The 144,179-nt window shown below is 46.5% G+C and overlaps 1 protein-coding gene and 1 non-coding gene across 2 annotated transcripts; both read right to left on the bottom strand.

The window, feature by feature from the left end:
• Positions 1–77,037: 77,037 nt before the first annotated feature.
• On the bottom strand, positions 77,038–140,593 carry DHX35 (DEAH-box helicase 35). The gene is made up of 22 exons (XM_090286404.1): positions 140,440–140,593; positions 134,473–134,606; positions 130,658–130,750; positions 129,491–129,568; positions 123,804–123,908; positions 121,957–122,018; positions 121,279–121,348; positions 118,859–118,918; positions 111,331–111,443; positions 108,815–108,911; positions 107,812–107,970; positions 105,361–105,571; positions 102,102–102,226; positions 98,568–98,622; positions 95,784–95,879; positions 93,941–94,035; positions 92,222–92,299; positions 90,453–90,582; positions 87,745–87,826; positions 85,704–85,775; positions 85,020–85,131; positions 77,038–79,341 (listed from the first exon to the last, which is right to left on the bottom strand). The coding sequence occupies exons 1-22, from the start codon at positions 140,495–140,497 to the stop codon at positions 79,297–79,299; spliced, it is 2,130 nt and encodes a 709-aa protein (XP_090142530.1). The 5' UTR covers positions 140,498–140,593; the 3' UTR covers positions 77,038–79,296.
• On the bottom strand, positions 98,278–98,439 carry LOC150003569 (U1 spliceosomal RNA). Its single transcript, XR_016512908.1, has one exon. It is a non-coding gene; the product is annotated as a U1 spliceosomal RNA (small nuclear RNA).
• Positions 140,594–144,179: the final 3,586 nt, after the last annotated feature.

The raw sequence follows: 144,179 nt of genomic DNA, 5'->3' as shown, positions 1-144,179 counted from the left end.
TTGAGTTTTTTGATACTTATAACAAAAAGCATCCTACCTACAACCAAGATTACTCTATCCAGCAAAGCTGTCATTTAGAATGGAAGGGCAGATAAAGTGCTTCCCAGACAAGGTAAAGCTGAAGGAATTCATCATCACCAAGCCATTATTATATGAGATGTCAAAGGGACTTACTTAAGAAAAAGATCAAAACAATGAACACTAAAATGACAACAAACCCAAAACTATCAACAACTGAATCTAAAAAATAAAAACAAAATCCAACAAGCAAACTAGAATAGGAACAGAATCATAGGTATGGGGCTCATTTGGAGGGTTATCAGCTGGGAGGGGGTAGGGGGAGTAATGGGGAAATGATGCAGAGATTGAGAAGCATAATCGTTGGTACAAAATAGACAGGGGATGTTAAGAATAATATAGGAAAGGGTGAAATCAAAGAACTTATATGCACAACCCATGGACATGAACTAAGGGGGGTGGGACTGCTGGAGGGAAGGGGATACTGGGCAGAGGGGAGCAAAGGGAAAAGAAATTGGGACTACTGTAACAGCATAATCAATAAAATATACATTAAACAAAAAAGCATCCTGACTCATCTACAAAGCTGAACGCATAAGGTCTCTGTGATTATTTCCTCAACTGTAAAATAGGAATGTGGTTCTTTTTTTCTTTTCAATAAATATTTCTACTCATGAAACAATCAGGTAATCATGCCCACCATGCCAGATTTCTGTGGGGCTTCCACAGGCCTGCATGTTAAAGAGCTATTCCCACTCAAGAGCAGCTTGTAAAGCTACCTCTCTCCTGACAGCTATCAGTGTCCACAAAGGCTATTTTATTCATTTTTTGCAGATATAAAACTCTGTTTATGTGAAATGATACTCAAAAGCCCAGGGTGACAGTTACTCTATTTCTAAGCCCAGCAGTTTTCTAAGAAGGCACCTTGCCCAATTTTCTTCTGCTAAATTCCTCAACAAGGTGATGAGGTGAGTCTGAGGGGTTAGGGTTAAGGGTTGGGGTTGGGGTTAGGTTTAGGGTTAGTAATTTATGAAAATTGAGATAAGAGATATAGTGGGTTGGCCAAAAGGTCCATATGGTTTTTTCCATAAAATAGAAGACACATTTTTTCATTTTCACTAATAACTTTATTGATTTGGATGTTTTGAGTATGTCAGCTATCTCCCGTGTGGTATAATATTGATTGTTCTCAATTAATGTCTCACTTTGATCACTATAACTTCAACTGGTCTACTTGACATGGAGCATCATACAGTGAGAAATCTCTAGCACGAAACTTCACAAACCACTTTTAACATGTTTGATCAGTCACAGCACCTTCACCATACACTGCACAAATCTTTTTCTGCATTTCAGTTGTGTCTTTATCTTTCTTGAAATAATAAAACATAATATGCCCAAAATGTTGCATGTTTTCTCCCATCTTCAATATTAAAATGGCTACACAAAAATTCACCAAGTTTGGTAAGTTTTTTTAAATGCCCACTGATATGACAGTTGTCACAATACAATCTAATAGAATTGTTTTTGAATGAAATTAAAGACAACTACGTACTACTAGAGCTATTTTACAGAAAACAAACAAACAAACTTGTTGGCCAACCCAATAGGAAGAGGTAGTACTGTGCTTTGCCAAAGGCTTTGGGTGTGACCCCGGCCCCAGCTGTGATGGTGACTTTTATGTGTCACTTGACTGGACTAAGAGACTCCCAGAGAGCTGGTTGTGACTGAGGGTGTCTCTGTAAGAGGTCAGCATTTGAATCAGTAGACTGAATAAAGATCCCCCTCACCAATGCTTAGAGGGAAGAGCACCTCTTTCTCATGGGCCACCCAAAGGAGATGCTTTTAGTCACCTATTTGCCTTGAAATGGTGGCTTTTTCTAAGTCTCACAAAGGGGCTAGATGGGCTACCAGTGGCTCTGGTTATTGCTATTGTCATAATTATTACTGCTCCTATTAAAAGTTAATTCAACCCTGGCTGCTGTGGCTCAGTGGATTGATCGTCAGCCTGCGAACCAAATGTCACTGGTTTGATTCCTAGCCAGGGCACGTGACTAGGTTGCACGTCAGGTCCCCAGTTGGGGGCATGAGTGAGAGGCAACCACACAGTGACGTTTCTCTCCCTCTCTTTCTCCTTTCTCCCTCCCTATAAATAAATAAATAAGCAAATGAATAAACAAACAAATAAATAAATTATAAAAACAAAAAAAGTTAATTCATTGGAGACTGCCTGGGAAGTGATCTGCACCGTGGGAGAGTGAGAAAGGGGAGCACAGACTGAGCTGATCAATGCCTACTTTCCAACATCCCCGTCAGTCCAGCTCGGCACCCAGAGGGCTCTGTCCATCCATTCACGCTCTGTAAGGATGCAGCCCATCCCCGGGCACACTCCCTCTCCTCTCCTGGGTCACGGAGCGCTCACCATCCACTCCTCCAACCTCTTAATGTCCACTGGGCTTACTACCCTCAACACCCCCTGTGCTCATCCTTCAAGGGTTCAAACAGACCACACTGCCTCTGCAAACACCACAGTTTCCTTTTGGCCAGCCTGAGGCCTGAGCTCATCTGTCATTTCAAACTTATAAATTCTATTTTGCAATTGAAAGAGACTTTTTCAACTTTCTTTCCTTGACCCCCAAAAGTCTTCAGGAAACCATCTCCCTGAAATTCCATAATGAGACCTTCCTAGAGTTTCCCTCCATGTGGAGACATGGAAATACATCCCTCACCCTCCAGCGCCCAGACCCAGCTCTGCGTCACCAAGGAGACCAGAGCACAGAGCAAGAAGCACAGTACTCACCCAGAGAGGGCTCCTGCTGTCCCTATGGAACTCACTGCCACCCCCGTCCTGAGCCAAAGCTCCCACTCTGTTCCTGGCAGGGTGGTGGAACAGCCTCCCCACACTGGTCCAGCGCAACTCAATGGGGCATCTGGGCAGGACTGAACCTCTCACGGCCACCCACCCGCCCCACAGACCAGCCTTCTTCCACCCACCCCTGGAGCCTGCACACCCTCTCCTCCCTTGGGCAGAGCCTCCGAGGGCCCAGTTCACATACAGATGCCACGTGGCTGGGACCCTCTTTGTAATACATGTTCATACACGCCACACACACTCACACTTGCACAGTGACCAAGAACACGTAAGCACACAATCACCAAAGCCCTAATAATAGGTGAAAAGAAAGAATGATATGAGCTTGCACACATCCACACTACTAACTCACACATGTATTCACCCATGTACATACACATGACCACTACTGCTCACATGTGCCTATTCCCAGATGCACAAAGTGATGCACAAACAGAAATGCAAAACACTGTCCCTGAACTTCTGACCTCCTCCAGACACTGTGAGATGATACATTTGTGTCGCTTTAAGCCACTAAATGTATGGTAGTGTTATACTGCAACAAAACCATCAATACAGTAAAAATTGACCTCCGGCAATAGTAACGTACGAGGTCCCTAATTTCTTTATCTCACCCATAATATGCACATGCATGCACTGAGCTGCATACAATACACACGCTACACGTGTGCAAGCGCATGGACACACACCCAAGTACAGATAGGCACACCTCCTGGGTACACACGTACACACACACACTACACGCTGCTCTGAGGGCCCAGATGAAGAGGGAGTCCTGCTCCCGACCGGCTGGGAAGCTGCAGACACTCCAGTGCCTTCACAATAATTAGCTCTTTAATCAAAGTCCTCTCGCCACTCACTGGCCACAAGGACCTGCACACCAGCACCTAGCTTGGATCCTGGGCATCTCAAAGGGTGCAGATGGGCCAGGCAATGCCACCCGGAGGCTCGGTCTAAGCGGTAATTAGGAGTGGAACTCAGCTAAAGAACTCACAGTCGACCAGCCGTTTCATTTTTCTCTTCCAGGAAAGAAAGTTCTGCCAGTTCCACAGCTCTTCCACCCCAAGTCCTAATTATGCCTCTGGCACCGGCTCCCCTCCATGTCCCAGCACACACACACACGCACACACGCTCACACGCAAAGAGGACTGGGGATCAGAGCCCCAGGCCTGCAGCTCCCATCACCACCACCTGGCCCAAGGCCAAAAAGAAAGCCAGCAGAAGTACCTCTCCCCCACCCTCAACCGCCTCCCCAGTCCCAGTACCCCAAACACTGCCAGATGGAGCCCCTGAAAAGCCCCTCCCTCCACAGCACCTCCAGGCAGCCCCTGTGCCTCCAGCTCCTTTGTGCTGATTGCCAGGACTGCCGCAGAAAAGTGTCACCCAATGCGTGGCTTCGGCAACAGTTCTGGAAGCCAGAAGGCCAAGAGCGGGGTGTCAGCAGGGTTTGCTGCTTCTGAGGGGAACTGCTCCTGCAGCCTCTCCCAGCTTCCGGTGTTTGCTAGCTGTAGTTGATGTGCCACAGCTTCCTTGTACGTGCCTCAGCCTGATCTCCGCCTCGACCTTCACGTGGCATTCTCCAGGTGTGCCTGTCTGTCCCCAAGTGTCCCCTGTTTATAAGGACACCAGTCCTATTGGATTGGGGCCCACCCTCATGACCTCATTTTTAACATGGCAACCTCTGTCAAGATCCTATCTCCAAGTGAGGCTAAATTCTGGGATTCTGGGACCTAACACTTCAACATAGGAGTGGGGTGGGGCCACAGTGCAGCCCATGACTCGGGCCTGTCATTAGTCGTACACGCACACCTCGTGACCCAGCCACATGGCCTTCCCGCCTCACACTCTGCTCTGGCCTCTCTGAGCACACGGAGATGTGACTTTTATTCAGCGACTCTTTTTCTGGAGCCTGCTCCGTGCTGGACACCCCCTGGGGCCCTGGGATCCAGTGGTGACCCTGGAGCACACAGCCAAGTGGGATGAACGACCCCACGCCCCAGTGGGGTGCCCCCAACTTCTACACAGGTGAGGCCTTTGTGAGCCACAATCTCTTCTCTCTCCGGTGGACACTCCTGGCACAAGCCTCTTAGAATCTGCATTTGGGGGCCTCAGAAGGACCCTTTTCTTGCTGCAGCTCTGACCCCTCAAACAGAGATCCTTTCAATACGGGGACTTGTCGCGTCAAGATATCATCATGTCTAAATTGAAGCTGTGTCACCAGGCCCATGAAAATGAATGATGGCCGCAATTATGACCCATATAACGGCCCAATAAAACCTAATTAAAATGATCCACATCCCATCTGCCAAGTGCAGAGCAAAGAAGCCAGAGCAGCATGGAGACCCAGTCAGTTCCAGAGAAAAAGTAGTGTGAATAATACTAATAATAATAATAATAATAATAGTAGTACTTATATTATAATAAATATATTATAGAATAGTAACATATAATAATGCAATGTGATTATAATAAGAGTGTAATTAATAATAACAGTGTGCCAGCCCCTGTGCGCTAATAGGGGCTGCCCCTGACACACCGGACAAGTACCATCCCATTTAATCCTCACTAACTTGCCATAAATTAAGTGATGCCAATATCCCCATGTACAGAAGAGGAAACTGAGGCTCAGGGAGATTAAGGAACTGGCTCAGTTACACTGCCAGAAGGTAGTAGAAATGAGAGGTCAGGCTCTAGTGGTGCCTGGCCTATAATAGGTGCTCAATACATATGTGTTACATGCACGAATGAATTCGGTTGAGATTCTATGTCAGGCAACCCACGATGCCACACAAACAACCAACATTTCCTTAGCACCAGTTAAATCGAGGGGGTGTATAGAAAGTGGGAAGAAAGCCAGTAATTAACATTCGATATGGACACATGTACACAGTGAGTACACGAGCATGGAGAGGGACTTTATTCTGCCCGGGAAATCAAGGGAGACTTCCCATAGGCAGCAGAGTTGGAGCTGGGTCTTAAAAGATGGGTGAGAATTTGTCAGACTGATAAGTAAGGCATTCCAGGCAGAGGGAACGGCACGTATAAAGTTGTGAAAGGGTCAGAGCCCAGTATGTTTGGGGCGTCACAAAGTCACACAGCGTGAAGTTCACAATGGTGTGGTCTGGCTGGGGCATGGCATAAGGGCAAAGTGTGTTACAAGAAAGCTACAAGGTGAGCAGGTCAAGATCATCAAACACCACTTAGGCCAAGATCAGGAATTTAGATTAAGCAATGGAGAGCCATGGAAGACTTCAAAGCAGCAGAGGGACATGGTCATGTTTGCTCATTGGAATAGTCTCTTGGGTAGCTGGGCAAAGAGTGTCTTGGGAAAACAGAAAAGCACAAACCCTGCGACATTTGGACATAGTGCCCTGGGCAGAAACACTGATTGCCGAGCCATTTTATTAGGGATGACCCTTGAAATAGTTCCAGCATGGTCAGATGGCCAGCTGACCATCATGGTGTGACAGCCAGAGTTGGACTGAAGTCTAAATAAGGAGAAGAATACTCAGACTATCTCTAAGTGTTTTCCCATGAGCCTCCACTTCTCCCACCCCACAGGAAGATGACTCTTGTGTCCTGGGTGCCATCACAGGTCCCTATTTACCAAAAGGATGGCAGGAGATGGTCCACACTGTCTCCTGCCTGAAGACCTGAAATCCAAGAAGGGCATGACTCCTCCAAACAGATGGGTTTTCAAAAAAATCAAGAAGTCTAAGGTCATGGGCATGTGAGGGAGACTGGTTTAAAAAACTACTGCTGTCATTGCCTTTGTCATTTCAAATGATGCCGCCCTTTGACCCAGGAAGAGCTTCCAAATGCATAAACAGAGCAATAATCTCCAGCATCAATGTTTTGATAAAATAAAAGGGGGGAGAATACATATTATAAATACCACCTCCGGGAAGTGCAGTCAGAAAAAGTTATTAAACGTTTGTCACAGCTTGGAAGACAGCACTGTCCACCCCGTCCGGCACTGAGGCCCTAATAAAGGTGGCGTCTTGGAATTTGTCACTCTTGAATGCATAATTCACTCGTCAAAAAGCAGCGGTAATACATTGCATTTTCATAAAGGGCTCTGAAGCCGTCTAATTTCCCCGAGTTGTGGGACGACAGGAGGCTGCGGCCACGCAGCAGACAGCCCTTTATGCATTATGGATAGAGCCTTTGCAATTCAAAGTGACAGCTCAGCGTCCCCATTGCCTGCCCCTCAAACCCCAGATTATATCCTAGAATTAAAGGATAGGTCTGCTCCCAAAGCCTACAGCAGTTTGTTGCCTAGAAAAGAGGGGGAGAGAGAGAGAGAGAGAGAGAGAGAGAGAGAGAGAGAGAGAGAGAGAGAGAGTGTGTGTTAAGGTAGGAAAAGAAGCAAAAATTATTGCCTGGATCTCACCAAACATAATCAGAAACCCATCCTGGCCTGTCACTTTACAACACACTTGCAAGATGAGGCAAAGAACAGGTTGGCAGTGAGTAGATGGGACCCACCAGCCCTGTGACCAATACATACCACCAATGTCCTCCTCAGCCCCAGAGCTTAGACAAACACTGGCTTCCATGAAACATCTATTCCAAAGCATGTATGTATACAACACTATCAGATCTCCTTCCTTGAGGGCCAGTTGCCAGGGGACAAGGCCATGAGAGTGAGAGAAGAATTTAGACACAAAGGCAGTTACGTCTACACAATGACAGGTGTGGTCAATTCTGTCAATATAAGGAGAAGTGAAAAATATCAGAATGATATCTAAGAAGAAGAAAGAGAAAAATATCTTATTGTATCCCTGCAATTATTCCTACAATAGTGAAGCTGGTTCTATTCATCTTCCCTGTTATCAAGGGGTCCCCAGTGCCTTGGTGGTGACAGAAAAGCCCCCTACAGCAACAGAGGTGAGTACCTCTTACCAGCTGGCAACTCTGGGGGCAGAGGACAGACCATCTTGGTGAAAAGGTCTCAAAAAGCCACTTGAGGTAGACCACAAAGACCCAAAGTCATGGCAGGGAACCAGAAAAGAGAAATAACTGGACTTCTCTGCACATGACAAGGAAGAGAGTATTTCTTACTGTTAAGAGGAGAGGTCAAGGGGAGTGAAAAAGGAAAACAGTTGAGAAAGGAGGGGAGAGAAAGCTGGAAATAATGGCACCATGGGACATTGGTGAAGGTCCTGATCGTGGAGTGCCTTGAAGGAAATTTTAGATGTTTCCCTGTAGTGTTAACCCTCATCACCAAAATACATCTCCGCTTAAGTTCTACAACGCTTGACACACTCATGGAAGGCACTGGACACACTCATGGAAGGAGTGGGATTGTTCATGGACCTCAAAGAAGGGAGTGAGTTTTCCAATTCAGTCTGCCAGTGTTTAATGAAAGACTTAAATCCTGAGAGCAGGGGGCTTAAGGTGGAGGTGTCACTGAGGGAGAGGCAGAGAACTTGGGAGCGTTTGGGATAAACATTAAATATAAAACAGGAGCTCTGACCAACCTTATCTAGAACTCGAAAAACCAGCAGAGGTCAGCTGACATCTGCTGTCCACAAACTACCACCATCTAGAGTGCAGTATGATATATGCAAGATTCAAAGGGACCCCCAAGGAAGGAACAGATGACTGTTGATGTGGACCCTGGCAAATAAATAAAAATTTCTTAACCCACAAGACCATTCATTCCAAGAACAGGAAATGGCATATTTCAAAACACAGAGTCATGAATGGTCATCATATTTAAGCATGGTGGCTGGTGCAAGGGACCTGGAGGATTGAGAAAATACATTGGGGTTGGGGAGGGGGCGCTGAACATGGAATAGCAGAGGGACAGGCCAGGAGAGATCAGCATCAGCCTTGCTGAGGAGTTAGAACTCTGTCCAGAATAGAATAAGGGGCCCTTCAAAGGCTGTCATGAGTGACCTGTAATGGTCAGATGTGTGCTGCAAGAGGTACCAGAAACAGGAGAGACTGAGATGCAGAGGACTAATCTAATCGTCATCCTAAATAACAAACAATGCAAATAAGAACAGACAAAGGACCTGAGCAATCAATGCATAAAACGAAGTACAAATGCCTTAAAGTATCTGGAAACATACTCAATGTCATTGGTCACCGCAGAAATTGTTCATAAAAACCATATGTATGACTTCCAGCCAAGATGGAGGCATAGACAGACATGCTGCGTCTCCCTCCACAACTAAGAAGGAATATAACTACCTCAAAACTAGAAACAACCACAAGTTCCAGAAAATCAAAGTGTATGGAAGTCCAGCAAACAAGGATATAAAGAGAAATACTCATCCAGACAGGTAGGAGGGGTGGAACCCAGGCGGAGAGGACATGGCATGGTGGTGGCAGCAGTGGTAATAGCAGCAGGCTGGCAGAAAGTGCACTCACACATTTTAAAAAGTCAGGAGGGATACCTGGGGAGTATTCCCAGCTCCTCACCAGAGCAGCTCACTGTCCCAGCTCCGGGGAAAATCAAGCCTCATTGCTTCTGACTGTGCAGACCAGTGGGGGTTGAGATAGAGGCAGAAACTGCTGGTCTCAGCAGAGTCCGCTTTTTTAAAGGGTCCCCACAGTCCTAGAACATCCGCAGACCCACCCGCTCTGGGGATGATGGCCAAGGCAGCAGCTAGAGGGGCGCCAGTCCCATACAGAAGTGGGAGAGGTGCCTGGAAAGGGGGTGACTGCTGGGCAGGTGGCATTGTTCCCTCTCAGACCCCTCCCCCACATACAGCACCACAACGTGGTGAAACAGGTCACCTGTTACTGACGAAACCCTAAGGCTCCGCCCCTTACAATGTAGTAGGAGCGACAGCTCTCCCTGGGACACCGAAGCAAACAAACACAGGAGACTTCTGGCCAAGATGGAGGCCTAAACTGACACGCCCCGTCTCCCTCCACAACTAAGAACAAATACAACTACCGCAAAACCAGCAATAACCAGAAGTTCCAGAAAATAAATGGAAGTCCAATGTATGAAGTTATAAAAAAAGTGGTGCTCGTCCAGACAGATAGGAGGGGCGAAGCCAGGGAGGAGAGGTCAAGCTGTGCTGTCCGCGGCAGCAGCAGTGACGGCGGCAGGACAGCAGTAAGCACAGACACCTGTATTTAAGGGGAGGCAAGAAGCGCCTGGGGAGCACCCCCAGCTGCAGACCAGACCCGTCAGCTTGTGATTTCAAAGCTGGGGAAGGCAGACCCCCATTGCCTCAGACTTTGAGGACCGGAGTGGGTGGGGACAGAGAAGGAGGCTCCCGGTCTCTCAGCAAAGATTGAATGACAGGAATTCATCCTGGACCTCTACCCCTACAGAAAACTCCTGGTTGTGACAAGTGCACAGGGCTCCCCCCACTATGCGTAGGAGGTGTGACAGCCCTGCCCAGGAAGCAAAGGTAAACACAAAACTGTCAGGATGGCATAGATCATGATAGAGATCCCAGTGACACAGCTGACCAGACAGCAAATATCTAATCTAACGAAGCAGCAGATAGGAAATCTTTCTGAGGCACAGTTCAGAGCTTTGCTTATAAAAGTGCTTACAGACCTAACAGTAGATCTTAAACAAGACAGGGAAGGGATGAAGGCTAGTCCTGCTAAAATGAACAAAAACACATACAAAACTAGTGGTGAGGGCAAGAAAACTAGGGATCAAATCAACAAATCGGAACATAGGGAAGGAACAAACAGTCAACCAGTGAAGAAAGAGGAAACAAGAAGAGAGGAAAAGGAGGAGAGGCTCAGAAACATATCAGACAGCTATAAGCGGGCCAACATCCAAATCATAGGGTTGCCAGAAGGTGAAGAAGAAGAACTAGAAATTGAAAAATTATGTGAAAAAATAATGAAGCAGAACTTCCCTAACTTGGGGAAGGAAATAGACTTACAGGTCCAGGAAGCACAGAGAGTTCAAAAAAATTGGACCCAGGCCAGGGAGAACCACACCAAGACATATTATAATCAAAATGTCAAAAGTTAAGGATAAAGAGAGACTCTTAAAAGCAGCAAGAGAGAAGAAGAGAATTACATACAAAGGTGTCCCAATAAGACTGTCAGCTGATTTCTCAAAAGAAACTGCAGGCAAAAAGGAACTGGCAAGAAATATTCAAAGTAATGAAAATCAAAAACCTACAACCACAATTACTCTATCCAGGGAAGCTGTCATTCAGAATAGAAGGGCAGAGAAAGTGTTTCCAGGACAAAGTAAAACTGAAGGAGTTCATCAGATCCAAACCACTGTTATATGAGATGTTAAAGGGACTTATTTAGGAGAAAGGATCAAAATTATGAACATTAAAATGAAAACTGTATCACAACAACCAACAACAGAAGCTAGGGAACCGAAACAAAGGCAAACTAAGTAGGCAACGAGAGTGTGAAAAAAATTATAGATATGGGGAACATTATGGAGGGAGGTCAGCAGGAAGGAAAGAGGGGGGCAGGGGAGGGAGATGGTGCAGGAATTAGGAAGCATAGTAGGAGGCAGTGGAGTAGATAGGAAGATGTTGAGAGGAACTATATGCACAAGCAAAGGGCATGGAATAAGGCACAGGGGGAAACTGGAAGGAAGGGACGTCACTGGGTGGAGGGGAACAAAGGGAAAAGAAATTGGGACAACTGTAACAGCATAACAATAAAGCATATTTTAAAAATAATACCATATGTATCCAGCAATAGGATAAAGTCCTCATTGGAGTGACAAGCACTGCCTTCATACTAGTGTTTGCTCTGGGGCAAGAGAGAGAGCAAGCTTTCTGGTGTCTTGGCTTATAAGGGCACTAATCTGCTCATGAGGGCCCCACCCTATTACCTCATATCACCCTAGTTACCTCCCACAGGCCCTCTCTCTTAATACCACCACACGGGGGGTTAGGGTGTCAACATACAGATTTGGGGGGAGGGGAACACAAACATTCAGTCCATAATATCCCCAAATACATAATCTGAATCTAATCATGAGGGGTTAAAAAACACAAATTAAAGACATTCTACAAAACTTTCTTGGACTTTTCAAAAAATGTCAATGTCATGAAAGACAAGAAAAATATAAGAAAATAATTTCTGGATAATGAAGATAAAAGACACACAACCAGAAATGCAACATATAACCCTGGATCACACCAAAAAAAAAAAAAATTATATTGTTATAAAGGACATTATTAAGGTAATAGTGAAATTTAAATACAGGCTATAGATTAGATATTTTGTCTATGTGGTTACATAAATTATGAATTCCAAGAGATAATGGTGAAGTACTTAAGAATAAGGGGTTATATGTCAGCAACTTACATTCAAATGGGTCAACAGTAATAATAACAACAATAATACTAAATGTATATACTTAGAGAAATAAAACAGATAGGGCAAAATACTAATATTAGAATCAAAGTCAAGGATATATAGTCTATTTTACTATTGGAATTTCTCCTAAAGTTTGGGATTTAAATAACTTTCAATAAAATTTCTTTCAATAAATAAAAAAGTCCAACTTAAAATATACAATTAAATGAAATAAAGTGCAGAGGTACTGATGTGGTAGAGCTAGCACACATTGGTATGCAAGAACTGAGTGTTAAAGTTCCAGAAATTTTTCAGGCCAGTGAAGAAGTTGATACCTTGAAATTTACTGTGGTGGGAGTATTTACACCACAGAAATTGGCAAATGTTACAAATCAGGGCTTTTTTTCCCCAGAGAGCTCATTATAAAGCATTTACCTAAACACCTCTGGATGGAAGACCCATTTTCCTCAGTAGCTGGTGGAGATAAAGTGGTTCATCTAACTTCTGCAGCTCCATTCGGTTCTCTGTCCTTCCTCTGTGTGATATTTCTCCTTCTAAGCAGCTGTCAGAGTCAACATTCCCCACAAAAGAGGGCCTCTCTCTTTTCCCAAAGTCTGGAGAAGTTCAAGTCTCTGAATCAAAGAGATGATGGTGGCTGCAGTGGGACCATTCTTCTTTACACCACACCAGGACCCCTGCTTTGCTGTGAACTGTCAAGACAAATCCAGATGGGACGCTGCCCCATGGCTGAATGAAATCTGCTTCAAGAAGAAGCGGGACAATCCTGATGTGTGAGGGATCTCAAGTCCCACATAGAGTGGTTGCTGATCCAACTCCCAGCATTATGTCCACAGGGCTCGAGCACCTAGATTCTTGGAGTTGGAAAGATAACTAATTAAAGACATCACCTTTGCTGTGGATGGTTGGTGACAGATGAGTTTCTTAGGTTGGGTCCTCCAGAAACAACCCTTGAGAAGAGGATTCAAGGTCAAGGAGTATACTCAGGAAGGGATCCCAGAGGCCCCCTATCAGAGAAGTGCAGATGAGAGGCAGGGAAGGGAAGGAAGCCAACAGAGTATGTTACTGAGCAGTGTGTTGCTATGGACAACTCGAGGAGACAGTGTGCAGTAGGCTTCAGCATTCTCTTACGCCAGGGGCAAGATGCCGACTATTTATCCTTCAACTTCATGTGGCAGGCTAGATAACAGCCTCCAAAGATAACTGGTCTTAATCCCTGGGACCTGCAAATATTATTTATGGGGCAAAAAAAAGGGCTTTGTAGATATGATTAAATTTAGGGTTTTGAGATAAGGAGATTGTCTTAGTTATCCAAGTGGGCCCTCAATGCAATCACAACTGTCCTCATAAAAGGGAGGCAGTGAGAGATTTGACATAAACAGGAGGGGAAATGGCAATGTGACCATGGAGGCAGAGATCCAAGTGATGTGGCCACAAGCCAAGGAATGCCAGCAACCACCAGAGCTGGAACAGACAAGGAACAGATCCTCCCCTAGAGCCTCTGGAGGGAATATGTTCCTTCCACCACATTGATTTGGGCCCAGTGATATTCATTTTGGATTTCTGGCCTCCACAACTATGAAAGAATAACTGTTGTTTGAAGCCATCAAGTTTGTGGTAATTAGTTACAGCAGCCACGGGAAACTAATATGCCTTGTCAGGCACTGGCTGAGGGCTCCCCCAGGGGTGTTAGTTGTCTGCACTTTCAGCCTATCCCGGAAACGGCAGAGACAAACCCAGCTGGCAGTCACAGGTGCTGGCAGTGGGCTGCCAGGTAGCATCTCCGAGAATGGTAAATGCCAAGGGAATATGGGCAGACCATGGACAACATCAGCCTTAAGACCACAGCATGGCCCGCATTAGCCCCTGGGGTTGGCCACAGCAGGGGTTGGGCTCCTCAGAGCCAATGAAGTTTAAGTCACCACCTTTGTCTGCAAGGGGACAGCCTAAAAGACCCAGATGTGGGATGCTAAAGCCCCAGAGACTCAGTTTCAGAAAGCTCAGGAGACAGGAACAGGAGAGAAAGGCCAGCAACTTATGACTGGGGTGGGAAAAGCCTGCACCCCCACAACACAGCCTCCCCAGGTGCCAGGCCTGCTCCTGTATACCACCAGCTACCCCGTGTGGTTAAGGCTTTGGAGGAGGAGAATGTCAGCTTCTCCCGCCTCCTGATCACCAGCATCCACGCCCCATGGTTAATGTCTTATACTGAAAACAGTTCATGGTCAAACCAGTCTGGGAAAGACAGAATCGAACAAGGCTAAGCCGATCTACTATTCAGGAGAGGAATGTTATGCAATTTTCCCAATTTTTTTTTTTTCTTGTAGGCTTTTTTGCAAAGCCTCTTGTGGAATTACACCTGGGGGAAATGATGCTCAGTTAGTCAGCCAGACAGAGCCCAGCAGGGCCCCAGAGAAAGGAGAGGGGGCTGGCAGAGAGGAGACAATACAAAGGCCAAAGGCATGACTGCTGCCCAGGTGGGGAGTGTTTACGATGGCTGTGACACAGATCCAGGCACCTGAGAGTGTCATCGCCACCACCTTCTCCCCACCAGGAGGAAGGTGCTGTGGCCCCTGTTTCACAGATGAGCAAACTAAGGTCAGGACATGCAGGGACAGCAAAGGTAGAGCAGACTGGGTTGGAGCCCCCAGTGGGGCAGGATGGGCCGGGCTGAATGGGGGTCATCTGAGGATGATCAGGGAATAAGGTCAGCTCACTGGGGTGATTCATAGCCCAGGCTTGGAATTTCACAGGCTGACTCACTGCTGGGAACCAAGGAGGAGGATCCATGGGACATCCTGGCTGAGTGATGAGATAGAGCAGAGAGCCCACTGAGTCAGCTCCCTTCACCACCAAGTGGGCACACTTGTGTCCAAGCTCCTGAATGTTGGCTGGTGTCCGGGGGCCATGAATGGGAGGAACGTCAGGCACTGGGGGCTTCCTGTCCCTGTCCCTGCAGCTCTTGTCTCCTCTCTGCTTCATCAGCAAAGAGTGTGATGGGCACAGACAGGTACCAGGGACAGCAGGTTGATGAAAGTGGCTGGTATCTGGAGATGTTGGCCCCCAAACCCCTGGCTGCACAGAGGGGCCCACTGTCCCTCCAATATCCCTGCCCTTGAACCCCAGCCTCTGGTCAACCCCACCAGGGCTGCAAACACCTTCGCTGCCTCTGAACCTGCCTGTGCCTAACCAGGTCACTCTGGAGCAGCATCTTCCTATCAGCGACAGATCTTGTTAAAATGCCAATGACTGGACCAGACCAGAGGCAGCAGGACTTTTAAAATGCAGCCAGTGCGGCCAGACTCCTCCACGCCAGCTCCGCAGAGGGGTTGCTTGCTGGTTTGGCAGGGTGGCTTTAAATATTTAGACCCACTGAGTTAGCTGAGGTTGGAGAACCAAACAACAGCCAAGCCCCAGAAGGGGCGGAAGGGGGTGACGTTGTCCTGCAGCCTCAGACCAACAAGACTCACAGAGGAGGGGCCATCGCCTGAGCTGCTGTCACCTCTCCAGCGTCCTGCTTCTCAAAATGTGGTCCCTGGACCAGCAGCCTGGACGTAGCCTGGGAGCTTGGTGGAAATGCTGAGTCTGGCCCCAACCTCGACCTACAGAATCAGAATCCGCTTTGTCCCAAGATGTCCAGGTAGCCTGGGTGCACGTTCAAGTTTGAAAAGCATTGTCCTCGCACATCTGAGCTTCTCTTTCACTGGAATTAGAAGCAAGGAGAGGGCGGGAGGGAGAGAATCATCTCCCTCTGCTTATAAGTACAGACTTTCTGAGCAAGCTGCTGAGGCCCTCCGCTGCCTCCCACCTGGTAAGTGCGACAGTGCTGGAACCCTCGGGGGTCACTGTGCAACCTTAGTCCCCGTCACTTGGCTCAGGATCCTGGTCTAAGACCGTGTAGGTGCGAGATTGGCTCATTCTCATCACCAGCCCATGCTTCCCGCCAGGCCGCCTTGCCTTGTGGGCTTCTCGGGGGGCTGGCCCCCTGCCTCCTTCTGCCAAGAGCATGGGGGCCATCCCTTCACCCCGAACTTTTGTGTCTTTGTAAAATGTTTAGCGAAAAACTGCCGACTATGTAAATCAGAGATCATTAGAGGTTGGGTTTTTCCTTAAAGAATGGATTCAGCAAAATGCTGTTTTCTCCCCGGCTCTGGGTCTCTATTTAGGGGATTGGAGCGCTGTTTATTTATTTATTTATTTATTCATTAGCTGGGCCCACAGTCAAGGAGAAAGGAGCAGGGCTATTAATCTTTCCTGTCATCCATTCACAGATGTGGAGTTCACACCACAGCAAATGTGAAGTCAGCAGTACACAACCACAAGGTGGAAATTTCAAGAGAAACAAGCTTGGAGGAATAAAAAATAAAAATAAAAAGGGAGTGGAGGCGGGGCGGGGTTGAGGGCTACGCAGAGGCTGAGCACATTTAAAATTCAGTGTCTGTGCCTCCCTGGGCGCTTGTGTGTGCCTGAGAGTAATCCTGTTCCCAGCAGGGAGGTGCCATTGATATGTTAATAATAATTGTCTTTTCTCTTCCTCCTAAAGAAATGAAGTTTGCAGACTGATTCTGATGAAGTGCGTCTGACTGTGTGAGTGTGCGTGTATGTGTGCACACGTGTGTTACACAGAGACTAAGACAGACATGCACACACACTCACACATACTGCCTCCTCTGCCTATTTATGGCAACTGCTTAGGAGATTCTGGAAATCTCCATGGGAAGACACATCATAGAAGGCTGTGACAAGGTCTAAGAAGGCACTGGTGTCCCTTTTGGGAATGATGTGACTGCCAGCTCTTGGATGTGGGGCAACGGTGGCCAGGCTGCAGTAGCCATGCATTTTGCTGAGAGAAAACCCAGAAAAGTCACAAGCATCTCCTACGGGGGAGTTCGTAACATAGGGAGAGACCACTGTCCGGTGTCCCTGAGCTGGGCAGTGTGGGGTAGACCAGAAGGTCAGTCTTCAAGCTTGCTAGAGCTGGAGTCACTCTAAAGACTGGTGAACCTGCAGGGTGGACACATGTGCCCACAGAGATGGGCCGGCTCCTCCCTGCCTCGGGTTCCTTTTTGCTATATTTCTGCTTTAGGGGCTGAGGCCCTGATACTTTAGCTCTTGGCTTGTCAGCTCTTTCCCTTGCTGGGCCTGGAGCAGATGGGTGGCGGAGCAGATGATGGTGAAGTTCCGTGGACAAACTTGAACCCAAGCCACTTCCTGGAATCCAGCCTGGCCCAGCTAAGACCAAGCCAAACCCCAGGGTGCAAACCTCCTTAGAGAATTCCAGAGAGACCCTGGTGCTGTCCCCACTGCTCAGGCCAGACCCACTGTTCCTTGTTCTTAGCCTGACCCAGACCTGACTTCATCTTTTGCCTTGAGGTGCTGCCATTCCCCTGAGGTCCTCTCCCCCTCTCTACTTGCATTGCCCCTCCTCCACTGGTCCAAGATGCCGAATTCCTGCGCACACAGCCGCATGTCGGATGGCCCCGTCTCAGATGGGAAAGGCTGAGTCCAGTTTTGCATGGAGCATACCCAGCACCATGCTGTACAAAAGCAGGGAAAGGCTGCCACTTCAGAGGCAGCTGAAATCAGCTTCTCTCGTAAGAATGGGAGCTCCTTAGGGCACAGACACCATGTTTATTCATCCCTCCTCCTTGACACTTGGTGGATGCTCAGTGAACCTGTGTTGAATTGTGTTGAATTCTGGGTCAAAAGGAGACTGGAGGCCTGGGCGGAGCTGAGGTTTGTGCTGAAAATACAGCATAGGCTAAACGTCGTCTCCGGGGTTGGGGAAGGGGTGGGAAGTATGCTGGCGGAGCCAGGGAGGGCTGTGTTCCGCAGGATTCTGAGGCTGTGTCTGGATCGAGTGGGAACGCTTGGTGATCCCGAAGCAAGTCTGTCCTGGGGGCACAAGGATGAGTGATGACGCTGTGGCTCACACTCAGGCCTTGAGGGTCGGCTGCCTTGAGTCACAGAGTATTTTGCAAATTATATTGACCCTGGAAGAGCGGCACCGCTTTGATGAGAGGGGAAAGGGAAGGAGGGTCAGACATGGAGCTGATCCCACAGAGCACAGAGCCCTGTCCCAGGTGCTGAGGCCACTGGGAAGGCTGAGTACGGGCACAGGATGCCCTGGAGATGGAATATTTCTTGAAAGGCCCATCAATGGGATCCCCAGCTAATTGTGGACACTTGGCAGCCCAGAGGCAAGGCCAGGGCGCAGCCCCAACTTCCTAACCAGAACTCACTCCCTGCACTCATAGGATGTGGCAAACACACTTGAGTCATCCTTCCATCCATCCCCGCCTCCATAAACACTGGTTCCTTCACTGCCACGTCCATGTTCACATCTGTAAAATGGAAACAATAAAACCCAACCCTAAAGGGAATAAAGAGCAAAATGCATTCCTATCACTAGCACAGTGCAGAGCACACCCCACTACTGACAAACACCAACTTCCTCAGACCCCAACATGCTGCCAGAACTACCTGCAGCCTCTTCTCTCGACTCCCACCTCACCCTGGGTTCTGCCTACACAAGCCCCAAACCTCATGTTCTCTCTTCCCACTAGCTTTGTTCATGCCTTCCTCCAGCAACTTTAGCAGAAATTACTAAACTCATCCTTTGGCTCCCAGGTTGTCTCCTCCAGGAAGCCTTCCCTGACCTCACGCCACACTCCAAAGCTATGAACTTACTTCTATCACAGGATCGTGCTATATGGTCATAGACTATTTGTGTGTTTGTCTTTTTCACTAGACAACAAATTGGCGATATTTTCTGTAAAGAGCTGATAGTAAATAGTTTAGCCATCACAGGCCATATGGTTTCTGTCATAACCACTAAATTCTGTCTTTCGTAATATGAAAGCAGCTATACACAAAATGTAAACAAGTGAGCATGACTGTTTCCAATAAAACTTTATTTACAAATACAGATGGTGGGCCAGATTTAGCCCACAGGCCACAATTTTTCCTACACTAGACAATGAACTTTTCAAAGCAGGAAATATTTGTATTTGGCTGTTCCACCTGGCACAGAGAAGGTCCTTGATACTCCATGAACAAAGGAATGATGTTGAAAAATTGTTTGCAATCCCTGCCAGCACCTGGTAGAATTGATTTAACCCATCATATTCCTAAAGTCTGGGGAGGGCTACCTAAGCATTAGGTCTCAGCCCGGGTATGCCTGGGACCACTTCACGTGCTGGAGGTGTTCCAAGCCAGGACCAGTAAATGCACTGTCTCCAAGGCTAGGTCCCAGGAGGGCATGCTCACCTGTCTCAATCTTTAATCTTACCTCTCACTACCCATTCAGATCCTGCCACTCCAGATAGGTGGGCACCAATGCCCCTTCCAGTGGGTACCATTGCCTCTCTGAGACCCTGTCTGTGCTGCCACTGGGCACTTCCCTGTCCTGCCCTCTGTCAAGCACAGCCACTACAGATGGTCTGGAACCACGGGGGTTTCAAAGCCCCACAGTGAGGGACTGTGGTTTGGGGGAGAAAGCCCCAACTTCTCACAGTTTGATGGAAACAATGAATTCTGCCCCAGAACCATTCATGAGTCAGTGGTATGGATGGGGGCCAGGCAGAGGAAGATTTCCATCATGCTGCAATCAGAACTACCCCTTTCTTTTAGAACTGAGGTTTTGTTCCTTGGATAAGCTCCTTGGCCCAGCTCCGAATTATTTCAGTAGGAGCTTACTCTCACAAGAAATCTTGGTTCCTCATGCAAATAGCCTCCTATTGATCCAGCCAAACAGTTTATGAAATATTATTAAATAAGTATGAAACTTCACCTGCATAGAACTTAGGTTTAATCCCAATCTCCCAGCCTTAAAAGCCCTCTGGGTAAATATAGGGAGACTGCATTGTTGGTCCCAATTCTTACTCCAGCATATCAGCATCTCACCCTTGGCTCTAGGGAACTTTCAAGACCCGCCTACTGAGGGCAAAGTTTATGTCTCTGCCTCCTTGGTGTTTGGCTTGGCCGTGTGACTTACTTTGGCCAATAGGATAGCAGCAGGCATGTTCAAGTAGAGGCCTCAAATGTGCATGGATGGGTCTCTAGCCCTCTAGGCTCCTCCCATTCTCCATTAGAATATTATACTTTGGAGAGCTGCTGGTCTAAGAATGAAGCTCTGTGGCCCTGGCCAGGTGGCTCAGTTGTATACAACTTTGTTCCAAAAGAGCAAGGATTCAGTTTCAGGTCAGGGCACATACCTAACTTGCAGGTTTGATCTCTGGTCAGGGCGCATATGGGAGGTAACCAATCAATGTTTCTTGCATCAATGTTTCTCTCTCTCTTTCTCTTCCCTTCCTCCCTCAAAAAAAGAAAAAAAAAAATCAGTAAATATATATCCTCAGGTTAGGATTAAAGAAAAAAGAAGAATGAAGCTCTGTGGACAAACTTAAATCCAACCCACTTCCTGGAATCCAGCCTGGCCCAGCTAAGACCAGCCAAACCCCAGCCAACCCATAAATCCATGAGGAAGAAAACTAAATGCTTGCATTTTGCCATTGAGTTTGGGGTGTTTGGTGATGCAACATTATTGTAGCAGTAACCAGAATTATAAAGGAGAACGCTATCTCCAAATCTTCCAGCTTCACCTCCAGGGACTGATTTACTGGAGGAATTGAATGCTTGGGAGTGCCTGCTTCTCCAGCAACAGTTCTGACCATTTGAATCTCGCTCTGTATTTATCCAGTTACTGGAAAAGCTCTGACCTTTGGAAACCTTTGGTCTTCCTTTAGTTTGAACTTGCCTTAAGCAGGCTCTGGAGCTCTAGGGAAGCTCCCCTGGTCACTATGGGTGATAAAAAAGCCAATGGCACAATGACTGTCATAAACAACGCAGGGCCACATGGACAGAGCTAACCTTGAGGCAACTGCTCTTGGCAAATGAATGAGGAATTGATGGCCTTGATTTCAAGGCTGCCAGCACAGTCTAGTCTTGTAAGCGTAGCTTCTGAAACTTACAAACTGGGTGAGCCCATAAGAGTAAATCTTAAATGTAAATTTTTGCCATCTGATGGGAAAACTCATTGAAAAGTTATGATAGATTTTGGGGAAGTGGTAGTAATTATTCACTTCCTCATATCCACATCCCTTTGCAATTTGACTTTCCAAGTCCTCCCACGAAGAGATAGAGTACATTTCCCTGACCCTTTCAATCTGGAGGGGCCTAGTGATTTGTCTTGACCGAGGAAATTCTGAGGAAGCCACTTCTGAGCCTAGGCCTCAAGATACAGTGCATGCTTCCATTTGTTCCTCACGTGAACAAGCCTGGGCTGTCTTACCCGATGAGAGATGGCATGAAGCACCCACAAGCCAGCCCAGAGGAGGCAATCCTGGACCAGGCAACCCTGCAGTTAGCACAGATGCATGAGTGAGTTTGGCCAAGACCAGAAGAGCTGCCCCGCTCAGCTCAGCCCATTTTGCCAACTTAAAGAATCCTGAGCTAAGTAAATTGTGGTTGTTTTAAACCAACCACTCCCTCAGTTTCAGAGTGATTATTATGCAGCAAAACTGATATTGTTGCTACTACTGAAAATGCATTAAAACCACCTCACACCCATCAGGATGGCTACCACAAAAATAATAGAGAATAACAGATGTTTGCAAAGATGTGGAAAAATTGAAATGTTCGTATACTGTTGGTGGGAATGCCAAATGGTACAGCTACTGGGGAAAACAGTATGGCGGTTCCTCAAAAATAAAATAAAATAAAATTGCTATATGATTCAGCATTCCCACTTCTGGATATATGCCCAAAAGTATTGAAAGCAGGATCTGGAAGAGATGTTTCTACCTGCATGTCCATAGCAGCATTATTCACAATAACCAAAAGGCAGGCACACCCAGTGTCCGTCAATGAATGAACAAATAAGCAAAATGTGGTCTATACTCATATATACAATGGAATATTATTCAGCCTTAGAAAAGGAGAAAATTCTTATGTATGCTACAATATGGATGACCTTGGAAGACAAATACTACCAATTCCACTATGTAAGTTTCAACGGTTATCAAATTGGTAGAGACAGAAAGCAGAATGGTGGTGGCCAGAGGCTGGGGGAAGAAGGGAATGAGGAGTTGTTTAGCGGGTACAGAGTTTCAGTTTTTCAAGATGAAAAAAAGATTCTGGCCATGGATGATGATGATGGTGGCCTAACAATGTGAATGTTCTTAATGTCACTGAAGTGTACCCTTAAAAATTGTTAAGATGGTAAATGTTATGTAATGCATATTTTTCCACAATTAAAAAAATTAAATGGTGTTGGGAACTTCCTGGGAGTAAGTAGTGTTCAGAGAACTGTTAGCCGCCCCGTGACAAAGTATGGACTGCAAGGAGAGGGGGAAAGAGTCACAAATACCACTGGGAAATGCTGGGAGAGGGGGGCTATGGGTGCTTCAAAGGGTGCTCAGAATGAAGGAACTGTGGGGTTAACCTTGGATGCTGAATTCAGCAGGATTCTTTTGATTGCAAGTAACAGAAAATTAATTCCTCCTCACCTAAAGCAAAAAATGGAATTTTTCGAAGTAGCTGGGAATGACACCTGATTTGGAGAAGGACCTTGCCAGCAAGATCCGGCCACCAGCTCTGGCTCCCTCTCCTCTTGCCGTTGTTTGGCTTTACCTTCCCCAAGAGCTCTGGCTGTGGTCCCTCCCCTCCCTCCGGAACAGTGAGCCCAGAGGAAGGCAGCATCTCCTCCAGTGCCCAAGGGGGAAATCCTAGAGGAAGCATGTGACTGGTTGGACTTGGGTCCCATGTCCACTCCTGGACCAATGGTGGTGTCTAAGGGAATGAGGGTTTCTGACCAGCCCAGCCTGAGTCATGTGACCTCTGTAGCCTGGGTTGGGTGACATTTGCTTCAGAGAAGGGAGATGAGGATCCTCGCTGGGTAGACATACACAGTTACTATTGTCCATACTGGCTGCTATGATATTAGAGTGAAGGTCATTTAGGGACATGTGCCCCACATACCAGATTCCCAATACAACATAAAGGTAAAGATCCCAAGCTTTGGGAAATATTGTGAGGCTCCAACTAGCAGTGTGAACTTGGACAAGACCTCAACCTTACAAAGTTTCAGTTTCCCCATTTACAAAATGGGTTTAATATTACAGGGCGGGTGTGAAGGCAAAATACAGGAAGGCTTATAAATTGTCTCGCACTGTGTTTGGTGCATTGTAAGCATGAAAAATTCAATTTAGAATAACAGGAATAAAAGGACTGCCTCCCAGCCTGATCTGTCTGCTGCCTGACTGTGGGGAACTGGGAGGCTGGTCTCTGTAGCAGGCAGAATAGCTTTCATTCATTCAGGCCCCATTTGAGCAACTCTAAGTAGGTATACCCCATAGGGTGGTGGGTGTTGGTTTTCACAGGGTTACTCCTGGGATCAGAGGAGTGAGGGGCTCAGGGGTCACATTTAAGGAAGCTCCACTTTCAGGGTCCGGCAGGTGCAGGGTGGGCCCCTGAGAGGAGCGTGTCCTTAAATGTTATGCCCAGGCCCCTCACGTGGCTTGCCCTCAGCCAGCCCTGAGCCCTGCATTACATTATTTAAGGGTCTTGTTAACAGTATAGTCCTGGGCCTGATCCAGCCCTACAGAATCAGGATACCCACAGGTGGATGTAGGACTCGGGAAGGTTCTCATCCCCAGTGGCTCTTCTGTTGCCATCCCAGACCTAGGCTGAGGATTGGCCTTGAGACCAGGCTGTCCCCTGTCCTGATGCAGCGGTTTGTCTGCAGAGATGCTTCGGGGCGCCACAGGGTGGGGCGTCGAGGGGCCAAGAGAGATGGGCCCACCCCACCGCTTCAACTATGTTTTAACTTTTTACATAATAGGACTTTCACATAGGATGTCATTTGGTAAAAAGAGGTCTATGGCTTTAAACAAGAAGTTTGAGAACGTCTGGGCTAGAAGTGGAAGCAAGGAACTTGAGAAGCTCTTCAATAAACAGGTGACCAGGCTGCCCCTCCCTAGGGAGTAGCTGGAGCCAGATCCTGGCTGGCCCCTCTGCCCCTTTACCCTGCAGGCCACCCCTGGGACTGACCCAGGCAGCCTGAGCTCTGCCTCCCCAGGCGGGGGGGGTTGGGAGTCAGGCAGGAAGGAAGGCTGTACCTCTGTCTCCTCCTCCCACCCCACAAGATCTGGGTCTCCAAGTCCCATGGGGAGTCCCGCTGCAGGCAATCCAGTGGTTATAGGAAGAAGACAAATTCTGGGGATGAAGGAGCTTCCATTCTGAGCCCCCCCAGGGCCCAGCCCAGCCAGAAGACCTCCTTCAGGTCCCTTCTCCTCTAACTTAAAAAGCCAAGATTTATATGTGAGCTCCTTTGCTAAAGTATTTTTCTCATAAATTTACAAATTTCTCAAAACTTTTCTTTGACTTATTCTTTAAAAGGTATGAAAATATGTTATTTCAATGCTTCTAGGAAAACGCTCCATTCTTGCCAGGGCGTCATTTCTGGTCTCAGTGCCCCTGATTTGGGACAGCTCAGTGTCATTCCTGCAACTCTGGAAAGAACTCTCTAGGGGCTTTGTGATAAGGGGGTTATTGTTTAGTTTTGTTTTGTTTTGTGTTTTAAGAAATTAACCCCCCAAAAAGCAAAGAATTACAATGGAGGAACGGCACCTGCACGAATAATCAATGAAGAATGAATGTCATGATCGCGCAGTTCCATCCAAACACCAGGAAAGGGAAGATCAGCGCTAGATGTGCTCAGAAACCACCCTGCGGCCCCCACCAGCCACAGCCTCTAACACTTAGATTGAACCTTTTTTTTTTTCATATTAAAACAGAAATGGATTACATCTCCAAAGGAGACAGGAAAATGATTTGACACTATGTATATAATCTAATTCAAATCATGGGCCCCTAATCGACATTTAATTGATGTAATAATGTTTGTTCATGATGGTAAATAAACAAAATATATAAACAGAAACATCTCCTTTGATGTTTAATGACTGCTTAGCAGCTATTTGGGTCAGAGCTACTGAGCTCTAATAAACAAATGCTTAATAATCAATTGAAATGCATTTCTCTGGTTATTGCCTTATTAAATCAGGCTCCAGCTCTGACTGCAGAGCGTTCCTTCCACAAGAAAGAAAACGGGTAGAAATGGAAGAGGCCGTAACGACAGATCCAGTGTTCACTGTAAGTTAAAATGAAAGGGCTTTCCTCTCTCCACCCTGCAATCAGATGGAGCTCTGCAGACAGGCTTGCATGTACCCTGGACTTTATTGCATTAAAGCAAAGTCTGTCTCCTTTCCAGGCTTGATTTTTCATTAGAAATCCGCTTCTATTGCCTACCTCATGGGATAACCAATGTAAATAAAATAAGCCATGTAAAGTGCTCAGAGCAGTGCCTAGCATGTAGTAAATACACAACAAATGGTCATCATCATCACACCCCTAGCCTGTCATGGCTCCTCTGAGCGTGTGTGAAATTCACTCTTGGTCACCTCTTGTCTGGGATTCTTTTTTTCGTAAAGTAAGCCTCATTTTTTGGAGCCCAGGTCAGGCCACCCCCTGCTGTCTCACCCAGCAGGTCCATCAGCTGCCAAGCCACGCCCAGGGAAGGGCCACAACTGGCGGCAGCTGGGTCTGCCATCAGGGCCACCTCCAGCTGGAACTCTGACCTCTTCTTGCTCCTTCTTATGCTCCTGGCACCTGATGGCATCCTTTTCTGTGTCACCTCTGGCCCTCACGCTTCTAGGAGGTGGGACCTGCGTTTGGGGCCCCGAGCCAGGCAGAAGTGTCCTGAGTATAAAGGTTCTGTTTCTGGTTTCTAAAGATTCCGCCCAGAGCCCAGCTTCAGAGAATCGAGCCCATGAGTAACTCCAGGTGTTCCTCCCTTATCGCTGCAGCATCCCGCAAACCCCTTGGCCCGTCTCTCCTTTCTCTCCTTTCCTCTCCCCTCCTCTCTTCTCTCGGCTCCCCTTCTCTCTACACAACCAGCATTAACTCGAATCTGTCTGCCCACGGTAAGCAGGAGAATCAGGAGTCAGCGGCCCAGGTACAGAGACAAGGAAGGGGGAGGTGAGGAAAAACAAGAATGATGAGATAAAGTAGAGACCATTTGGTGCCAGTAGAACTTTGGAGAGAGAGAATAGCCACCCCCCGCCCCCCGCCCCGGGGGTGACTGTGGACGGAGGCCCATTGGATGGACTAGCATGTACTTGATGGTCCCAGGGCGCCATCTTGTGGCCAATTCGTGTAATGACCAAAGGGTCCCTGATCTAGTGACCGAGTCCTCTAGACTCCTAAGCTCCCTGATGCTTAGCCCAAGATTCAAGCTGTGCCCAAGCCCTTGCTTTGACCTTATAAGCCCAACTATCCACCCCTCTTGGAGGGATGGGAATAGGGGAGAGCATAGATGAGAAATAGAAGACAGAGAGGCCAGAGCAAGGGGACAGAAGGGTGCCAGGGAGTCTGAGAGGGTTTACAGACAAAAGCTGGTCTGAAAAGACCAAAGGATCCTGGAAGACAGGATGCCAGGAGAAAGCAAGTCCCGTGTCAACAGAAAAAGCACAGCTACAAGGACAGGACCCCAGATGGTCTCTACTAGGGCTCTGAATTCACAAGACACCCTGGGTTGGGAATCTGGAGACAGGGAGAACCAGATTGGGGTTCTCCCCCTCCGCCTCCAGGCCCCATCCTCCTCTCTCACCAGCCGAACAGTCCCGGAGGGTGTGACTGATACAACAGTGAGACGCTGTAGAGATGGAAATAGTCTGGCCCTTTGCAGCTCTGAAGACCCATCTCCCTGGCACCCATCCCCATGACCCTGCCAGGTTTGGGGAACCCCATTTTGCTGATGCATTCATTTTGTTACAAGTCCATAGGCTTACTTTTAAGGGTTGCTATTGAACGCTTGGTTTGGAGAGTCAGACTGCCTAAGTTTCCCTCTCCACTCTCCACCTTCACTGGCTGTGTGGCCTTGGACAAATTGCTCAGCCTCTCTGAGCAACCATCTCCAGATCTGTAAAATGAAGAGATTATCGTGCCTCCCTTCCAGAGTTGTCAAGAGGGTTTTAAATAGCCATGCTCGATACTTACACACATGAGCTAATTCAGTTCCCAAAACATCCCTGGGTTCGTGGGTACTGTCATCCCTCATTTTACAGGTGAGAAAACTGAGGACCAGAGAGGCTGAAATGACTGGCCAGAGGTCACACTGTCAGTAAAAGACAGAGATGGGACTTGAGCCCATGTGTGTCTGATTTTAACGTTTGAATGTGTGTTCATTGACTATCTGCCCCCCATTATGCTGAGCTGGTGGAAGGCAGTTATTTCATCACGACCATCTTTGTCCTTCCTGTATTCTGCTTGCTGACTAGCATGTGTTAGGGGCTCCATACGCTGATGTTTATTGATTAAGCACATCAGGACAGAGGCGCCAAGTCCACCATGCTTGCTGGACAATAGATGAATAAGTGAGTCCCAAAGTTCCCCTTGGCTCAGGCCACCTTGAACCTCACAGCTTCTTCAAATGCACCAAGGCCTTTCCTGTCTCCCAGCCTTTGTACAAGCTGTTTCCTCTGCCATGAATGCCTTTCCCTCTTGTGTCACCCTGAAACACTGAGACCCTAGCCAAATTTCCCCCGCCCTCCTGCGAGGGCTTTCTCTGGCCCTCCGGGTACAGCAAGGCTCCCAGGAGAACCAGCCCAGCTCTTCATTAGGGCGTGGGCCACGTGGCACGATCATCACCTGTCCACCCATCGAGTGCCCAGTAGGTGGAGAGCTTCTGGGGTGGTCAGGTAGAATCTCTCTGCCTGTAACTGTGTGCAGCTCGGGGCAATGAGGATCATGGCCGGTCCTCAGCAAATGGGGGCGGGGAGGCGGGGGAGCTGGAGGGAAGGGTGGGAGAAGGAGGAGGGAGAGAAGGAAGGAGATGCATGAGAACCAGAGGTAGGAAGGGAAGAGGGGAGGAAGAGAGGAAAAAAGAGGGAAAGAGAGAGAAAGAGAGGGAGGGAGAGAATGGGGGAGGGAGAGAGAAGAGGAGAGGAAGGAAGGGGAGAGAGGGGGAATGTGGACGGGAAGGAGGGAGGGACACAGCTGTCCTACTTCTCAAAGTCCCCTTATGGGAGCCGCCTTCCCTGGCAGAGAGGAGGGCGCTCCTGTCGAGACAGGCGCGTGCCCCCCACGCCAGCCACCTGGCCCTCTCCCAGCGCTCCCTTCCCACCGACTCTCTCCTGCGCCCGAGGCCAGTGCCGCGCCTGACTCACATTCTCCCCGACTAGGCAGTTTTCTTCCCATGCTGGGGCCCGGGCGCAGTCTCGGGGAGCGAACACACCTGCCACGCCTGTGCTGACACACCGCTTTTCAGAAAATGAGAGGAAGGGAAGCCGAGCCTGGATGATGCTGGGGCAGGAGAGGCTCCACCCGCCTCCCCCGGGCTGGGAAAGGGGGTCCTGGGGTTGCCTGAGGGTGACACCCAGGCAGGATGGGGGGGGCTTCTTTCCCCACTGGCCCCCACCTCCCTACACATCTCCCCTCCAATGCACTGGGTGCAGTGAAGATGTTGCAGACGTGGGTGCTGGCAGGACCAGGCAGATGGAGCGACGGGTGCACAGGAAGGAAGCCCTCACCACCACCCCCTTGTTTGGACAAATGTCAGAGCAGTCCCTTCTCATCACCTACAAACAAACCCTCCAGAAATACTGCAAACAGATGGCGACCAAAGTGCACTGGGACAATTTGACAAAACAAAATGCCCTTTTAAGAACATTCTATTAGCCTGCTGGTCCCTCTGTGGATGATGTATTTGGGTTTTGTTTCTGCTAAAGCAAAGCTGGTGTCACATCTCCCTTGAAGAGATGAGGGAGAGCTTAGTTCCAGCAGCTCTGGGGGAGGAAAGGGAGAATACACAAGTCCCAGACCTGCACCCCAACCCGGACCCTAAGACTTCAACCCACACCAACAAGAATGAGAGTGACCAGAAGCAGTAGCAGCCTTTACTTTCTGAGATAAACACTCAAATCATTTCATCCTCCCAAAATCCCAACAGGAGGCTCTTATCCTCATTTCACAGAGCAAAGCTCAGAGAAGTGAAGTAACTCACCCAAGGTCACACAGCCAGTCAGTCAGAGATGACTCGGCATATAAATGCAACCTACACCCCTATTCTGAATGTGTGTTGTTTAATCTCTTTTCCTCCGCAAGATGTCCACTGGTGGGAATTGATGATTCCTAGAGACAAGGACTCAGTAATTAGGAGGGCTGGGAAGGACATCAGTGAAGTCCACCTGGAAGCCACGTTAGCACAGTTAAGGCAACCGCTGGCTGGTCTAGCTCTGCATTAGGTGTGTCTCGTCCCAGCTCCACACCTGCAGTCCCAGGACTCTCTGCAGCCTGAGGGCTGATGGGAAAGAGGGGGTGGGTGCAAAGCTAGCAAATAATTGCCTTTGGGACAGAACCCCTGGTGAGGTCAGAGCAAAGCAGAGCCCACAAACTGGGGGAGGGGTGAGCTCAGGCCTCCCCAAATGAAGACCAGGTCAGGAGAAGGACGTGATACCCACTGAGAACTGCCCTCTCAGATTTTCTTAGGCAGACCACCCAAGAATTCGTGACACTGCAGATAAATGGTGGCCTCAGTAGGATCAGAAGTAATGGCCCCCTAATGGGCAACCCTTCACCTCGAGGACGTGCGATCCTGGCTCCTTGGACTAAGACAACGACAATCTCATTTAAACTGCACACGTGTTGCCTTGGAGGGGATGTCATATCAACCCTGAAATAGAAATAAATTTTATTTCATGTGTCATCTGAGATCTATTAGTAATGACTGCCTGGAGTAGGGACTATCAAAGGCCCAGGGAGCTGGTCTCCATAAGAACATGCACCAAGATCAGTTAGTGATGTCTGTCAAGGACGAAGTACAGAGGCCAGACATTTGCCTGCTCAGCATCCATCTGCTCTGGTCCATGATGTCCTCAGAAGGATGTTTTGAAGAGATGGAGCATGAAGGTGTCTAAGGCCAGCCACATCCACCCAGGGGCTGAAGGGTGAGTTGGGTACCTGTGCCAAAGTGTCCCTTAATAAATCCCTTTGCGTCTTAAATTAGCCAGAATCCATTCTTTCCTGCCTGAAACTAAATAAGAATTCTAACTTACACACTTCCTTCCATCATCATTCCTTCAATTCCATTCATGTAAGGCAGTTGTGTACAGAATTGTTATTAAAGATTGACGGGTAAGAGAACAATTATAAAACAAGAAACAACTTTAAATTTAATGCTGGACATGATGGTTCTTAAAAGTGCATCTCTCTCTCTCTCTCTCTCTCTCTCTCTCACTCTTTATCTCCCCTCCTCTCTCTCTCTCTCCTTTTCCCTCTCTCTCTCTCTCTCTCTCTCTCTCTCTCTCTCTCTCACGCTTTCTCTCCCCTCCTCTCTCTCTCTTTCTCTCTCCCCCCTCCTCTCTCTCTCTCCCCCTTCCTCCCACTTTTCCTCTCCCTCTCCCATCTCCTCTCACATCTCCCTTCTACTCTTTAACATGGAATGCTCACCTTTCCTCCCTCACATCATTTCCTATGAATCTCCAAGTTCTACCCAAGATGAGCAATGTAAGCATCTTTTTCTTCTGCCCTCCCCCACCCAGGCCTGCCGGGGTGAGGTTCTCCCCCATCTCAACCATAAGGAGCCAGGAAAGTTGCTGTCCCCAGCCACAGAGCCCCCCACATTTCAGGTGAAGGCTGACCTTTCTGGAATACAGAAGTACAGCTGTGTTCTCACTAAATAACTTCTTGTTTCCTTCCTGCCACACTAGCCTGTCGCCTGGTATGAACACAATAAATTATTATTATTATTCTATTGAGCATCTGGGAGGGAGGGCCAGGCATGACCACTATCCTGGGACCTCCTCTCTCCACGCTGATGGTTTGAGCCTCAGTTTCATGTTGCACTCTTCTGGAGTGATTTTAATGTTGTCGTTGTTTTAATTGATTTTTTTTTTTTTTTTTTTTTTTTTTTAGAGAGAGAGAGAAGGAGAGACAGAGAGAGAAAGAGAGGGAGATTGATTTGTTATTGCACTCATTTATGCATTCATTGGTTGCTTCTTGCGTGTGCCCTGACCAGGGATCAAACCCACAATCTTGGTGTATCAGGACGACATTCTAACAAACCGAGCTACCGACCAGGGCCTCTTAAAGTGCTTTTAATAATACAGATGCCCAGGCCCGGTTCCCAGAGATCCTGACTTAAGTGGTGGGTAGGGGACCTGGCAGCTGCTCAGGTGGTGCTAACGTGGAGTCACAGCAGAGACCTCTGCTCCATGCAGTCACTCTCACGCAAAGTGAGAGACCATGGCAGAGAGAGCTGTGGGGCCCCCACGGCCCATTCCCTCTACCTGGAGGGCATCCAGGTAGATCGTATTTCCCAATCTCCCCTGCAACTGGGCGTGGCCAAGTAACTGAATTCTGGCCTCTGGCATGTGAGTGGAAGTGGTGTTCATATCTGCACCTGTCCCATGAACCCTCCCAGGCAATGCCAAGCTCCGGAGAGACGCCAGAGCTACTAGGTGGGAGGTGCCTGGGTCCCTGCATCACCAAATGGAAAGCCTCCTGCCAATCACCCAGTTAAACTTAATGTGAGAATGCAGCATCCATGCTGTTAAGTGACTGAGATCTGGAAGGTTCTCTGCTACGGGATCTACAGTGGGAGACACTTGTTAATTCCTCAGAGGTGTGAAGAGCCTTCCTCTGCAGGTCCCCATCCTAACACTCTGCCCCACTGGTGGGAGTTCAGAGATGGAGCATGAAGGCTGGTCTGGACGCCTGCATCCACCTGCCTAGAACCTCTTTGGGATGTTTTCTGAAGCATCAGGCCCCTCCTGCACATGACAACCCTCCAACCACAATGACATTCATTCCCCTGGCACCTTGGACACATGATGTGCTTTCCTGCCCCAGGGCCTTTGCACTCACTATTCCTTCTGCTTATGACACTCTTACTTATACTCTTCTCATGGCTGTCACATCACCCCTCAGGCCTCAGCTCCAATGTCACCTCCTCTGAGAGGCTTCCTCTCCCTGCCTTGTCTCAGTCAGCACCCCACCCCTCCTCTCTATGTCAGCACCCTATTCGTTTCCTTCCTGGCACTGGGTTCCATTGCTACTTACACATTTATTTATTTTCTTCCTCACATGGTCTGTCTCTCCCAATACACCAGATGCTCCTTCAGGAGGGAGGGGGTCTTTTCTTTTTGTGACAAACACAGCGGCTGGCGAGGGGGTCTTTTCTTTTTGTGACAAGCACAGCACCTGGCACAAAGTAAGATGCTCAGGAATGAATGAATGAATGAATGAATGACTACCCCAAAGTCAACCTAAGAATTCAGGCTTCATAACACCTGCTCCCAGATCTGGAAATCCTGATGGAGTCATGAGGTTAAGAGCTTACGGACTACAGCTAGCCCCCTACTGGAGAGGGCCAAGGTCAGCACCTGGGGCTCACTGTCACAGCTGTAAGCAGGCCCAGGACCGCTGCAGTGCACATCCCGTGGGGGTGCAGTTCACATCGCTGACCATGTGAAAGATGTCCACGGGGCTGTGCAGGGCACAGCTGAAGTAACCATACAGGCCCCGGCTCCACCTGGGGCCACGCAGGGCAAATAGATACTCCCAGGTAGGCCACTGCAGTGCGGTGCTCTGGAAACCTTCCTCCAGCCCTTTCCTCACACAAAATCATGAAAACCGGCACATAAAGGTGGGGCTGCTTCAGAGGAAGTAGAAGAGTCTGCAAAGCTGCCCTGGTGGACTTCAGAACCCTTGAGGGTGAGGAGCACAGGGTGAATATCCCCTGTGCACAGGGCGCCCATGCCCAGTGGTCAAGGTTACGGGGCACCATGGACAGGGCACCTATGCACCAAGGTGCTGATGACATCTTAACTCCCCACAGGACGTCTGGAGAAGCAGATGGCTGAGACACCAGGAGGAGACAGCACCTGCCCCAGGCAAAAGACAGGAAGTGCGAACCCCTTCTTGGACCACGCCCAGGCCTCAGACACCCAGCCCTCTCCTCCCCTCTCCTCCCCCAGCTGGGACCTCAGGCTCCAGTGGCAAATGCCTGGACTGCCCCCAACTAGTCCACATCCACTCCTCCCACCCTCGCGCTCCACTGGACGTCAGAGGGGACAGAATTCGCAGAAAGCTGCTGCAAATAAAGGGGAATGTCCCACAGGACAACAGAATATTAAATCGACTATTCTTTACTATTGTTGTCACCATCATCATCATCATCATTACTGCCATCACCTTGTTCATTGTCATCTTTATTGTCATCCTCATGATCCTCATTGTCATCCCTGTATCTGCACCCACTGAAAACTCCTTTCTCCATATATTTTGTTTTGGGGCGTCTGGTCTTTGCAGAGTACTTGACCAATTTTTCTTTTGCTCTAGCATCTTCTCCACCCTATAAAAGACATTCCTATTTGTGGGCCTTCGTTATCTCTCCCTTCTTGACAGGGTTCTGCTTAATTCTGAGGCCACATTCTCCCCCAAGTTCTTGCTATTAAAATATCAGTTCTTTCATGAAGGAGTAAAAACGACGATACTTGTTTTATAAAGATCTTCACTTAGGAAAGACGGGGCGTCCCTACGCCAGCCTCCCAGGGCTGTTCTGTCTAACTCTACTGCTTTCTGGAAAGTAGAAGTCTGGGAACAAAGGTCCTAGTGTCTTTCAATGTCCCCCATTCCACAGTACAGTCCATGAGTGTCACTGAGGGATGGAGGGAACTGGGGCCCCAGAGGCAGGGCTGATTTGAAGGTAGACTTCAAGCCAGACAAGATCGGAGTCAGGGAGCAACCTGGACCAGACCAGAGGTCTCCCTGCGCCAAGCTCCCTAGAGGAGCCTGAGCTCCAGGGACACCACAGGCCATCCTCCTGGCCCTGCTCCCAGGGCTCAGCTGCCTCCTGACCACCCTCTCATCTCCTCCCATGGGGCAAGAGTCCTGCACTTCTCACCCACCTCTGTCCTGCACACACCCTGGAAATCAGGGCTGGAATGACAACACAGAAAAGCCCTGTGTTAGGGCAGGGAGAAGTCAGAAATTGAACCCAGACTCTGGGGACCTCACTCTTAACCCTTAAGCCTCGGAATGGGTAGTGACAGGAGTGGCTCCGGGACCTGAGCCACCATTACAATAAGCGCTACAATGGGCTGAGCCCAGGGGCTCTTGGAAGTACAGAGGAGAGGTCCCCTGTTAGATCCCTGCTGCCTTGAGGCTACGTAACAAACAGCCCAGTATCTCAGCAGCGTGCAACAACACTCACAGGTCTGTGGTCGGCAGGGTTGGCTTTGTTCCTGACTGCAGCCCTCAGGTCAGCGCCACGTGGCCCCGTGCTGGGACCAGCAACTAATTGGAGCGTCCTCTTCTCATGGCCAGTGGAAGAAGCACAAAAGCACTGAGCAGAATAAAACAATGCCCACAATCCTGAGCCCAGCTCCACCGCCAGCCCCCAAGGGCCCCTTTTTCTGTTCCCAGGTGGTCTACTCAGTTCCTTCCTCCCAGCCACCCAATTCCTCCTGCTATACTCCGTGCCCCAGAAAGGATGTCTTATGACCTCTTCCCATATCATCCCTTATAGCCCCCTCCCACTGACCCTGTCCTTCTTCCAGAACTAAAATCCTGCCCCAAAGAGCAGCAATGCCCAGTAGGCTGGCTCTGCTGAATAGTAGCCCGAGATCTGGGTGATGTAGTTACGGGAAAATACAGCAGTCAAGGACGTCTCAAACGTGCCCGGGCTCTAAGGGGGTGCATGGCCCCCACCCACATATTCTGACCCTGCTTCCCAAGCACTGAGATCAAGTCCTTCACGAAATTAGGGCTCCAGGACAGGGAGGGGATGCAAAGAGCTAAGAAGCCACATTCAAGAAAATATCGAGCCGGAAAACTTCTTGATTTAGGTACAATGGGGGGAGGGCAGGGAGGAGGAAGGGACCTGCTGGCTCCTCGGGTTCTTAATTTGAGGCTCCAAAAGGAAGAAATAATAACAACAATAACCACCCTGCTGCAGCCACAGCACTTCCCGCCCGCGGAGGCGTCCGAGAAAGTGCTGACAGGGACGGCTGACAAGCCGCGTGCATTGTAATTCACAGCATAACAGCATCTCCGGGCTCATGGATTTCTCATTGAAAAATTATGTGATGTCTTTTTGGAAACCCAATACTGAGTTATTGATATCATGGAGGCAGCAGGCTCGCCACTGCCAGCTTATTAGCTTTATACTTTCTGAAGGACTTCTTCCCCCCTCTAATTTTCAACTTCGTTTTCCCTTTTCAGTTTAAATTGGATGATTGTGCTTGAGTGAGTGTCGGTGAGTGCATGTCTGGGGGAGTGGGCGTTCTGCATACCTGGGGGTGGGCGCTCTCACAAGCATGTCAAGGTGTGTGTGTGTGTGTGTGTGTGTTTCTAGGAGGGTACACATGAGGGGGTGTGAATGTCTCTCTATAAACTTAACTTCGGGGGCAGGGACTTCCAAATTTGTGTATCTATGGACCTGTCCACGTACAAGTGTGTGTATTGTGTGTGTACCTTCATGTGCGATACCACGTGTATATGGGTGTATCTTCATGTACAGTTGCAGGTGTGTGCATAGCTATGTAAGTATGGGTGTAATATATGTTCAGGTATCTGTGGGGATGTGTGTATATATCTTTATATCTGTGTGGCCACATGTGTATTGGCATGTGTGTCTGTATAGTTGCAAGTGTATGTGTAGGTGTGTGTCTAAGGATACATACAGGTGGAAGTGTACATAGATGTATGCATAAGTGTATCTTTATATCTGCGTAGCTGTGTGAATGTGAGTGTGTCTATACCTCTGTCCCCATATCCAAGTGAATCTCTAAGTTTTTACATATATGCATGTTCATATATGCATACCTATGTGTCTTTGAGGCTGCACATGTGTGTCTGTGAGAGGCAGAATTGCCATGTTGTGAGAACGGGGGCTCTGGGGTCACACAGTCTGGGGACCAATACTAGTTTTGCGTCTTGCCATCTGCATGGCCCTGGGCAGTTTCATCACCTCTCTGGGACTCAGCTCCTCGTCTGCAATGGGAGGGTAACTGTAACCTCACGAGGAGAGTCATGAGGATTAAGTGAGCTAGCGTGTATACACAATGCGGCACAGACCCCAGTGAGCACTCCAGTTCCGTGAGCCATTACGGTGTGACTCAGCACCTGTGTCAGAGGTGGCAGTCCTGCCCCGAGAAAAGGAAACTCCTGGTACCTGCTCTTACGTGCATGAGCTCCAGGATGTAATTATAATCAGTATCGTGCTGGGTACCTTTACGCAGGGCCTTTGCAACGATGCTTCTGGAAAGGACAGCCTCGGTTCACTTTGAATCGCACTGCCGGGTGGACACATGCCTGGCCCTGTAGACGGGGGACAAAGCTGAGTCAGGCAGCTTGCAGCTGCCCGGGAACTTAAGCCTGCAAGGGCATGGTGGACAAAAGGTCCGAAATGACATCTCCAGGAGACATAAAGGCTCTGAGATCTCACGGAAGAAGCCTTCCACCCCAGTACTAGGAAGAAGCATCTTCATAGAAGTGCTCCCTTCCAGCTGAGCCTCAAGATAAAAAGAATTTCTGCAGAAATCCTGGGAGCCTAGGAACAGAGAGGGGGCTTGCATGTTCCCCCTGGTAGCCCTCTCTGCTCCTTGGAGGTGGGCAGGCTCTGGGTGCTCAAGGGTGAGCAGTCAGAATCCCAATTTGGGGGTTTGGTAAGGATCTGTCTGAGTTTAAGGATTTACGTGGCCCGGAGAGGAGGAAAAATCACCCTGCGTCACTGATGGGGGGTTTCTCATCAATGTAGTGAGCCGCTCCAATTAAATCCAGAAAACTAAAGCGATGACACTCAGCTGCTTGTACCCAAGGCACGAAGCTGTGAGAATCTGGTGTATATCTTATACTGACAGCCCCTCTATTCCCATTCCAAGTGCTGAACAGCCACATGCCACCAGCAGCTACCATATTGGACCATGCAATTCTAGGCTTCCAAAAACAGGGGCTTATCTGCCGTGCCACTTCTCCAGGTGTCCCCAAAAGGCCAAAGGCCAATACCCAGGCACCTGAAGAACCACACCGGCCTCCTGGGAAGCAAAATCCCTGCAGCAGCCCAGCAAAACCCAAGTTTAGGTCTCAGTCCTGGGACTGCGATGGCAGCAGCAAGCCTGCTGGGGAGGGGGCCACCGAGAGCAGGCGAATGTCACTATTGGGACAGGTGGGGCAGCACCCTGCTAGGCAAAGAGAGGAAACAGGTTTTCCCATGAGTGATGTCAATAGTGCGTCCCACTGAGAAACACTTTGAGGGATTAGCCCCATTTTTTCAGGTGAGAAAACTGAAGTTTGACGAGGTCAGGTGAGTTCTAGGCACATGGTAAATAGTCAAAAAGTAATTGTGGAGGCAATGGGAAAAAAAGAACTTTTGGACAGGAAAAGACATAGACACCTATATAATTTTATTAACCAATGTCACCCCAATAAAGTCAATATAAATAAAATAAAATAGTGAAATAGATGAATAAAAATGACTTGGACATTTACTTTGACCCCTGAGAAAACTCTGTATCCCACTCCTGGCCACCTCCCCAGGGACTCCAGCTTCCGGGGGACACCTGGGCCTAGGTGACCCTTGACCTCCTCTACACTAACAACCCTCATCTCTAGCCCACCCCGCGATTACAACTAAACCCCAAATCCTCTTTTCTTCCTCCAGCTAAGGGTAGAGGGGGCAGAGGAAGGAAGTTCTCAACTCGGAATCAGGAAACCTGGTTTAAAAGCCCAGCTCCTCAGCTAGGCAGCCTTGGGGAGAGCCTCCCATTCGTTCATTCATGTTTTCATTCATTCATTCATTCACTTATTCGCTCTTTCTTTTATTCACTAACTGAACATGCAAGCGCTCCGAACTGAGTGAGTCCCAAGTGAGTGAGGCCCCTGCCCTGTGGCTTACTAGCCAGGTGAACTTGAGATGCTCCCTAACCTCTCTGAGCCTCTCCTATAAAACAGAGTAGTGACAGGACACCCCTCCTCACTGCACTGGAGCGCGGTTAACTGAGATGCTCCACATCATGCGTTCATTCCAGGGCTCATCAATCTGCTGGGCAAACGTTATCTGGGGAGTGTCCACAGTGGACTGTGGGTTGGGAGACAGGAATGAACCCCACCCTCTGGGAGCTGTCGTTCTCATGGGTGGTGGGGCTACCAAATAACCACCCCAGTGCTGGACACATGATAGGAACGAGCCAGCCCCCTGCTCCCTCGCTGCTCCCTCTCATCCTTCCCTGACATCCTGCGCGTTACAGGAGGGGGGACTTCTATCTCCTAAACCCCAAATGAGACCAGCGGCAACTGGAAAGCAGCTCCTTGACCTGAATGTGAGAGAGATGCCTTGGAGTCAGAAGGTCAGCAGGGTGCCCCGAACTGGCCACTGTGGTCAACCCTTCGGGATAGGTGTCCAGACCACTCAGAAACCAGAAGGGACAGACCTGGACACAGCTCCAGGGCTATTCCCCCCCCCCCCCCCGACGCTACCAGGGTCTGAGCATCAGAGCTTACTTAGCAAGTGAGGGCAGGCAGTAGCCCCAAACATTCCATGGCTGCCCCTATACAGTAACACAGCATCACACCAATGGGGGAAAAGGAAAACATCCTTTTCATTGGATTCCTGTAGACACCCCAGATGGGAACCCACACATCCACGGAGATCATTTTTCTTTTCTTTTCTTTTCTTTTTTTTTTTTTTCTTTCTGTCTTACAGAGAAAGGCCCCAAGCGTTCCATCCCAACTCCTTTCCATGGAAAAGGTATTCCATGCCTTGCGCCCCAGTAAATCTGTGTGACTGAGTTAAAATGTGTTCTTTTTTTCTTATTAGATGAATTGCATCATTAAATTACATTATAAAAGCTAAAAATGCACCATTAATTTTCAAAAACAATAGTAAATACATCTCATTTCTAATACATGATTCTGCATTTAATTTTTGCCTGGGGCTTTGCCTTTTTTTTTCTCCAGCCTCACTGTCTCCCTTTATGCAGACTATATAAATGGAGTTAAATTGCCAAAGAAATTTTTGCCAAATGTCCGTAATGTGAAAATAAATGAATTTCTAATTGGCTGTTGCAAAAAGAAAAATTGCTTTTTGATCTCAGCTCAGCCAAGCAAAAATCTACCTAGCTTGAGGAATAAGATGCAGACACATTGCAGGCAATGAACGGAGAGACAAAGGCCAGCAAAGTGACTCTCGCAGTGAAATATCTCCTTTCACCTCCCCGCCTTTTTTCAGCCCTCCAGGAAATCTAGCCTCGAACAAACCCAGCTAAGGGGCCAGGCAGGGACCCAGCCCTCCTGGAGTCCTGTTCTCTGCCTTCACAGGGACCCTGGGACCTGCTGGAACGTCACCCAGCAGCCCCAAGTTTACGCCCTCTCTGTGCCTTCTCTGGCTCAGCAACCCGAGCAACTTACTTGACCTCTCTGAACCTCCAATTCCTCATTTGTAAAATAATAAGCATGTTACATTTAGTGGGATTAGCAGGAAGTATTATGGGTCAAATTATGTTCCCTGCAAAACTCATATGTTGAAGTCCTAGCCTGCAGTGTCTCAGAATGTGACCTTTTTTGGAGATAGGGTCTTTACAGAGGTCATCAAGTTAAAGTGAGGTCATCAGGGTGGGACCTAACCCAATATGACTGGTGTCCTTCTAAGCAGAGGAAATGCGGACACAGAGACCATGCAAAGGGGAGAGCCCGTGAGGACACAGGCAGAAGACAGCCATCCACACACCAAGTAGCGGGACCCAGAACACAGCCCTCCTTCACGGCCCTCAGAAGGAACCACAACCCTGCCCCCACATGGATTTGAGACTCCAGAAATTTCTGTTCCTTAAGCCACTCCGTCTTTGGGACTTCGTTATAGCAACCCCAGCAGGCAAGAGGTTTGAGAAATTAACAGACATTGCACACATATACCAACCAGCAAGGGTGACATGAAGTTATTCCTGCCATGATCCCAGGGTTCTCCCAGGGATTTGGGGTTGAGGTTCAAGGTTTGAACTGAACACTTGGCTTTGCCTTTGTCCCCAGGATCAAAAGTCTCTTGGGAGCTGGAATACCCGTGGGGCGGTTAAGTTGTGCTTCTCAGGATCTTCTCTGGGCCCACCCCCAAGCACCACCCTTGACCACAGCACTCCCACCCGAGTCCAGTCCTCCGTGGTAACCAGCCTGACGCTTTAACCCCTTCGGGGTCAGACACCATGCCCACCTGCCGCCTCTATCCCACCCCTGCATCACACCACAGAGATGTAACCTTGTTAGAAATTGATTTGTGTGTGTTTCCTTTTTTCTCTTTCTCTTTTCTTTTTCCTCCTTTTTCTCCCCCTGCATTTTGAACTGATACCCAGGACTTTTTGAATGGCACTGCTCCCAGAGTTCATGGTTTTCCCGACTTTGATAACAAGCTCAGAGCCATTGGAGCGGTGACCCAGAGCAGGAGCCTCGGAAGAAGAGATCCTAGACCAGGAGGGAGGGGAGAGCATCCTCCCAGGCTGCAAGGAGACCCGGGGGCAGCTGTGTTATGCACCGAAAAAGAGCCCAGGCCCTGTGACACCCAACATGAACAAAGATAGGGGCTCCAGGTGGGAGAAAGCCATGGGGTTCCGGGGACTTCCGTGGACTCAGACAAGGAGGACTCAGCTGCAGTGGCCACAGGGAGAGCCGACCTGAAGACTGACCCTAGTTGTCAGATGCCCTCTGAGTCCGCTGGATGCTGCCGGGGAAGGGCAGGGCCTCGGGACTGACTGAAAGTGAATTTCCTGCCAGTTTGAGGTGGGGATGGGTGGCGGAGATTAGAGTCAGATTTAATTGATTTAAAGAAAAGAGCTGAGTATTTTCTCCGGTTCTGAGTTTCTGCTCTGAGCTTCAAAACAATACATCCATCTAGGGCACCACCCTAACTCCCCACTGTTCCCTGCACAGTTATTCTTTCCCTCCCACTTTGCACGGGCTGTTCTCTTTGCCTGGAATAATGTTCTTTCTCTTGGCTCCACTTGAAGAATTCCTATGTAACCACAAAGCCCCATCTCCAATGCCCTGTCTTCCATGAATGCTTCTCTGGCTGCCCTAGGCTGAGTCAGCCACTCTCCAGACATCCCATCTAGACAGGCAGGGCTGGATCCAGCATACCCAGGTATTCTGCTTTTCCAGGAAGGCTTTGGGGATCAGCATCGCTCCCCACTTCCATTTCCTCACCTATCCCTTCTCTGTCTTCCTGGGCGTAGTCATAAAATCTACTTCATTTGCACTCTGAAAAAAGAGCAAGCAAACTGCACACTGCTGTCTTCTCATTTATCAGAGGAGGACACCGAGGTTCTGAGTGGCAAAAGGTCGTGGCCCGGATGGCACAGCTGGGAAGTGGGGGGCTAGGGCTTCAAACCCAAGTGGTCTGGCCCCAGAGCCCAAGCTTATGGTTGCTGCCCCTCCACAGACCCTCAGGAAAGCGCCATGATCGAACTCATGTTTGGGCAGATGGCTCCAGCTTCTCTCCCACTGGGGTCCAGTGAGTTGCCCTCTGAGACCTTAACTGGCCCAGGCCAGGGAATTGGTGGCGGGGAGGAGAGCCAGGGACCAAGCAGGACTTAAACAGGAAGAGACAATCAGCACAGATCTTGCTCCCAGCTAGAAACCCATGGTCCCAAGTCCCCTCCAAGGAAGTCCCCACCTGGGAGTGCCTTAGGTCACAGGATTAGTGCCTCAGATCCATTGGGGACCGTGATACAGGCAGTGGCTGGAGTCGCGAGCTCAGAGTTCCCAGGGAGAGGTCTGACCAGGGCTGGACAGGGGTCCCAGGGAGAAGCTCTCCAACTGGACAAGGTCTGTAAGGAGAAAACAGGGCCTCAAGGCATGGGGACAAAATGGTTGGCAGCGGTGCCAGGCGGGATGTCAGTGCATGACAGCCAACATCCCTGAATGTCCACAGCCCTCTTCTGGGCTTGTAGTGGGATCTGGAATGGCTGAGCTCCCCGACGCACAAGAAGCCTCAGAAATAACTATGACCCCCCTTCTGTCTTGCATGGGGGCTGCTACGCAGAAAGCAAGTGGGCTTTGCATGTTGACCTACCATCTACGAGAACTTCGCATTTCTTCAGCGAGGCGTCTTAGCAGGGCCAACTCTGAGGATGCAGGGCTGAGAGACACTGCGGTCCTGGGTCCCCATCCCAGGTTCCCGTAGTGTTTCCTTCAATCCTGGGAGCTCTGCCGTCTTGAGTTGCTGTCACGTGCAACCAATGAGCTCTGTCCGATACTCCACACTTGAGTTTCATATTTGCCCTCGCCCTTAAAACAACGCCCCACTGCTCGTGTTGATTTGAGGGGTTCTGTTTGTTATCTGCAATGTGAAAGCTTCAGGTCAGATCCCAGCCCACCCCCCACTTCAAAATGCTTCCCAGCAGCTCCAGCCCTCGGACCTGAACCTGGCCAGCAGCTGACCTTCAGACCCCAGAACAGGTCCCAATGCTGAGCCACAAACCAAGCAGTTGGCAAAACCAGCCCCTTTTCCCTTTAGTGTGCATATTAATTAGCCTGAAACAGGTGCAAAACCCACCTCGTTTATTATTATTTTTTCTTTGAGCTCATAATAGCAGTTGCTGTGAATAAATTCCGTTAACCCGGGGAAAGGATTTATGACCCCAAATTTACACCAGTCATTTAATCATAGCCCCTTTGCCGCAGACAGACTTTTTCGAGAACAATTTGCCCCACGATTTGTCAGTAGGAAAATGGCCTCATATAAACGTTGGGAGGAAATAAATGCTAATCCAAAGCTCAGTCTTTCATTCTCCTAATTGCCCAGGGAATTTAAAGGAGACAAACTTATTTACTCCCAGCAGGAAGTGAGCTGTAATAAAGCATCCCCACTGTGGGCTGACAGCAGTGCCCCAGAGGGAGGGGGAGGGGACCTGGAGATTTAGAGGGGGGAGGGGCAGGAGCAGGGTGGGGAATGAGTGGGCACGGCCACTGGACACTGAGACAGCCAGCTAGCTCAGTGACTCTCCTGCATTTTAAAGGGATAAGTCCTCCACCTTGCACCCCACAGCCCCCAAGTTGGCCACAGGAAGAGTCCCCGGGAAAAGGGCAGGTTAAGCCCCACAAGCTCTCCTGGGGCAAAGAGGAGGGAGACTCTGAAGCCGGCCAGGAAAGCTTTCAGGGCTGAAGGCAAGGCCCAGGAAGCCAGCATCCCTGCGGGGAGGCTCAGCTCCAGCCCCACAGTTCCGTGGTGGAGCATGCGGGGACCTCAGGCCCTGGGCAGCAGAGGGTGGGGCCACCAGGTGCTGTGAGCAGGCACCGCAGTGAAGGAGAAACCCAGTATAGCCTGCTGGGGGAGACGGGGCTCACACCCCCACCTCACTCTTCCTGGGAGACTCGATGGCCTTCTATGGGTTGCCTCTCGTTGTCTCCCGGCACTCCAGCCGGGGCTGCTGAGAGGTCCTCCTTTCATGTAAAATGGGGACCACACAACCCTATGAGGCTGTGAGTGAATGACGCCGGGGAGGGTTGTACAACCCGTGCAACTGTTCACGGTGCACTTGTCAGATACTGTCATGGGCCGGAGAGATTCAAGGACTCGCCCGTCCCCTGCAGTCTTCCCCTGGGCATGAAGGTGTCTTCCCGAAGGGACTGAGGACAGGGATGCCAGGTCCCAACTGCAGACGTACACCCTGCCAACCCAGCCTCTGGACTTCTCTCCCCTGCCCTCACCTCAGCCCCACTCTCCCCAGCTCTGGTTTAATTATGTTCTCTCAGGTCAGCCTCAGAATGACAGAGAGTGGCTGGGTTCAAATTCAGACACAGCCACTAGCCAGCTGTGTGGTCACGGGTACACTAATCAACCATTCTGTGCCTCCGTTTCCTCCTCTGTGCCAGATTCTGGATTGGGTGATGGGGCTTTTTTTCCCTTAGTTTTTAACTTAATTATACAATTAATGTGTGAATATATTCTCACCCTTAAAAAAACAAAACAGAGATAGAGAATAAAAAGATAAAGTTCCCTCTCACTCCACTCCCCATGCCCTCCCCAGAGTTAGTTAAACCTTTATTTTCAGTTTGGTGTGTTTCCTGCCAGAGCTTTGTCTTTCTCTTTTGTTCTAATGGTCTTATGCACACACATGGCTGCACACATATACACACAGACACACACATAGGTCTGTGTAGTCACAGGAAAAATATACGGTGATGAATTCTTAGTTCAAGTTACCATTCAGCAAACTTGCTTTTATAACCCCACAATGTCTTGGAGGTGTTTCCATTTTGATAGAAAGGGACCCATCCCGCTGTGAACTGCTGTGAGGCATCCCACTGTATGGATGCGCTGTTGTGTGTTTAACCAGCCCCCCAGTGACAGCCAGGTGAGTGGTTCCTAATGTTTCACTTCACTGGAGAACTTGCCAACATCACCTCCACCACATTCTCTTCATTAAAGCAAGTCATGAGATCAGTTTGGATTCTCCGAATGGGAAAACAGACTCTATGTCTTCCTGGGAGGGACTACAAAATACCGGATCCACGATTTTCAATGTATCATCGTCCATTCTCCACCACAATTACTTCATTTCTCCCACATTCAAAATGTGCTCATTCTCTCCCCAACCTGGAAAAAAAATCCTCCCTTTATGGCTTCATGCTTAGTCTTAATGTCCGGGACCTTATATTCTTGTCTTGGCCTGCTCAGGCGGCTCTGACAAAATACCACAGACTGGCTGGCTTCCACAACAGAAATGTATTTTCTCACAGTTGTGGAGGTGGAAGCCCGAGATCAGGGAACCAGCAGGGTTAGGTTATGGTGTGGGCTCTCCTCCTGGCTCACAGACAGCCACCTTTACACTATGTCCTCATGTGGCCTTTCCTTGATGTATGTACTTGGAGAGGGGGAGAGACTTCTCTCTCCTGCTGTTTGCATAAGGCCACCAATCCTATTGCATCAGGACTACCGTACATCTCCCAGTTCTATAATTTGACAGATTCCTTTGTTGGTGGTTCTGTCTGGGATGACAGTCTGACTCTGTAACAACCTTGACTGTTTGGATCTCTGAACTTCATCATCAGTCTACTGGTGTGACCTGGGCACATGAGCTCGGCCCTTGGGACTAACTATAGCACAGCAAGAAAAGAGAGAGAGAGAAGTGCTTTCAGATCCTCTTTAATGCAGTAGGAATCACCAGCGCGAATGGGCTCTGACATTGGCAAATGCATTAACAGAGGGTTTCATCCATGGAGGTATAAGCAAGGAGGTGACAGTCTAGCTCTACATTACCCTTGAGTGTGCAAAGGACTGGGCCTTATGGTGAAAGAGGAGGAAAATGTCATCCAGAGCAGAGCAACTGGCATAGATTGGTTGGGAACAGTTCAGCAGGAGAAGGGGCAGCTAAGGAGACCAGATCCCACTGCCTTTGCTGCCTCTGCTTTGGAACGAGTGGGCCAGCTCTCCTGCTTTGAGCTGTAATGCAAACAAGAGGCTCTATGCCTCGTACCTTCATCTTTTCATTTAATCCTGTTAACCACCGGGATTAGTCGGGGTTCCCCGGAGAAACAGAACCAGCACGACATGTCTCTAGATGGAGATTTATTGTAAGGAGTCTGCTCACACGATTACCGGGGCTGAGGAGTGCCGCTCTCTGCAAGCTGGAGCCAGTGGCGTGATTCCATCTGAGTCCGGAGCCTGAGAACCAGGGACGTCGACGGTGTAAATCCAGTTCAAGGGCAGGAGAGGATGAGGAAAGATGTTTCAGCTCAGACAGGTAGGCAGGAGGAAAGAACGAGTTCCTCCTTCCTCTACTTCCACTCTATTCAGACCCCTGCCCGAAGGGATGAGGCCCAGCTCCGCTGAGGAGGACCAGCTACTTTACTAAGCCTGCCAGTTCCAATGGTCATCTCGCCAGAAACACCCTCATGGACACACCCAGAAGTAGTGCTTCCTCGGGGCACCCTGGGGCCAATCAAGCTGACATAAAATTAGCCATGACACAAGCCTGGGAGACGAGAACTCTGTCATCCTCATTTTAAGGGTGAAAAGACTGAGGTTCCATGTCTTCTTGGTTTGGATACCCCCAGAAGGAGACCCTGAAACGAGGATTCAAATGTAAGTTGATTAACATGGAAGGGGATTCCTGGAAACACTGATGGGTGGGAGAGGACAGGAGGAGAAGGGAAGTAAACCAGACAAGAGAGAGAACACTGTGGAGCAGGTTGCAGTGTGGGGGCAATGGGGTCTCCACACACCCCAGAGACATCCCACACCCGAAGGTGGGCAGCCAGGGTATTCCACCCCCCCGCATGCCATCTGTTGAGGGGTGCTTCTAGAACGTAAGTCCCCAGTACTTTTGACTTCCTTTGAATCCTAAACACCCCAGATCCAGAGAAAGCTCTGCCAGACGCCAAAGCTCTCCATCCTGACCACGCTGTCGGGAGTGGAAGTTTCCAGACTGGGACGCAGGAGGGGATGGGAGCCCCAGCACCAGGATGGCCCGCACCTCGATGGAGCTGTGGTTTGCGGGGTGAGGTCGCAGCCACTCCTGCAGAGCAAACGAGGAGCAGAGGAGCCCCGCACTCTGGGGGGAGGGCAGAGACTTGGGTGGAACAGCAGAGGGGACGACCTCGTGATCAGGGTCCATGTAAGACACTGGTATTAACAGCTCCATGTTACAGGCCCTGGGCATTGCCAGGTCCTCTGAGGATGCAACTGCCCTGTGTCACCTTCATGAGGCCTCTGGAAGAGGGACGGTCACCTTCATCTTTCAGGTGAGAACACTGAGGCTTGGGAGATGGTCCAAACTCACACAGCCAGCGAGCATCAGAGCTGGAATGTGGGACCTTTCCTTCCTCCTGAGTGCTGTTCCAGCTCTGGGGACACAGCAACAAGAGGAGAGATGAGGCTCTGCCCTCATGGGGCCTGCAGTCTATGCAGCAAATAAACACATGGCATGATGGGTGGTGCCTGGTAGTAACGAAATAATAATAAGTGTGTACAGGGTGCAGGGCCACACGTGTTTTATTAGCAGTGCCCAGGGAAGGCCTGGCCGACATCTGACCTGCAGGAGGTGAGAGAGCACCTGGAAAAAGGGCATTCCAGGTGCGGGTACCTCTGGGACCACCGTCTGGAGGCCTTGAGGAAGACAGGTGAGCTGGCTGGAAAGGGACCCGAGCAGGGAACAGGAGCGGGAGGTGAAGTCAGAGAGGAGAGGGGGAGGTAGGGACGCTTGTGCAGGGTCTTCAGGAAAATCACGCCAGGACTTGACTTACCCTGAATGAGAGGAGGCCAGGGCATGACCTGATGTCCATTTTCACAGGGTTCCTCCGAAAGCTCTGCCTGCACTGCAGGGTCCTCCTGGCCACGGCTGGGAGCTCAGGTCTAAGGTCAAAAGGGGCTTCCTTGCTGCCAGCCCCCACCTCCCCAGCCCCACTGGGCTCCCAGCGCCCGGTTGTTCTCTTTACCCTCCCAGCACACCAGCCACCCTCCCTTCCCCTTCTCCCTGAGTCACTCACTTCCCCAAGACAAATGGCAGCTTCTTCCTGTGCATCCATCACTGCTCCTGGGCCCATCCATTAGCGGCCGCTCCTGCGTCCCGCCCCCAGCCCCACCGTCCTTGCTCAGGGACGGGGTCCATTGATCAGAGGCCCATCTGCGCTTGTCACATCCTGGCAGCCGTGACAGCAGGAGACAGAGCTGTTGCTGGCCAGGCCAGCCTGAGGCCATGGGAGTGATGAAACTGCCCACCCCCAGGACAGGGCTAAGGCCAGGGACCAGCTGTTGGGGGGGGGGGGGGGGGGAGACAGGGGACAGGGGCAGGGTGAGCCCTCCTCAGCCAAAGGCTGCTGTCTGGGGTCCCCCAGGGCAACCCTGCAAGTCATTCCATAGGACAGGCTTGCAAAGGCTCCAGAGCCCCCTTCCACACCCGGCTCCATTCCAACCTGACCGTGCAAGGCTGGGGGGACCCCGATCAAAACATGGAGGGCCCTTCCCCTCTCCAATCCAGCTCTCCCCAGACTTCTCCATCTACCTCACATCGCCGGGCCAGACCTGAACCTCATGGCATGTTCCCCCAACCTGACCCTACTCTGGGTTCTCACCAGCAACCCCCAGCCCAGATGTATGTACTGGCCACGTCCTCTGGCCAGCCTCCTGCCCCTACTAGGTGACTGACGAAGATGACCTCTAGGGCCACCGGCCCCCTGGCCTCAGCCTGCATCTGGACTATGGGGGCACTGAAGACCTGGAGGAGGGAGGAGAGAGAGAGGCTGGGGTGCTTATTCCCTGGTTCCTGCTCACAGCCTCCACACAGCTGTGGCCCCCTCTGTCTGGGTCCCTCTGTCCCTCAAATACCTCCTGACTCCCCATGGCCCAAAGAGCAGAAGTGTCCCTTTTCTCCCACACAGGAAGACCTTCTCCATGGGGCCTGTGGCCCCGCCCCCTCCTCTCCATCGCCTCCCCTTTTTGCCCCTGTGGTTTCCCTGCTCCCGGGGCCCTCTCGCACGCCATTCCCTCCATTTGGGCCGCCTTTCCCACATTTCAGTACAGGTAAAGGTCTACCTGGTCCATTAGAAGGTTGAGCTGTCAAGGAAGAAAAGGAGATTTTGTCAGAGGAGGTCTGCTGGGGAGGCTGAGTCCCAATGCTCCAGGCTCCTGTCCCAGGACCCCTCCCCTGTAGCTGCACCTGCGATACCTCACCTCTGGGGCAGCGGGGAGCCCCGGATCCCCAGGCTTCCAGCCCCCTCACCCCTGGCTCCCAGAGCCATTCCTTGAGCAAACAGGAGGGCTCCTGCCCTTCTCTTCACACTCCATGTCCCCCAGGGTCAGCTTCACTCCGGGACCCAGGACCCTGCTTGGCTCTGGTGCAGCCCCACTTTCCACATGGGGCGTCCATGGGACCATGGGGCCACGCCCTCTGAGAGCCCACCCCCTCCTCCAGACCATGTTCTGAGTATCTGCACCCCAGGATTCTCTGCGCAAACAGCCCCAAGTTCACTTCCTCGGTCTGCACAGGCGTCTTCCCACGTCTGTCGTCCCAAGACCCAGCCACGACACTGGCCTGGGGAAGGAGGCAAGAGCAACGATTGAGGGTGTAGACGGAGGTCAGATATGGTTGCCGCTGGGGTACCCTCACACATGCACAGCCCACCGGCTACCAGGATCCCCGTCCCTGCCGGCCGCTGGCCCCACACTCCATGCGTCACGGCCGGGGGGTGTGGAGATCAACCTCCCCTTCCCACAGGCCTGCTGCCTTAGCCCACATGTAGGCAACAGGCTGGAAATACTAAGGGCTCGAAAACTGTTAGCGGGTGTTGTTGTTTTTTGTTATTGTTGTTTGCTATTTGCGGGAGCCCATTGGTTTCCACCCAGGGACGATTCGGCCCCTGGAGGGCATCTAGCAAAGTCTGGAGATATTTTTGTTTGTCTCTCTTGCAGGGAGGTGCTACCTAGTGGGTAGAGGCCATGGGCGCTGCAAGCACCCTACCATGCAAAAGACAGCCCCTCAACTAGACGTACTTGTGCAAAATGTCGATAGCGCAGAGATTGAGAAAGTGCGGGAATAGATTTTAAGCCCTTCTATTCATTCATCTATCCAAGAAGGGGATGGGGTGGGGGGAAAGCTCCCAGCTCCTAATTTGCAACTCAAGTTTCTACCACAAGGTGGCGTTTGAGCTAGCGCGTCTCTTTCCTATCCAGGTGGATAATTGGGGGCCTAGATTCAATTACTCTCATCAAATTATGCTTTTCTACGAAAAGCGACGTCCTGTAACATAGTAAACCAAGCCTCAAAGGGTTATATAAGGTTTCCTCTTTATGCAGTATATTACAGAGCACCTCCACCCACGTCCTCTCCTTTGTTCTTTGAAACATTTCTGATATCATTCCCACTCTACAGAAGAAGAAACTGAGGCTTACAGAAGCATTTCTCTCAAACCAAGTACCTCCCTAATGGTGGTATAACCTTGTTGGTGGGGGCCTTTCTGGCCTTGCAGTCCTGGTTTCACTTGATCTGAAGCCCTGATTTCACAAACTGAGAGTCTGGAACCCTCCCTGTGTTGGGGGAAGCCCCCAGAGCTGACCCCCCTCCGACCTCTCTCTTTGTGCCCTGCAAGCATCCACCTGGGCTCTGGAGGCTCATCACCCAAACCAGGTGGTTCCCAAACGTGTCTGCACGTTGGAATCCCCGAGGAGCTGCAGAAAGTTCTGGTGCCTGAGATGGTGAGTTAATCGGGAATGTTTTAGAGATCCCCAACGTGCAGGTAAGCTAATGGGCAACCACTGCCTTCACCAGCATCCTCTCAAATAAATTCCATTCTTTCTGAGAATTTCACTACTTTATAAATTTTTCTGAAGAGTTGAGGGACCAAAGGAGCAAGGAGTCTTCCTCCATCTCTGGGACCCACATGCTCACACCTGTTTCCATCCCTCTCTTCACACCTGTTTCCAACAAGCCTCACATCTGCCTTGTCCTGGCAGAGCGTTCACCCCATTTTCAGGCCCTGCAATGACTTAGGGTCTATGGCAGGTGGGCTTGTCAAGGAAGTTTTTCCCCCATAAAAATGCAGTGTTCTTTCTGAAAAGAATTCTGACAAATCAAATTTCTCCATTTTGTCACTATTTTTTATAAAGTAAAACACTGCACATGAGCCTCACCTGGTTTTAAGAAAATCTCGATGCCCAGGCCACGCCCCAGACCAGTTCATCAGAAGTCCTGGGTACAGTATTGTTCAAGCCCCTGGGCCGCCAGCATCAGCGTCTGCACTTTCACAAGATGATACCCAAGTGCATGCAAGTTCCAAAAGTATCAACCTAGAACCCAAAGTAAGTCAACAAATTTATATTGAGTGACTTCAATGTCCCACACGCTGTGCTCAGTGCTGGGTGGGCCACCATGAACAGGGAAGGTACTCTGTCCCTATGGACATCACCTTCTCTTTTGTGTATTTTTTTTTTAATCCTCACCTGAGGATATGTTTATTGATTATAGGGAGAGGGGAAAGGAGAAAGAGAGAAATATCAATGTGAGAGAAAAATCTATCGGTTGCTTCCCACACATGCCAAACCTAGGCATGTGCCCTGACCAGAAACCAAACCCACAACCTTTTGGAGCATAGGACGACACTCCAACCAACTGAGTCCCCTGGCCAAGGCAGGATTTTACCTTCTGATGGGCATTCAGGCAAAACACAAGTAAACAACCAAAGCAGTTTTTTAAAAATTGCAAGTTGTGATGAGCGCTGGAGGGGAAGGCAACAAAAGACTGGGATCAAGAATAAAAAGGGCACTCACAGCCTCTTAGAAGGTGGCCAGGTGGCTGCTCTGACAAGGGGAGGGTGACCTGGACCCTGGCCGTGAGAAGGAACCAACGCCATGAAGTGCAGGGAGGGCGAGCAGGGGAGGCAGAAGGCACAGCCCAAGGCAATGAGCTGAAACAAGAGTGATCCAGAGGGCAGGCTGGAAGATGGACTGGAGAGACGGGCAAGGAGCAAGACCTGGAAGGAGTCAGAATTTCCTCATATATGCAAATATGGGGGAGTGGTGGGATTTTAATAATGCCATAGAAGGCTCCTTTCAGCTGCTGAGTAGAGAACAGGCTGGGCTGGAGACAACCATCATCCAGGAGAGAAATGACATCTTTGCAACCAGGCTACCTGCATTCAAGTGACAGGGCTCATACCCTTACCATGTACCCGATGATGTGATGTGCACATCAACGCAGGCAAGTAGGGCGAGGGCGAATTAGGAAGACTTGTTCACATTCTCCAAAGGCTAACTGAATATCTGCTAAGCTTTTCAAATACAAAGTTAGACAAATAAAAATGAAAAGAGTGACTCTTGGGAGCCTGTGTTTCCTGTTTGAGACAGCCAGCCAGGATAGCCCTATAGAAGACAAGTGTCCATTTGCCTGCAAACAGTGGGACAGGAATACTGGGTGAAAACCCCTGAAGGATCCTTGACTCAGGACCGCTTCTCTCTGTAGAGCCTCACCTCCATGCTGCCTAATAGTGAGGAGGGGGCTGCAAGTTCCTACTGATTTCTAGCAGGATGGCTGTATCGCACAGCAAGGCATCCTTCATGTGCAAGTCCACAGCGACACTGACTGCTAATGGGCAGGAGGGGCGGGGAAGCCAGGTTCCCGTGCTTGATGATTGGATGGCAAAGAAGGGAGAGGCACATCTTGAGAGAGAAACTGGATCATGAGAGGCAAGAGAGCTGGTGGTTCACAAGGGCTGTGGGACCAGAGATGGAGACTTGCTTTATGTTGGACGAGTCTTGAGGGTCCAAGAGAACACTGCACAAATCGAGAGGCATGAGAAAAACTAGCACGTTCTTTGACGACTGGCCTATTAGTCAGGGTTCCCCTGAGAAACACAACCAACAGGACGTGGAGGTAAAGAGCCATATAAAACAATATACTACGCGGAATTGGCCCACGTGATTATGGAGGCTGACCGGTCCCAAGATCTGCAGTCGGCTACTTGGATGGAGAATCAGGAGAGCCGATGGTGTAGTTCTGCTCTGAAAGCAGGCTCAAAACTCAAGGAGAAATGATATTTCAGTTCAAATCCAAAGGCAGGGAAAAAAACCGTACGTACCAGCTCAAAGGCAGCCGGGCAGGAGAAGCTCTCACCAATTGCCTTGGCACCCTCAACCCTGCCCCCACCCCCAACTCTGCCCACAGTCCGCTCCTTACATGTCCTCAAGGGAGTGTGCTGAGGACCGGCTTCCTATACAGCCACCTGGCGGAGCTCTGAGAGCCTATGGCGGACTCCCTCTCCCCCAGCTGGGTCTAAGGCTTTGTGTTCTGAGAGGGCTCCCATCAGCCCACAGGGGTCACCCTAAGCTAAACCCCCCCCCCCGCCCCCGCCCCGCACCGGGATGATAAACTTGGGCCCTTGCTGAGCCTGGGTCACTTTTTTTCACTGCCTCTCATGAATTGTGTGACCCGTGACAAATCAAGTCCCGCGACCTTTCTGGGCCTCACTTGCCTCACCTGTAAAGTGGGTGTTAAGACCTTCTTCCCAGAGGCCACTCTCCGCAGCTGTGTATTCCTCAGCCATGGGCTCTGTCTTCGGGGTGGATTGAGTCTGGTACCACGTTCACTCACTCATTCCCTCGCTCACTCAGGACTGCCTCTGGTCCCAGGTTGTGTCTGATCATTACCCATCAGGCTAAAAGCAACTTCCTTCTCTTTTCTCCTGTCTTCCAGTCTGAAGGTTTTTTAGATCAACTTTATTGAGGTATAACTTACATTAAATGTTATTTATGTAACATTTAATTTTACAGGTCAGTGACTTTTGAAACATGTATATGCTTGTACGACCCCCCACCATCAAGAGAGCACATTTCCATGACTCCAGAAGGTTCCTCGAGTCCCGTAACAGTCAATCTCCCACCCACCCCTCCACAACATCAAACAAGCACTGCTCTGATTTCTCTCTCTTTACCTCAGCTTAAGTTTTCATTTACTTCTAATTCTGCTGGTACGCTTCTGCTTCCTTTCTTCTGTAGGGCACACCTCTCCTCGGTAAAACGATATTCATTTTTTTTCCACGTCCTACTTTCTTTGGCCATTGGTGATAATGGCCCAGTACAATGCATGTACATGACTACACACACCTACACATTCTTACATCTTCCCACATGCACACCGCACTCTCACACACATTTGTGCAATACACAAACTTACATATACACACACATATACATTTTAGGTTAAGGAAAGTTTTTCAAGGTTCAGAAAGACATAGGTCACAGTAAGACAAAAAAAAAACAACTTACAGTTTTGTTTTTGGTGAAACCTTTCATGTTGGTGCACACAAACACACACACACACACACAAACACACGCACAGACCCCGAAGCTGAGCTCCTCTGCTACCACTTCTGCTCCTGTGTCAGAGTCAGAGCAAGAGGAGAAAAATCAGGATTCTTGTCCTGTCTCAAAAGTAAAAGGGACAAATTAGTTTCTTGTCAGTGCACTGCAATAAATACATTGTCATTTTTATCCCCTCGTGAATCATAGTCTCCATTTCTCCCGTAACTATTATACAGTCTGCTGGCACTATATCATTTTTTGGTAATTTTATTTTCACCAATTGTTTTATGAAATTTTTGAGTTTTATGGACACTAAAACAAATCTAGCCTGCGAGTGTTATAGCCCTTTAAATCATCGGCAGGAAATCTCAAGGTTCCTCCAGACTGTGGTGGAAGGCGGCTTTAGGGAAGAAAGATTGCCCCTAGCTTATAAACTGAGCAAAAACCCAGAGATAAGTTTGTAAAAGGGACATAGATCACGGAGGGTGAGAACTGGGGTGTAAAACATCTCCCTGCTCAGCTTCTATAGGAATAAAAATGGACTTTTATTTAGCAGAAACACTAAAGTGGGTCAGGAAGCTCACACACGGTCTACCAAGCTTTCTGAGCCACAACCGCCCTCCGTTCCCTCTGAGTCTCCGGGAGCCCCACGCCCGCGGCTCACAGCCAGGGAGCAGAGCCAAGGAGGGACACCACAGGGAGGCTGGGCATGTCCTTGATGTCCCCACAAAACAGCACCCCACACACATGAAATGTCAAAGTCGCGCCCCTGGGAGGACCAGTGAAAAAGGGGATAAAAACTGGTTCTGAAGCACACGTGAAAGAAATAAAAAGCCCAACACTATAAGAATAGCTAAATCAATTTGGAAAAAAGCTTGCTTTATTGAGTATTAAAATGCATTATAAAGCTACAATAATAAAACCAGTCTGCTGCTGGCATGAGACTAGACAGACAAATCGATGGAATGAAAGAGTCCTGAGTAAGAACTTGGCCCATGAAAAATGAAGGATCAGTAGACAGGGGATGGATTATTCAATCAATGCCGTCTGTAAATTGGGTTATTTGGAAAACAATCCATTTAGATCTTCATCTCTTTCTAGAGTCCAAAAAATAAAAACTAGATGGGTGAAACAGTTGAAAGTTAAAAAATAAAACAATAAAAGGCTAGAAGAAAGTATAAAAAGAAAATAACTTGATGCCTGGATGAGGAGGGTTTTATGCATGACCTTGGGCAAAACTGCCAAGGAAAAAGACAGTTAGCTTCCAACATGTTTACATGCTTGTGTTTCATGACACACCCACCACCAAGTAAAGGTCAAAAGTCAAACTGAAAAATACCTTTTTGACATATATGACTATAAAAGGTTAATGTGTATAAATTTACAAAGGAAATCACTGGCACTTAATAAAATAGACAGGGGGGGGGAAGCTATCATTGATTGGAAAATAAATATAAATACCTCCTTAGCACTGGGAAACATTTCTAACCACACTCATTGTGATGGTTAATTTTACGTGTCAACTTGACTGGGTCATGGGGGTGTCCAGATATCTGGTCAAACATTATCCTGGGTATTTCTGGATGAGATCCACATTTGAACTGGTAGACTGAGTAAAGCAGATTGTTCTCCCTAATGTGGGTGGGCCTTACCCAATCAGTTGAAGGCCTAAGGAGACCCAAAGGGCTGACCCTCCCCCAAGGAAGAGGAAATTCTTTCTGCCTGGTGGCCTTTGAACTAGAATATCAGCTTTTTCCCTGCCTTTACACTCAGACTGTTACATTGGTCCTTCCTAGTTCTGGCACCTGCTGATCTTCAGAAACGAGTTACACCATCAGCTCTCCTGGGTCTCCAGGTTACACACTCATCCTACAGCTCTTGGGACTTGTCAGCCTCCATAATCATGTGAGCCAAGTCCTTAAAATAAGCAGATAGATGATAGAGAGATAGATAGGTAGAGGCATCCTTTTGGTTCAATTTATCTGGAGAACCCTGACTAATAACAGTGCTCCTAGGTAATCAGGATTGAAACAGGGTTTGATGAGATTAGAGCAAAATTTTCTACTCCACGTACTAAAAGGAAGGTGTGAGAGCCAAACCTGGAGCTGAGTAAGTCAGTGATTTCCCAATACTGGAAGTTAAGGAGGCAGGGATGAGTTCTGGTCTGTGGTCGATATCCTGCCTGCCCAACTTCCATTTCACCTTGTGCTGGTTCCAGCACCCTGATATTACTCCATGCACCAGCCTTCCCTCATTCTCAGGCCACATGGTTTGGGTTGGGTTGACCTACAATCACTGTGAGCACTGCTACATGCCTGGCCAGGCAAAATGCCACACTCTGCAGGACCAGTGACTGAGTCACACCAACAAGAATTGATCCTGGGTGGTTGTTGGGATGGATAGAACTATCACAAAATTAAAAAGTGTTCTTAGCTCTGGGGTTGTGAAGTAGTGAAGGGGGGAGTCTAGGGCTGTAGTAACCTTTGAACTGAGAATCAAGAACACAGAATGGAAAGGAGGCTAAAAGATAAGGCAGAGCAGATTCCTGATGCTGCTGGTTGATCCCCTGGATCCAGCTCTTCCTGAAGGAGGACATATCTCTAGATGTCTCTATTATACAAGTCAATAAAGTCTTGGCAAATAGAATCTGGAGCTCAGAGAGCAAAGACAGAGACAGGACTGAAACTAAGGGTATAGATGAGAGACAGAGAGGAAGGAGGTGGGGTCAGTCAGTCCTGAAAGATGCTCTTGAATGAGCAAGGGCTTGAAGGAAAGGACTGACCTTCCAGAGTCTCTCCAAAGTCTCAGGTGCCCAACATCCACCTTCCTAGAGAAAGAGAGCATGCCGGGGACATACTGTCACCCTACCTGAAAGTGCCTCCTTGTAGAAAGGATTCTGTCTGCCCTTCTGGAAGCTCACCGTGCTGTCATTAGCACCAGGGAGGCAGCCTCGCAACCCGAGATGGGGGGACTAAAGCCACGACACTTGTTAGTCAAATGGGTGCTCATTATCCTCAATGAACTTTGCAGAAAAAAGTCCCATCTCTCTCTCCTTCATTCACTTCCCTCTTGTTTTCTCTGGCACCGGCTCCTGACCCAGCCCCCATCCCAGCCCCCCTTTCTAAATTCCTCCAAGCTTTGTCAACCCCACTTCCTAAATGTCCCTCATCCACCCACACTTCTCTCTGCTGCCCCTGAACCGAAGACTCCATGATCTCTCCCTGGACCGTGTCAAGAACCTCCTCACCTGTCCCCCAACTTCCCCTCCTCCCCCGCATCCTTTCTCAGTCCCAGCAGAGCTCCCTTTCTGAAACCAGTTCTAAATATGACAGGACCTCCCGGTGCGTCTCCGCGGCTCACAGCACCTTGACCATGGCTCGTCAGTCCCCACACGCTCAGTTCCTGCTGATGCACCACTGCCAGCTGTCACCTGCCCCCTCTCCCTCCACAAGCCCCAGGCACACCCGTGGTTCATTTTCTCCAACATGACGTTTTGTTCAGTACGCTTTTTGCTCTCGTACAGAGTACATGCAGAAAAGGGCAAACGCTGAGAGTGCGAAGTTCCTTACAAAGTGAACACATCCGTGAAACCAACCCCTGGTTTTTAAAGGGGAGGGCAGGACATTAGCAGAACCCCCAGACCTCTCAGACCCTCTTCTAGTCCCTGCCCCAGAGGAGTAAATACTTGTCTGCATTCTGGCCGTCTTGGCAGGCTGACGTGAATGGACTCACATGGTGGAGTGTTTTGTTTCTGGCATGAGAGCAGGACTTGGTTTTCATTGCTGCGTAGTATTCCAGTGAATAAATTAATGGACTACCCTGTATTTCTCCATTCTACTGTTCACAGGTATTTGAGTTTTTCTAGCTTGGGTTATTGCCAATAAATCCTCTATGAGCATCCATGTGTGTGCGTATGTGTATGTGTATGTGTATGCTTTTTGATACACATAAGGGTTCGTTTCTCCGGATCCCGGGCCTGGCGTGGGCGCTGAGGCCACTTGACCTAAAAATGAAGCGCCTCCCAACTAGACTCCCGGAGCATCGTGACGCTTGAGGAGGGGCGGTACAAAGGGCGCAGCCACAGGCAGACGCTCACAGATGGGCGCACACACCACTTCCAGAAGTGAACACAAGGAGCACACACAGCCACACCCACGCACAGGTGTCCGGGCTCTGGGAGGTCTGTGAGCACCCCACGCGCACACTCCACACCACCAGCCCGCATGCGCACCCCTTCCCGGTGCATAACTCCCGGCCCGCGTGTGATCACACGAACACACAGACGTATCCACACGGGAACTGTTGCATCTGTCCCCACCAGGCTGTTTTCTGCTTCCAGAAAGATAAATGCCCTCCTCTCAAAGATGAGCCGCCGACCCCACAAATCACTGCGCCTCGCCTCCTCTGCCCTCCCACCTCCGACCCTCCCCCATTACTCATCCAAAGGGGAAATGCAAAGAGTAATAATAATTAGACAAGGACAAATCACTGGGCTGGGTGGGGGGTGGCTTCGCTCAATAAAGGGCCGTTTCCCTGGTAACCAGGGCAGGTGCTGGGAGGCGGGGCCCGGAGAACCACAGCGGGTGGGTGTGGGGAGCGACAGGTCGGGACTGGGCCCCTGGGCCCTGTCCAGCGGGACAAGTTCGGGGAACCCGGGATCGAGGGAAGCCGGCGATCCAACCCCAACCCCAGGCACACTCATAAATTTTGCTTTCAAGGCACACAGGCAGGAAAGGGAGATTGATGACAATCTGTCATGTCTTGTATTCTACATTAAATGGTGCAGATCTTACCATTTTTTTTTAAAAAGCTTATTTTTTGCTTCTAAAGAGTTGAAATTTCCAAGGAAACTATTTCAGTTCTACATATTAGTACATGTGCTAGATATTTGTTTTAAAAAATCTAATAATCTGAAAGTATATAAAATAAAAAGTAAAATTCCTTCTTTTTAAAGCCCAGCTCTACTCCCCTGAGGTAGCATCATTACCAATTTCTAGAACTTTCTACGGGCATATACAAACATAGATATACCCAGCATGGCCATAATAGATCTAACTCTTATATCTTACTTAATATGTGCCACACACTGTTCTAAGCACTTTATGTCCATTTGCTCATTTAATGCTCTTAATAACCCTATAAGGTAGATGCTATTGTGTCCTATATTTCAGATAAGAAAGCTGAAGCACAGAGCCCAGTGAGTAGCAGAACCAGCATCCAAAGGCAGGCAACGTGGCCCAGAACCCAAACCTTTATTGCTACACTCAACTACCTCTTGTAATGCCTGAGATGCTGGTTTCCATCTTGTTTTCTGCCTTGCTGTACAGAATGTTTGAGATGAGAGGAGGGTCTAGAGGCAGCAGGCTCCGAGGCTTGTTGAAGAAGAGGGAGGCAAGGGAAGGGGGAAACGGGGAGCTACAGCCTGGGGGTGCTGGGCCAGCCTGCTCTGCAGCACCAGGGATTCTGGCCTTGACTGCCACAGCTTTAGAACCTCATGAGGAGACGGGCGTCCTGGTGTGGCACAGAGGAAATGAGACTACGCATCGGGAACACTGGAAGAGGCCACCTGGGTGGAATACCAGCCTCTCTTCCAGTTCTGCTGGGCCATGTCAGCAAGGGTCCTTGGGGCTGGAGGAGACCTCACAATGTGTCAAGTTCAACCACGTAACACAGGCTTTAACTCCCCTATGGCCGCATCAGCCATGCAATGCCCCCTCTTTCCTAACACAGCCCATTCCATCCTGAACACCCTGAGTGTGGAATGTTCTGGTCATGGGGAGCTGGAAGCTGGGTGTCTGTGAGCGCCACATTCCTCCAGGGACACAAGAGTACAACCCATTTCTTCAAGAACAGCATTCTACCCCCATGGATTAGTGTCCTAGGGCTGGCATAACTAATTACCACAGACGTGATGGTTCAAAACAAGAAAGTCTTCTGTCACAGTCCTGATGGCCAGTCCAAAATCAAGGTGTCAGCTGGGTTGTTCCCTTCCAGCTCTGAGGGAGAGTTTGTTCCACACCTCTCTGCATTCCTGGTGGCTATCAGCAATTTTTATCACTCTTTGACTTGTAGATTCCTCTGTCTGTGTCTCCTCATCTTATACAAGGACATGGGTCATTGGATTTAGGGCCCACTCGGATCATCTGGAATGATCTCATCTTGAGATCCATACCTTAATCACATGTGTTAAGACCCTTTTTCCAAATAAGGTTACATATCATCTGTTTGGGTTACTATAACAAAATACCACAGACTGGGTAGCTTATAAAGGACAGACGTGGCTCTCTCACTGTTCTAGAAGCTGGAAGTCCAAGGTCAGGGTGTCAGCAGATTCATGTGAGGGTCCCCTTCCTGGTTCATAGCCATCACCTTCTCACTGTGTCCTCACATAGTGGAAGGAGCAAGGGAGCTCTCTGGGGTCTCTTGTATGGGCACTAATCCCATTCACGAGGTCTCCACCCTCATAACCTAATCACCTCCCAAAGGTCCCACCAACTAATACCATCACCTTTGGGGGTTAAGATTTCACATACGAATTTGAAGGGAACAGAAACATTCAGACCATAGCAGGTCCCAGTCATAGTTGCAAGTGGACATATCTTTGGGTGCCCCATTGTTCAACTCAGTACACCCCTGTGGTTCTTTGTTCTGCCAACAAAATGGCCTCTGTCTTTCTGCCATTCCTCAGAAGGGAAAATGCCAAGTCTGTCTTATTCCCATTGGTACTGGTATGGTTCACTGAATTGCCCCAAATACCAGTAGACTTTGCCTCATCTTCTCCTCTGAGATATCATAAGAAGACTTGATATCCGGTCAAGTTCAAAGTCTTGAAGCACTCATTATCATATTTCCTCAAAAGAAAGGAAAAGTTGGAGCCTGGCCCACTTGACTCTGGCATTGACTGGAGTGAGATTTTGACCCACTCTGAACCTCAGTTTCCTTGTCTGCAAAATGGAGAGAATGATAGTCAACTTGTATGTCAATACTGCAAGCTCTCTTTTCTCTTGTCTTGGGTTTCAGGTTCCTTTTAGCAATGTCCTTCCCAGGTCACAGACACCCCGTTTCCTCCCCACTCCAATGCCTCTGCTCTTTTAAGGCCCTCAAACCCCTTTCTAGGCTACAGTTACTGTCATGTTCTGGTGAAGCTGCTACCGATTACAGGAAACAGAAGCCCAGGCGAGTTCCTACTCACAGACAGAAGCTGATCCAAGACCAGTAAACAAAGCACAGGACTCCCCATGGCCCAAAGCAGCTGCACTCACCCCTGCACTCACTCCAGTACTTCCCAACCTTCTTAACATTGTGGCACACACAGAATGCGACAATTTCCCTAAGTCTTGCTGGGTGAACCAGTGAGGCTGCTCTGGCCCAAAGGCCCCAGCCCAGGGGCTCCACCAGGCCAGGTTGACCCAGCCTCTCCAAGGGCAGAGGGCATGCACATCCCAACATCTCTGGAACCCAAAAGGGGTCCACCTTTCAGTGCAAACCTCTCCCACCTGCTGACCCCTATGTCTGTGTCACCTAGTGCTCCAGAGGGAGAGTTTGATTGGTCATTGGCCAGGCAATGAATTGACTGACCTTAGACCAAATTGCCCAACAAATAGACAGCCTTCCCCAAAATTGATTGGGATCAGGAGCTACGGAAAGTGTTAAGGAGGAGCCCACTTGCGGTGTGGAATTTGAGCCCTTCAGAGGAATTGGGAGGATACCTTGTACTTTGGTATGAGGTCGAGATTCAGGGAAGCTGCTGATCCTCCACACCTCAGCATGCTGCTTGGCACCTGACAAAGCCCCTAAAACTGCGTACCACTGTCTAGAGTTACTATGATTATCAGTGCTGCTATTCCTTAACGAAGAAGGCAAGGGGAGTAAATGAGGGAAACACAGATGATCTTCGTGAGGCAGGATTAAAGCAACAAAGAGAATCAGGGAGAACATTTCTTCTCCGTCACCCTTGAAACAGTTTCACTGGTTCTCAGGGTTGGGGGGAGAAGAGTTCCCACCAGAACCACAAGACTTCTGGCTTTTTCTTTTACTATTACATACCCAGACTCAGGCTACCATCAAGATGTCTAGGGATCGGGGGTGAGCACCCACTAAGCACTGGGCACTTTGCAGGAGTTATCCCTCTCCCATATCAACCTCTCCTGGCCCAGGGCTGCCGCTGAGGGGGACAGCATTGAACTAGGTGGGCAAGCCTGGCTCTCAGGGGGCTCCTCTTCCATGGAGCAGCCCAAGGGAGCAAATGATATTTAATATGTATAATATAGCATGCACCAAGCATTATGTGTTATATATTGTATACTGCATTTGATATGTCATTTCAGCTAGTGAGCCATGCGGTGAAAATAAATCATAAGTAACAAAGCAGAGTGAGGAGGTTGAGAATGAAATGGGGCATTCTTTTAGGAAAGGCGGCAGGAAAGGCGTCTCTGAGAAAGTGACATCTGAACAGAGACCCAAAGGCGTGCAAGTGTGAGCCAAGGAGAGATCTACAGGGAGAGCAGGCCAGGCCGGGGAAACTGCAAGGGCAGAGGACCCAGTCAAAAGGTGCTGAGGAATTACTCAAGATATTTTTTTTTTTAATGGAGAACCCTCAGCCCCAGCCTCAGAGATTCTGGTTTAGTAAGCCTAGGAGGGACCCCGTTTTCTGCATTTTCATGTTTCTCGAGTAATTTCGACACAGGCGGTTTAAGGAACACATTTTTATGTTTCTCCCACAGTTTTTAGGTCCTCGGTCATGCTCATTGAATTGTTTGTATGCTTTTATAAAACCCCAAAGGCATTTGCATTTAAGGCCTGCACACGCTAGTTAAAGTCAGCTACCAGGACACGGCATAGCCTCCCAGCCCTGCCTATGTATACACATGGCCTTCAGCGGTAAAGAGAGGAGAGGCTCCCCTGCTGGGGGCTCTGGGATGAGGGGGCTGGAGACCAGACAGGCTGTCACTGGTGGTGGGTGAAGGTTCTGAATAGTATGCAAGCCAAATGTGTGGCTCCTCACACCTGGGCCCCCATTTCCTAACTTAGGGCAAAGTGCAGTAGCGGAAAATGCCCCCCCACCCCCGCAAATGCAGGCTTGCCCTACCTCCCTGGTTCCCAGCACCCACACAGCAACCCTCAGAAACTCTGCAATAATTGCTGTGGGCTCTGCAGTCAGGCTCAAGTCCCAGGTCCACCACCCAACCCCAGCCACGTGTTTTGAGCAAGTGATTAAACAAACCTCTGAGCTCCAATGGACCCATCCAGAAAACGTTAATAAAAGCCATACCTATCCCTTAGGGCTGGTAGGAGACAACACCTGGAAAGTGCTTGGAACACTCTCTGGTCCAAAAAACATTCCATAAAATGTAACCCTCAATACCAATGATGTCATTCTTTAACCCAAATAAATTCGTTGTACCCACAAGCCCAGTCTCGCTATGGTGGCACATTTCACAAAACACAGTCCAACAACTGGGAAGTGACTGGAAGTCATTCTACTTTCCTCTGCTCGGGTCTCCCAAAGAACGTCAAAGGGGCTAAAGTCATTACCCATCGCAGCACTTCTTAAGACCCATTTGCACATCCTTTCAAACTTTTTATATCCTCACCCAAGGACATGCTTATTGATTTTAGAGAGAAGGGAAGGGAGGGAGAGAGGTAGAGAAAGAGAGAAACATCGATGAGTTGCCTCTTGTATGTGCCCCAACCAGGGATCAAACCTGCAACCTAGGCATGTGCCCTGACCCTTTGGTTTGCAGGACGACGCTGTAACCAGCTGAGCCACACCACCCAGGGCTCATGCATCCTTTCATTCTTCAGTTTTCTCTCTGGCAGCTACCCCACCCCTCCCCACCTCCGAGTGTCTCTTTCTCCACCCTTGACCAATACACTCCTGAACTCCCCGCTGCACAGGCCCCTCACTTTTTCTTCCCCTCCTCCTTCCCACATCTATACTTCTTCTGCTGCACATCCTGGCCTTTCAGACCCAGTGTGCCAACCCCCAGTTCTCTCTCCACTCCCCCCACTATAACCGTGACTGTCATTACAAATGTTGCATCTCCAGGGCTCTAGGCAGAGAAAAAGGTGATATTATTGAAAAAATGCATAAGGAAGAGTTTAACCCACAAGCACACATGCTCATCCCTCATGCAAATGGTGCGTGTTATAGCATGTGCATATGTGTGCACAGATATCAGTATAAATAGTGGTGCTATGGTACATGCATATATGTGTGCACACATGCCATATGTAAAGGGTGCTGTGTAGCAGGTGCTTGTGAGCATATGTATGTTCACATGCCTTTGTGTGAATGCTGTGTAGCATGTGCACCTATGTGCATGAGCATGCCTTGTGTAAATGGTGCTGTGTACCATGTGCATACGAGTATATGTGCACACACATGCCTTGTGTAAATGGTGGTGTTTAGCACATGCATATATATGCATACACATGCCATGTATAAATGGCGGTGCTGTAGCAAGCACACATGCCCACACATACACATATCATGTGGGCTCCGAGTTTCTGTGGCCCAGGCCTGTGTCAAATCAAAAGACAGAGGCCAAACGGCAGCCAGGCAGCCTCCCCCCCAGTCAGGCCTCCCTCCCTCCCACTGGCCTCAAGAAACAAAGACAGTTTAGCAAGAACTCTCCAGCTAAGCGGTTTTTTTAAGACCTTCAGCCAGCAGCCGCCTGGCTGAGCTGAACGTCTCACTTTATTAGTGAGTTTGGCCTTGGGTGTCTGGCTGTTTGATCAATCCTGCCGGGGGTCAGTGATATTTCCTCCCGGTCCCCTGCGCCCACCCCTGCCTCTCCGCACCTGATGAACAGCGATGCCCCTGGACCGCTGATCACCTATTGATTTTTGCGCCAGAGGCTGCCTCCGCAGCCAGCTGCCATCTCTAGCCCTGTCACCGGGACCACTTGGTGACTAACTGATCCCCCGGCCCCTCCCAAGCCCCCCTCACTTCAGACCCAGCTCCCCTCCCCACTGGCCTGGCCTGCCCCAACCACTTTGTGCCCAGTCCCCGCCCTGTCCCTGCCCTGTCCCTCAGGACCACAGACACCCAAGTCAAAGTTTTTCCATGGTGACCTACCCACCCCCAGATGATCTGGCTTGAAATGCCAGCTGTGTGACCTTGACCAAATCACTTTAACCCATTGTGCCTCAGCTTCCTCATTTGTAAATCTGGGGCATATTAGAACCTACCCATCCTACATATGAGACAGCAGTTTCCAGAGTATGTTCCAGGGACCTACAGAGGCCTCTGAGACCCTTTCAGAGTGTCCATAATAATTAAAACTGTGCTCATAAAAATACTTAAATGTTATTTGTCCTTTTCACTTCTAATTAAAGGGTTGTTGTTTTTTTTTTTTACTCTCAGCGTAATGTTCCAGAGACTACATGACATGTGATATCTCAAAAACTTGAATGCAGAAGCAGATATGAAAACCCAGCTGTTTTCTATTAAGGCTGACATTACAGAGATTTGCAAAAACATAAAATGATGTCACGCTTCCTTCCCCCTAAGTGTTTTGTGCTGGGAAATACAGTTATCACTCCTAAAATTTATTATTGTTTATTACTGCGATTTTAAATAAATTATCGACAATTTCTCAGTTTGAACTCTTCCAATGGTAAACAGTGACAGATACGACCCACATGAACAAGAGGACTTTGAGATCCCCAATAAAGACATATTGACACCAAAAAGTTTGAGAACTATTGACACAAGATGCTAACACTGTGCCTGGTCACTATAAGCACTGGGGAAATTAACAATTATTATTAGGAGTCATTAACAATGAATGAGTTCAACACTTGAGCTGGGGGTTCTCATGAGTGTGGACTAGAAATCCTGAGTAGGGATTTAGTTCCTGAAGCCAAATGGCAAAGGTGGCATCCCCTCCTAGAGCCCCCCCCCCCCCCGTTCTGCTCCTGACAGCCCGCCTCATGGGGCACTCACTGCCAGCAGGGGCTGTTTGCTCAGCACCGCCAAGGGAAGGGAGCACCTGGCCGACCTTCAGCCAGGCACCTGGCGCTGGCTGCATCCCGCGCTGCGTGCGTGCTCAGAGGGGCCCAGAGGGAGGCAGTTGGTGCAAACTGGGCAGAGGAGATGTAACAATAATAGCTACTCCTTGCTTAGCATCCACCATGTGTCAGAGGGTACAGTAAGCACTTTAGAACAAGTTGTCATTTGGTCCCTGAAACAATCGTATGTGGTTGTTTTAAAATGTACCTGGGATTTTGTGGTACCAGGGTACAGTAAGAGGACAGATATAAAGACAACTGCCTTGAAAGAAGAGTTTGTCGCTCACAGTTCCCGAGAGCAGGGGCCACGCCACACCACGCAGGAGCGTCAGGAGGCAGAGGCCTGCGGGGCTGGCAGGGGCTACAGCCTCTATGTAGTTTCACAAAAGGGAATTGTCTTGGCAAGGTGAGCAGCTCGGGAGTTGTTAGTGTGGATAATTTTAGTCGGCTCCAGGCTATAGGGGGGCCCCTAGCTGTCTAGTCCCAGGCCCTGGCCTTGGCCCTGGGGTGATACATTGGTGTGGCGTGTGAGTTAAAGGACATGCTTGGGGTAGGGCTTTCGACTGGTCAGTTTGCATAGGCAAGGTGTGTTCAAGGCAGGTTATTTAGCTGGTCCTGGGAGAGATAGTCCCTCCCTGGGTCTGCAAGGCTGCAAGATGTCTAGGCATCATAAAACACACACACACACACAATTAATACAGGTATGTATACTATTATTATCTTCGTTTTTAAAATGAGGAAACTGAGGCAAGGGCTTAAGTGTCATGTCCAAGGTCCACAGCTGGTAGGTGGTGACAGCAGGACTTGAACCCAGGCACTGTGGCTCGCAAGGCCAAGCCCATAACCTCACCATACACACTGCCTCATGCCAGGGCTGCATCCCTGCCTGAGGCTGCTTACTGGCTGGTTTCCCCTAGACCAGGCTGTGGCTGTGGCCTCAACCTCATGGCCCTCGCCCAGATGGGCTCAGCTCTGGTATCAGGCGGTAGCTCTGGGCACCATGACCTTGGGCAGTGCTCCCTGATAGTTGTCAACCTGTTCCTGGGCCACTATCCAGGCATTCTGGCCACTCAAGGCTCCAGGAGAGATGGGTACAATGGAAGAAATGCAGACATGGGGTGGCCTGGGATGGTCAGGACATCCCACTGGCCCCTCAAATTCATTCAGGTCTACAAGACCCCTGGTGGTGGAGCATGACATTGTGAGGATGACTTACCCCTACCCCCACACCCCTGCTTCCCAAGATTCCACTCTGAAGGACCCTGGCAGCCAGGTCAATAACTAGAATTCCGTAAAGGTCAGCTGGTATTATTTAATTTCTGCTGTTGGTTATTATTATTATCAGGAACTTGACCTGTAAACTTGGGAGGTTCATGCCTTCCTCCAGTTGGTCAAGATTTCAGGACCTGGTGGGTCAAGTTCAGCTCTAGGGCGAGGTGCACAGAGCAGAGGACTCAGTCATGGGCGATGGTGGGGAGGCTCCTTTCATTCTGAGGCAGTCAGGCCGGGACCAGAGTCCCTGGGAGCATGCCTGGTGGGCAGGTGGCAAGACTGCGTTGACAAGATCACGGGTCTAGCCGGCTCTGGGGATTCAGGGCCGGCCCCCAGGATCCTGGTGGCGCAAACGCGGAGCGCCAGCGCCCCCTGCCGACCGCCGCGCGCAGTACGGGCCCGGGCGTCCCGCGGCATCCGCCTGAGCTGGGGTGCTCGAGACACCATCTCTGGAAACCCGGCCCAGATCGGGAGGGAAGAGGGTATCCGTCCTTGCCCCGCGCTGGCCTGTCCGCGTTGAGAGCACGAACAAACCCGGGGGTGTGGATCCAACGCGAGCTGCATCCTCCTTGGGCAAGACCTGTGGCCGTTTGAGCCTCATTTCCTCCTCGCAAGGGACAAAAGGAGATTCGTCCTCCCCGACCCCCACCAGTGTCTTTGCAACCTCTCTGCCAACCGCATCCTGCCTTTTCTCTGGTCAAGCCCCCCACTCCCATAGGCGTGACACTTTCTGCAATTCCAAATAGCAGTGTGCCTCTTCTCCACTTAAGACCCTTCAGGAGAAATGGTTGTTGCATAAAACATTGCTTCCCTATTAGAATAAAGCTGGGTCATACAGATCCAGATAAGGGAACAAAGAGCTGACCAGGTCAGAGCTACCAGCCCCCTAGGAATCACAGGGGATGGAGGCCCCCAGATCTCCAGGCTGGTACCCAGAAGGGACCAGGGATCTTCTCAAGGAGATTACCCTGGTGGTTTCCATCCAGACTAGGCTTCGGAAGCCCATCAGCCCATCATGGCCCGAGTCTGATGTATGCCAGGGACGGCCTAACAATCCAGCCCAGACTTGATGACACCGAAACTACCATTCCTCATGCCTCCAGATTCTGTGTCAGAACTTTGAACAGGGCATTGTGGGGATGGCTTGCATCTGGTCCTGGATGTCTGGGGTCTCGGCCGAGGATGATTCTAAAGGCTGGGCTCTGGAAGATTTTGGACATGGAGAGAGCCCCTTCCAAGGTGCCATTTCCATATGTACCCTGGCCCCAGGCTGAGGCTGGGCTCCACTGAGCTCTCCGGCCAGAGCCTATGCATATTGGTCAGCCTCTGCCACTCCTCCGCGCCCAGGTAGTTGGCCTCCTTCAGTGTCAGCTGAATTCTGTCTCCAAATTCGGGCTGTGGGTCCCTCCATCAATGCTGGACGTTAAATGGCTGAGAAGGGATCCCCTGAACCAGTTGCAGTAGCTGGGGGTCAGGAGGAGGGGCCATGGGAAGGGAGTGCTACAGGAGACAGTTTTTAAAAATCATGGTTTGGTTGAACACACTTCAAATCCAGGTACTTACAGGGAGGAGAGTAGGGCATGCAGGGTATACCAAGGAGATCAGGGCTCAGGGAAAGAGTTCTTCACACTGCCCCTGCCCCTCCATGCTTGCTTTGCCAGGTTGCCAGAAACAAGGGACCCAAAGCACCTACCTCTTCCTCCCTCAGCCCATTGCAAAGTGGGACCATCCCGTCAGGGGAGTCACTGCCGCCACAGAGCCAGCAGAGGGCAGCACAGCCCCACGTGGCCTCGTCACCAGGTTGGCAGGAGGGAACTCAGGGCACCGCCCAGGACCCTCCATATCTCTGGGGTGCAGCCTGAATATGGGGTCATCTTCTGGCATGTAAGCTTCAAGGGAGCATAGACTTGGTTGTGTTCACTGCCATATCTCCAGTGCCTGGTACACAGAAGATGATCAAGATATAGATATAGATATAGATTATATAGATATATAGATTTGAATGCTGGGGTGAGTGTGAGTGTGTGTGTGTGTGTGTGTTTGCAGCCCTCAGGTCTGAAAGTGCTTCTGGGTGTGATAGATGTCACAGAGTCTGTATGTGACCATGCAGGGTCTGGGGGTGTCCATTGGGTTTGTTCCTGGGTGAGTTGGAGGAAGTGTGTGTCCAAGCATGTGACTGTCCCTGATGCCATCCTCCCCTGGAGTGTCCAGCAGCTCTGCACACTTTCTGCTTACAGTCACTCCCCCAGGAAGCCTCAGTGTCCCCACCCCCAAGGCCAGGGAGGCCCCAGTCCAGGCCTCTGGGTTGTCTCCCAGACATATACCCCTTTCCTTCTGCCCAGGTCCCAATTACCTCTGTCTGTATCGGGGCCCTCATCACTGCATCTGGTTCTTTCCTGGGGTGTCTTTTTATCTCTCATTTAAATAAAAGGAGTCCTCTTTGAAGGGGACACAGTGTAAATCATGGCACTTGGGAGGCTAGGACAGGTGTGGAGGGAGGGGCAGCAGGGGCCTCTGTGACACAGTCGCTGTGAAGAGCAGAGCCCCACCACCACCCGCCCTTGCAGAGCACTTCCTGGCTTTGAACATTGGTTGTGATTATTATCCTCGTTTTACAAATAAGAAGAATGAGATGAAAACAGAAGTTGTATCCTGCCAGGGTCACAAAGTTATTTAATCTTAGGACTGGGGCTTACACCCAGGCCTTCTCCAGACACAGAAGAGGGTATTCTGAATTATTCCATTTATATAAAATTCTAGAAAAGACAGAACAACTTCATAGTGAAACAGTGATGCCTGAGGCCAAGGGGTGGGGGGATGGGAGTTACTAGAGAAGATAATTAGGCAAGTTTTTGGTTAGGAATGTTCTATACTTGGTGGGTATATTTTTTAATTTTTAAAATTGATTTTGGTGGTCCTTTGTGGTGTATATATTTTTCAACATTCATTGAACTACCCAATTAAAATGAATGCATTTATTATATGTAAATTGTATTTCCATGAAGGGTTTTTTGTTTTTAAATCTGGGTCTTCTGGCTTCCATTTCAGTGCTCCTGTCCCCACTACACAGGACACGCCCAGGTGTGTTGTCACTGGTATGTGCCCATGTGGCCTGCAAGTTATTCTTGGCCCCCAATGAGTGTTAGAATTCCATCTGGGCACAAGCCAGGAGAGCAGGCAGGGGAGGCTACGGGAGTGCAGGGATCCCTAATCCTAATTCTGGCTAGAACAATGGATTAATCGGTGGGCAAGAATCAAATGTAAAAGTCTTACTCCACCTGGACCCACTCAGAACTGAGCCAGGTATCGTCACAGTCCAAGAGAGCTGACCTTGGTTTGTAAATCTGGGAACAGGAAACCTGCCCTGTATCCCCACACACTAGGTTTCCATGACCCCATCACCACTGGGACAGGTACTTGCTCCAGAATCCGCCCTCCTTCTGAGTCCACAGCCCAAGCCACGATGATTTATAACACCCTTTCTCCCAGCAATGAAAAATTTAGAGTAAGACTGAAATTTAACAAGTTCCCTGGCGGTCTCCTCCAATTTGCATGTTGCCTCACTAACCTGGCCCAGATTTCTCCCCGTTACGCTAGGAGGCAATTCTTGGAAAACCAGTGCTAATTAAGAAGGTTCTAACGACCAGCCAGCCAATGATAACACTCACAGGAGCCACAAGGGGGCAGCAAACACAGCAGAAGTTTATAGGCTCCTTGGATGATAAAAGGTGTTACCAAGGGATTTTCAAAACCTTTCCATATCGTGTTCTTTTTAGCCTCATAATAATCCAAGTCAGCGCCGAGGGCAAGAAGGTTCCGGAAGCACGTGCCATGAGCTGAAGTAAAGGGACGACAGTCCTTGTGGGTAGAGAGCATAAATTCCACCTTAAGGATGCCGACCAGCGGGAAGCACTCAAAATGATGGCATCGGCCCTCCCAGTTCCTGTCTTGAAAATATGGATGAGCTGCGCCCAGGTAAATCCCACGAGCTACCATCTATTCAAGCGGGCTGTCTCATCATATATTTGGGGAGCGCTTTGCCAGTGCCCTCATTTGCCTCTGCTGAAAGGGACCACAGGGCTGCGTGCCTTTCACTCCTTGGTGGTCACGCAAGGCTGGCGGCTGTGTCTGGCTTTCAGTTAGCTAGTGAAAGTCGACTCCACCGTGGGTTTTGTAGAATGTGTTACTTAATGAGGCATCACAACAGGAATGCGTGTCTGAGGAGAAATGCACTGTGATGGGGAAGGTGGGCGTTAAGCCATTTCATCGCTGTTCGTCGGAGCATCACGGCCAGGATACAGTGGCTCCTGCGGGATATGAGCTGGGAGACCAGCCTCAGGTCCACTGAGAGTAACACACAGAAGTGTGGCCAGCCCCACAGATATCCCCGTACCTGGGGCAGCTGGTAAACCTGTCCAAAACCTTGAATAAGAAAGGCTACATGTCCTATCATTCAGGTCTCTTGTAGATGAACACCCAAGGCACCATCTTCCATCCTATTTTGTTTCATTTTGTGTTTTTCTTTTATCCTCACTCCTATCCCCCACTACCTCCTCCGGGCAACCCTTCTAATGGGCATCTTTTGGTGTGTATACATTTCTGCAAACGTAGTTTCTTGTGTGCATGTATTTTTAGTGTCTGTAAATCTCCCTGTCTAATCTCCCTCTTTCTTACTATTTTCATTCAGCTGTTTTTAAGGTCTACATTGGATGCTGTCTGCGGCTTGAAACTGCTCTGGAGTATCCCATGGTGTCATCCACAAAACTTCCCTGCCCGTTGTCCCAGTGGTGGACGTTACTCCACCCCGCCCTCCAGTCACACTGGGTGAGCATCCCACACATGTCTCCTTATGGACTAAGGTGAGGATTTTTTTGGGAACACTCACCTACACATGGAATTTCTGGAGTGGGTCATGCGCATACTGCATTGGATGAGTTGTGTCAGGTGGCTTTCCAGGACGGCCACATCAGCAGTGCATCGAGGTCCCTGCATCTCTGCCAACACTTGGCATTACCCTCCTTTGCGACTTCTGCTAACCTGGTGATGTCTAATTGTGTTTTTCTGATGACTGAATTTCAACATCTCTTCACAGCTCCATAGACTATGGGGTCTGCTTGTATAGAGTATTCATTCCCTTTGTCCACTTGTTTCTATTGGGGTTGTCTTTTTATTGTTGATATGTAAGAGCTCCTTATGTAATCTGGACAGTTAATCCTCTCTTGGATTCAACCATTGCAAATATCTTCTCTCAGCTCCCACACCTAGAGTGAGGCCTTTTTGCCAAACACAAAAACAAAATTAAGCATACTAAACTATGAGAGAATGGGAGTAACAGAAGTGAAATGGAAGGTAAATATTAAGGTGAGTCTAAAACTAATGTATTAAAATGAGAACATAAAAATAATGAAAGCAAATATTTACAGAACAGCAACAACAAAAAACTAAATGAAATTCTTCTTGTACCAGAAGTACAAAATAAAAGTTAAAAACAAGTAAGTAGAGTATTAAAAAAAACAAACAGGAAGTTAAATGTTAAGGTAAAAGCATTTTTTAAAGGGTATGAGGGACTTTCAGGCAAGATGGAGGCATAGACAAGCACACTGTGTCTCCCTCTGTAGGGGCTTCAGCCATTCCTTGTAAGGAATTCCAGTCATCCCCTAAGGGCCCCAATGCCTAAGGCCTGTAAAAATTTGCAAATGTCTGCTGCTAGCATTAAGTAATTGCCTCTTTGAGGTTTTTCTCTTACAGAGAATCCGGCTAAGCAGCCAACTGCGTCTGAAGATAATCTAGTACACACCTACCTACAGCTGCCCCACCCCCACTTCCTGCCGGGGTTGTTGTCCCACCGAAGGAAAGGACCCTATATAAACCCTGCCCTAAACCCCATTCGGGGTTGGCGCCATTTTGGAGACATGGTCTCGGCACAGCCGCCGGCAATAAACCCTTTGCTTTCCTTAGCCACCGTCTCCAAGTGGTTTATTCTCACTGAATCTGCTGTAACACCTCCACAACTAAGAAGGAATACAACTACCTCAAAACTAGAAACAACCAGAAGTTCCAGAAAATCAAACTGCATGGAAGTCCAGCAAACAAAGATATAAAGAAGAAATACTCATCCAGACAGGTAGGAGGGGTGGAGCCGGAGCAGAGGACACAGTGTGGTGGCGGCGGCAGCAGCAGGCTGGCAGAAAGCGCAGTCACAGGTTTTAAAAAGTCAGGAGGGACACCTGAGGAGCGTTTCCGGCTCCTCACTGGACCTCGAAGCTCATGGTCTCAGCGCCAGGGAAAATCAAGCCTCATTGCTTCTGACTGTGCAGACCAGTGGGGGTTGGGGCGGAGGCAGAAACTGCTGGTCTCTCAGCAGAGTCCGCTTGTTTAAAGGGCCCCCACAGTCCTAGAACGTCCACAGACCCACCCACTCTGGGAAGACAAGCAGGGCAGCAGCTAGAGGGGCGCCAGTCTAGTGTGAAAGTGGGAGAGGTGCCTGGAAAAGGGGCAAGTGCTGGGCAGGCAGCATTGTTCCCTCTCGGACCCCCAATCCCACATACAGCGCCACAACGTGGTGAAACAGGTCGCCCTGTACTGATGAATCCCTAAGGCTCCACCCCATACAACGTAACAGGAATGACAGCTCTACCTGGGACGTGTAGGCAAATAAACACAGGAGCCAGTCAGAAGGAGGAGACAGAGAAATATGGCCCAAAAGGGGGAATGGATCAAGGTTCCAGTGGGAGAACTAAGTGACGAGGAGATAGCCGACCTAACAGAGGAGGAGATAGACATCCTAACGCAGTATTCAAAACACTGGTGATAAAGATGCTCATCGGCTTGACAGATATGCTTGAGTATGGCAAACACATAAAAGAAGTGAAGGCTATGCTAAGTGAAACAAAGGAAAATCCACACAAAACCAATGGTGAAGGGAAGGAAACTGGGGTTCAAATCAATATTTTGGAACATAAGGAAAAAATATATAGACAACCAGTGCAGAATAAGGAAGCAAGAATTGAAAAAAGTGAGGAAAACTTCCCAAATTTTGCGAAGGAGATGAACGTACAGGTCCAGGAAGCCCGGAGGGTCCCGGGAGAGCTGGACCCAGAGGGGACCACACCAGGACGCATCATGACTGAGATGCCAAAGGTGAAAGATTAAAGACAGAGTTCTGGAGGCAACAAGAGAGAGGCAGAGAGTTGCCTACAAGGGGTGCCTATAGGACTATCATCTGATTTCTCAGAGGACACTTTGCAGGCAGGAAGGGGCTGGCAAGCAGTATTCAATGTGATGAAAGGCAACCTGCAACCAGCATTACTCTATCCAGCAAGGCTGTCATTTGGAATGGAAGGGCAGATGAAGTGCTTCCCAGACAACGTGAAGTGAAGGGAGTTCATCATCACCAAGCCAGTATTATATGAAATGTCAAAGGGACTCACTTAAGAAAAAAAGATCAAAACTATGAACACTAAAATGACAATAAACTCACAACTATCAATAACTGAATCTAAAAAATAAAAACAAAATCCAACTAAGCAAACCAGAATAGGAACAGAATCATAGGTATGGGGATCATTTGGAAGGTTATCAGCCAGGAGGGGGGAGGGGGAGAAATGGGGAAATGGTGCAGGGACTAAGAAGCATAATTGGTTGGTAGAAAATAGACAGGGGGAAGTTAATAATATAGGAAAGGATGAAGCCAAAGAACTTATATGCACGACCCATGGACATGAACTAAGGGGGGGTGGGATTGCTGGAGGGAAGGGGGGTACTGGGCAGAGGGGAGCAAAGGGGAAAAAAATTGTAACTACTGTAACAAGATAATAAAATATACTTTAAAAATTTTTTTAAATAAAATAAAGTGTATGAAAAGCAAGCAAACTTTTATGATAAAAAGTGGGGGGAATTATGCAGAAGTCAAAGATATAAAAGTGAAGGGATAAAAGATACAAGTAAAAACAAACAAAAAGAACAGCTAAGAGTAAACACAGTAACAGAGATACTACATACACCCAACTGTACTTCAAAAGAGAAAACAAAGCAAGTGGGAATGGATTGAAAATAAAGGCAGGCAGCAGGAAGCCAGAGAGGCAGGAGGCCAGAGGCAGGAAGGAGCCTGACCGTCTTTGGATCATGTAAGGTTTCACCCCATCAGCGTGGGGCCAGTGAGGAGCCCCCGCACCATACCCACTCCCTCCTGGACCTCCCAACCACCACCACCCCGCCCCCCAGCTTGCTCACTGCCTTCAGTAGAACCCACGAGTGGGACCTGAGGCCACGGGCCAGGGAGAAATGCTGCACCAGGAATCTGGCAGGCAAGTAGACAGCCTGTTTGAACTAGTTCAGTACCACCCAAGAGGGCACCAGGCAACATGTCCGTGATTCACCAGAGGTCGCAGGAGTTGATCTTGCCAGAGGGAGCAATGGCTGTGAGGACCCAGGAGACCTCCCATGCAGACTCTAGCTACTCACCCCAAGTGGCCAGCTGTGTCTGAAATGATTTGACTCTTATTTCAACGAGAGAAAACAAATAGATGAAAATGACAGAAAATCAAGAATTGCAGCATCCCATTTCAGGACAAGTTGGAAGGCCAAGGAAAAATGCAGATGAGTCCGTGAAGACATCTGATCTTATGCGAAGCTACCAATCTGAATCTTCCCAATTCTAAGACAGGTAGTCCCCCAGCTGCTCCAAAAGGTCACGTGAAACTCTGGTGCTTGGCAGGGCAGGCCCTCCTCCTGGAGCTCCGATGCTTGGTGCCATGCTGCCAGCTGGCCCGCCACCCTCTGGTGCCAACAGGGGCTTCACCAACCAATGTCTGCTTTTGTTTTGATTTGGTTTTTAATCAGAAGACCGATGTAAGCTTGTCGGTATTTTCCCAAGGAAAACATTTTTTAAAAACTCCCATCATTTTCTAAAAGGAAGAACATTTTCACACCAAAAACAGACTAGAGAATCATTTCGAGCTTCATGAAATGCCATTACACGTTCCTCATTTCGGGGGGCTAGCAGGAAAACTCACGGTGGGCCGACCAGCATTGGTGCCCATCGCCAGGGCCTGCTTCGAGTGGAATTCCAACCACTCTGATCACAGTGCATTGGGGCAACAGAGAGTGGGCTTGGGGTGCGATCTAGGTACGTGTCAGGGAACCACCTGTGCACACACAACTGTTATGAACTGTCACTCAAATCCGATGCTCCTCCTGACCTCCCTGCTGCTGGCTCACTCCTCCCTCGTCTTGACGGCCTCAGGTCTTCAAGTCCCGTCTCCATCGCCAGTGGTTCTCCACACGAGCATCACGTGGGCTGGAGATTTGCAAGCTGCAGACTCCCAGTCCCACTCCCAGAGGTCCAGTCCAGTAGTCCCAGCATGGGGGCCCGTGGTCACGCAGACTTGGGCGCTTCAGCCTGTGCCTCCCACCACCCAGCCCTGTGAAAGGACTGACCAGAAGCGGCTGACGCTGAGTCCTGCAAAGTGGAGCTGAGAACAAGGACAGAGAGCGAATGGCAGCGCCTAGGCCACCAAGTGAATGCAGCGCTGGTCGCAGGCTGTGCTGACGCCAGGACAACAGACAGGTGTGCGGGGCTGGGGGACTGTGCCACTCCTAGTTCATGGCCAAAGTGAAACACTCAGCTGGAGGGGACAGATGGGGCAGAACATGAGCACCATCTGTACATTCACAAGACAAGTCTTGTCGTGGGGAAGCGTCCCCCGGAGGCGGCCCTGGCCCTGGCCTCGGCCTCAGCGGTCTCTGCCACTCACCATTGCCGCCCTTCCTCTGCCCATCAGGTGACTCACTGTCAACCAGCATGGGCCCATCCCTGTGCCATGCACACAGCTGAGGTGCTCCCCCACCATCTGCTGACTGAGTGACCAACAGGAGCACCGGCTGGACCAGGGGACTCCCTGTGATGGCGCTGTCCAACCCTAGGGAGACCAGCTGTGGGAAAGAACTGGCAGGATGTGAACCACAAGCACAGAAAGCTCCCTTCTCTGGGCCTCCAGGACCCCACGGCCCCCGCCACATTCCCCACACAGACTGCCTTCCACCTCCTGGAGCAGCAGAAAGAAGACACTACGACATGGTGGGAATTTCCCTAGCAAGTCTGAAAAACCGTGCCAGCCCAAAGGGAATCACTCTCGTGGAGCTACTTGGGGACAAAGTCTTGTGCGTTGCCAGGCCAGCAGCCTGATGGCCGTGGCCCCATCTCTCTCAGCCAGGCCAGGACATCACTCCCTGACAAAGTGAGGGTCGGGGGTGGGAAGTCTTCAGACACACGTAAAGGCTGATCGTCCAGTGGCAGGCCTCTGCCAGTGATGCGCTCTCTCCACACACCGCGGCCTACAGCACAGCACAGCACAGAGCTCAGGGGCTGCCCTGTGCACAGGCAGATGTGCTCAGGACCAGACCCCCCAGGTAGAGGCGGCCAGTGACGCCATGCTTCCCCAGGCTGAACCCCGACCATCTGTGTGGTCTCTCATTTTGGATCTCTGGTCTCACCCACCGGGTGTGGATCCTGCACCCTTTCCTCCTTCCACCCCAACAGCTTATTAGGATCAGCCCCAGCCCTAAACTCCGACTTCATACGAATAAGTACTGACCTCTCCACAGAATGATCCCCATCGGAAACTGGCAAGAATCTTTGGGACTTCATTTAAACCGCGTCCCATGCTTTGCACTCGTAAGGCCTACAGCCATTTGACCATGTGGCCTTGCTTGATGGGGCTTCCCTTGTCTGTGTGACCCCAAAAGCTGCTGAATGCCACAGCATCAGGCTTCTTAGCGAATGTCAGGCCCTCGCTTGGAAGAATGAAGTGGACCATCTTAAAATACAGACCATGACAACCAGGATGGGAGGGAATACATTTACTTTAGGTATAAAGGTTTACTATTATTAACAAGTTATCACTATTATTAACACGTTTATAAAATGGAAATAAAAATGACATACACGTTTGGTGCCAAAGTGGCCCATACAAACTAAGATCAGTACAAAAATAAATTTTCAAGCTACGTGATTTTAAAATAAATGTCATTGAAACAAGGGAAACAGGATCTGGATCTGTCGTGTGTTGAATTGCAAACATCAGAGCAAAGAACCAGGGCCTGCTGGAAGAGCCGCCCCGTGTTCTCCCGAGAACCCGGCAAACGAACAAAAACAAACATACAAGTTCTGTTCCTGAGCTACAGAAGCTTGGCGCCTCTATACTGTTGTGAATTCCTGCTACAGGGGGTCCCCGATGGGGCCGAGCTGATGGCCTCTCACTAGTGCTCAGCTGGTGATATTGCAGGCGGAGAAAGCTAAGCCCACGTGTGAAACAGAGAAACCCACTGCTAACAGAACAGTGCATGAGTCCTCTCTGTCCATCACCAATCCTTGCAAGTTTTCTGCCCACAGATAAACATGGGCAAAGGGGAAACCAGGAGCTCCCTGGACTGGGAGCCCCTGGGCCGCCAGACAAGCCCCTTGGTGATTCTGGTAGGAATCTGCAGCATTTCCAGGGTCTCATCCCTCCACAGAGACACACTCATTCACACCTAGCAGCTGACCTCATGGGTCAACGCAGCCGTGACCCATTCAGGGAAAGCAAAGCCAGCCCAGCAAAGCCTCTGTGCACCCGGCGTGGGGCTGCAGGCAGAGTAACTAACTCTCCTCCTCGTTCCCCATTAAACCAGGCCAGGACAGTGTGCCTGCTGGAAGTGACATGCTGGGTCAGTGAATGTAACAACTGACCAAAGAGCAAAAAGCCCTGCCAACTTCCGCTCTGCTGGGTGTGGTGCGGCAGGGTGCCTGCCCACGCACAGCTCCTCCAGGACCCCAGCGAAGAACGCAGACGCGGAGGGGAGCGGGAAGCGGGGGCTAACGAAAGGGCGGCAGCCCTGGTCAAAGCAGCTGAAGGTCCCACAGGAGCCGAGGACAGCTCACCGTCCCCCAGGGTCAGGGGCAGCAGCATGGAGAAGAGGGCCCCGCGCGGCTCCTGCAGCCGCAGCCCCGCTCTGCTCACTGGTCCTGGACCTTGGCCCTTTTGGCTTTTAGGGACAGGTGCTGCAAGAGAAGAGAAAACATCATAACTGGGTTGGCTAGTCAAAGAAACCAGACTTCAACACAATTCCCATACAAACGACCAGATCAAAGCTTCCATCTGGTTTACGCCCTCTCAGTAAAAGCCAGGCCCCTCAGGAACAAGTGCGCAGGAAAAAAAGCACAAGTGACCAAGAGAGGAAACGGGGCTTCAGTAAGCCACACAGCCCGAGGCCCAGCCCGCTACGGCTCAGCCTGGTCACACCGGCCGTACAGACAGCACTGTGCTCTGGGGACTGGGCTCGGGCTGGACATCACGTCCAGTTTCCGTGAACTGCTGAAGAACAGTCAAGGGATGGAAATAAGAAGATACATCATTTTACCAGGTGTCTCAAATGCAGGTACCTTTTCAAGGCAGGGAAGACACACAGGACAAGGATACCTCCTAGTGACACAGTTTTCTTTCAGAAATGTCGCTCTCCACCAGCATAAATAACATAGGAAACAGAGCATTATAAACATGGGCATCAGGTAACAGGATTGAGGGAGACAAACATTCTAGCCCAAAGTGCTAGAAATTCTAACATATGCATTTATGGCAGTGTACAAACAGAAGTTTTTAATAAATGACTTCTGTTCACCAGCTGAGGAACCCCGGACACCCCCTTAATAGTCATGAACAAACAGCCATGCAGTGAGATCTTCACCCGAGGAATTCCCACCCTGGCCGCCAGCACAGCAGGCCGGCCACCCCTCGATGAGCAGTGCCCACCGCCGCCTGGCCATGGGACAGCCACCCCCACGGCCGTCGGCAGAGAGCTGCAGATGCAAAAGAAGACACAGCACACCTCCGGGCACAACGCAACAGATGACTGAGTGGGCAGGACACAGTCTAAAGGAGCAGTACCAGATTCCTTTCTAATGCTTATGCCCAAGAAAGGACTGGTAGAGGTTCTTGCAAAGGCTGTGGTTAAGAGGAGTTTCCCCAGATCCCAGAGGTATCTGAGAATCAGGAAAAAAAAAGTTAAGGACTAAAAGGCAAATCTCGGAACAGGTCACCCTGTTTTTCTCCCAGCTGTTATATTGGTCTTGTTGAATTTCTCCAAACTCTCTCACTTGACCTGATGTGACCCCTACAACCAAAGTTAAATACCCCACAGCCCTAGCCTAGGGAGGGGAGATGACACCATCACGCTATGGGACCATTTTTGGTGTTCGTTTCTGGGAAGAATGTTGAGTATAAACAGAGCCGACTCTGAACCATTTCAGGCCTCTGAAATGGTAATGGAAAGTCACCGAAGGTGCCAGGAACAGAGCCTGTGAGCCGTGGGAGGTCACGCAGTGCCACATCATGTTCCACAAAGGAACCTCTGCCATACATGGACAGCCCCTGGAGGTCTGCAGGGCTCCTGGAGAAATCAGTTCACTTTGGACTAACAAGTTAGTCACAAGTACCTTGAGACTGTTTAGTTGAGGGGCTGAGATTCTTAGGGAATTTCAGGACCCTCACCTGTACAATAAAGTTGGGGTGTCAGGTGATTCCTAAAGGCCCCAGCCTCCCTAAAAATAATTGATCACAGTGATGAGCTGAAACAAACATTTGGAGGTCAAAGACAAATGCAGAAATGTGTGACTGTCATTTTCTTCAAACTCCTGGGGCTATTTGCTCTCACCTTTGTAGGTCAGACCTAAAGAAGCTGTAACTTTGAGCAGAGAACGGAAGATGACTCAACTTCTAGGTTCATTCTGTTCTCCAAGAGCCTAGGACAACCTAGGGTTTCTCCTTCTCTAACCGCTTGCACCTCATTCTTTAACAAGCACTCTTAAAACTGGGCCATGCTTCTCCACGTCTGCTTTGCATTTCTAATCACTTCGCTTGGACTTTCCACCTGAGATGTTTTGAAGACAAAGACTCCCTTTCACTTCAGGTTTATTCCTACCAGCCCAACACTGCAGAAAAAACAGATGGCACTGTTATCAGTCCCTGCAGCTGACCTCATTTCTGGCTGAAATATCATATGAGGATATGTTTGAAAGGTTTTTGTTTGATTGGATAAGATTTAAATATTATAACACGATTTCTAAAAGACAATTGCCCTTTACATTGCAAGAGGGGGTGGGTGAGAAGATTCCTCCATGTACAGAGTCACAGCTCAAGTGTCCCCAGGAGCTGACAAGTGGCAGAAAGGAGCAAAGCAGGCCATGGCACCTGGGGTGTGGCGCCCAGCAGGAGCCCGTCCTCCATCCTTTCTGATCGCTGCCGTGCCAAAACTCAAGCCCGTGTAAGCAGACTTAATATTTCAAGAGAAACCTGAAATCCTTACTTAATGTGAAATCTCCCAAATTTTAAACACACCAGCCAATCCCCTGCAGTCCAGTTACAACCCTGATGAAGTTAGAGGTTTTGGACTTTCCCTTCTGTGGTGAATGATGATAAAACTAGACAAAATACTGATGCAAATGTTTTCAGGCACTGGGCAACAGAGAGCATAGGGCTATAATCCTTCAGAAAAAGGAAACACTCAGGTGAGCACTGTATTCATCGCAGGTCTCTGCCTGGCTCTCCAAACCTTGGCACACAGAAATAAATCCTAAACAGAGAACAGTATTGCTGGGCAGAGGAAACAGGTCAGAAGAGTTTGGGGAGCCTGAGACAGCTGGAATTTATAGGACAGGTCATAAGAAAGGAATAGCTCCAGAAATCTACATGGGGCTGCCGTTTAAGTCTTGGCTGAATACTAAGCGGCACATGTGCAAGCCAAGAAAGATTCAATGAGGCTGGCAGACAAGTAAGTGACTGGGCAGTTGTGAGCTGATACGAGAGTCTGGAGGCCTGTACTGTGCTGCAGACACCGCAGTTCTGACCAGAGTACAAAGACCTCACCGAATATCCTAGGCATTCAGCTGAGAAACCAAAAAGGCCATCATGTCTTAGGAGTATGGCTACTTCCAACTAACCCTTTCCAAGACTAAAATCAAGCCTCAGTGAAATTAAACTAATCTGCTATTAACTTTCTACTAGAAACATTCTAGTAGAAACTTACTACTAGCTCAACATTCTTTTAAAAAAAGATAGCAAAGTCTAAACTCTCCATAACATAGCATTTACATCGTCCAGCATAAACAATAATTTGTTAGACAAAAGAAGCAGAAAAGCGAGATCCATACCAAGAAGGAAAAACTATCAAAAGATGAATAAAACAGAAAATACCTTACATATTCAGTTAGTAGACAAGCCCTTTAAAACAACTAATACAGGGGTGGGCAAAAGTAATTTGTAATTGTTTGTATGGAAATTAATAATAACACAAGTAATAATACAATAATTAGTAGTAATAATACAAGTAATAATAATAAACTGTTTTGCATACTCATAACTGTAAACCTACTTCTGCCCACCTCTGTATAAATATGTTAGAAGATTTAAAGAAAAAGACAGACATCATGAGTGAACACAAGGAGACTCTACACAGAAAAATAAAAAATTAAGGATGCCTTGGCTGGTGTGGCTCAGCGGATTGAGCACCCACCTGCAAACCAAAGGGCTGCTGGTTTGATTCCCAGCAGAGCACATGCCTGGGTTGCAGGCCAGGACCCCAGCTTTGGGCGTGTGAAAGGCAACCACACATTGATGTTTCTCTCCCTCTCTATCTCCCTCCCTTCCCCTCTCTATAAAAGTAAATTAATAAAATCTTAAATAAAAAAATTAGAACCAAATGGAAGTGGGAGGCTAGAAAATACAAAATGAAATATTCTCTGGGTGAGCTTAACAGCAGGCTGCACATGGCAGAAGAACTGGCCAGTGAACTTGAAAACAAGTAAGAAAAACTATCCAAGCTGAAGCATAGAAAAAAATGATCAGAGCCTCCATAACATGTAGGACAATATCAAGGGCTCTAAAATGTATATAACTGGAGTTCCAAAACCTTGGTGCACAGAGATATTGAGGCAGAAAAAAATATTTTAAGGAATAATAATCTCAAATTTCACAACTGTGATAAAAAAATCATTGGCCCACACATGCAAGTAGCTCAATGAACTCCAACCAGGAAAAACACAGAGAGAAGCACAAAATAGGTCAACCTGCTTAAAATACAAAGATAAATGAAAAACTTAAGAGCAGCCACAAGAGAAGAAAATACATTACACACAGAGGAGCAACAATAAATGACTGGCTTCTCACAGAAACAATTCAAAACAGACAGCAATGACATAAACTCTTTAGAGTGCTAAATGAAAAAAGAAAATAACAGAAGATTTTCAACTTAAAAATCTATATACAGAAAAAATATATCTTTCAAAAATAAAGATTTTCAGATATAGGAATGCCAATGGACTATTTCAATAGCAGACATACACTAAAAAATATATTAGAGGAAGTTCTTTAAGGAAAAGATACCAGACAGAAACTTGCATCTCTGCTAACAAACAGAGACGACAGAAATGACAGCTATGTGGGGAATACAAAATACTTTCTTCTTCTTGTTTCTTAGTTTTTTAAGAGACAATTGTTTAAAACAAAAATAATAACAATGTACTGTGAAAACAAAGTATATGTAGAAATAAAATATGACATTTAAAAATAAATTATGTAGAAAAGAGTAATATATACAATACTCAGAAATAAGCCACATGTAGAAATAATCTACATAATAACATATGTAAAAATAAAATATCTGATAACAATAGCACAAAGAACGGGATGGGGAAATGAAATATATAAGTTTCTTACATTATAGGCTAAATAGTGTAATACCAATTCAAGGTTGATTGTGATGAGTTAAAGATGCATATATAATCCCTAGAGCAACCACAAAACTAATAAGTATAAAAAGCTATTAGAAGAGATAATATGGAGCACTAAAATAATCTGATTAATTCAAAAGCAGGCAGTAAAAAAGGAACAGAGTAAATTGGACAAATAAGAAATAAACAGCAAGATCACACACTTAAATCTAACCATACCAATCAATTCATTGAAGTAATTGGACTAAACATATCAATTAAAAACACGATGCAAAATAGAACAAATCTTTAGACTCTATTTAGCCAGAAAGTTTGTGAACTCTGATTTATCTGTTTTCTTGCCAGCCTTCTAATATAACATTGTCCCTCAATTAAAAATCTTGCTAGAAAAATCTGTGACTTTTTTTTTTTTTTTGCAATGAATGGGCCATTTGCTGTAAAAAGGAAGAACATAAACCTATGACTTTGCTCTACAAGGCTCACCCCCCTCATGGTCCTGGCAGGCCTGCCGTGGAAGAAGAGAATAAACACACAGTGACACCGGTACTCAGCATCACCCACCCCTGCGTGTGAACTGCCCTGGGTTTAAGCTGGCATACCTCCTTACGGTCTTTCAAGGCAATCCTCATCAGAGAGTATTTGTGCCCCTCCTTGTGAACATGATCCACAGTGTGATATAAATTTTTTTGGAAATAGTTTAGAAGAGCAGAGGATGAAAAGAAGAGCTGAAGATACATTCTCTTTTTTCTTATGTGTTATTCTTGAATGCACTTCACTGCAAGCAAGTAGCATAGAGCTTTTACCCAGAATGGTTTGCAGATATGGTAATGGCCATGTCATCCCACGTGCTACTGGGGGGACAATTTCAGGCACTGAACTGGAGAATAAGTGTGTATTTAAAAATATGAAGAGGTAAGTTAACAGACAGTTTTAAGGGACAGACTGTTCCTTCCTACCGTTCCTTGCTGATAGAAGTGTGGAGCCAGCTCCACCAGCCAAGCAGATTCAATAGCAGTCACATCTCTCATGTAATACTTGGAGGTTTGTATAACTTCATTGTAGATAACCCTGAAACGAGAAAGAAATGAGCTAATTTCCTGTATCTTGTGATGAGAGTCAAGAATCACAGCAATTAGAGATGATGAGGTTTCCCCTTCACCTTCAACAGGTATCTATTCTGTGTGCCAGGCACTACACTAAACAAATGCACTGCTGTTGCTCACTTAAGCCTCATGGCCTGAGTGGTGGAGAAGAGGGTGTCCATCCACAGGGGAGACTCTAAAGTCCTGTGTGATTCCCAGAACACCTCGGCCACCCTGGACTCTCCTTGGCACTAGAGGTGCCAACGCAGCCGCTCATACACTGCTCTGTCAAAGCCCTTCTCCTAAGATGCTGGCGTCTGTTGGTGTCTGTATCTGGGACCTGAATTCATCTCCACACAGCTGTGCCCAGGGTAAGGTTAAGTATCTAGTCCAAGGGCAATATTGAATGTTTGCTGAATGGACTCCTGAGTAGAGGATTATCACCATTTGCTTAAGGAGATCTCTGATGGAGCAGACATTCTGTAAACGACCCTGACATGAACAAGAAGGAGGCCTTTCTTTCAACTTAGCGACAGGCTACACAAGAGGGTGGCTCACCAGCGAGGCGGCTTCTCTGCATAGAGGACTGACGCAGGATGGATGTGTAGCTCGTGATCGTCACGGATAGTCCTTGTAAAACAGAAGAATGTTTTGACATAGATTTTAAGTGCTTATAGGAAGACTTTCCCAGAGACATGTTTAATATAATAAAAACTGTGTACAGATTGTACTTCACAGGAACAAAGCTATTCTCTCTCTTCTCCTGTGCTCTTTATGCTCCCCCCACCCCCCACCACTGCCACCCGAGGAGTCAAGAATAAATCATGCAAACAAGGGAATAAAAGAAAAACAACTCGTGGACATTTAGGAAAAAATTTAGAAATATACTGCTCTGCCAATCTTTATATTTATCTTCTGTAGGTTCTCTTTCAAACTAATTTCCTTGGGAACAGAAATAATACAAATTATTATTTCTATTAAACAAAGTTAAAAGCTAACAATAAAGACTATGGGGGAGATAACAGGAAAAAACAAACTCAATATTGAAGTATCCGTTTCTCGGAGACAGTATTTCAAATTCCAACTCAGATCTGACTCAATTTAATTCAAAAACAAATTTCCCAAGCCCAGACCTATCAGTAAGCTCAGATCACAAGAGAACATGCACAGATTAGGAAGGCACTGCCCGACCATAATTACAGAGTTTCTATGGGTGCCAGGGATGCGTGCGTCAGGGAAGTGCTTCAGGCACCGCCGCGCGGTTCGCCTCCGGCACCACACTGCAGCCAACACCCTGGGGGTCTGAGCTGGCCGACACTGGACTTTGTCCCAAAGGGGCTCACTGACTGTGAAGCCGGTTATGTATGTAGCCCGCATTTTTGCTGAGGACCCTGGAGAAATAATTCTTTTAAATGCTAGTAGAAACTGCTCATTCATACTGCTGAGGAGAGTGGGGCAGTCTATGTGATGACAAAATAACAGTGCTCCTGGGGAGGACCCCAGGCCTCCCCAGAGTTGCCTCAAACACGGACAACTCAGTGCTGGGAGGGCAGCTCATGTGATGGGCAACAGAATCCTGATACTGACAGGAGTGGAGTGACACACAGAACACGCTAGAGATAAATGTAAAATGTTATACTTAGGTTCAAACAGTTCAATGGTTCCCTGCACTAAATACTAGATGGAGACCTGGCTGCCAAAAAAACAAAAACAAACAAACAGAAACCCTCAATGTGACTCTGGACTTGTTAACAAAGCCCGGCGTCTGGAACATCATGGCTGACCTCAAGGGAACGGGACTGTAATATCTTCTGAGGGGGAAAAGCTAATGACGAGACAGTATATGAAAGAAATCAAAGACGAGCTGGGGAGAAAGCCCTCTGACTGCTCCCTTATTAAATCGCAGGTCATTCGGATCGTTGCACTTTAAACGGGCTACAGTGAGGTTATGAGACTGAAGTGAGCTGACAGACTAGAAGGGACAATTCAAAGAACTGGAATGACTTAGTTTGGAGTAAAGAAAGCTGGGCTCCATGTTAGCTTTTGGTATATTTTAATACACTGAGGCTATCTGGAGGGCATCCACCATCAGTGGTTTTCTTGCCTAGAAAATGAAACCATGCCTGTCGCCTGTAGTGGGAAGGAGGCCGAGCACACGAAGAAACACTGGCCAACATCCAAAGACACCAAATGTGGCCGCAATGCATCAGGATAGGTGGTGGCTTCAATCCTGCAGTTTTCTAAAAACTTATGAGCTGCCCAAGGCCAACAGTAACTTCTCTAGGGAAGATCGTCTTTAATGGTTCCTTCTACTCCTGTTATTCTATCAGAATGGCAATATTACCAGCCTCCTAACTTGTAAACTGGCCTCCTTCTACAACATGTGGATGGGCTATTTGAGAATCATTTCCATAAAGTTAAAATACTTTGCTTAAAGCCATAGAGCTAAACTCAACTCACCTCTGGATAGAGGCACAATCTAAATAAAGGAAAACTCTTCAACTTAATTTCTCTCCTTTCCCTGCACATCAGCTTTGTACACGGTTTGGATCATTTGTAAGATCTGTCCTTTAATGAGTGACTTCAAGTATCACGTTACCTATAAGCTCCGGTGGAATGAAACCTGGCTGCATTCGCAAAGAATCCCGCAATGATGCACCTCAGAACCGGATCCGGATCCCCTACACAAGACAGCCAACAGAGTGCCAGGTGAGACCCTGGCCTGCGCTGTGCTCTATGTGCTCAGGCCCGCGGGGAGTTCCCACCCCCACCACTCTGAGCCACCCTGCAGCCATCTCCTGGCCCCGTCTATGGAGGTCCCTGCCCTCCTACAGTGGTTGCTGAGGGAAACCTGCTGCACTTGCCGACTGTTCCTCTACCTTGGGGCCCCCAGCCCTCCTGGGCCGCAGATGCCCAGGCCAAGGCTGGGCGCCAGAACCTAGGAGAGCACTCTCTGGCTGGCCCGTGACCTCAGGAACTCCTGTCTAGGAGACATCTTATGGGAATGATGTTCCTCCCCTAAGATACAACCTGGGACACTAACACTATATTATTTCTGTGGCTATAAGCTACAGTGTGTAATTCTTTAAAATTTTCAAATGTTCCATTTTAATTGGTGTCTGTATTGCCAGAGTAAACATCTTCCAAGGAGAAAAACTTCCATTTATTAGATGGTTCCCACAGGATATATTCCAAATTAGTGTGCAAACAGATAGTGTCGTTTATATGGTTTATGACATACCATATTTCAACAAATCTGAGACTTACTCTTTTTTAACTCACTCAAATCAGGATAGCATTTTATAATCATAATTGGCAGCAGGTTTTTTTTTCTTTCTTAGTGGTACATAAAATAATGGCATGTCTTATTCATAACGGTGTTTTAGATTCAATGAAATATAGTTTATTGATAAATTGGTTCCGAAAAGGTGGTAAAATTTACAAAACCATCAGCAATGTATGAGAATGTCAGTTTTGCTGCAATCTTACCAGCAATGTTTTGGCAAAAAGGCACCCTGTCTTTTATTGCACAATTATTTGATTACTCCTGTATTTCCTTTTGGCACAGAATTCATGAGTCTCAAATTTACATCTCTAACCACAATCTGATCCAAGATTCAGTTCCTCCTTTCCAACTGCCAGTGAGAAATTTCCATGTAGAACAAAAGGGGTGAAAAATGGTTCCTGGGGAGCAAGGTGGGCGGAAAACTTAGATACTGCAGTAGCTGAGGCCCTCCGAAGCTCAACCCTACCTTACAAAATCTTATTTCTTAGTATTTAATCTCTCTCATTAGGAAGAATTTAATGTAACTTTTCTCCTGGGCAAGAGGTTGATAATGCAAAACAGGTTAAGAAGCACAGGTTTAGAAGACTGCCATCCCTCCGCTAGGTGACAGGCACTCAGTCAGTTTCTCCCCAAACAGCTGCCCTTGGAAGCTTCCTGTTTCTAGCAATGACACCAGCATTACCCAATCACCCAGGTTTCAACTCTTTCCTCTCGGGAGCTTATTCATTCATCAACTCTGAGCACGAATATGCTCCTCACCCCAAGCCCCTGTCCCCGAGTCCTCCCTGCCTAGCATGACCTTTGCTACTATTTTCTAACTCCATCGGTTCACTCAACTGGACTTCCGCCACCGCTCGGCCTGTGGTGAGACCTCCCAGGCCAGCCCCCCGTCGCCGGATGCCTTCTTCCCTGCACTCCTACTGCCTCTCATCTGCCTTCATTGTCCTTCACAGTCACTGAGGCGCCTACACCTGTGACTACCCGGAGAGCTGGTATCCTACACCGCAGTAGTTTGTCTGTCTGTGTGAGTCTCTCCCTTCGCCTGCACTGCTTCCTGAGCGTAAGAACCTTGTAAGCTCTTGTTCTCCGTGTAAAGGCAAAACAAGACTGAAATCAAACTGCCTGGGTTCAAGTTCTGATTCCACCATACACTCACCATGTGACCTTCAGCAAGGCACTCACTGCCTCTTGGCCTCCCTTCTTTCATCTATAAAACGTTGTGAGCATTAAAGGAATTAACACGTGAAAATGCTAGAACACTGCCTGACCTACCACAGGCAAGTACCAGGGGTGCTGAGAGCTCCCCCGAGCGCCTGGCATGCTGCAGGGATTCAGAAGACAACCACTGAGTGAAGGAGTAAAGGCGTCACCTCCTCAGAAGCGTAGGTTCTGAGCCACACGAGCCTTGCTCTGCTACACCCAGTTGTGTCGTCCTGAACCTAACTTCTCCCTGGGACTCTGACAACTCATCTGTAAAACACGGGTGAACTACCTACACCTCACAGAGCGGGAGGCTGACAGCGTAACTGCAGAACCCGTCACAGTGTAACCCAGTGTGTCCTCAGCTAATGGCGGTCACTGTCACTGCTAGGGGCCACAGGCTGTGCCTCACACGGCACCTCTGTCTTACCCTGACCACAGCCCAGGCTCAGCACGCAGCACTTGCTTAAATAATACCTATATTTGAAAGTAAAATGTAATTCATACATAACAGCCATAAATACTGTCCACTTAAAAGTAATTTTTCTTACAAAGCCTACATGGGAAAACTAACTACATAATGTCCGATGATCTGAAGGTTAAGGATGCCTAGTGTAGTCGGGGCTTATGAAAATGTTTTAGCAAGAATAGCCCTCGGACATAAAAATGAGCCTAGCTGGAAACAAATATGCTCTTTTTACATACAGCTTTTCGTCGACATGGGGAAAACGTACACCCACTCTCTGCCTCACATCACACCCCAGTATGCAACTGAACAGAGCAAAAAAGGGATGTCACCAGGACTGGCAGTTCATCCTTACCTTCACTCGATTTCTTGGGCACCTGAAACTTGACAAGAAGCTTTTTCAATTGTTCTCTTACTGTGGCAGCTCTGACCAGACCCTTGTAGTTCAGAAAGTGCTCCTGACACCACTGCGAGTTCTTACTGTGCTGCAGGCATCGAGACAGGGAGGGGGAGAGAAACAGACACGTTCTTGACAACATCATGACTTTCTCTTCCTGCACTTGCGTACTCGGGGAGCCAAGATCTTCAGCTGTAACTGGCCCTTTTGGCCCATCTCTCTCCACAGGTGCTGAGAGAGGCTGACAAGCTCCCCATCTGACTGCTCTTTGATCTCACTCGCTGCCTGAAGGGCAGAGCTGTCGATCTTAATGACAACCTTAGATACCTTCCTCCATGTGGCAAACTACCAAACAGAACCACTTCCCTGCGGTTCTTTGTAAATAAACTTTCCTTCCTTGGCAGGCTTGAGTTGATCACTTTATTTGACTACAGGCAAACAATATGACACTTGCCAATTTAGAAATAATTTCCAAATTCTATTATTTATCCCCGACTATGATTTTTCTATCAACACTATTCAATTTTGTTCTACATTTTTAAGTAGGATCATTGTGTCTTAGATTAAGTACTGCTATGGGAATGTACCTTGGAAATTAGTCTAAGCCAGGGAGGAAAGTGTTTCAAATAAGAAAGTGTAAATCACAGAGGACTTTCCCAGAAGACAAGCACAGAAAAATGCAATGTAGACCTGTACCTGCATGCTACTGGTAGGGGGCAGCTTTAGGTTGGAGATGATACACTGTGCACATAGAAATGAATTTCCACTGATTTAATTCGTAATTAATAATCTCAGTAAGAGACTGGGTTCTTCTGAAAACTGTTCATTGACTGAATTTCTCCTCTTCTAAAAACGTATTTTAAAAAATGAATGTAAGATACTGAAAATCTGAAATATCTCATTTCCCCCTCTTACAGCTCCTCCTTTACAGAGGTTTCTGTTTTCATTGTCTCTATCACCTTTAGATCTCCCTTTTTAGCAGTTTTTAGTGAGAACTTTAAGCTGTATTATTTGCTCTTAGCTTTACAGACTATTAAGAACAATAGAAATTAACTTCACCTGTAGCTAAATATAGTCTGCCTGCTCCCGGCAGAATGGTTACTATGTGAGATCTCAAACTCACAGAAACAGCTCTGAAGAGTCAACTAGAGCATTCAAGTTACTCTCAGCCTCGCTTATTTGCAGAGAATGTAACAGAACTTCCCAGTCAAATGCCGGCCAGCGCTGACCAGCAACGGTGCGTGGGTGAGAGTCAGAGTGTGGGAAGGGGCGACCAGGCCCGGGCCAGCAGCCTGGGGCAAGCACTACAGCTCCAGGCAGGATGAAGCAAGGAACAATTCCTGTGCTCTTCCAGGCAAAACTGCACCACAACCTCAGGCAGGGGGCCCGCCCACAGATTAGAAATACTCACAACAGCCCTAACTGGTGTGGCTCAGTGGGTTGGGCATCATCCCACAAACCAAAAGGTCATTGGTTCGATTCCCAGTCCGAGCACACCTCTGGGTTGTGGGCCAGGTCCCTGGTTGGGGGCGCTCGAGAGGCAACAGATCAATGTCTCTCCCACATCAATGTTTTTCTCCCTCTCTTTCTCCCTCCCTTCCTCATTCTCTAAAACTAATAATTAAAATCTTTAAAAATATATATTGGCAATACTCTAATAGGAAAGCCAAGAGGTCTCTTGGCCATTCCTTGAGGAACAGAGTGAACAGGTGTGTAGCTGTGCTTACTTTGATAAATGCTTCATACACATTGAGCATAGTGAGATGGTCACCTTCCTCCACAGCAAATTTGCGGTGCTGTCGAATCTGGAAAGGAAAAAGCAACACTTAGAAGCTGATTCCTGTGAGCCTCTTGTACTGGGAGGTAACACTATACAATGAACAGCTCATGGCTCGTAGAGCCAGAAAGACCTGGTTTACACATACTAACTCTGCCATTTCCTGGAAGACCTCAGACTGGTTACTTAATCTTGCTTGGCCTCAATTTCCTCATCTGTAAAATTGGAATATTAAGCCTATCCATCAAGATAACTGTGGGATTAAGACAAGTCACTATCAAGTGTGTGGCACCGTTATTAGATAAAGGTTTAGTGTTCTTGTCTCCTCTCTCCAGTCATCTCTCCTTCAGACCTCCTCCCAGCCCCTAAGAATGAAGGCTCCAGGACGGCAGGGACCTAGCTGTCTGGCGCATGGTAGACAGTCTATATTTCAAGGCTACCACTCGGGCCCCATCCCCAAATTTTTCTTTCTGTAACATCCTGGGCAATGCCATCTGCTCCCGTGGATTCAAGGAGCAGCATATACAACAATTTAAATACAAGCACACACATATACTTAACTTCAGAATTTTCTCCTTCCATCAAATACCACATGATTAATCTTTCTTCTTCCTTCCATTCATTCAATAACAGATATTTACTGAGCACCTACTCTAGGCCAGGCACTGTTCTATGAACTTGGGATATAACAAAGAATAGAATAGTGGCGGGAGAAAGACAATAAACAATATAAATAAGCAAAATATTTAGTATATTAGGTGGCAAGAAGTGCTAAAGGAAAAAAATAAAGCAGGGATGGGGACAGAAAGGGGAGGGGGCATATGATGCAATTGTAGACACACTGGAGAGCTTCAGTTTCTTCATCCTGAAAATGAGTTTGCCTGTCCTGAGGAAGGATTGTTGAAAAGGCTAACAGAGAAGCAAGCAAACAAACAGAAAATGGAGAAAGCAGACATAACCACCTGGGCACGGAGGCAGGAAAACATGGTTATACAACTGTTGGGGAGGATGACAGGAATCCACAAGGAAGGTTCTCTCCTCCCTACTGCACATTCCAAGTCGGCCTCCTGGTGGCAAGGCTGCCACCTCTGACTCTTGGTGGCCAATGGAGCCAACTCTGAACTCATCGCTGCCCCGCCCCCTTCAGTAAGCCTCCCGTCACGGCACTCTTCAGTGTCCTAACTTTTCTTTCATGGTCTTCCCAGCATTCACTGCTGCCTAGGCCATGGCAGGGCCTTGTTACCTCCTTGGCTTGGTTCCAGCACTACCAGAATCAGCCTGCTGGGCCCAGGCACTGACTCCTATGTCACTAACGTGCCTACTCAGTTGCTCCAGGGCAGCGAAGAGTTTCTGTTACAGGAAAGTCAGTAGGACAATGGTTAAGATGTGGGACTCTGGACGGCAATGGCAACTCCACGATGAGTCACCTAACCTTCCTGTGTCTCTGTCTCTAAAAAAGATTACAGTACCATCCACCTCCCGGTTCGTGGTTAAGATAAAATGAAATGAAGCACCGGAAACACCCGGCAGTGTCAGGCACACAGCAAACACTCAAGTGCAGGGTGATCTCTGCGCTGCTCGGCTGTCAGCAGTTCCTAGTCACGTTAACAAGAAAGCCCCACAGTGAAAGGGACTGGTACGAACAGCTGAAAGAGAAAGCTGGACTTACTGCCTGAGACCTCTGGTTCGAAGGGACCACAAAGATATTCTGGATCTGCATCATGGCTGCAATGCTGAGAATTTCCTGAGAACAGCCAAAGTTTCCTATAAAACAAAGAGCATGATTGAGTTCAAACACCCCATGTGTCCATGAGACGTGAAAGGCATTTTCCGATGTTTTCCTTGTACCATACTGCAAACTAAGATGCTATATCCATATATAGCTTGATTTTTAAAGTCTAAGTATATAAACGCTCGATGACTAGAGGCCTGGATGGACTCCAAGGGAGGAGCTGTCGTCCACTCTGCAGCTGTAACACCGAGGGACGCTGTCCTGTGAGCCACAGGGGAGCCACACTGGGCCATCACTGAGGGCAGGTAAGCTCCACACCTGCCCTGGACTCTCTTATGTGGACACCTGAATCCTGGCAGAAAGCTGGAGGGGGGAAGGGGGCAGGAACTATGTGGGCTGTGTCCCTTCTCCTGTGTCTCTGCCCCGGACCCTTCTCCAAGGTGGCCTGCCTGGCGAACTAGACCCGGGAAGCACTCTGCGGCTGCGGCCGCTGCAGCTACTACCCGGGACCAGAGTCTGCAGCGATCGCCCTCCAGGATTCCATATGGCGAAAGCGAACTACGCGGCCCGTCCCACCGCCCACAGTCCCCTGCCGCATGAGTGATGCACTCCGCAACTCCAGACTTAGAACCCTGTAAGCCTAAGGTCATTCGGCTGTTCCAAACACTATGCTCAGTGTGACATACAGCTTTGTAGATTGCCAGTTAATGTAAAGGTTAGATAAAAGCAAGAAAAAATAATTATTATACTTCCCTGGGGTGGGAAAACGATCCTGTCTACATGATTTTGATTTCCATGTATGAGAAAATCTTCAGGTCATACTTTTTCTCTTTTAACTCACATCCTCACAGAAATCTGAGGATGTCAGAGAAGTCGGGACCCTTGTGCACTGGTGGTGGGAATACAAAATGGTGTAACCACTGTGAAAAATGGGTATGGTAATTCTTGAAAAAAATTAAACACAGAATTATCAGATGATCCAGCAGTTCCACTCTAAGTATACACCCAAAAGAAGTGAAATGAGGGACTTGGACCACGTTCATAGCAGCATTATTCACAGTCACTAGAAGGTGGAAGCTCCCTAAGTGTCCATGAACAGATGAACGGATGCATGAACCAAGTGTGATCTGTACACACAATGGAATATTGCTCTGCCTTAAAAAGGAAGGACGTTTTAACATGCGTTACAATATGGATGCATCTTGAAGACATTATACCAAGTGAAACAAGCCAGCCAAAGAGAACAAATATTGTATGGTTCTACTTATGAGGTTCCTAGAAGAGTCAAATTCAGAGACAGAGAGTAGAAGGCTGTTTGCAGGGGCTGGAGCAGAGCAGCGGATGGGACCTGAGTGTGTCAGGGCACAGGGTCTCAGTTTGGAAAGATGAGGAAGTTCGGGAGATGCGTAGTGGTGACGGCACAGCAACGTGAATGCACTTAATGCCCCACAGAACTGTACACTTAAAAAACGATTAAAATGGTAAATTGTTATGTATTTTTTTACCACAGTAACAAAACACTTCCCCATTTAAAAAGAAAAATCTGGAGGTGTTAGTACTAGGCCCGCGAGGAACAAACAAAGTGTTCACTGAACTAATGATGACCGACATGGAATCACAAGTCAGCAACATGCCCCAAACCCGACAGCGACCTGCGACAGCTCCTTCACGACTCTAAATGCATGTATATCGTACCGTCTTCCCAGGGCGCAGAGGATGCAGGGAAATAAGTCCTCTGACAGTCAAACTAAAACTGATGAGAACTGCTGTCTCCACCCACCTGATTCAAGCAGCATTTTTGCAAACATGGGATTCAGAGGAAACTCTGCTATCCTCATGCCAAGCGGCTCAGTTAGGCGACAGTCTTTGTCCAGACCTGCCAAAAGAACAAGAACCATCAGAAGGCAGTCATAATTGTGTCAGAAGACACACAGCTGTTGAGAGAATAAAAGATGATGAACGCTGAAAAAAGGTACCAAAAGAGGAATCATGCACCACCCGGATCAATCTGACACCAGAGAACTGCCATGTTAAAAAAAGCTCTCCTTTAAGCTCTTGAATATTTAATTTTAAAAACTGATATCTCTAATGGCTCCTATTCACTATGAATCTAAGCACCTGCCCAGGTCTGTCCTTGGTGCCAACACCGGAGCTGTTCGTCCACCTGCCTCCTGGGCAGTTTACTGAACCAGGCAGGCTCCTTCAATCCCCACACCCCTCCTTGCCTCTTTACCACTGGCCACCATCTAGAAACTGAATGCCCACGATGCGGACTATTGTTTAGATGATTCCCAAGATGTGGCATTAAAACGACTGCTTCAGAGCTCAGAGTAAAAGGTCATTTCTCTTCTGTTTCCATACAACATCTCTTTACAGGTGATAAATCAGCTTGAAACTAAATTAAGTTGGGTGCTTCCCTCTACCTTCTCCAGCTAATTTAGGGCAGCAGAGAAAGAGAAAATATTTTAGACATCAGTCTGACTGAAGGAAAATTAGTCCAAATGAAAAACTTCTCTGCAGTCAACATTCTCCCATCCTCACTACAGATTATTCCAGGAAGCCTTGCTTCTAAGTTCCTGTTACATGCTGGAGAACAGGAGACGGAAACCTATTCCGGCACACACTCACTCTGGGCTGGCTTGATGCAGACCCACCTAAAGGCCTTTCAAATCATTGAAGATCTTTTAAATCAGTGACTGGCTATTCCTTCACAGAGAGATATCATAAATATAATGAAGATGGACTCCTACCTCACCCCATACAAAAAAAAAAATTAACTCAAAATGGATCATAAACCTACTAAATGAAAGCCAAAACTGTAAGAACTCTTCAAAGAAAACATAGGAAAAAAAATCCTTATGCCGTGGACACCACAAGTAACAAAAGAAAACAGATAAACTGAACTACTTAAAACTTAAAACTTTCATACTGCAAATGATACCATCAAAAAAGTGAAAAGCCAACCCGCAGAATGGGAGAAATATTTACAAATCGCAGATCCGAGGAGAAACGTGTACACACAATATATAAAGAACTCCTCCAAGTCAATAATAAAAGGACAATACCCCCAAATTAAAAATGGGCTTAAGATTTAAATAGATATTTCTCCAAAGAAGATATACAAGCAGCCAATAAGAAAATGAAAAGGTGCTCAACATCATTAGTCATTAGGAAAATACAAATCAAAACCACAAGATACCACTTCGTACCCACTAGGATGGCTATCATACAAAAGACAGATAGTAACAAGTATTAGCAGCTTGTTATTATGTGGAGAAATTGGAAACATCCGTAAACTGCTGGTGGGTATTCCCACCAAAAACTTTCACATGATTTTTATAGCAGCATCGTGCATATTAACCAAAATGAGGAAACCAACCCAAATGCCCATCAACTGGTAAATAATAAGGATAATATGTGGCACGTGGTATATCCATACAATGAGTTACATATTCAGCAATAAAAAGAAATAAAGTATTAATGTGTGGCACAACATAGACGAATCTTAAAAACACAATGCTGAATAAAAGAAGCCAATCACAAAAGACCACAAATTATATGATCATTTGTATGAAATGTCCAGAATAGACACATCTACAGACCAGGGGAGGAGGGAAGAGGGAGTGAGGAGTGAGTGCTGATGGGTACAGGCTTCTTTCTGGGATGATAAAAAAGTTCTAAATACTGAAAACTTGTGGTGACAGCTGCACAACCTTGCGAATACACTAAAACCACTGCATTGTACATTTTAAATGGATGCGTTGCACCTCAATAAATATATTAAAAGCAAACAAAGAATCTCCAAGGACGAAACCGCCCCTAAAACTTAATACCAAAATGAATATTGTATTCACTTAGGGCAATATTCACAGAAAAAATATGTACTTTCTCAGGGGGTGAATTTAGGTGACAATTTTCTCTGTCTTAAGGGCAATAACTACATTTTCGAACAAGAGAATACAGATTCCTCCATAACATGATGTTCCCTTGTCCAAACGATGCCACAGATTGGGATGCTACCCAATTCTCCACAGGGAGCCCCAGGAATGGAATGAAGGGGAGTTAGAAAAAGAACACAGAGCCACCAATTTCAGGATGGGGTGGAGGGACAGGGAAAAAGGTCTGGTGCGGTAACATCTGAAATACTGGCAGGGAGTCTTCTGGATGTCTTTAGGAGGGTGGCTTTGGTGACAGTTATTAACAGCTTCAGATGGACTGACATGCTTTATGAATTTATTGTCATGAGTAGATTTCACGGCTATTGCTTTTTTTCCCAGGGGAGAGTGCAAACGCAGCCCTCCATGACCACAGATGACGCAGTAGGGTTTCCCACATCTGGGGACATCGCAGGGGTCAGCCTGCCGGAGAGCAGTGTCTAAGCCTCGCCCTGGGAAAACTACCTTCGTGACCATGGTATCTCCCTGCCAGGTAAGTATCATGTGCGATTATTGGGGAGAACCAATTCCATTCCTGAAGATACTAAGAGCCCTAAAGTGAATACAACCGAACTAACATTACCTATTAGTAAACAGATCAGAGAATACATAGTAAGAGAAAGGCATACCTCCTAGGGCATAGAGTAACTCCAATGCTTGAACCATCGACTGTGCTGGAGGGGGCTGTAAAGATATTTTTTAAAAACCTAAATTAATTTCTTCTGGTGACAGATAAAAATGTGACTATTTCCTGCTTAAATCCATTCTCCGCCCTCCACGTGTCCCATACTTCCATGCTCCTGCTTCTGATGTTGGTGCCCCTTGGAATGACCTTCCTCTCCTTCTCAGCATCCTTAGTACTGCTTGGTCTTTTAATCTCAAGCTTGATTAGACACTTCCCTTGGAAGCCCTTTCTCATGCTTCCCTCCATCAGAAGTGGACCACCTTGAACTACTTCCTTGCTTTTCCTAAACTCTCAGCAGACAGCTCTGATTTTTACCACATAGTCCCAACCTCCTCCTACACTGGAAGCCTCAGAATGCTGCAGTGCTGGTTGGCGATGGATCTTGGCATCAGCCCGCGCCTTGCTCCCAGCCTTGCCTGTAAAGGGGTAACTGACACACGGTTGAATTGGAACTCCTGAAAATAACGGAGAATGCTAGACCGTCTGAAGTTGAGCAAAGCTGATACTGCGACTTCCAGTCTGATTCTCTAGACCCTTACCTCCTTCTTTCCCTCAACAAATCTTTACTGAGCATCTACTAACCGCCAAGCACCATTACTATCTTCTGCTAAATTATTTTGTTTACAATAAACCAGGTAATAAAATTAATAGTACTGTACGGCTTTTTTTTTTCTAAATGCATTCACATATTTTAAATATCACACTGTTTTAATTCAATTTTACAGATCAAGACAGTGAATAACAACAAGTAAAAGACATTTGAACGCAGTCAGGTAAGTGGCTGGTGGCAAAGTCAGAAACTGAACTCAGGTCTCACTTTTTGACTCTACCCAACCCACTTAAGGCCAAGGAACAAAGCTCTACTTTAACAAGTTGTGGTGATCACACATACACACTAGACCTAATTCACTACACAGAGGGCATTCAACGAACCATGGTTGACTAGATCATGCAATTGATTCACTAGCCTTTCCTCAGCGCCTCTGACATCTGACTTGACAGAAGAGGCAAAATACATAGCACCTACACGGAGGCGCGTAATCCCTCTGGGGCTGTTTCACCCCAAGACCACAGGAGATATGTGAACAGGACCAGCAAAGCACTGAACTAGGTTTTAAATACTTAAGAGACAAAACTAACAAGGTCTTCTTTTGACTCCTTTTAATCCTTGACCCTATTTCCAGTCAATCACCAAGTCCCCTATTAATTTGCTCTTTGAATTTATCATCAATCAACCAAACAAAACAGAACCTCTGCCCCAACCCCACACATCAAAGCCGTGGTTTTTCACCTAACCACACCTCTGCTACAGTCACCAGCATTTCTCTGTGGCCTCCTCTGCCATGGGATCATATGCATACACTGTTTATCAGTTGAAAGGACTGGGTATGCAGAAACTCAGCTTGTTTTTCTCACTATGATTTCCGTTTTCACTGTTTCTGGTACCCACAGAAAGTTCAGTGAGTGCTTGGGATAGCTGCCTAACATTCCAACAAGGTCCTGCACACTCTATAAAACAAGCAATCTTATCACCACTGGGCAAATGACTGCTTTCAGTCCTTGGCTACTGCACATCAGCACTGCAAAATATACAAAATTACAATGGACCATGTGATTCCAATTGTGAAAAACACAATTTCTGGGGGGAAAAGCCAGAAGGGACTACATGAAGATAACTTTCTGTGTATTTTTCAGTTGTCCAATGTTTATGGTTTTCATTATTTATATTTTTAAATCTAATATAAAGTGATGCTATAAACATTATCACGTGGACAATTTTCTGGTCTTCTTTTGAATTATTTTTTCAGGAGAAATTTCCCTGAGAAGAAATAGCAGGCATTTCCATGGCTCATAAAATCGTGTCAGGAAGGTCTGAAACATGACCCAAACCGGTCGGCTCTGGATTTTCTCATTTCTCTTGTGTTTGCCAATTTAATTAAAGTGGTGCTTTACAGCTATTTCAGTTTGCACTTCTGTCTCTTCTAGAAAAGCCAACTATGTTCTTCTATTTCCTTTCCTTTAGCTTTTTCTTTGGTGGTTATTAGATTTATTCTAATTGATGTTTGAAAACTCTTCAGTTATTGAGATGTTGATCGATCGCTGTTGCCATGATATGCGTTCCCTTATCCCCACCCCCTCAAGGTGTGGGGTTTTTCATAAACCTTTTATTTGCATTTACTATTCATCTCTTCTTTATAATTTCTTGTCTTTTACACTTTAAAACAAAGGATATATTTTCTTCATAGTTACAATAAACCCACAATTGTTTTCTTTGAGAGGGAGAGTGCTATTTTTCTATTCCTTCATTTGCCAAGTTTATCATGATATATGTGGCAGGAGGGACTTTATTATCCAGGAATCCAGACCTGCCACACATTTACCAATTCAGCTGGGGTATAACAAAGGTTCAAATGCAAGTCTTCAAATAGTAACAATTAAAGAAGAGAAAATGAGTGAATATTTAATAACTAACTGACCTAGATATAAGGAAGTGCTTCATATGCACAAGAATAACAAGCCACAGAGGCAAAGACTGAAAGACTTTACTGTGGAAATGTTTAGAATGTCGATACATTAAAAAAATAATAATAAATATAAAAACAGTAAAATACAAATAACCAGAAAAACTATTTGCAAGAAATACTGTAGACAAAGATTAATGTCTTGAATAGTTAAAAGACTCCTAAAAAATCACTAATAAACACTAATTCTAACAGATAAATGGCTTAATGCAAAAGTATAAAGTGGACAATAAACTTTTTTTAAAAATTGTCTTAGGAGAAATCAAAATAAGGTACAGATAGATTTTTCCTACCTTCCTTTCTCCCTCCCCACCACAACTCAAATTAGCAAAACTCTACAAGGAAACACATGGTGTGACAGGGACACAATGAGACGGGCACTCATGTGCTGCTGGAGTTTATACCTGCAAAGCAATTTGGCCATGTGTCAAGGACCTAAAAACGACTGTGGCCCTCTGACCCAATAATCTCATACCTGGACACCTGCCTCAGGAAGTAAGCAGAAATGTAATCAGCCACAGGAATCTTCCCTGCCACTCTCCCAAAGCCCTCTTGGCTCCCCGCCATTGAGACAGTCTCTCATGCAGGCCTCCGAACGGGCTCACTGTCCTGGCTCTCTCCACTCCCGTCCTGACCTGGTGAAACCCCACATGAGCTTCATGCCTCCCCTCTGGCATGACTAACTGGGCTGGGGACCCTGCCCAGCACTGGACATGCGCACCGTAATTACCCGTTACTTGTCTTTCTTCCCCCACAGGCAAGAACAGGCTCTGGGTCTGCCTGAGCTGGCTGCACCCGCCCTGTACCCCACACAGTGCCCAGTGCAAAGGTACACAACACAGGAGCTAAGTGGAAAAAAAGAAAGAAAGAAAGCTGACATGCTCCTACCAATGCCCTGACATGGCCCTGCGAGCACTCCAGCCTCCCTTGGGCCCCAGACAGAAGGCAGGACTCACCGACATGAAGTGGAACCTGAGGACGTTGTCAATGCCCAGGGCTTTCAGCTGCAGGACCACAGGTGCCAAGTTGCTCCGCTGCATCTCAGGAACGGTGGACTGAGGCAGCTGGTCAAAGGCTTCCTCTGAGGAGAGGAAATCAGAACTGTTTGGGATCAAACGTCACAATCAAATGCAATCATCCAGACAAAGGGACACTTCTCTAGGATTCCAGGATCAGATGCATATGGTATGGTATGAAGTTACTTCATGTTTAAGAAATACCATTCTACTTAAAAAATACTTTAGCAATTTATATCTTTATAAACAATATAGCTTTATGAAAGTTTGTCCTTTTATTTTAGGATGCTCTTTTTTAAATATGTTTTTTGTCAGCAAATTTTAAATCAAAGCAACAAGTTATTTGCTGACTCACTATTGGTGCCCGGTTACCATTACCTCTGCTTGGGATGAAATAAGTCAAAAAGGCAAGAATAGGACATATAAGCAAAGAACAATTTCAAGATAGATTACCAAAATAGTAACCAAATATAACAAATGACCAAATCTTATAAAGAACAAAAACTGTCCAAATCTAAGTTTTGAAATCAATGAGCCAAGCACACATGTCACACTCAGAACCCAATGGCTGTCCCAGAGAGACTCATGAACCCTGACATGCACCATCGGGAACAAAAGGTGGCTTCTCACAGGAAAGAGGACAAGGCACAGACATGCCAAGACAGGAGGGGCAGAAGAAGGGGGAGGGAGGGAGGGAGACTTTGGGAGGTCCTTCTTATAAAAGTTGGACAAAAAGGGTGGGGAAAAAGAAGGAGGAAGAGATTAAATTCACTTTGTATATATTCAGAGAGCTTATGAATTATATAGAGAACGCTTCACCCACAAAATCCTCCCACATCAGTCAACACTTTAACTCTGCACACCCTCCTTCCCACAAGGGTGGCCCAGCTTCCATTTAGATCATTAAGCTTCAGTTAACTAGAAAAAAAGCAAACCAAACAGCACTATCACCAACGAACTTTGGAAAGGTCTTCTCTGAGAAAATAACCAATATTCTGTGGAGTGACTGATGCAACTTGCCAAATGCATGCATCTAACTGGAAGATTCTGGGTAACAGGCAACAGCAGGGAGTTTCAAATAGGATACTGCCTTTGCATTTCAAGAGCATTTAGGGAGTAGTTTTTTGGGGAGGATAACCACATTTTAAGTACAGTACTAACCAAGGGAGAAATAAAGCTATTGGGTAAGAGGACAACCCACTGAGAAGACACTCACAGGAAGCAAGTGCCTCCTAAGAGTTCAATGACACAGTTAAACTCCACTGAGGACCTGAGTGTATGAAGCGGGGAGCCACAAGCTGTGGGTGCCATAGGCCAATGGCCTGGAGAGGCTTCGGTGATATGAAGGGGACTGACACAAGACCAGAAACAGTGACCTCTGAGACCAAGTCCCAGTGAGTGGTCCACCCAAAGGGAAAGGGACACTTAGGGAAGGAAGACGCACGGCTATTGGAAGCAGACACCTGAGGTCGCTTTAGGAGGGAGGCGCCATTTGAGAGAGGACGTGAACGATAAGGAGAACGTGTTGGGCAGAGGCAGCAGCTCAAGGAAAGGCATCAAAGGCATGAGGGCCGGGCGTGGGAAAACAGAAGGTATGTCCAGGGAGAGAGCACTTCAGTGGTGAGGCACCATGGGAGAGGAGTAGGTGGACAGCAGCAGAAGATAAGCTGAGAAAAAGTCGTGGAAGGTTCTGAGAACCTCTTAAGGGTTTCAGAGCAGGTAGCACCGTACTCAGAGTTGCGCCCTCTGAAAGTTCATCCAGAAACAGGTTAGCCAAGAGAGCCTAGAGGCTGGATCTAATGCACCCCTTACTGTCGACAGGCCCTCCCCAACTCCACCTCCACTAGAAATTTTTTAAGTAGCTCAAAGCTTTCTCTTGCCCTGAATTTTAGGACGCCTTTTTACTACCTTGGTTCTCCTCTTTCCACTCTAATCATTCCTTCTCAGCACCTTCGGTGGTGGAAGAACCTTTATCTCTGGCCTCAGGTTCTGCCTTTCCCTCCCTTCCATGACCCCTCCTTACCCATCTTCCCCCACCACACACCTGCGCAGCCCAGCCCCTCCGCCTGGTGTGCTGAGATCTAACGCCCACTGCCATCCCTTCACCTGGACAACTACTGGGCTGCCAATAAAATCAGGTCCAAATACTCTATTGTGAAGCCCTCCTCAACAGGACAACTCCCTGCTCTCTGCTTCCAGGGCTCATTGCTTTATGGCAACCCTATCACACCACAATATGCCGATCTTTTTGTGGGGTCTGCCTCCACTGACAGGTGATCAGTGACCACGTGTGGCCAAAGACCATGGCTCCCATAGTTCTAGAGTTCCAAACCCTGGCACTGCACCTGGCCCACAGCAGGTGCTCTATAAACATTTGCCAAAAGAAACAATTATGTCAAGGACTGCAGAAGGGCAATGGTAACCAGAAAGGAAAGATAAATGATAAAAATAAAAGCCCTGGATCTGGTAAGTGACTGTACATGGATACTGGACAGAGGAGGGAATTTAAAATGACGTGACAATGAAGTCTGGACCACTGAGAGAAATCTTAGTGCCATCCCTCATGTAAGGAGTACAGAGAAAAAGCAGCTCTGAGACATCACTGTTTAGGTACGGCTGTCTTCAAGCCGGAGAGAAGACTCCTGAAGGGCCAGAACAGTCTTAATGCTATCTATTTTGTTCCTTCAGAACCTAGCATGGTGCATAGCACAGAGCAGGAGCTGACCAACTATTTGCTTTCTATCAGTGAACCTCAGGACAGATCTTACCACTTTAGCCTTGCAAAGACACCCTGATCAGAGATAAAGAGGGAACCCAATGAGGGGCCCCATAAGATTCAGGGATCCCAGAACAAGAAAACAGCACATTAAGTTAAGGGGAAGATAAAAAAGACAGGGCCTGAGACACATGGCCTAAGTTACAAGGTCACATAGCTAAAGAGAGGCTGAAGTCCAAACATTAGGTTAGATGAGGGATGGCAAATAATTGGTGACTCATGGGCCAGCTTTGGCCAATAGGGAGCAGCAGCAAAGAAGTGCTATGTTTAGAGTGAGGGAGGTGGTGGAGGCCCCGTTCCAGAGGGACATCTGAGGGAGGTCTGGATTTTATGTGAAGCCCTGCCCACTGAGGGTAAATTAATACTCTCCAATGCGCAGGCAGACTGAGAAAACCAAAAACCCTTAAAGAAAGCCACACTAACCTGTGTAAAGGCGATAACACTTCCCCGAGCGGTTGCGGCCGGCACGTCCTGCCCGCTGGTTGGCTGATGCCTGGGACACCGGGACTACCACCAAGCACTCAATAGCTGTCCTGGGATTGTAGGCTCGGAGTTTCATGAAGCCGCAGTCGATCACATACACAATCCCGCTGATTGTAATCGAGGTTTCTGCCACATTGGTGGCCACTATCACCTAAGTTCCCCACAGAAAGAAGAGTAAAAATAAAAGTTATTTGGTTTTCTTTCACTTTTAATAAACTATTCAAAATCCTAAAAGATGTAGATATTTCTGACATTGCAGAATCTTTAAGGGGCAGTTTGGCATACTGGAAAGAACATGAGTGAGTTTTAGGGTCAGGGTGCCCTGGGTTTGAATTCTCCCAGAGTACATGACTGTGGACAAGCTAACTGACCTCCTGAATATGGTTCCTCATCAACATAGTATTTACCCCCCTCTCTCAGGGTTGTGGAAGTGATTCAATATAAAATATACACGGAGTAATTAGGGCCTGGTACTTGACCCATAGCAAATATTCAACAAATGTTAGTTTTTGCCTCTTACACAACTGAAGTACAGTATTCCCTCACTTATCGCGGGTATTACGTTCTGGCCCCTCCCCACGATAGGTGAAAATCCGCAAAGAAAGAACCTTACATTTATTTTAGTATTTATATATATTTTAAGGCTTTATAAACCCTTCCCACACACTTATAAACTGTTCCCAGTCCCTTATTAACCTTTCCCACTCCCTCATTAACCTTTTCCACACTTTTATAAACACTACTTATGTTCTTAAACATATTTTACACTCTTAAACCTACGTAACTTTCACAACATATACAGTGCTGCAAAATCCCACGATATAACAAAAAATCTGTGATAAATAATTAAATACAATATTTTTTAAAATCCTGCGATACAGTGAGGCTAAGTGAACCGTGATACAGAGAGGGCCTGCTATAAATCACCACCCTGTGCATTCTATCTCTGTGCTTTGCCAAGCACTGTTTAAAGTGCTGGGGATGTACAATAAACAAGCAAGAGAAGACCCCTGCTCTCCCAGAGTGCAGTGTCAGTGTTTGGGTGAATAAGCAATGAACATAAACAGGTAGATAACTTCAGAGAGTGACCATTACTATGAAGAAAATACAAGAGTAAGAATGTAAGATTACATAGTACTTAAAGTGTTTATTATACATTATAATAATGGGGTGTGCTACTTTAGATTGGATGGCCAGGGAAAGCCAATCTAAAAGATTATTTTGATCTGAGACCTGAGTAACAAGAAGCAACCAACCCTATAGAGATCCAGGCAGAAGAAACAGTTGAAAGAAAGGAGAGACAACCAGGAAGGCCAGAATCCAGAGTAAGCACAAGATGAAGTCGGAGGGAGGCAGAGAAAGACCATGCACGGTCTAAGGGCCACTGTGAGGCGTTTGCATTTTACTCCAAGTGCGCTGGAGCTGCCCCTGGAGGATTTGAAGTGGCAGGAGACATGTACAGATAGCACTTAGAGCTTTTTAAAGGCATGTTTTCATTGATCGTTTCATTAAAATCTCCCTACTATTTTTATATAGTAGACATGGAAGGTTTTCTGCTATAAATCTATGTTTTACAGCTGAGAACACCTGGCCTTGAGGCTGAGTAACTCAGGCACTCCTGACTGGTTGGTTGTAGTTCACATTTCACTGGGAAGACTCAAGTTGCTCCATCCCGGTGGCCAGGAGGCTGAGCACCCTCTTCCAAGTGGTCTGAACTGGGAGCAGATCATTGGACCATCCCTCAGCTACTGTATTTTCTGCCACCTGCAACAGCTACTAGAAGCCAACCTCAGGTCAGTTCTGGGCCTTCCTCATCCAATGGAAGGGAAAGGGGAGTAAGGCCCAAGAGAAAGATTGGCAGGAAGCACACTGACTGCCTGCTGGCTCCTTCAAACCAATGCTTCCCACCACACCCTTCCCCGCCCCAAGTTCAATGCTGAAATATTTTTAAGTCACACCTTGAATTAATTAACTTAAATTTATCTCTACAGGCAAAATGACACTTCAAACAAATAGTTTAGGAAATAGTTACAGTAACAGATCTATTGTTTCCAACTAACCACAATCCACCAACACAGTCCTTCAAGCCAAGGTAGTACTGTGTTACAAGGAAATATCAGGCAGGCAGAAAAGAGGCAAAGAGAAGCCACCTGATAATTACTGCCCAAGTAACGCTTCTGCAGGGTCAGAAATCTTTGCAACACATTATTTATTGTGTGCTTTTAGATCTACTGCACAGAAACATGGACCTAAAATTCTTAAAGAAAGCTGGCTATATATCAAGTTTCATTTCAATCTAAAAAATAAAAAAATCTTTCCAATGCACGGCAAAGGGGCACTATAACGATAATAGATGTCCGCTAACACCCTTGGTCATCGGGTTAGTCTCACCTTTCGGACACTGTGTGACACCCTTTCAAACACTTTCATTTGCTCAAAAGAAGGCAGTCCTGCATACATGGGGAGAATCCGGAGGTGTCTCTTCATCCCAGTCCGACCTAGTGCTCGAGCCTGCTCAATCAGCATAGACACGACGGTTTCTACCTCTTCCTGTAATACATCAGACCAGGAACCAAAGAAACCACGGTCAATTTGAAGCCCGTCACTTTTTCATGTGAAAGAAAATGAAAGTTTGGATCAGAAGTTTGACTGTGGTCAGATCCTGACTTTCAGTGTGACCACATTTCACTTTGGGTGGTATTTAATCCAATGCCACTGAACGGTGGTGCCCGTGGGCTGAAAATTGGCAACTGCAGATTAATTAGAGAAATCTATACTATCTGCAGTAACTAGAAGAGCCCCTAATAAACAAAAACAATGGCTATTTAACTCAACTTTCAGGTACTATGACAAAGCACTGCACACGTATGAATGCGTTTTGGCATACAAAATCGCTATATGTGTTTCCAAGAAAAGATTACTGAACCATGGAAAATGTAGTTCTGAACAGGATACAACCTTGAGTGAGCCCTTGAGCTTGTTCAGTTGTCTTTCCAGTGATGTGCCCACTTGGCACCCCCAGGATAAGCTATAAAGGTGTCACTGGGAAAGAAGCATGCAGCAGCAACATGCATACACAAAATGCACCAATGCAATACTCAATTTTAGCAAGCAAAACAGCTTATTGAATGAAGTGTGCAATATATTTTGGAATCAACCAATAAATTGAAAATACATTTGACCCTCTGCAGACAGAACAGGCAGGAGTCAATGACTAACAATGTAGTCAGTAAATGAGTGACGTCAAACCAACCCATTTATTTTTTTTTCCAATAAAGTAACCACAAATTACAATAAAACATGAAACAAACAGCTAAGCAAAGTAACAGGCCTCTCTATTAATTCTGATGCTGCCTTAACATGTCTGTTCACTACAGAATAAAGGTCCAATTACCTGGCCAGTAAGAAATGCTAATATGTCTCCATCTCCCTCTGTCTGGTGAATTTTCATCACGGTTTCTATAGTTGATTTGATGTAATCTGGAGCAGGACTGAAAGATATATGAGATAAAGTCATCACTAGAATATACACACTACTTATAAATCAATTACCATGGTAATCTGGCAGCAGAATCTCATAAAAGTTAGTATGGGCCTGCCCAGCAGTAATCAGTATATGAATAAATAAGTATTGACTTTTTTCTGTTTTGAAATGCAGCATTTGAAAATAATTCAAACTTAGAGACTTCCAGCCAAGATGGAGGCCTAGACAGACACGCTGTATCTCTCTCCACAACTAAGAAGGAATATGACTACGTCAAAACTAGAGACAACTAGAAGTTCCAGAAAATCAAGCTGCACGGAAGTCCAACCAACAAAGATATAAAAAAGAAGAAATACTCATCCAGGCAGGTGCGACAGCTCTACCTAAGACACAGAGGAAAACAAACACAGGAGCCTATCAAGATGAGGAGACAGAGAAGTATGTCCCCAAAGAGGGAACAGATCAAGGTTCCAGTGGGAGAACTAAGCGACGAGGATAGCCAACCTAACAGACACAGAGTTCAAAACACTGGTGATAAAGATGCTCACAGGCTTGACAGATATGCTTGAGTACGGCAAAAGCATAAGAGAAGAAGTGAAGGCTATGCTAAATGAAACTAAGAAAAATCCACACAAAACCAATAGTGAAGGAAAGGAAACCGGGGTTCAAATCAATGATTTGGAACATAAGGAAGAAATGAACAGTCAACCAGCACAGAATGAGGAAACAAGAATTGAAAAAAATGAGGAGAGGCTTAGGAACCTCTGGGACAACTTTAAACGTGCCAACATCCGAACCACAGGGTGCCAGAAGAAGAAGAGGAAGACCAAGAAATTAAAAGCTTATGTGAGAAAATATTAAAGGAAAACTCCTTAAATTTGGCGAAGGAAATAGACATACAAGCCCAGGAAGCTCAGAGTCCCAAACAAGCCAGACCCAAAGAGGACCACACCAAGACACATCATAATTAAAATGCGAAAGGTTAAAGATAAAGAGAGAATCCAAAAAGCAGCAGGAGAAAAGCAGAGAGTTACCTACAAAGAAGTGCCTATAAGACTATCAGCTGATTTCTCAAAAGAAACTTTGCAGGCAAGAAGGGGCTAGCAAGAAGTATTCAAGGTGATGAAAAGCAAGGACTTAAAACCAAGATTACTCTATCCAGCAAAGCTATCATTTAGAATGGAAGAGCAGATAAAGTACTTCCCAGACAAGGTAAAGCTAAAGGAACTCATCATCACTAAGCCATTATTATATGAAATGTCAAAGGGACTTACTTAAGAAAAAGAAGATCAAAATTATGAATATTAAAATGACAACAAACCCACAACTATCAACAACTGAATCTAAAAAATAAAAACAAAATCCAACTAAGCAAACCAAAATAGGAACAGAATCATAGGTATGGGGATAATTTGGAGGGTTATCAGCTGGGAGGGGGAAGAGGGAGAAACAGGGAAATGGTGCAGGGATTAAGAAGCATAATTGGTTGGTACAAAATAGACAGGGGGAAGTTAAGAATAATATAGGAAAGGGTGAAGCCAACGAACTTATATGCACAACCCATGGACATGGACTAAGGGCAATGGGACTGCTGGAGGGAAGGGGTGTACTGGGCAGAGGGGAGCAAAGGGGGTTAAAATGGGACTACTGTAACAACATAATCAATAAAATATACTTAAAAAATTACATTGCAACTATTACTTTTTGCTTTATTTGTAAAGAAATAAAAACGACAGACCCATGCACATCGATGTGCTATCTTCAGCATGCAGAGAAGTCTGGCCAGTGTAAACAGGGCTGGTCCCAGGGCTAAATCCCACACTCTTCCCATCTTCCCCCCTGACCACTGGCAGGCAGCACGTCAGGGCGAAGATGGAGCTGATGAGGTGCCGTCCCATGAGAACGACTCAGAAGTCAAGCCCACAACTCTCTGGGTTTATCAGCCACCGTCTCTGTCTGTCCAGTGACCAGGTATAGGAATTAGAATAACCTCCTTCCTGTCCAGGAGGACTCCTCCCCAAAAATGCCAATCAGGCCTTCTAGCTAGGATGTAGAGAGCTGAGAACCAAATGAGAGACCCAAATGATTCAAATCGCCAAGACCACCCACTGACAGTAGTCTTATAAACCCAAGTTCTGAAAACTATCAGGCCATCTTTCCCCCAACCTTGTTTCCACTTTGCTCTTTCCTACTGATTCATAGAAATTTGCACGTCAGTGTCAAGTTTAAACTAAATTTGGCAGTGGTACTGAGCAAGGTTCCAGAACATCTTATCAATGACAGAAGGCCCAAGATAATGACAGGTGACACAGAGTATGCCGCTCCTCGCCAGTCTGCCATATCGCCCTTAGAAAACATGCTTCTCATTCCACAATACAGGCCTGGCTCTCTAATCACCATTATTAAAGAGGCAAGTATCACCAAACCTTTGTAGATAGAAGATATCCACTGGAAATGTTCGCCCTTCCACTGTAAGGATCACACACGTATCCCTGGTTGGGTCACTGGTTTCGTTTTGATTAAAGAAATCCCGAAATTTCTAAAAATATAAAATAAAATAAATTCTTCATTCCTCTAAAAAATGGTTCATAGTAAGTCATGGAAAGAAAGAACATAACACAAAACTGGCAGAGCACAGGGTGCAGTAGGAATTGAATACATGTAATAAAGACTATGGGTTGCAAAATAGTTATTAAAAATTTATTTTTATTATTGCAATTTTGAGGAATCACATTTCAGTGACAGACTCTTTACTAAGATTTGATAAAAATAATAAAGGTTAGATTTCAAAACTGTATCCACTGATACATCTTAAGTTAACATATAGCTATGGTACTATTTATCTTATCCTATCCCGTGTACAGTAGTCCCTCTCTATATCACAGTTCACTTATCGTGGCCTGACTGTATCACGGGATTTTGTGGTACTGTATACATATGTTGTTAAAGTTACGTAGGTTTAAGAGTGTAGAATACATTTAAGAACATAAGTAGTGTTTATAAAAGTGTGGAAAAGGTTAATAAGGGAGTGGGAAAGGTTAATAAGGGACTGGGAACGGTTTATAAGTGTGTGGGAAGCGTTTATAAAGCCTTAAAATATAAATACTAAAATAAATGTAAGGTTCCTACTTTGCAGATTTTTCACCTATCTTGGGGGGGTCTAGAACGTTATACCCGTGATAAGTGAGGGAATACTGTATTTTATTTAACTGAAAATTATATCAAAAGCTGTGATTCAAGTCAAATACAAGCTAAAGCAGGTTGATGTGTAGTTCTGATCTGGAAAGCAAAGATATGATCATACAGGTTATCAATTTATAAAGGAAATTTGTACTTCTATGAACAGCAGGCATATTCCTGGTACCATAGTTACAGATACACATTTACTATAAACTTCCCAGTAGATTTTAAGCTATTTCATGGCAGGGACAGTGTCTTCTCCAGGTGTAAATGCCCTACAGGAGTTAACGCACTTTACGTGGGTTAGGTCATCCATTAGATACTTCTCCGAAACTCCCACAGCACTGTTGAGAGAAGTGGCTCTTGGCTGTTCCTCCCAAATAGGCGGCCACATCCTCTTCAAGGGCACCTGACCACCAGACTGGCTGTCTATAGGAAGGGCTGGAAGGAGACCTCTGGCCAACACTGCAGCAGTGACACACTACCCAAGATCCCCTCTCGGGGAATGTGGCCTAAGACACACAGAGCAGCTGAGCCCAAGAAGAGCTGAGTGACCAACCTCACTGGACAGTGAGTGCCGCATGGGAAGCTGCTGTGCCGGTGGCCAAGGGGACACAGACATCCCATTGGTGGAGCGTGTCAGAATCTGATTCTCAATGACCTGCTTGTTCCCCAACTACATGCCAGTTCCCCTGTGGCCTGGCAAGAGTTTTTATCCTCGTAGGAGCCCTAACCACGTGATCACAAGCCCTGTCTTCTTTACTTCCCGCAGGCAGCTTTACTAAGCGTGCCCACGCCTGCTGCTGAAACCTGGCAGCCCAGGAGTGCAGGGCGGCAAGTACAAAACGAATGGGCTTGGAGGAGCATTTCTAAAACAGTCATCTGGATTTAACTACAAAATCTTGGATACTATATGTTAACCTCAAAGGCACGTTTGAGAAAAGTAAGCAAAGACATAAAAGTGCCTCGTGCCAACAAAAGAACTACATTGTGCTATGAAGAACCGTCTGGCCCCATCCATTCTTCCTTTCCTTTGGGGAACATTCCCTCTGAGTGACTTCAGCCATCCTGTGTCTGGGATGTAAAGAGCACAGGCACGCTAGAAGGGATGCACACACAAGTGAGAAGAGACAGCCCCCAAAGCCTCAAAAGAGTGACTAATCCAGGAGGACAGGCACGCAAAGACCCAATCATAACACAAACCAAGGCAGGATGACTAAATGACCAGAAAAGAGCTGCAAGTCACAACTGGAGAGAATGACAGGTCAGCGACCAGCTCTCAGGGAAGGCGGCACGGAGGGGGCAGGCTCCCACGGCAGCGCCTCAATGGCTGGCCGGGAAGGGGAAAGAGACTCCTTCCCAGGATGGCAGCCGAGTTTAGACTAAGATGTAAAGGGGCCCCTGACAGAGGACAGAGCCCAAGGTTTAGGGCAGACCAGCCTGGGTGCTGTGCTAGCCTCCTGTCTACAAAATAAACAAACTGCTACCCACCCTGCAAGACCACTGTGCGGGTCAAAAAAATTTCGATCTAGGATGGGTAGACTGTAAGTGACTGCTATCACTCAAAAGGGGCCCAAGTGTCATGCTGCAGGGCACTTTACTAAATGGCAAGACAGGGCAGCGGAGATGGGCATACTATCAGACCTGTGCCCTGTATGCCTGGGTCTGGCGGCCACTTTAGAGAAGGGCAGCTGTGGGAAGAGACTGGAGGCAGCAGACCAATTAAGCCTTTGGCATAAGACCTGGGTTCCAGGAATTGAGGTCAAATTTTAGCAAGCCCCAAGAAATATGCTGCCCCTAGAGTAACAGCTGATGCCAGTGACTGCCTGTGCCCCTCAAAGATATCTTGGTCTGCTGGCAAGAATTTAGGAACTTTTCTGTTTTAGTAACTTCTCTGCTCTCAGAGCCAACTCCCCCACAGCCATCTGCAGAGTCCCTTCAACTCCCTCTCCCCTTATCCCCTTTAAAAAGCCCTGCCTCACTGGTGTCCAGGGCTGGCGCCACTTTGGTCTCAGCCCCTTTGAGGCTGCCCAAAGAACTCTTCTAAACTCCGTGCCTGTTCTCCTGTTGTCGTTTCTCCTCCCATTCTGCCGAACCACCGAACATCAAGGAAGGTATTGTAACAGCTCCGAAGACAGAGAATGAAAGTGTGAACTCGGGTGGGGCTGTATGAAAGCAAAGCATTCCAGAGGTCATGACTGATGGGACCTGGCAACCGGGGAGTGTGAGCACACGCCCGGGCACGCTGGGGAGAATGAAATTGCTTCTTACTCAATCAGGTCCCCAAGCAATGAACATCCTGAGCCTAAATGACTATGACACTGAGAAAGGGACTGCCACTGAGAAGCCGAGTCACATGTTGATAGGGGTCACAGGTCGATGAGTTTCGATGGTCTGCTTTGCTGGCAGCTCAGGCTAAAGCACAGGCACACGGTCAGGACAGCCTCAAGCATAAAGGAGGAGGGCATTCCAAAGGAGGAAGAGCAGCCAGCAAAGCAACCTGAGGGGAGGCAATCAGGGAGGCTGGAGAGAGGGGACAGAGGGGCTCCAGAAGCTGCAGGTGGAGGAGGAGGATTTTTAGGAAGACTCAACAGGCAGGCTTTTTAGACCAAAAAGGCCAACAGAACAGGGAGGAAGCCGATGCCTTAACAATGTTGTTAAGAGTGGACGGCTACCCCTTAGCTGCTCAGGAATATGTGTAATGAAGAGTCAAAATGGAGTGTTACCCCTTCAAGAAATAAAATTCAGCATTAACTAAGAAGGCATAAGATCTTAATCCTTAAGATCTTTGTCTTTTATCTTTATTTGGAAATATAAAATATACACAGAAAATTACAGGCTAGAAAGCAAATATAGTTATCAACAGTGTAAACACTCTGTGGCACAATGAAGGAACAGGGATAATGAAATGGGCTCAACGCACCTGGAAAAGGAGACAGTCTGAGTCAGGTTTGAAAGAGGTGGGGTCACACTGACATGCTAAGAAACATAAAAAGACATAAAGGAAGAGGACAGCCTATGAAATGGAATGTAAGTGATGTGGACACGTGCTGGGCTGTCTTCCCAGTTCCCCACAGCTTCCTTCCCTGACGCACAGGAGGGGGCTTCCAGCAGCCATGCCCACACAGCACGTCCACCCCGGGCTGACAGGCCTTGGCCTGTGCAGATGGTCCCAAGTGGGTATCTGACCCCAGCTGACCTCAAGGTCCTTTCCTAGGAATCTGGAAAGATAGTCCTTCCCAAATAGCTGGATCTGTGACAAAAACTGTGGGAGTTGTCAGCAATCCTGTTTTCTGCCACGTGGATAGAAGCAAATAAAAAAAACAACAGCATGTGATACAAGGGTCAATAAATATTTCGTAATTAAACCTGACCGTGCTTCCCATAATTGCGCGATTAATTAGGCTTATATTAACAAAGCAGCTGCACTAATGAAGGCAGCTCTGTGACCAGGCGTACCCTGCTTGCCTCCCAGCCTCCCAGCCTCCCAGCTGCAGTCACTGGTGCCTCGCGGGCTCGCTGAGGCACCAGGGGCCCTGAGCAACACCACCTCAGGTGGCATCATCTATCCCTCCCGGCAGTGGGGCTCGGAATTAGTCACCCACAGATCCAGCAGCTGGGGGTCCAGGGATAAGTTCTGACACCCCTGGACCTCTCAGTCAAATGCTCCCTAAGCCACACCCTTCCCCACTCCCACGCCCATTCCTACCCTTCCCCCCTCGCCCTCTTCAGCCCACTCCATTCCTCTTCTTCACTCTCTTACTCTCACATGGGAACTCCTGAACCACACCCGACAGGCACCCACACCCTCACTCCCACAGACTGACTCACCCCCCATCCTCCCCTCATACACACACAGACCTCACCCTCCCCACACTAGGCCAGGGGGTATGAAGGGGAACGGCAGAGCCCATCGAAGGCCCCGCTGAACACCGCTGACGTCCCCACACGCCTGCACCATAGCAGTCCCACGGCATGACAGAGTCCCTACATTCCACGTTCCCACTTAAAAAAATTACTTCTAGTCCCTCTGTACCAGTGGTTCTCAACCTTCCTAAGGCTGCGACCCTTTAATACAGTTCCTCATGTTGTGGTGACCCCCAACCATAAAATTCTTTTCGTTGCTACTTCATAACTGAAACTTTGCTACTGTTATGAATCGTAATGTAAATATCTGATATGCAGGATATATTCTCATTGTTACAAATTGAACATAATTAAAGCATAGTGATTAATCACAAAAACAATATGTAATTATATGTGTGTTTTCCGATGGTCTTAGGCGACCCCTCTGAAAGGGTCGTTCGACTCTCAAAGGCGTCGTGACCCACAGGTTGTGAACCACTGCTCTATATCAACTACTGTAGGCAGAACAAAAAGAAGCTATTTTTTTAAATCCGTGTCACACCAAAAGACTATAAAAGGCAATCATGAGCAGTAAATATTACTTAACAGTCATTCTAAGAAAATAGTTGGACATGATAGTTTTCAACCACAATAAAAACTGTTGGAAATAATTTTTTAAAGGTGGGGTGGGTAACAAAGATGGGAGGTAAAATAGAGATGTTCTGTGCGACTTAGCCACAGAGTAGGTGACATGAGGACAGTTCTGGTACCGTCCTCAAAATAACATTCCAGCAGGTATCTGGGTGAAGGGCATGAGAATTCATTAAAGAGCGCAACCAAGGAGCTTTGACCCAGAAGTTATCGTGGGCAGACTTAAGACATCAGACTCCTGCAGCCTATGAGGTCTGAGAAAGCAGTCGGGGCACATACGCAGACACCCCTCTTAGCCATTCTGAGTTTTTTCTCTTGCTAAGTTGTTTGGATCTTGAAGCCACAAGGAGACCAGGAGCCAGTCCTTTTTCATATCATATCTCAGCTGGATTATAAAACCGGCCTTTTAACTGCTACGTCCACATCTCTCTTATCTCTTCAACACAGCACCAAAGTGATCTTTCTAGAACCCAAATATGGTCAAGTCACATACCTCACACCCTCCCAGGGGTCCCACCCAGGCGCTGGATGGAGTTCCTCCTCCTTTGGTTGGCTTGTAAGGCCTTCCGGCATCTGACTCCCACCAACCTTTCCACTCTAACCTCCCACTGTTTCCTATTCAATCAAAATTCATGCAACCCATGGCGCCCACTTTATGCCAGACACTGTTTTAGGTAAAAGGGATAAGTTAATGAGGAAGACAAAGTCTCAGTCTTTGGGGAGCGTACTTTTCATGATGGGAGACGCAATAAACAAACACTTGGGTATGTGCATAATGTTACGTGGTGGTAAGCGCTAGACAGAAAGAAGTAAGCAGAGTAAGAAGACAGACAGCAACGGTGGTCGAGAAAGGCCTCACTGAGAAGACAGTATCTGACCAAGACTGGAATAATGTGAGGGGGCAGCCATGAGAACGTCTCAGGGAAGAATGGACTAGAAAGAGGGTCCTCCCCAGAGCAGAAGCACACTTGAGTTTTTCTGAGGAACTGCAAGGGGACGTGAGGCTGGAGTGTGAGGAACACTGGAGAAAGTGGAAGTCAGAGGCAGAGCACCCCGTGTAGGGCCCCACAGGTAAGACTCCCCCTTACACTTGACTCCCAGCCCCGTGCACCATGGTTCATGACCCCGTACTGTGTGCCCTTCCCTCCCCGGCCCACCCAACAAACTTCTGTGTGCCTTTCAAACACAACTGGATGTCCCTCCTGTGAAAGCTTCTGGATACCCTTGAGCTGGCTACAGTTAAGAGCTCCCACCTTGGCTGTCTCAGCACCTTGGACATAACGAACTGTCGTCGTCGTCGTCGTCGTCGTCGGCAGCCGTCCGTCTCGAGAGACGATGGTGTAGCTTCTTAAGAGTCTATCTGCACCGCCGAGAATGGCTGTGCAGTCCGACTCGGGAGTGACACGGTATCTGTCTCCTCCCGTGTTGAATCGACATCTTGCGATGACGCTGAAGCTACAGAGCCTGGGCAGGGTAATATGGAGGGTCTGCTGTTGCCCATGCAGCAGACCCCCCCTCTCTTCGCAGCTGAAGGGTCCAAGGGAAAGACGGAGTCGATACAGCTTGGCTTCAGGTGCGCCGCAGGAGTTGCCAGTGTTGACTACAACGTCAAACCGCCTTAGGGACTCCGGCTCCGGATTTTCTGTCGGGGTTTACTCCCTTAGCCTTTCCCCTGAAGAGGTATGCCGCAAGGCAGCGGAGGTTTTTTGGAGTCAGAGTTTTCCTTCTCTGATAACGAACTGTAAACAGCTACTTATTTTATACACACACACACACACACACACACACAGAGTAAGAAGTCAAAACTATTTGTGGAGTTGAACTGCTGTTTGATTTAAAATATTAGTTGTTAAGAGAGAATAATATAAACTTAGCCAAAAAAGTTATTAAAATGGAAAATACGTACAGGGAAAAATTCAATTGTACAAAAATTCTAAATATAAATACTATAGTCATAAATAAATGCAAGAAATATAGCCTCGTACCAAAAAAAAAAATAAAAAGTAAGAAAAAAGCTGCCTGTGAGGGGAGAAACACAGTATGTAGAGAAACAAAACAAGTAGGTATTATGAACTCAATTAATTACAGGTTAAATTCCACCCCCAGGCTGAAAGGGAGTGTCCTCTGATCCTACGGAATCTAGGTCATCAGATGGCCCCATAAGGGAGGTAGGACATGCTGTCAAAGATGAGCTCTCGCTAGAGGTAACTTTCCACAGATATGGCCAATGATTCCAGGGCTCACGGGGGCAAGGGAGAGGGGGGGAAATGTTCTTACCTCTGCATCCAGAGTGGCTGAAGCCACGATCAATCGAAGATCCCCTCGCTTTTTCTGAATCTAGAAAGAAAGCATCATGAACATTGATGACTTTAAAATTTATGCACGAAATTTGGTATCTGAAATTTACATCATAATAATTTAGTGTGTGTATTTTCTGGGGGTGGGGGAGCTTATAGATGAAACAAGTCTGACCACAAGTTGATAATTATTAAAATCATAGATAAAAATAGGGTTTATCATTCTATTCTTTTTAATTGTATAAATATATAAAACTTTCCAAAATAAATAGCTAAAAAAAGGATATAAAGTATAAAGGAGCTTTAAGAACTGAATCTGAATTTACTAAAAGTAAATCCTGAGTCTCTGGCTAGTCAGAATCTATGTACAGAATGAGGGAAAAGTAGGGTTATAGTTGGGAGTACTGTACACGAAATAGTTTATTCTTGTATTATAATTTATTAATTATTGCACTATTTTCCATATGAACAACTGTAAACGTACTTTTGTCCCACAAGTATATAGTTAAAGTATAAAAAGGTACTTTAAAGACAAACAAACAATAAATGGTAACACCAAGACAGAAATACGGGTAAAAGACATTAACAGTTATCAGAAGAAATAGATGGTCAACAAGCGTAGGAGAAATGAGAAATAAACCACAATAAACATTTATAATAACAAGATTATTTCTTCACCTATCACATTGGCAAGGATCTATTTTTCAAGGCTGATAGTCTTGGCCAAGATTCAGTGAAATAAGCCCTCTTTTATCATATTGTTCCTAAGAACATAATATAGGATAAGCCCTCATAAACATCCAAAGCCTAAATCTTCAGCCAAGGAATAAAATAATAAACGCTAAGTTCTGTCTATTCCAGGGTCTCTGAGTACTGCTGTGTAGTGTATGCACTGCACAAAGGTGCCTGGCTGCCCTGGCTCATGTGGCTCAGTGGATTGAGTGCTGGCCTGCAAACCAAAAGGTCGCTGGTTTGATTCCCAATCAGGGCACGTGCCTGGGCTGCAGGCCAGGTCCCCAGCTGGGGGCATGCAAGAGGCAACCGATCAATATATCTCTCACACATGGATGTTTCTCTCCCTCTCTTTCTCTCTCCCTTGCCCTCTCTCTAAAAAGTAAATAAATAATATCTTAAAAAAAAAAAGAAGGTGCCTGGCTAAGGAGGCTAGGGCCTCAGAAACCCAGCCCACTCTCCACTCACCTAGGTGGGGCCATCCTCCTAGTGCGGGCATCTTTTTCTAATTTGCACAAAGGTACTTCAGAGTCTATTTATGATCCTGTGCCAGGAGCCATCCTAAGAATTTTACACTGTCTTAATTAAACCTCACAACAGATTATTATGTAGGGCAGCTCTGTGTGAGACAACTCTCTCCAATCTGGAGAGTCCCGGCCCATGCAGTGGCCATTCGGCACAGCCAGTGTGACTGAGGAACTGAATTTTCTTATTGTATTCTGTTTTAGCCAATTTAAATCTAAGGTGGATAGGAGCTACCATATAGGAAAGTGTACCAGCGCACATAGACACTTCAATTGTCCCCATTTTAGAGATGAGTAAACCCGGCAGTCAGAATTTGAACCCAGGCAGTCTGACCACACAGTCCATGCTCTTGATCACTCTGCTCTACCATTTCTTTCTAGACTCCTGTGACTGGGAATTTTTCCAAAAAAAAAAATCAGAAAATACAAAGAGAAAAGAAAGAAAGAAGGAAGGAAAGAAAGAAAGAAAGAAGGAAGGAAGGAAGGAAGGAAGGAAGGAAGGAAGGAAGGAAGGAAGGAAGGAAGGAAGGGCAAAGAAAGAAAATAAAAGCAGAAGGAGAGAATGGAGGTAAGGTTGAAACAAGATTGGCCATGAGTTAAAATTACTGAAGCCAGATGGTGGGCATGTGGGGTTTCTTAAACTTTTTCTTTATCTGGGGTATGTTTGAAACTTTAATATGAAGTTTAAAAAATTAAAGAAAAAAACAGGAATGCACCAAATTTCATTACAAGGGTGCTCACTGCAACATTTAAAATATTTCAGATCTGGAGACCTACCAATAAGGGAAAAATCAAATACTTTATGATAGAGACGTGATTATATAGCCATTCAAAGTAACATCTTCAAAGAATAGTTAATGACACAGAATAATGATCTTGATGTAACGTTAAGAGAAATGTGCAGGATACAAATAGCACACACAGTCCAATCCCTACTGTGCCAGAACCGCTGCACGCACACACACACAAAGGAATACTGAAAAAAGAAGAGAAGAAAACATACCAACATTGCACCAGTGGTTTTCTCTTAATGAGTAAGATTAGGATCATGGATGATGACTTAAAAAATTTTCCTTCATTTTCCTAAACAGGCAACAAAACAAAACAGAAACAGAAAAACAGATGTCTGGCAGTGAAGTCACACCTTTTTCAGCAAGCCAATGGCAATGTCTGTATACAAAGTCCTCTCGTGAGCTTCGTCCAGCATGATGGCACTGAGAATCAGAAGGAAGAGCTCTGTGAGCATCCAGACAACTCCCCCCAACCCCTCACAATCCCATCCAGATCATGAAAGGGACATCTGGGTATTTAGCCCCCATGCAATCACCTTGTATCAAAATAAAGCCAAGTAACTCTCTGACAGGGAGGTAACTCTTAAGCTAATAAAAGTGGTGACATTAACATATCCCAGTGAAGAAAATGGTGGATTTATTGCTCTCTTTAAAGAGTTTTACCACCCATGCCCTGGCTGGGTGGCTCAGTTGGTTGGAGCATCATCTTGGGCACCAAAAGGCTGCAGGTTCGATTCCCAGTCAGGACACATACCTAGGCTGGACTCTCACTATTGCATTCAGCAAATGCTGCCTAGTTCTGTGCTGCGACTCTCCAGTCACCAGCAATCCTGGGATGTCAGAGGCAAGATAAAAACAAGTCAACAGACGTTCTGAGGAAAACATCAAGGGTATGAACAACCACAGTAGGGACAAAAGCTTTAGGGCAGCTGAACACGGATGTGAACCCCAGCTACTAACACAACTGCTTTTTAATCTACTTGTGTACTTGTGAAACGTTAGAAAAGTTATCATAAGAAAAAGACATTTACCTATATTTTGTTAACAAAGGATCAACCATCATTTCCCTGACCAACATTCCATCAGTGAGAAACTAAAAAACAAAAACATAAAAATTTTAGAAATAATTCATCTATAATGTATATTAATAATTTTTCCTAAACAGGTCAAGTGCAACTAAACAACCTCTCCACTAGCATGTATACAAGACAATTCCAACAAAGACAATAAGGAAATGCCCCAACATTTTAAGTTATCAAGCAATGGAACTGCTCACAAACAAGACTTCAAACATGGGGTCCTCAGCTTCAAACACAAGATCTCCAATTGGAGTCCGAAATTCTTCCAGCTGAATTTCATCTGCACTTCCTATCTGAACGACGGCTAGGCCTCCTTTCCTCTGGGCCGGCTGCACAGGTATTGCTGAACAGGCAGTAAAGATAAACCTGTCCCTGCCCAAGGGAATGCCATGGGTATGAGATAACTGTCCTTAAAATGCCCCAAAAACTATGGACTTGCAGCCCTTGAGGTAATTAACTCCAACTTCAACTGATACCATTTTAGGGAGACTAGAAGGGGCTGTGGTTAAGAACATGGGCTATGGTGTCACACTGCTGGGAGTTCAGATCTTGGCTCTACCTCTTACTAGCTGTGTGAACACTGGCAAGTTACTTACCCTCTCTGAGCCCGATTTCTCATTTGTAAAATGGAAATGATAAAAGCATCTACCTCAAAGGGTTGTTGTGAGAATTAAGTAACATAGTACATGTGACATATTTAGCACAGGACCCAGTATATAGGATTCATGAATGTCAACTATTATCTTTTAGGATTAATAAGTGTTTATAAAATGCTTTGGAAATATGCAGCAAGTATTAGATATTGTTACTCTTACCCAAAAACAGTTGAGTATTTACAAGGCTAAACATCTCCCCTACATGTTGTCTCTTAGTGTTTTTGCTTTTTGTTTATAAAAGCAAGATGCATTCCCATAATATTTTCCTTGGAACTGGTACTGGAGGCTATGTAAACACCTTGGAGTGACACTGAGAACCAATGACAACCCACCAGTCAAGAAATAAGTGCCTTGAAATTATGACCAAATGGAATACAAAAGCTTTTCATGGAAGATTTAAAACAATCATTTGGTTATAAAATCCACTGAAAATTACACTGTTCAGTTAGCTCATCTGATTATTTCCAATTATCCTCTATTGCAAATTGAATGGTTAACTGAAACTTTTATAATCAATTTTCATTTCATCAGAGTATTTTCATTCATGGTTTTAGAGTACTATTTGATTAGACTTTGATTACTGCATAGTGGTACCCAGCAGATACTCTGTTGGGTTGACTGTATGCTAATTATTATTTATACTAATTATTTTAATATGAGCCTGTATATCAAGGAACACACAGGTAAAAGCCATTATCAAGTAAAATTAGGAAGCTCTAACTAGTAAGACTAAACTCTAAACTTCATCAATTTATACTACCTTGCCTCTGTTTTTAGGCCTTTTATAGTATAGACAAGCTTCTATATTTTAACAGGTATGTGGATCAGTGGAAAAACAATAAAACACACATAAGAAAGGACAGCTTTGAGGGCTGGTTTCATCACTGACAGGCACATAATATTAGGCAGACCATTCAACCTGCCAGGCCCTCTGCCTCTTCATCTGCAGAACCAAGGCCTTAACCTTACTTTCAAGGTCCTTTCCGGGCTAAGGTTCAAGGCTCTGCACCTCCCAGCAGACTGCAGTCCCTGACGGCCATGGTATCGCTGTCTCATCAGCAGTAAATTAGCTGCATGTTTTTAACTCCCCCCAAATAATCCTCTTCCCTCTTTACAACAGGAAAAGCAGCTTGAGCACCTCACCTTAATTCTGGTGGTCAACGGGTCAGTGCAGTCATCAAAGCGGATGCAGTAGCCCACCTCATGGCCCAGCACGGCCCCCCTCTCATCAGCGACTCTCCCTGCAACCTTTGGGAAGAAAGATCATGCTAAAAATAGAGACATAGAAATTACTCCACAGAGCACAACTACAGAAAACCTAAAGGTCACTTATTCTAAATATTTTATTTATTTACGTTTATAGAGAGGGGAAAGGAGGCAAAAAGAAAGGGAGAGAAACATTGATGGGAGAGAAACATTGATCAGCTGCCTCCCGCACATGCCCCAACCAGGGACATGGCCTGCAACCCAGGCATGTGCCCTGACTGGGAACTGAACCAGCGAATCTTCGCTTTGCGAGCTGACGCTCAGCCAACTGAGCTATACCAGTCAGGGCTAAAGGTCAGCTGTTTTTACATAGCATGTGAACACAATGGAAAATGAAAAGAAAAGGGACAGGTATTAGAGAACAAATGTGATAACCTTTGTAATTTATTAATTTTATATAATCTCACCTCATTCTAGAATCAACTTGAGGCAACTTACAAGAATATATGCAATACAAATTGAATCTCATAAAGATATTACAGATCAGGATCAAAGAAATGACAGATGAAATCCAAAAGATCCAGGCCAATGAGAAAATTTTTAACACATAGATATGCCAAAGTTACTTAAGCTGAGCTACAAATTCAGCTCTAGATTTCCTGGTTGCCAAAGCAAAAAGGAAAGCAGAAGAAATGACAAGATTCACTTTGTTCCTAAAGCCTTCTCTGGTACACCAACTGGGCACAAATTTTCATGTCTTTATGCCTTGAAATAAAGCACCTTCCACTGGCCCCTGGACCATGAAAGCAGGACCGGAAAGAGCAAATGCAATACCAGGATAAATTCATTTTCTCTTTGGAGGCAAAAGAATAATGTTTCCAGAGCAAGGTAATTTAAAACAATGTGCTCCAGTATCCCAGCTACCAAAACCATTAAAAGATGAAATAAAGACGAGAATGCAGATTAAAAATAACAAACGGCAGATGAGCCGATGAGAAGATTAACCAAGGTTCCAAGTTAACATAATAAAGTAAAACTACAAAACAAAATGCATAATGTATTATGAAGACCATAATTTGGTTGACTTTTCACCCACCAATATATGACAAATAAAAAGTAAGTGTGAGAAACAGGAGAAAGTCCAACAGCAAGATTCCCTACCTTCCCAAGGATAGTCAAAGGTTATTAACTCATTAATAGAAGGTATTTGAAATAATGAATAAATAAATACAAACATGGAAGAGCAATAAGCTTATAATTTAGTTTAAAATAAAATAAAGAGTGTAACATTAGCTTTATAAATTTCTGAAAAGAATCAAAAGGAAGCAATACTACGGGGGTTTCCTGGGGACCTGGCACACCCACCCAACGTGAGGCAACTGCCCACGCAGTCCCTGAGTCCTGGGTTTGGAATGTGGGCAGTCACAGGAGGTGTCCGCAGCAGAGGTTACTGCTCCAGCCACTGGGCCACAGCAGCCTCAGGCTCAGGAGCCCAGAGTTCCCCTGCATGCAGCTCCCCAAGCGAAGCACACCAGGGGTTATCCGGCCATTAGTATTTAAGAAACTGAAGAGCACACGAGGATCAGAAGTGGCTCTGCCTGACGACTTGAAATTACAGCTCTGGTAGGCCAAAACAGATCAATCATCCAGCAGCTGGTCTACACCACACAGTCTTTCAAAACATCTAATGAAACCAGAAATCCATCCCACACTGCCCTACCACTGCAGGTCATATTTCCCAATAACCAGTCCTTCACCAGGACAGTTTTGTTATTGTTACTGTTACTGTTTCCATTTCGACACGAGATAACATTATACAATAAACCTCAGAAATTGGTACAAACGGAGAATATGTGCATAGAAATAAGAATGAGTATAAATGAACCAACCCTCTCCATAAAAATATAACCATTTTATGGGTCTATAAGAGAGAAGCCAAATCTATTTAGTCCTATTATTTCACTATATATACATATAATACATGCTATAAGAAGTATGTATTTGACTTTCAAACTCTTTTTTTAAGTTTATTTATGATTGCATCACTTCATACTTGCAAGGTCATAATCTATTGGCCTTTTAAAAGATTTTTACCTCTATTAAGTTCTACTCTCAATAACCTCATCAACTGGACTAATTATAAATATTATCTTTTTTGATAGAAACAAATATAAGAAAAGGGAGGTAAAAACAAAAGAAAAAAGAAAAAGAAAGAAAAAAGGAAACCTAATCACTAAGCACCTACTACCTGCAAGTACTGTGTCCCAAACTTTCACAAACTGTATCTCATTAAATATGTACACAGCCCATGCGGTGGGCAAGACACCCTCCTTTTTACAAAGAAAGAAAATGAAATAAGACAGGCTAGAGCTTGTCCAGAATCACAGCGCAAGGCAGGGCCTGGCCTTGAAGCCAAACCCAGGCCATCCGAGCTCAACGAGCATGCTAACAGTAACTGCCTCTCACAGAGATAGAGCAATTGCTTATGCAATCTGTTCGTAGGCTCCAAGATTGTTCTCAGATTTCAGTTTGCACACAAAGTTCTTTTGAGATGCAGTATTTCAAACTGGGCAGTTCTATTAATATTACACAGTTAACTTATATACTTTAGGTTATTTACAGAGAAAGCATATGGTTTAATGGAAATTATCCATGGCTATAGATTTGGAACTAAAATGCAAACTGATTTAAGAGACGGGATTCCAAACCACAAATAGGAAAAATTTAAGTAACTGACTCATCTCTTGTGATGCAAAGGTTGAGTAGTTTCCAAACTGTCATCTCCATTTTTACACATACTCAGGACTCGGAACATATTTATCAATATTTTCTAACTTGAAGACAATGAGAAAATGAACTGTGGGAAAAAAAGATTACACAATAATTAAAACTCAGTAAACAGCAAAAATAACTCAAGGAAATAAATTAATTTCTTGTCCAGGTAAAGATGGCCCTCTCTCAGAGCTGATTTAAAACAACAAAAGTAGTAAAACATATTATCAACCAAAACTTCCATCCTCCATGAAAGAAGGAAACAACCAGGAGCCCAAACGATGAATTAGGAAGGACAGCTGCCAAATACTGTGAGGTCTGAACCCAGAAGAAAAGCCCCAGCCTCCTCTCAGCCAGAGCAGGCTGCTGGCTCCCTTAATGAAAAGTGTTACCCCTTTAACAGGCAGGGCTGACAATCCGTATATCAGGAAGACCTAGGTGATAGTGTGTTCAGGCTCTGATGACACAGGGAAATGTCTCAATGGGGGACCCACTCTGACAGCAAAGAATCACAGGGAGGGGGAGCTGAGGGAGAAGACAGGCAATCAGGAGTAAGCAGCTAATCCCAAATCAGAGAGCCCAGAGATTTTTATTCTGAGTCATTACAGACTTTTTCAATCATTATGGAGTGTACCACCAGATCTGCATCTTCATCCACCCAGCAAAGGAGGATAAGAGATTTGGTGAGAGGCTGTTCACTGTCCAGACCAGTACAATCTCTCAACTCTGCAGCCATTAAAAGTGCTAACACAAACCCACTGTATTAAAGTCAACGAAGAAAAAAGAAAAGAACACAAGCAAAAAAGCAGTTTAAAAGGAAACTCCCTCCAAAACACAGAAGCAGAATACAGCCAAAGAAATCCAGTTTCAAAGAAATCACAAGCTTAAGCTAAAAACAAGTTGAGAAACAGATGCAAAGTAAAAGAATCAAAGAGAAACAAGGTCTCAAATGTACAGATCAGAAGCCAGTCTGAAGACATGAAAGACACTAGAAAGTCTTGTCCCAAATTTGAGAATCCCTAAAATTTATACAATGCTATAAATAGCCATTACAAAATTAAAGGAACATTTCCACCGAGTTGAAAATAAAAAGCAAATCTGAACAACCATTCTGGAGTAACACTAAAATATTGCTCAACTCTCTGTAGGAAAATAATAGCAAATCATTGTCATGTGAAGAGGTGATCAATGGAAAAGCAGCCAAAAATTACATTAAAAAAAAGTTTACAGAAATGTAAAATGCAGTTAATTAATTAAAACACTGTTATTTTTCTCAATTAAAAAAATGTGGCATTATCTGCTTTTAAAAATTATAATTTAGTATTATAGTATCTCCTCCCATTCTAAATATTCACTTCCATAACTATTAAGAAAAAAAATTCAAAGAAATAAATCATGAGACCCAGGTGGCAATATAAGGGAACCAAAATAGAATAAATTTGACTAAAAACAATCATGAACATGTGGACAGGCTTAAAGAAATCTCACAAAACAAAGTAGAAAAGAGCACATGATTCCAGAGATGGTGATAAATACTAAAAAATAAACAAAGGAGAGTTAATAGGCACTTAATTGATACTCTTAGAAAAAAGCTCATGGGTAACAGGGCGGGGACTGACTGTGGGAGGGGAGGTGTGGTGGGGGCGGGCAGTGGAGAGCAACAGGGCATGGGGAGAAACTGGGACACTTGTAATGGAACAACAATAAAATAAATGGAACGAAAAACGTGCCAAGGTATAAGAGAAGAAAAAAATAAAGAGATTTGAACCAAAAGAACAGAAGTTCTTTCATATTTGAGACGGCAATCAGCATCAAGACATATCCCAGTGCAAACACAATCGTAGAAACATTCAAGCAGAAAAAGCAAGCCAGGACAGTAGGGGAGAAAAAACCCTGCTGGACCTGAGACTTCTGTACAGTGATCCTCCATGCCAAAAGTCAGGCTAGCAACATCTGCACAGCTTCCAGGGGAGAAGAGTGGAATCAAGAATTTTATATCAACAAGGAACACAATCAAACATTCTCAGGTATATAAAATTCAGTTAATCAAGAAGTAAAGCAAAATGGACAATTCAAGGTTGGCAAAAAAAAAAAAAAAGGAAATAATGAGTGATGAACATTAAAACTAACCTAGAATTCAAGACTTGTGGGAGTTATGATTACAGAAAAGAATATATTTATAAATCTTGAAATAAAAATTATAGCACTGCATCTAAAACAAATGGAGGGGGGAAAGATGGAAAACATAAGTGTGCTAATTTACTCTTATAACAGGAAACTACCTGTAACATAGTTTCAAAAATAAATAACATCCTAAAGCTTTTTCTAATCTATTTTTGTTGCTGTTTTCAAGATTTAATGAATTCTTCCGTGGTAAACAAATATTTATCCCAAGTTCAGTATAACTACTCCTATTTCACTTCAGTTTCCTCTTCTGTTAAATCCAACAAAAGCAAATATATGGCTATGCTCCCATTTTTATAAAATTATTTCTAACCATCCAGCAAACCATTCTTCTTTAGGTGAATATAAGAGAACCTTGGAATGAGGTTCACCAATTTTCACAATGTTTTTCCTGGACATTGAGATTTGTTGTTTTTTTTTTTTTTTTTATTTTGTTTTAACTTCCTTTGTACTTTATTACTACTTAAAAAATTCATAATGTGCAGGGATCAACTTTATAAAAATAAGCAGGTCATAGTTCTTAAAATGAAGAATTAAATTCTTAAGGAGCAATGTCATATTCATTTGGGGCTTTTAAGAAATAAGAAAAAAAATAAGTCACTGAAATAGAAGACACAGATGGAGTCTTTGCAATACAAAAAAATAAAAAAAAAAAAACAGAAACTCACTGTAACAGCAGCCACTCTCCGAGGCTGGGTCACTCCTACAACTCTTCCTTCAGCCGTCCAGCCAGCCTCTGCAAGGTACTACAAGTAAAGTCACACCTAAGTATACATATGACACCACTTCTCCAGAAACGATCTCCCCCAAGGTCACTCTATATTGTGTTAAAATCACTGAGAAAAGAAATAACAGATGGTCCTTGTCCCAACAGATGTTTTGGAAATTATTTTGCAAATGAGGGTTCTGAGGTTTGGAAATGTTAGGTAGTTTGTTTATGTTCACATCAGAGCTGATAATCAGAACCAAGCCAAATCCAACATTCTGATTCCCCAGTCTTACAAAATGTCCAGGTACTACAGCTGCTTCAAGGAATAACACCTGTCCATGAATCACTCAGAACAGTGCTGAGGGTGGAGGGGGAAAAAACAAAAAACAGTGCTGAAGCCGCAGAACAAAGACTTCTAAAGTACACATAGAAACAGCTCAAGATAAATATCAACCATACAAAAAGTTTTAGGAGATAAAATAGAAATAATTAGATTTTATATACATATATGTATGCCATGAATTATATCAATATGTGTAAAATTTGATTATATTTATCTGATTTATTTATGTACTTATTTGCTATATATATCTGTTATGTAGTTATTTGATTATATGCATTTTTTAAGTCCAAAATAGATAACAGTATTAAATAATTATTTAAAGTGATCATTTTATGTAGCACTTATGATTAGTTCTTATTATTATTCTCTAACTGATCATCTCTCAGTAATTTAACATGACCCTTCTCCTGTGTCCCTCTGTAATTCTTTAATAGTCAATTTTGATTTTCAACTATAGCAATAATTCATTTTACTCCTCCTCTTCAACTATACTTATTTGAGGACAAAAACTATGCATTACAACTCTTTGACTCAGTCCCCAATGTTGCTTTCAGAATATGGCTATTCAATTATTATTTTGGAATTAATATAAATCAAAGACTGTTACTTCAGTACTAATGAAAGAATTATAAGCCCCAAAAGTTCAATAAAAATATCTAGTTGGGTTGAATACTTCCTCTCTGAGAGAAGACTAAAAATGCAAATAATAGTAAAGAAAGTTCTCATTACAAAAACCCTTCCAATCAAATCCAAGTGCAAAGACAGATTTAAATACATACTCACTTGTGGAATCTGTGTGCTTTTCCCACATCCTGTTTCTCCAACTATCACCACTGTCTGATAGTTCTCTATCAGGTATAATATATGATTCCTAAGCTGAAAATATAGAACCATACATTGTAAATAGCCATACATTTTCTCAAAAGACCTAAACAGAGACATTAAAACATTATGAGCCGTTTGCCAAAGGAAAGTAAATTTTTAAAAGAACTATCAAAATATACTTCCAACTCTTAGGTACTGCTGGTGTCAGTATAAGCTGATACGATTCTAATTAACTATAATAACTTATCAAAATATATAATGCACACACCCTTTGATTCAAGATATTCAATTATAAGAAGTTATACTACAGACATACAAATGCATGTGAACAAAGACATATATACAAGTAGAGTCACTGCAGCACTGTACATAATGACCAAAACCTCCAACAGCCTAACTGTTCACCAATAGGAGATTGGTTAAATCAGTTAGGAGACACTCCAATAATGGAATCATATGCACTCATTAAAAAAGAACAAATGTCCATTCATATTGATATGAAATGGTCAACAAGATATGTTGAGAGAAGAAAGCAAGGTGCAGAGCGGTGTGAATAATGCACTAGTACTGTGTTTTAAAGGGGAAATACAACAGGGCTGCTTATGCATAAGCTATCTGTGGGGAAAAGAAGCTGGTAACGGCACAGTTTCCAGGGAGGGGAACAGGTGGCTGGGGAGCAGGGGTGTGAAGGAGAGCTTTACATTTTGAACAAGCACGTCTTGCCTAATTAAATTGTTTTCACTGATTAACTCATTAAAAAATCAGAAAAGAATATGCTTTCACCACTATCTCTAAATCGAAATTCACAACAAAGCACCCACAGGTGACATCTATATTTTAACTAAGCTTTCCTTTACCTGTGCAGTGTGAGCAGATTTGGCCACTGAAATGTCACAGATAATTCCAACATCCTATCTACCTAGCTTCAGAATGTACCTTGGTACCCACATTAGATTACAGACACACCTGATGGTCTGGGAGGTCATGGAAGTCTTCCAATAAATACCTGCTTTGGAATGAAGTTTAAAAAAAACAACTGCCTAATTCTCCCACTCTGATCACTGCTCAGCTCATCTGATTCCAGAGCAGCGGTGTGTCTGGTGAAGACCAGGAGAACTAGGGTATTGTCTAACTGGTTAAATAACATAATGGCTGTTATAGGTTTTTAATTTGACATTACTTAGGATCTAATTATGTAGTTCTCAAATCCTAGTGTGAAAATCTCTTAGGATACTTGTTAAAAACGAAGATTCCTAGCCGTACCCTCAGGGTTTCTGATTCAGTTTGGAGACCGGGAAAACGACAGTCCCACTGACAGGCACAGGCAGGGAAATCAGGGAGGCGGGAGGAGGACCAGCATGAGCCTCAAGGAGGCCGAGTGTGAGGGCGGTGTCCAGGGCCCAAACGAGAACACCAGGCTGTGGAAGGCAGCCCAGGGGGAGGCCACCTGCAATGGCATTGGGAAAAGGGGATGAGCTTTAGATTTACTGATGCTTCAGTTTCAACTTATTTTTTTTTTAACTGATTATTTGTTTTATTTTCGTCAGGTGATGGTGCTCGCCTCTTTGAAGCAGTGTTCTCTTTTTAAGTAGGATGTGGAACAATGGTTTCACTTTTCTCCTGTCAACCTAGATTGGCACTTCCCATGCAAAGTGCAGGCCCCGGACAAAGAATGCCAAGAAGAAACTTAACAAGGAATATATACAATCATTTCCACTGATGTTGTTTGTCCTGAGATTGTAAATGCTCTTTATCATTCCCTTCTTCACCAGCTGAAGATTTTCCTCACCAATAGCCAGCCCTTGGCTCTCAGAAATCCTGTGGCTTCAGTTAGTTCTGCTGCAGTATGTTCATAGAAGCAGTCACAGCCTGCCCAGATCCAAACTCCCAAGAGACTGGCAAGCTTCCTGGGCTCAAGCAGAGGGAAGGCAGAGAGGACTAGAGACGCCTGGGGAGAGTCTGGCATGGTGGCCTTGAGGGGAGAACTGGGGGAGCAGCCGACTGGGTCCCAGTGCTGACCCATCCCCAGCACTGCAGGCAGACCACTCCCCCCACCCCTGAGCAAGTCCAGCCCAAGGGGAAGCAAAAGCCTCAACTTCTTTTTAAAGCTACTTTTACTTTTAGTTTTAACGGGGGAGGGACTGGTGAATGAATATATCTCCTACATTTATCTTTAACATCATGAGAGATCTTAACTATCCTTAAACTCTGCTTTGCTTCTTATCAGTAACTTACACCCCTCTCCTCACCATTTTAATTTCATCGATGTATGTTAACTTCTTGGTTACTCTTTCTTTTCACTGTGGTCTCATTTATCCTACCTTATAATTGGACAATAAGGACCAGTCAAGAAAGAGTCAAAATTAAACACTTGGTAAATGATAATTTTCCTTGTACTGGAACGTTTTCTACATGTCCAGTATCTTGCTAAACACTCTACGTGAATTACCTCATCTGGTCCTCATAACCACCTTTGAGGGAGGTATTATTAATCCCATATTATAGATAAGAAAACAGAAGCTCAGATGGTAAAGCAAGGTCACACAGCACACAAATGATGAAGCTTAGGTTTGAACTCTGAAGTCTAGACACTTCATCACAGCTCAAACTGTGTCCCTCGATGGTGAGAAAGTAACAGTGAACCTGTAAGCTCATCTCCTGAGGGTCAAGCTGGTTTATGTTCACATGTAATGGATGAGGTTAATCACCTGAGAAAGAAACCCAGAGACTGTCAGTATGTGAGTGACTAAAATGTTTGGGGCCACATAAAACTCTAATGAAAGCCACCTGGCTAAATTAATAAGGCTGCCATTTAATATCCATTTGGAAAAAGAACATATTAACAAGAGAGGAATTATTAGCCGTCTAGCCAATGGGACACCCTGAGTGTAAGAACTTGGCAGCTTTCACCCAGCTCTACCCAGGAAAGAGACAGGGGCGCTGTTGGCCACACCTACTCAGGCCATTCCAGAGGCACAGTGTCAGGCAGGGACAAGGGACAGATCATCACCCTTCATCAGGGGCTATATAAAAAACAAATATCCTTCAGTTATATCTAAATTGCCTTTGGTTCTGAGCTCACTTCCTGATTACAATTTGGCTTCCCATGTGGACTTGGCACAGGGAGGAAGTGTGTCCGTGGATTGGGTCCATCTGTACCGAACTACCTGTAAACAAACAGATCCTGAATTCTAGTTTACACTTCGGTCTCTTGTGAGATGACAAGAGGTGTGTCCATTTCACGAGACTAATGAAATCCAGTGTCTGGATGTGCACATGGTACATAATAAAACACACCAAAATCCCAGCACTATCTCAGTGGGAGTGAACCTCCTCAGCAGAAACCACCTCATATTCCCAATTAATCTTGTTTAAAGAAATACAACTTTAAAATGAGAGCCAACATTGGCCATACATTGACAATTTGTTGAAACTGGATACATAGAAGTTCACTGGGCCAAATTCTGTTTTTCTGTATGTCTGAACTTGTCCATAATTCAAAACAAAGAGGGGAAAAAGGAACATCATTTCATTTCTTACAGTGTTCAATACGAAAGATCTAACTGAAAAAAAATCTTAAGGACTTTGAAGATTTATATGGTTAACTAAAACGCATATTTTGAAAAGGTAATCCCTTCAGATAAGGATGTCTCGAGCTCTCTGTGTTCTAAAGAATCGTTAAGAGTCAAAGGACCCTATTCGCTTCAGTGCCAAGTATAAAGCGCTTGCAGATGGCTTCGGGCCGACAGGCAGAATAGGCGTATTCAATGTACCTTGAACACTGGCAGCTTCTGCCTCTGCTGCTCTATAGAAAGGGCCGCGTAAGGGTTGTAAACAACCGTTGTTGCAGAGTTTTCCGCTACACTTTGTCTCTCTTCAGAGATACTGACACCTGGTCCCTCTGTACCTGTAACAAGAAATTTTCTTCAGATTCTCTGATACAGTGAACAGAAGCATGTGCAAAAGTTACAAATTCAAAGATGAAGCTATACAACAGAAGCAATGCATTTGAGCTCAAGCTACTAAGAGATATTAAACTTTAACTTCAGGAAAGGCTCTAAAAAGTACAATACCTATAAAAATACAAAAATATTCTCTGTAGGCTTCAGTTTCAAGAACAAAGGGGAGATAGAGTCCCTGTGGGATCCAAACTGACCACACACAACCGTGTATTACAGAAGATAACGTTTTCAGTTCTGGTCTCCATGTCTGTATTATTACCTAACCCTTAATAAAAGTGACAGAAACCCAATTAATTAACTGAGGCAAACGCTGGGTCCTATTATTGTAGGCTTTCAGCAAGTTCAGGGCTGGGAGGAACCAGGGACTCAAATGCTGCCTGGGTTTTCTCCTCTCATCTCTGCTCCTCTCGACAAGTTCCTCTCTGTCCCTCAGGGTGGCTTCTCTACAGGAGCTGAAGTCAAGGCTGCTGACCGTGCCACAGCTAGGGCCCACGAGTCCTCCACCCATCATTCATTCATTCACCCAACAGGGCTGGAAGTGCACGAGACTCCACATGAACACTGTGGAGGCAGGTCCTTCCTTCACGCAGCTTACCTGCTGCCTCTACTCTTCCTCCCGATAGAACATAGCTCAGTGCGTGAACTGGCAGTGAGCGCTACAGAGAAAATTAAAGATCCGGTACAGGGGGGACTGGGAGTCCCAGGTATGTGCTGTCTGAGGGTGGGGGAGGCCCTTCTTCTCCCAGCACAGGCCCAGTGCCCAGCCCGATGCAGTCGGCTATGGCCAGTGGAATGGGATGCAAAAGGTGGCAGTCCCATTTAATCACAGAATTGGAGTGGCTGCATGGGAAGCGCTGTTCTAAGAAACCACTGTGCTGAGCAGATTAAACCACAACATATTCCACAACAGCTTCTTGGTAAGAACAATGACAACCTGGTGCTCAGGAGGGTGAAGAACAGGGAAGCCATATCCATCCTATCATGAAAAATTGTTCGAAGTACCATCGATTTTTAGCCTGAAAATGACTTAGGAGAAGCATTTTTATGATCATTTCCATAGCTTTTCATGCGTTTGTTTGTGGAGCCCTAGGACAGGGGCAAGAGTGATAAGTAAATGACACAGGGTTCAGAACTCAGCTCACCAGTTAGAGCCGTTCAGCACTGGGGCAGGGTGCCACTGCGCAGCAATAAAAACCCTCTCGAGAAGTTCAAACACATGCCGCACAGCCTTCTTTTGGGGGTGCTAAAGGGGTAATTACCCAAAACGATTATCTCACAGCTCTTCTGAACTCAGAGTCTGTGGTGGCACACAAAAGTACAGGGCCTTTATGACAAGAATATTTATCCCAGTGACTTAGGTTTACATTTTGGGGAGTCCCAGAGCCCTTTGACAATGTAATAAATGGCTGTGACTAGTGTGGCTCAGTTGGACGTCATCCCACAAAGTGAAAAAAGGTTGCAAGTTCGATTCCTGGTCAGGGCACATGCCTGGGTTGTGGGTTCAGTCCCTGGTCTGGGCAGGTACAAGAGACAACCAATGGATGTTTCTCTCATCTGTGTTTCTTTCCCTCTCTTTCTACTACCTTCACCTCTCTCTAAAACAAATAAAATCTTTTGAAAAGGAAAGGCTGATAACAGCAACCCCCTCAATCCAGCATTCCCTCTCACACAGTTTTTCAGTTTACGTGGTGACCCATTAGTCAGTTATGAAATTAATGTAGAGGATCATGACCAGCATTTTTAAGTCATCATCGGTCATCGGCAGCCGTCCGTCTCGAGAGACGATGGTGTAGCTTCTTAAGAGTCTATCTGCACCACCGAGAATGGCTGTGCAGTCCGACTCGGGAGTGACACGGTATCTGTCTCCTCCCGTGTTGAATCGACATCTTGCGATGACGCTGGAGTGTCCTCTCCAGTGAAGCTGAAGCTACAGAGCCTGGGCGGGGTGATATGGAGGGTCTGCTGTTGCCCATGCAGCAGACCCCCCCTCTCTTCGCAGCTGAAGGGTCCAAGGGAAAGACGGAGTCAATACAGCTTGGTTTCAGGTGCGCCGCAGGAGTTGCCGGTGTTGACTACAACATCGAACCGCCTTAGGGACTCTGGCTCCGGATTTTCTGTCGGGGTTTACTCCCTTAGCCTTTCCCCTGAAGAGGTATGCCGCAAGGCAGCGGAGGTTTTTTGGAGTCAGAGTTTTCCTTCTCTGATGTGCCCTGACTGGAAGATCGAACCAGCGACACTTAGCTCACAGGCCGACGCTCAATCCACTAAGCCAAACCAGCCAGGGTCGGCATTTTTAAGTAATGAAATAGAAATAGAATGAAAACTATCAGAGTGTGTCCCAGGAAGCAATACTGCTTCTGTACAACGTTTTTCAGGGGAGCGTGTGTGTACACATGCTAGATCACAGCACGATATATTCTTTACTGTAGGTCAGGTCAAAAAAATCTCCAAAGCTATTGCTATAGTCTTTGCCAGGCATATTGTCAGCAATCATTATATAGTTGAGTAAGTGAAGAAAAATGGGCAGGCCCTCCTCATCCACTTGTGCTAGTCAAACTTTTCTAAAGAAATCTTAGGCAGCCCATACAAAGCTCTTAAGAGAGACATTACAGACTGGTAGAGATCACAAACTAGTTACTCAAGGTCCCTCCAAATGCCTTGGTTAAGGTGTTGAAAGAGTTCATTTAAAACATGTAAAAATTTCCCATTCAAATTTGGATATTAGACTTAAAAAAACATCTGGCAACTCTGAGTCCATACAATAATCATTAGATAGAACTAACCACAACTTCCTGCTTGAGACGGCATACGCAAGCTCATGTGTATATCAGTACACGCACATTCTAGTATGCCACAGTCCCCCTACTCCCCATTACTTCCAACCAACAGCTTCACTTATTTAGATTGTCTGGAAGGCCCTGTAGCTACCTGAGCTTGCAACTCCCAGCCTACAGGATATGTTCGTGATTCCAACACCTAGCCTTATATCTAGCCTCAACCACTTACTTGACCTTCAGCATGTATTTCCCACATCCTACTTTCATACCTTGAGCTTCAGTTTCTTCATCTGTAAAATGAGAGTGATACCACCATCATAGAGATATTGTGACCGTTTTAACACAACGATGCAAGTAAAAGTAACTAGCACAAACTTAGGGACCAGTAAGTGCGTTCTAAATCCATTCTCACCTCAACTAATGACAACAATTCACCTAGACAAGAGGTTCCCACATTTTGATACCTGCTGGAATCAGCAGGGGGATCTTTTTAAAAACACCAATACTTGGTTCCTAGCTCTCCAGACTTCTGACTTATTGCCATAGGGTATGACAGAACAGCAGGATATTTAAGCTTCCCAAGTGATTCAACTACACAGCAAAATTTGAGAACCACTTACCTGGGCAGTCACCTAACCCAGAAATCTGAGTCATTACTGACTTTACCTTCTGGTGCATCTGCCTCTGAAATGTCCCTCCAATAAGGTCCCTCCTTACTGCTCCCAGGCCAAAATCAAGACTTTCCATATCCTTCCTCAATTTTAGTGGTACCTTCTCTTAAGGTTGTCCCTGACTTTAATTTCCTCCCCCAACCATTCTGCACAGCACTGCCAATGTTATCTTTCTAAAATAAACCTGATCATCCCTTGCTAAAAGCAAAGAAGTGCAAATTGCTTAACTTGCCATGAGACCTCTCATGAGACCGTCACTTCCTGCTAAACCCCAAAATACAGGGTGGGGAGAAAGTAGGTTTACAGTTGCAAGTATGCAAAGCAGTTTATTCTTGTATTATTATTACTATTGTATTATTTTCCATATGAAAAACTATAAACCTACTTTGTCCCATCCTGTATACCCCACCACCTAACACCATCACATTACTCAATTATTTTGGTTTTTTTGGCCATTCCTGAGGCACGCCTCCCACCTTGCCTTTGTTCATGTTGCACTCTTTGCCTCGAGCTTCGTTATCCTACCTCTATGGAACAAAATCTTAGTGTTTCAGTGGCCACTTCAAAAATATCACTATCTTTTTAAAAAAATATCACTAGCTTTGTGAAGTATTTCTTGTCCACGCATTCAATCTTTCCCTCTCCTCTATACTTCAATATAATTATAATAGTCAATAAGGGTCTAGTGCTAACAGCTGTCCATGTACTCCCATTCAATCTTCAAAACAATCCTTTGGGTAGGTGTTATGTCCAATTTATAGATGAGGTGACTGAGACTTCCAGCACTTAAGTGACTCTGCCAAGTCACCTAATAAGTGGTAGTCAAGGAAGGACTCTACTGCCTGACTCAAGAGCCCATTTTCCTTATCACCTTTTTCTGCCTTGTTTTAAAATCCCTTCTAAGGGGTAGCCTGTTCATAGCATAATTGAAAGAGAATAAACCTTGAGAGCAAAGTAGAGCCCTGGTCTTCTGTATTTGTCTCCTGACCACAAGATTTGGTGTTCCATAAGTATACCCTCAATGAATAAAATAAATAATGGAATAAAACTCTTAGTAGAGTAATCCCATGTTCTTTAACTAAAATAATATACTGGTTTGGTCTTCAACCATTCATTCAGGCCTTTATTGTACTTAACACTTTGACCTATTATTAAAGTCTTGAATAAACAGAGGGTACCTTGTTACCTAATGAGAACTTAGTTTTGGCTGCAAATAAAATTCAGGACGGATAATTGGCTGATAACTTGAAATGCTGAATCATAAAATTGTGAAGTGACAAACTACAGATTTTTAAAAAGAATTAGCACATCCCTTTCATGAGTTTCTCTACCACATCACGTATCTGCATGGTCAGAATTTCAGGGACCCACTCTAAAATACCCTTTTAAAGCTTCCTTTGTTTTACCTTCTCTGTCTCATTTCATTTTTGCTGCAATATACTTTGCATATCCAGACTTCCAGAGGTGCAAGCAGTGGGGAGAGCGGGGGCAAAGCTTGTTTTTCAGGAGAAAACTGATGGAAGCGGGGGTGGGGGGCGTAACGCATCTAGCAGGGGCTCACATGTACACATTCAATAAAATCCTGATAGAGAAAATTAAAACAAAACAAGCAAAGCATTTTGGGACTGAGATTCGTGTCAGCCTGCAAAAGGGGAAGTGCGTGGCAGCCAATACGAAGAAGTTCACTTTTTAGTAGACAGTCGGAGTGGACAAGAATTACCCTAAAACAAAATAAGACACTTTCCCTTTTTATGAGCACTTTACGTCATATAACTCGTCGTGCTAATTATTCAAGCTCACGGGATAAACGTTATTATTCCGCCCGTTTAACCGCTGAGGAGGCTAAGGTTCAGAAGGGTAAGTTACGTGATTTGCCCAGAGGCGCTCTGCTACTACTGGCAGAGCGGAAAACTCGAACCCAAGCAGCCTGACTCCTTAGCTTCAACTCCTAAACCCTGAGCAGTATCGCGGGGTCCGGTTCCACGGTAGTCCCAGGGCGGGATCAGGACTCGCGTGGGTGCATTAGCGTTCCCCCATCTCGCGGATTGGGCAAGACAGGCATCAGGAGTGAGGAAAACCGAGGCCCAGGGAGGCTGACGGACTCGAATAAGGTCACACAGAGAATTTCTGCCCAGATAGGGAGCGGACTCCAAATCCATCTGGACCACTGTGGGCGCCGGAGTCGCAGAGCCGACCAGCATCGAGATGGCTGTGGCTAGCCCGCTGAGGTCAGGCCTGCGAACAGGTCCGCAGGCCCCAGGACGCAGGCAGCCATGCCAAGACCAAAGTCAGTCGGCCGCATCTACCCGGCATTCCGCTAAAAGCCTTACCCGGTCGCCAGAACTTCACCGGTCCCATGGGCGCAGCCATGCTGGGGTGAAAGGTCATGGGGAAGACTCCTCCTCTCCACCCCTCCGTCGCGCGCGAGTCCCCGGTAGGAGCGGGGGGGGCGTGGCCCGCGAGGAGCCTGGGCTCGGTGGTTCCCTGCGGCCACGCCCCCCGAGGAACCGCCCCCTCTGCACCACGTGGCCTACAGCTTGTCCACACGGAGCGGACCGGCCCCGTCTCCAGGCCCACGTGACCCACCCACCATACCCGAGGAGAGGGCGCTTCGGCTCGGTGCGTCAGGGTTCCAAGTAGCCTTGGGTAGGAGCGTGGCGTGGCTTTGGTGGGGGACGGTCGCTTCAGAAGGGCATGTTTTGGGAAAGGTCTGCTGGCAGGCAGTGGGAACGGGGACAGCGCGCCACAAATTAATCGCTAAATACTAATTATGTCGCAAACTATATCAGCGTTATCGTTTTTCTTTTCCTCTCCTGCATATATTTTCAAGCTGAAGAGTAATAGTAACTACTTTGTGGGTTTGCTGATTCAGTAAATATTTCCGGAGCGCCCAGGTTACTGCAGTTTCAGTCCCTTCCTTCATGCAGCTTTTGTTCAAGGTGGGGACAAGAATGAATAGTAAATAAATGTTCGGTAAACTGTTTATTACTGTCAGTAAAGGAAACAATGGTAAACGGCATGGAAGGAAGTCATCGGGGCCTTGAGAGCAATACTGAAAAACGGGGATAAAAATGGTTTGGACTAAAAGGCTTAAAAATCAGTACACCAATTAAGCTAAAACACTAAGCCAGTGTTTCCTACAATTTGCTCATATGATTCAAATGCTTGTTAAAAATACAAGCACTAATCCCCAATCCATTCTTGAGTCAGAATCTCCAGGGGCAGTGCCTGGGAACTTGCATTTTAAGACGCCCACTGATGATTCTTTTAATCAACAAGCTTGAGAACTAATCCAAAGGAGTGCTAAGGAAAGCTAATAAGCTCAAGTCAAGGAACTAGTTTCTGGGTAGGTAACTAGTTGGAAGGAAGTGAGAGGCTTCGGAATCTGCATTTTTAGAGCTGTGAAGAAAATCAGGTACTCTTACATAGTCGTGGGATGATCAAGGGTTGGAGACAAGTAGACATGACTTGGAATCCTAACTTTGCCATTTCCTACCTCCAGGCTGTCATCTAATATTTTTAAAAGGTTGTAACATGTAAAGTACCTAACAGCGTATAGCAGGCATTCAATCCATGTTAGCTCTCCTTAACTCAAACAGACCAAATTCACCAGGGGGGAAAAATCTAAATTTACATGCATACATTTATTTTCCAAATATCTTCTTTATTTCCATAATAATGAAAATGGGATTCAATACCTGATAACCCCTCTGTTAAGAATACTCCATCCATCCTTTAAAATATCTTCATAGTGGTCAGCTCTAAGGAGCCTTTCTCTACATTCACTATCTGGCTTAAGTATTACCTCCTCTGCAGACCCAGAACCTGTGTGCTCAAGCTTACTTAGTTGAACTACAGTTACTCTCCACTCTTACACAGCTTCTTGAGTACAAGGACCACGTCACATTCATATTTCTAGCCCAATAACAAAAGTGCCTATTGAGTAATGTACATGTGAGCTCCACATCTTATACTTTATAAAAATTCTTTGTTTTGTTTTTGTCTTATTTCACTAAAGGCCCAAGTAAGAAAACAAAGTTTTTATACATGAATACAAGGAAAAATACAATAAATGCCACTCTTTAGTCTGTGTTTTGTAAATTATTTATATAATTTCTATAAAGATGTCTTCCTGTTTACAAAGAGTAAAGCTGGAGGAGACTTTAGTCAACATCTAGTTTCGAAAAGCATTTGAAATCTTGTGCCCCAGCATATGTCATCAGTTTGGCTCAAATAAAACCTTATTTTTCTAGTCTAAATTCTCTGTTTTATAGAAAAAATCCTGAGGCCCATGGAGGTTAAAAGGATTTGGTCAGAATCAATGAGTTAATTTTGCATCAGAACTGAAACTAGAACTCAGGCTTTCTAATGCCCTGGATAGTGGGAGGTTTTTTGTTTTTTTCTTTTTTAACTACATGGACCATTTAAAACCGTCAGAGCTTAACTCTCCAAGATGAGAATTAGTGTATCTGTCCCAGAAAGTTCTCCAAGTCCAACTGTCCCTAATGGGTTGTTTTGCTTACAGATATCTATTGGAAAAACACCTAAGTAATAACCTAGATGCTGATGGTTTGGGTTTACTGTCACAAACCAGGAATGGTCTCAGTAGACTGTCTTATCCTAATTAACTATTTTCAGAAAGTATGGCCTAAAACAACAACTCTAAAATTAAAACCATTATGTCAAGGTGGCATCCAGAATTTTAGTTCATTGCCAACAATTCCATCAAAGTTTGATCACTTTGTTACATAAGAATACATTTTGCAACTTCTGAATAACAGGTTCTCCAGAAAGATGCTCCTCAAAATCATGTTTCACAAGTACATGATAGAAGTTTTTCCGTGCCTATGGGAACTGGTACTTAATGCTTTGAACTGTTTCCAGTCCTACCATCTTGGCCCTCTCTGTTCAGGAGGCAAATTTAGGAATTTTCATCTTTGTACCAGTGCTTTTATGTAACGAGTGATATTCTCACTTAAGCAAAAATGGCTCATATAAAGTCCAAGAGTAGTTCTGACTTGAGACATAGCATTTGTGATATTGTTGTCTTCTACTGACCCAGGTGTCATGTGATAATTAGATGGCCATGTCAGCTTAACCACCACATCCTCTCGGTATCAAGGCTTTTTCCAAAAAACCATGGCAAAAATATCCCGTCATGTATATCTATCCCTGAATCAGTCACAAGGGCCAACGACTATAAGGTACTGGCTTACAGCTAGGTCCCCCACAAGGCAGGTGTGGTCAGCTTCACCAGAACCACATGGACTAACTAACAGCTGGGAACAGAATGGTTCCTCAGACAGAAATCTGAGCGGGAAAGTGTCAGAGGGTAAATCAATGAAGTAAAAATAACAGTTGTCCATTACACCACTTGTAGTCATGTGCTAGAATTCTTGGCTTCCTAAGAAAAATCCTAACTTCCTTTGGGTCTCCTTCATCAAGCCAGATCAGAGCCACCTCTCAACCTGAAAAGAGGTTGTCCTTTGTAGAACTGCTTTTACTGAATTGTACTATACTGGGGTTTTTCACTGAATCTAAGGTGCAAGTTGTAACCCATGTAATAAACCTGTCTGGTTTGTTGGCTTGCACACAAAGGATGAAGTCCACACGTGTATTAGCGTAACTGTTTACTTAGCTCCAAGGATTTGGGTACAGAGATGTGGAGAGACCCACTAGGAAAGACACAGCTACCAGGGGTCTGTCATGTTGGCCTGAGGAATGTGCACATCTGTGGAGCTGGATGAGCTGGAGAGGGCCTCCTGACGTCAGTCCAGAGCTTTTTGGATAGGGAGACTGCAAGCTTTATTGTTCAAACTGGGACACTTGGGAATGAAATGGGGTGTTCACGGGCATGAACTACATGCAACTCTGCCAGGCAAACTGAGGCATATTTCCAGGTGTGTGGCACCAGTGGACCTAGTGTGATAATGCTCATAAGGCACATGTTCCACACTCACACAATACATGTGAACACATCCAAATCAGTTTGTACGGCTATTCTTGTGGAGTTTAGTGTTTGAGCACAACCAGAATATCTGTCATTGTGTTCGTTATCAGAATGCTTATC

Source organism: Furipterus horrens, unplaced genomic scaffold (assembly GCF_987537825.1).
Source record: "Furipterus horrens unplaced genomic scaffold, mFurHor1.1.pri manual_scaffold_8, whole genome shotgun sequence".
NCBI lineage: Eukaryota > Metazoa > Chordata > Mammalia > Chiroptera > Furipteridae > Furipterus > Furipterus horrens.
This window is presented reverse-complemented; position numbering and strand designations above follow the sequence as displayed.

Coding starts and splice junctions, on each gene's coding strand:
- DHX35 (XM_090286404.1), bottom strand. CDS start 140,497: ATGACCTTTCACCCCAGCATGGCTGCGCCCATGGGACCGGTGAAGTTC. Junction 107,971..108,814: donor TAGCATTTCTTACTGGCCAG/GTAATTGGACCT, acceptor GATGTATTACAG/GAAGAGGTAGAAACCGTCGT. Junction 102,227..105,360: donor GTGTTATCGCCTTTACACAG/GTTAGTGTGGCT, acceptor TCCTCTCCTCAG/AGGAAGCCTTTGACCAGCTG.